The sequence below is a fragment of the Hyla sarda genome, chromosome 1 (genome assembly GCF_029499605.1).
Source record: "Hyla sarda isolate aHylSar1 chromosome 1, aHylSar1.hap1, whole genome shotgun sequence".
NCBI lineage: Eukaryota > Metazoa > Chordata > Amphibia > Anura > Hylidae > Hyla > Hyla sarda.
This window is the reverse complement of record NC_079189.1, coordinates 593,930,963-594,075,141: the sequence shown is the minus strand read 5'-3', so window position 1 is coordinate 594,075,141 and position 144,179 is coordinate 593,930,963. Positions and strand designations below refer to the sequence as shown.

At 46.2% G+C, this 144,179-nt stretch overlaps 2 protein-coding genes and 1 pseudogene across 7 annotated transcripts; 1 reads left to right on the top strand and 2 right to left on the bottom strand.

The window, feature by feature from the left end:
* Positions 1-24,563: 24,563 nt before the first annotated feature.
* IL7R (interleukin 7 receptor) lies at positions 24,564-88,812 on the top strand. 3 transcript variants are annotated; one of them, XM_056546624.1, is made up of 9 exons: positions 24,564-24,782; positions 62,817-62,946; positions 66,771-66,904; positions 73,471-73,628; positions 73,782-73,820; positions 74,257-74,431; positions 83,195-83,291; positions 84,033-84,105; positions 87,213-88,812. In XM_056546624.1, exons 1-9 carry the CDS (start codon positions 24,701-24,703, stop codon positions 87,648-87,650), a joined length of 1,326 nt encoding a protein of 441 aa, XP_056402599.1. In that variant the 5' UTR covers positions 24,564-24,700; the 3' UTR covers positions 87,651-88,812. The 3 variants fall into 3 exon arrangements, with proteins under 3 accessions (XP_056402599.1, XP_056402610.1, XP_056402618.1); XM_056546635.1 differs by lacking the exon at positions 24,564-24,782 and adding an exon at positions 27,998-28,279; XM_056546643.1 differs by lacking the exon at positions 24,564-24,782 and adding an exon at positions 28,010-28,221.
* Positions 39,088-39,194, bottom strand: LOC130344391 (U2 spliceosomal RNA; annotated as a pseudogene).
* Positions 88,813-101,890: 13,078 nt separating the features above from the next.
* Positions 101,891-140,275, bottom strand: CAPSL (calcyphosine like). Of its 4 annotated transcripts, none has more exons than XM_056546584.1 (6): positions 140,048-140,273; positions 122,766-122,902; positions 121,879-122,056; positions 110,706-110,915; positions 108,461-108,564; positions 101,891-104,109 (listed from the first exon to the last, which is right to left on the bottom strand). In XM_056546584.1, the coding sequence occupies exons 2-5, from the start codon at positions 122,900-122,902 to the stop codon at positions 108,463-108,465; spliced, it is 627 nt and encodes a 208-aa protein (XP_056402559.1). In that variant the 5' UTR covers positions 140,048-140,273; the 3' UTR covers positions 101,891-104,109; positions 108,461-108,462. The 4 variants fall into 4 exon arrangements, with proteins under 4 accessions (XP_056402559.1, XP_056402569.1, XP_056402581.1 ...); XM_056546606.1 differs by having other exon boundaries at positions 103,997-104,109; positions 108,442-108,564; positions 140,048-140,275; XM_056546614.1 differs by having other exon boundaries at positions 104,018-104,109; positions 108,454-108,564; positions 140,048-140,275.
* Between the last annotated feature and the right edge of the window lie 3,904 nt (positions 140,276-144,179).

Sequence of the window (144,179 nt, the reverse complement as noted above, 5' to 3'; positions counted from 1 at the left end):
CCCGGCTGGAGGCGGTACCGCAGCGCACCCGGTCAGTGGATCTGACCGGGGCGCTGCAGCAACGAGGATGAGGCGAGCGCTCCGGGGAGGAACGGGGACCCGGAGCGCTCGGCGTAACAGTACCCCCCCCCCTTGGGTCTCCCCCTCTTCTTGGGTCCAAAGAACCTGAGGATCAAAAACTCAATTCTTTCGTGATGAGGTCCGATGCACATTAGGAGGGGTTCCGTGCGGTAACGCACGGCACAGTCCAATCTTTCATTGTTAACACAATTGATGTAGAGGGGTCTGGCGAGACTGGTCACAGGGATGTTGAACCTGTTGATAAGAGAGGCCAAAAAAAAATTTCCTGCAGATCCGGAATCCAAGAAGGCCATAGTAGAGAAGGAGAAGGTAGAGGCAGATATCCGCACAGGCACAGTAAGGCGTGGAGAAGCAGAGTTGACATCAAGAACTGTGTCACCTTTGTGCGGAGTCAGCGTACGTCTTTCCAGGCGGGGAGGACGGATAGGACAATCCTTCAGGAAGTGTTCGGTACCGGCATAGTACAAGCAAAGATTCTCCATGCGGCGTCGTGTCCTCTCTTGAGGTGTCAAGCGAGACCGGTCAACTTGCATAGCCTCCACGGCGGGAGGCACAGGAACGGATTGCAGGGGACCAGAGGAGAGAGGAGCCGGGGAGAAAAAACGCCTCGTGCGAACAAAGTCCATATCCAGGCGGAGCTCCAGACGCCATCCGGAAAAACGCATGTCAATGCGAGTGGCAAGATGAATGAGTTCATGTAGGTTAGCAGGAGTTTCTCGTGCGGCCAGAACATCTTTAATGTTGCTGGATAGGCCTTTTTTAAAGGTCGCGCAGAGAGCCTCACTATTCCAGGACAACTCGGAAGCAAGAGCACGGAACTGAATGGCGTACTCGCCAACGGAAGAAACACCCTGGGCCAGGTTCAGCAGGGCAGTCTCAGCAGAAGAAGCTCGGGCAGGCTCCTCGAAGACACCACGGACCTCAGCGAAGAAGGACTGGACTGTGGCTGTGGCAGGATCATTGCGGTCCCAGAGCGGTGAGGCCCCAGACAAGGCCTTTCCAGAAAGGAGACCACGGCAGAGTCTAGAGTCCTCATCAAATTTGTCCGGCAGGGACAAGCAGGGGTTAGGAGCGACCGGTTGCTGCGGAGGAGTTGCAGGAGCCGGCGGAGGAGATGGTTGTTGCAGCTGCTGTGTCTGTGACTGAAGTTGCTGTATCTGCGGCAGCAGCTGCTGTATCTGTGACTGAAGTTGCAGTGTCACGGTGGTCAAGTATGCCAGCTGGTGATTTCGTTGGGTGATCTTTAGGGCTTGCTGGGCGATCACCGTGGAAATGTCGGCAAGACTTGACAGCGGCACCTCAGCGGAATCCATGGCCGGATCTACTGTCACGATGCCGGCTGGCAGGAAGTGGATCCTCTGTGCCAGAGAGGGATTGGCGTGGACCGTGCTAGTGGACCGGTTCTAAGTCACTACTGGTATTCACCAGAGCCCGCCGCAAAGCGGGATGGTCTTGCTGCGGCGGTAGTGACCAGGTCGTATCCACCAGCAACGGCTCAACCTCTCTGACTGCTGAAGATAAGCGCGGTACAAGGTAGTAGACAAGAGCAAGGTCGGTCGTAGCAGAAGGTCAGGGCAGGCAGCAAGGATCGTAGTCAGGGGCAACGGCAGGAGGTCTGGAACACAGGCTAGGAACACACAAGGAAACGCTTTCACTGGCACAATGGCAACAAGATCCGGCGAGGGAGTGCAGGGGAAGTGAGGTATAAGTAGGGAGTGCACAGGTGAACATACTGATTAAGCCTGCTGCGCCAATCAGTGGCGCAGTGGCCCTTTAAATTGCAGAGACCCGGCGCGCGCGCGCCCTAAGGAGCGGGGCCACGCGCGCTGGGACAAGACAGACGGGGAACGGGTCAGGTACGGGAGCCAGGATGCGCATCGCGAGCGGGCGCCTCCCGCATCGCGAATCGCATCCCGGCTGGGAGTGATATTGCAGCGCACCCGGTCAGCAGGTCTGACCGGGGCGCTGCGAATGAGAGGATGCTGCGAGCGCTCCGGGGAGGAGCGGGGACCCGGAGCGCTCGGCGTAACAGTACGTTTATAATCCCTTTATTTTGATGACCTCTAACTTTTTTATTTTTCCGTATAAGCGGCGGTATGAGGGCTCATTTTTTGCGCCATGATCTGTACTTTTTTTTGATACCACATTTGCATATAAAAAACTTTTAACAAATTTTTTGTAATTTTTTTTTTTATAAAATGTATTAAAAAAGTAGCAATTTTGGACTTTTTTTTAACGTTCACGCCGTTCACCGTACAGGATCATTAACATTTTATTTTAATATTTCGGACATTTACGCACGCGGCGATACCAAATATGTCTATAAAATTTATTTTTTACGCTTTTTGGGGGTAAAATAGGAAAAAACGGACGTTTTACTATTTTTTATTGGGGGAGGGGATTTTTCACTTTTTTTTTACTTTAACTTTTACATTTTTTCACATTTTTTTTTACACTTGAATAGTCCCCATAGGGGACTATTCATAGCAATACCATGATTGCTAATACTGATCTGTTCTATGTATAGGACATAGAACAGATCAGTGTTATCGGCTATCTTCTGTTCTGGTCTGCTCGATCTCAGACCAGAGCAGAAGACGCCGGGAGCCGGAAGGAGGAAGGTGAGGGGACCTCTGTGCGGCGTTCTGAATGATCGGATCCCCGCAGCAGCGCTGCGGGCGATCCGATCGTTCATTTAAATCACGCACTGCCGCAGATGTCGGGATCTGTATTGATCCCGGCACCTGAGGGGTTAATGGCGGACGCCCGCGAGATCGCGGGCGTCGGCCATTGCCGGCGGGTCCCTGGCTGCGATCAGCAGCCGGGATCAGCCGCGCATGACACGGGCATCGTTATGGACAGGACGTAAATGTACGTCCTGGTGCGTTAAGTACCACCGCACCAGGACGTACATTTACGTCCTGTGTCCTTAAGGGGTTAAACTGTTGCAGAAAAGTCTATGAAGACAACAACAAAAAACTTTAGAGTAGTATGAGTGTCACAGTTTAGATGCAACTCCGGCGATGTCGTCTTGCTCCTCGCCTAGTGCCTCTACCCCTCTCAGTATTACGAGCAGGCAAAGAGTTAAAGTGGACCACATTAGTAAGGGTAGAATGTGACACTGAAGGATTGAGGTTAACAGTTGGTGCTGGTTGATTCGGCCCCACCTCCTCGTCGGGAGTGGGCCGCAGCACATCCGTTGGTACCTGGGGGGCAGACCAAATCTCCTTGTCAGGAGCAGGCCCAAGTAATTTGGTCGGTACCTGCGGTCGAGGCCAAACCTCCTGGATAGGAGTAGGCCAGGGTACTTTGTTGGAGCCAAAAGAAAGTGGCTGCTGCTGTAGAGACTCCTCTTCCTTGGGTACGTTGGTGGAGGCATCAGGAGCAGGCCATTTTGGCCTCAGCTGGAAGGGGGGGGGGGGGGGAAATACTTGAAGGGCAACTGGGTTGGAACAGCTGGCCTGGTGACTGCAGCCACCCACTCTCCTCGCAGGCCCCGGACGGGGATGTACTGCACTATCTCACCCACCTCCAGGGAATGGAACTTCTTATGAAGATATGACCTCTGTACAGCTCGCCGGTTTACGAGGATGGTATAGCCGGTGTGGCAATCAATGAGGGTACCATAACCACTGACCTTGTCGAACTTGGCCACTGTTGCTCTGCGGCCTTCCAAGGGCTTCTCCCCTTCTCGAGGGATGATCCCATTTGCGAATGAAGAGTGCCTCCATCTCTTTGGTGTTCTCTTGATAGCGGATCCTTTCCTCCAGAGGCAGATGTACATGCTTAGGGGCATAAAGTTCTCTGTGTCGGGCCTTTAGCTTGTCCATTAAGTCGGCTATTTCGGCCTCCTGACTTGTTGTGCCTTAGGAACCGATGGAAGGGGCTTCCCAGGCAGGGGTTGAAGCACATCATGCATGTATTGGATACAGTCAGATTCATCCCCAAAGACCCACTGGGGTAATTTTGGTGAGTATGGTCGTGCATACTGCAGGGAGGACAGGGGTATCTCTGGCTCAGGGCTGGTGGAGGAAGAGAAAGCTGCCTCTGATGGGGTGCTAACAGAGGATTCCTCCGTCGGGATCTCAGCCCACGAACCCCAAGTGCGGTGATGAGGGGACAATCTCACCAGTGATGGAGTTCCAGGTGTCCCTGCAGTGTCCCCTGGAGGGGTATCTTGCCAGTCGTCATCATTGGGCAGCGGGGGAAGATTGCAGGCCCCCTCTTCATCCAATGACAACCGCTGCAAACGGTCGGCAAGATCGTGGAACAGCTGGGCTGCGACCGCCGCAACTTTCCTTTGTTACGGTGCCATCTTCGTGCGTTTGCCACGTGGAACTCTGCTCTCCGCCATGTCTGTACCTTCCGGCTCTCCTTTGTGCAGACTGAAGAGGTCGCTGTGCAGGGTTCCCTTTATACTGGGCTTTGCCAAATGCCTGTCGGCCGGAAGAACGTCATCGGTGCAGCCCAGACTTCCTGTCCCCCCGGAAACAACAACTGTGATTTTAAGTTCCCTTTCGGCTGCGATACGCTCACTTGATAGCCACGCCCAGGGGCGGGTCGTGGCGCAGCGCGGGCTTTCTTGATGCGCTTTACCGGCAGCGGGTTAACTCTTGCACTGCTTACTGGACCAGAGAATCGTAGCATACATTCATTCCTTACTTTACACATTCCTGCAGCAATAACATTTTCGTCTCCCCCCTTACTTTTGACGTGTGTTCTCTGCAGGCGGCACCATACGCAATCTTCCGTACAATTATATGGTTCTCCGTAACACATTGGGATAGTCTTTTATATAGTGGGAGTACACTTTACTTGGTGGCAACAGCTGGAGGCACACACCCGTATCCTGTTCGTAAGATGCCAAAAAGCTATGTGATAGCCTGGAGGATGTAGGGTATGGGGAGTGTAGCTGTGTGGTAATTAAAGGGTGCTTGTTAACCCTTGCTATTCGTGACGCCAGGGTGAGGGCTCCTCAATAAAGCTTTTCCTACCGCCACCCTTCCCAAGAGCGATAGGGAGGTAGATAAGAAGAATAGATTGTCCACAACCAGAGAATTTTGTGAAACAGCATTAACGTTTACTGAAGGTTTGAAGGTTTTCTGCAAGCTTCAATATTACAACAGTCTCTGGGTATAACAACAGCTTTTCCTTGATGATTGACAAAGGTTGGGACTTTAGCATTAAGAGTCTTTTAGTACTATGCGTTGCTCCACTGGATTTAGGGGTTTAGTTGCGGTCCAGTAGTCACGCTAGCATTAGCGGGGATTTAGATTTGAACTCACGGTTTTGGTTCCGCAGAGGCCGGCAGGTTTTTGAGGCCTAGCATGTCTTTGAAAGTTGCGTAGCACCGTCCTGTTAGTTCGGCATCCAGGAGAGCAGAAACCCAAGGGAGCGATAATTGGACGCAGCTCCCTTATATGGGCAGGGGCTGGACTAACGCTAATTGGTCCATACTGATGTCAATCACCATTACAGAGATTTGTGGGTAACACGTAACCCAAGGACCTCCCAAGGTCCTGCAACTTACCAGAGAGGCTACTAGCATGGTCACGTGACCGAAGGTCCTGCGACGCTGAACAAGGTAAGTACTATCCATTACTATAGAATAGATATAATTATTAAATATATACATTTATTATTATTAAAGATAAACTTTAGGAGAGGCGACTAGGGGCTGTCCCTACCTGAACGTAGTTACTCTGACTTTGGGGACCTCTACACTAGGTACTGTATGCAACACTGTACCGGGACACCACAACTGTATGGAGGTTATATCTCATCACTGTATGGAGGTTATATCTCATCACTGTATGGAGGTAATATGTCATCACTGTATGGAGGTAATATCTCATCACTGTATGGAGGTAATATCTCATCACTGTATGGAGGTAATATCTTATCACTGTATGGAGGTAATATGTCATCACTGTATGGAGGTAATATGTCATCACTGTATGGAGGTAATATCTCATCACTGTATGGAGGTAATATGTCATCACTGTATGGAGGTAATATGTCATCACTGTATGGAGGTAATATGTCATCACTGTATGGAGGTAATATCTCATCACTGTATGGAGGTAATATGTCATCACTGTATGGAGGTAATATGTCATCACTGTATGGAGGTAATATCTCATCACTGTATGGAGGTAATATTTCTTTGGAGTCCCCCTCTGCAGCGGGCGAGCAGTCTACTGGTTTGTAGGTTTTTAGTAGCACCCTGTATTCTTGTCTTGGCGCCTAATGTGACACCACCCCCCAAAGTTGAAGGGAAGGGATAGGAGGGAACAGGACACAGAAGAAGGGCCCTCATACTGTCGGATAAACAGAAGACACCAGCAACAATGTTGCAGACCAAAGCTGGTAAAAAAAACAATGCCCCTAGTCATATCCTCTATCCAAAGGGTAGGGGATAAGATGTTGTATCGCAATCCCCACAATCTCCGTGCAGCACCCAGCCTTCAGAACACTTGGTGAGGGCGGCTGTTGTCGTGATGTCCCACCACGCCCCCTCCATTCATGTCTACGGGAGGGGGGAGTGATATGACGTGACAATCACGGCTGCCCGCACCAAGCGTTTTGAACATAATGTTCGGAACGCCAGGTGCTGCATGAAGATTGCGGGGGGAGTCCCAGAGGCTGGTTCCCTCGCCCTCGATCAAACATCTTATCCCCCTACCCTTTGTCTAGGGGCGGAGTACCCCTTTCAGGGGCAGTACCACTCGCTTACATTGGGGGTGCTGCTGCAATTTTTACACCCCTGTACATACACTATGTATGCCAAGTCATATCAAGCAGTAACGGGCGTTATATAAGAAAAGGGGATTGGGTTGAAATATATTTTGTGAAGGTAGTGACTATATATCAACCACTTCGAAAATTGGATTCAGCCAGGATTGAAGGGGTTAAAATACTTATTATCAGCCCATCGCAGTTCACACCGGCTTCTTCTCATACATCAAAATAAGCCCTTAAGTAGGCCACATATATCAGACGTTCACTTGAGTTAGAATCTGCTGACCTGATTTCTGGAGCCTGTCACCCGTCCTGTGGCCAAATGTAAGGTGGTTTTCCATTTACGTATTTCGCAAACAAGAGACAATGGGGGGACGTATTCAAAAACGACTGTAAGTTCTGTTCCAACAAAATTAATTGCACTTTTTTTTTGTTTTTCCTCACATTTTCATTGTCTCTTGGTCTGCATTGAAAATATGTGAGACTTCATTTTCGTGTCACTTTGGTTTTGTTTTTTGCACCAAAATTGCTGATTTTTGCGTAAATTTATAAATTCTTGAGGAAGCATCTTGTAATGTAATGTTTCATTATTACTAGTGCTCATACAAGGAGTAACTGTATGAATAAAACATGTCTGGGGGTAAAGGGGTACTCCGGTGCCAGAAAGTTATACAGATTTGTCATTAACTTCTATTTAAAAATCCTAATCCTTCTAGTACTTATCAGCTGCTGTATGTTCAAGAGGAAGTTGTGGTGCTTTCTGCTGATACCTCTGTTTATGTTCGCTATGGGGATTTGCTCCTGCTCTGGACAGTTCCTGACATGGACAGAGGTGTCAACAGAGAGCACTGTGGTAAGACTGGAAAGAACTACACAACTTCCTCTGTAGTATACAGCAGCTGATAAATACTGGAAGGATTAAGATTTTTAAATAGAAGTAATGAACAAATCTGCATAATTTTCTGGCACCAGTTGTTTTAAAAAAAAAGAATTGTTTTCCACCGGAGTATCCCTTGAATGGAGGGGGCATGGAGTGACGCCACAAGAGGGTGCGGTGTGAGGTCACATGTCCAGCTGCGGAAAACCAGTGTTCTAAAAATACTGTTTAGAATGCCGGGTGCTGCATGGAGATCGTGGGGGTCCCAGCGGCAGAACCCCTGCGATCAGACATCTTATGGCCTATCCTTTGAACAGAGAATAAGATGTCTGTGGGCGGAGTACCCCTTTAAACTAATATGTATATTTGTTTTGTTTTTTTTCTAACACATTCCTGATCTCTACATTATATATATATGAAGTTTGCAGGTTAGGTTTGATGCGGTTTAATCTGAAGGAAAAAAAATAAAAATGAAAACTCTCAGCAAACATTCAGGGCCCGCTTCCTAGGACGCACCCTATAGCAGATCACTTTGATGAAGTCTGTGGTTTCCTTTAGTGTCAATTTTGCAAACTTTATTTTGTAGATGCAAGAAAATATTGTCTTGTGGTGGGAGAGACGTACAATAACAAAGGCATCGTTTGACGGGGAGAATATCCTACAGTTCATATATATAGAGCGGCACCAAGAAGCCTATTGCAATGGCCGCAGTGGTCCATGGATTTTGGGGGCTTCTATCACACATTTAATGGGTCCTCCTAGAATGGGAAAACATCAAACATGTGACTAATTGTACTCATTTATGCTCTATAATAAGAGGACCATTGTTCAGGTTCCGGGAACTGATCACTAGGTGGCATGCAAGACCTAACAGTTTAGGCTGGGTCCCTTTTTGGGCTTTTTGTCTGAAACCCTGAGAGCAGTACCACCTATACTGTCCTGATGGCTGTCTTCTTCCCAGGTACCTCTACTTTGTGTAGCTGCATTTAGCTTTGATATCTTTATATTTATGTGGTGATCCAGTACAGAATGTTGTTCTGTCAGGTAAACGTTGCCTCAGGCACTTGTGGCGTATCTGTTCTGGGCCCACTACACCACGGTACATTGTGTTTTTGTTGTTTCGTGATTTTTAGATATGTAAAGGATTTTCAGTGTTTTTGTGCCTTTAAGGGAGCTAAGGCAGAGTAAACCATGTGATCCTCATGCCCAATGGGATGCCCCCTAGTTTAGGCCTTAAACAGTGTAGGAAGGAGCTAGTTAGTGTGTTCAGGAGTGGAGCAGAGCTGAGGAACAGTGTGGAGAGGAGTTAGAAGAAGTCTGTGGCAACCTGAAGAAGTCCTGTGGAGAAGTCAAAAGTCTGTAACCACACATCTACAAGTGCCCCACCGCACAGGACCAGTCTGAAGTCTCAGATAGCAGGAGATAGAAAGCCTCAGGTAACTCTTGGTACAAAAGTCTACAGTCCAAACCTGGCGGTAAGCTAATTCTAGGGAAGCACTTCAGTGAGTTTCAAATACGATTTGGTGGTCTCAAGTCTAAGGCCAAAAAGTCAAAGTCTAATCTCATTAAGTCCAATCAAGTCTGGTCACATAAGACCGGATTATACTCCAAGTCCCAGCAGGGCAAAAGGCTCAAAAGGGTTGCTCTGCATTTTCCCTGCTCTGATCTATACTGATAAGGATTTCAAAAACTATCCTAAACTCAGTAACAGGCAGTTTTCCATAATCCTGCATCTGGGGGTCTTTATTGCCCAGAGTTTGGCCTCGGAGAATTGCTAAACGAACTGTCTATTTGTCGCCATTACACTAGCCAGCATACAGCACCCAGGTAGTACACCACATGTAGATTCAGAACCCCCTTTTTTTGGGGTTGGTCCTCTTCTATGCCTATTTCATTGACACGACATGACCTAGGAGATTGCCTTGTAATAATTGTGTCTACTCATTTAGGTTGGAATGCCTCTTTAAAACATGGGATCTGAGATTAGAGCAGCAGCAGATTCTCTGTCAGGGGCTAAAGATGTCTACAGCCCGTTCTACAGCAATGGGTCAGCTCATTGTCCTTACATTGCCAATGGACTGCATAACTCTAGATCCCTGAACTCTTAAAGGGGTCCTCTCATTTTATTTAGGTTTGTCTGTCATGCTGCACAGATTTCATTAAAGAAAGCCCCTAACACTGACAGCCCACCAGTATAACAAGGGTTATAGAATATGAACCTGAGCACACAAGAGAAAATTATTTATTAAGGGGATAATGCTGCATTTTTTACAGATGTGTAAATAAGTGACATGTTACCTATTTACGTAGTTATAACAAAATGTGGCATTATTTTTACATATTTTGTGTACAGACAACCCATAGACTTACATAGAGCACATTAATGTTTAAAATTAAATACACTTCCAAAAACATTGTGTGAACATAGTATTTTCCACTAAGCCACCAGGGACATTATAGGTAATTTCGAATAAACCTAAACCACAATGGTCATTATGACTAACTACTAAGTCAACCTAAACCACCAGGGGCATAATAACTAAGTCAACCTAGACAATCAGGTACATTGAGCCTAACCACAGGGCCAACCCAGACCACAAGGGACAATACAACTAACAACAAACCAACCTAGACAGCAGTAGGCATTATAGCTAAACACCAAGCCAACTTAAACCATAATGGGAATTATAACTAGCCACCAAGCCAACGTAGACCACCAGTAACATTATAACTGACCCTAAATCAACCTAGACCATGGGCATTATAATTGACCACAAAGGCAAACCAGACCCTCAGAAACATTATAAAAACCACTAAGCCAACCTAACCTTTCCTATGGCATTTATAGCTAACCACCAAAGGTCAACATAGACCACCAAGTACATTATAATCACTACCAAGCCAACCTAGTCCAATAGGGACGTTTTAACTAACCACCAAGCATAACTTACCTCTTTATAGCTAAACCCAAGCCAACCTAAACCCCCCACCACATTATGACAAATTACTAAACCAAACTAGACCCCCAAGGCCATTATCACTAACCCAAGCTAACCCAGACCATATGCATTATAACCAGCCAACATGACAACCTTGGTCATGAATGTCATATTAACTAACCCCTGGCTAACCTAGACCAGTCACATTGGGCAGGGATAGAGTTAAACCCTAATCCTGCCACACTTTCTGTCCCTGCCTACTTGCGTACCCATTCTTAACAACGGGTCCACAACCACGAGTACAGTCCCTTCCTAACTACGTGCAGGGACAGACAGAGTCAAAACAATAAAATACAAAACAGTCGGAGTCGGAGAACAGCTGGAAGCACACAAAACTAGTAAAACTAAACACACACACAGAAATCGTGGTCAGACTAGCCAGGTCAGCAACTGGAGATAGCGAAGTACCAAAACACAAGAGCAGAAGAGAGGTCAAAAGCCGAGCCAAGATCAATATCCAGATTACAGAGAACAAACAGTGGTGGCTATTCAAACAAACCTATTTCACTGGCAAGGACTAGGAGCACACTGCAGGTTCAAATAGCCAACTACACAGGTGTGATCTCAGCATGGTCAGCTGACAAGCCCAGATAGCTATAGTGTAGCCACAGCAACCAAACCAAAGCTTAAGAAAGCTTAACACTTCGGGTAAAACATGGTCGAGTCATTACAAGACCACTCTGGTATTATAACAAATCATCTTGCCATCCCAGACCACCATGAGCATTATAACTAATCACCAAGCCATCCCAGACCACCATGAGCATTGTAACTTACCACCAAGCCATCCCAGACCACCATGAGCATTATAACTAACCACCAAGCCATCCCAGGCCACCATGAGCATTGTCCCTTTTACCAAGCCATCCCAGGCCACCATGAGCATTATAACTAACCACCAAGCCATCCCAGACGACCACCTGTCACGTTGGACAGGGATAGAGTGCATCCCTGAACTTGCCCACTCCCTCTGTCCCTGCCTACTTGCGTACCCACCCTATGCAGCAGGTCCACAACTACGGTGCCAGTCCCTTCCTAAATAAGTGATGGGCAGAACTGGTCAAAACAATAAACTTCAAAAACTGACAAAGGTCGGGAAAAGTCACATTCACATTTTCACATTTACATCTCATCACATTTCTCAGAATCAGATTCAACATGTTATTTACTATTGGTCACTAGGGTGACCATTAGAACCCATTTTTCCCATTCACTTATTAAAAGTAAAACGTAACTTTTATTGCCAATCAGTTTAAAAATCTCTAACACACTGTTCTCTTTGTGCCAATGTATCTAATTATTAGCAGCCTTGCTATATAACCTATAACTGATATATTGGTATAGCTGCAGACTATTCCTATTTACTGTAGAGAACTGGGGCAGAACTTAAAAACACAGATGCATAGCCTGTCCGATGTTTCGCCACAGGCAGTGGCTTTGTCAAGGACTTAGGGGCAATGGCGTCCAAACGAGCTTGACAGGGGTTCTTATCACCTCCTCCTATCAGTGATGTCACAAGCCGTCAAAAACCAATCACTAAAGGTTCCCTCTACAAAGTATAAAGTTTATTGACAGGTCTAACAGCCAATAGTATCATTAATATCAGCCAATAGGTTTCTACCATAGTGCTTTGTACTATTTCATCATATTGATAGGCAGTATAAACTCCCTATTGCAACAGCGAACGTAGCTGCTATGCTCTGATTGGTGCGCATGTCTCCGACGTAGGTGCGCGATTCGGAGCTGCACGATCTGTTAGTTTATATCTTCACATAGCAGTCATCATGCGCATGTCTGCGCCAAACAACATGTGCGAACTGATAGCTGTTAGAGTGGTCAGAAGACTTGATGCGCTCATCGAGCTGTTAGATTTTGTAATATGGTAGGTTCACATACGGCTGTCTGCGCAGAAGACTGATAGTTTCTCTGCTATATTTTCTGATGAATAATTTGATTGTGTTGGATTGTCAATGCAACCCTCTTCTCCCACTCTTCACACACTGATAGCAACACCGCAGGAGAAATGCTAGCACAGGCTTCCAGTATCCGTATACACTGCTATATGCTACTATATACACCGCAGGAGAAATGCTAGCACAGGCTTCCAGTATCCGTATACATTGCTATATACTACTATATACACCGCAGGAGAAATGCTAGCACAGGCTTCTAGTATCCGTATACACTGCTATATACTACTATATACACCGCAGGAGAAATGCTAGCACAGGCTTCCAGTATCCGTATACACTGCTATATACTACTATATACACCGCAGGAGAAATGCTAGCACAGGCTTCCAGTATCCGTATACACTGCTATATACTACTATATACACCGCAGGAGAAATGCTAGCACAGGCTTCCAGTATCCGTAGTTTCAGGTGCTGCAGAATGGGCAAAACAAATATTGGGACAGGACCCTCAGTTTACGCAGAAGATTTTGTTCAGTGATGAGGCAAACTTATGTGAATGGTGAAGTTAACAAACAAAACCACCGCTATTGGTCTGACACCAACCCACATTGGATAGATCCCTCCAAGACTGTTGGAACACAAACATTGATGGTATGGTGTGGTATATGGGGGACAAAGATAGTGGGGCCATTCTTCATCAATGGAAACCTCAAGGCCACTGGATATGTGAAATTGCTACATGATGATGTGTTTCCCTCTTTATGCACTGAAGCTGCACGTTCCCTGAGTTTTTCCAGCAAGATGGTGACCACCACATTATGGGTGTCAGGTCCGAGCATTCCTAGATGAACAGTTTCCTGGAAAGTGGATTGGTCGTCGTGGGCCAGTTGAATGGCCCCCAAGGTCACCCAATCTGACCCCCTTAGACTTTTATCTTTGGGGTCATCTGAAGGCAATTGTCTATGCTGTGAAGATACGAGATGTGCAGCACCTGAAACTACGGATACTGGAAGCCTGTGCTAGCATTTCTCCTGCGGTGTATATAGTAGTATATAGCAGTGTATACGGATACTGGAAGCCTGTGCTAGCATTTCTCCTGCGGTGTATATAGTAGTATATAGCAGTGTATACAGATACTGGAAGCCTGTGCTAGCATTTCTCCTGCGGTGTATATAGTAGTATATAGCAGTGTATACGGATACTGGAAGCCTGTGCTAGCATTTCTCCTGCGGTGTATATAGTAGTATATAGCAGTGTATACAGATACTGGAAGCCTGTGCTAGCATTTCTCCTGCGGTGTATATAGTAGTATATAGCAGTGTATACGGATACTGGAAGCCTGTGCTAGCATTTCTCCTGCGGTGTATATAGTAGTATATAGCAGTGTATACGGATACTGGAAGCCTGTGCTAGCATTTCTCCTGCGGTGTATATAGTAGTATATAGCAGTGTATACGGATACTGGAAGCCTGTGCTAGCATTTCTCCTGCGGTGTATATAGTAGTATACAGCAGTGTATACGGATACTGGAAGCCTGTGCTAGCATTTCTCCTGCGGTGTTGCTATCAGTGTGTGAAGAGTGGGAGATCCAACACAATGGGCAGCACATTGAACACATTTTATAAGTGGTCAGAAACTTGTAAATAACTCATGAAAGAATAAAGTTACGTTAAAACCAAGCACACCATTGTTTTTCTTGTGAAATTCCCAATCAGTTTGATGTGTCACATGACCCTCTTCCTATTGAAAAAACAAAAGTTGGATTCAAAATGGCCGACTTCAAAATGGCCGCCATGGTCATCACCCATCTTGAAAAGTTTCCCCCCTCACATATACTAATGTGCCACACACAGGAAATTAATATCACCAACCATTCCCATTTTATTAAGGTGTAGCCATATAAATAGCCCACCCTGTATATTGGGACCTACTGAGTCCTATTTCTTATGTATATCTCACAGTATATGCATATTGCATGAGTATAGTATTCCATATTGGATTTTTGTTAATACTAATATAACTCAATAAAATCTCCAAATGACTGAGATTAGTACAGTACATGAGTGCTAGTTGTTCATTCATATTGGATGTTACTATTTTTTCATATTGAGATTATTATCATACACTGTATGTTAGAGGGTAGGGGGGGGAGAGGGGGAAAATGCTTGATTTCCCCATGTATATAGGGGAACCATGGATCAGTATTCATTTCATTTGGATTCATATTCTTTCTCGGTTTAACTTGTATTAATATTTTTTCTTGACGGATGTACACAATTTAGGGCTCAAGGCAATTCATAATATATTTTATTAGCTCTTGGCGAGATATTTATAAAAAGGCTGAGTAAGTAAATCCTTTGTTGAGTCCTTGTGGGCTCAATGATTTGAGGCGATGGATCCAACGTGATTCTTCACGTAAGAGTAATTTAGTAAGGTTACCCCGTCGGGGTCCAAGTTTTATCTGAGTAATGCCCCAAAAGTGAATGGCCAAGGGGTTTCCGGCATGCATCTCTCTCATATGAAGTGAAAGTGGAGTATCGGTCCTTGTATTTACTGTACTGATTTGTTTGGAGATTCTCCTCCGTAATTGTTGGATTGTTTTACCGATATACAATTTTGGGCAATTACATTGTGCCGCATAAACAACTCAACAAAACAACAAAAAACGTGGTCTCAAATGGCTGGAGGTGCTCAACCCCAAATACGGTTGTGCATTTATACTGGGGGAGCAGATCCTGCCCTTGTAGTCCGTTGCTAGGTGTAGGATTCTAGCATACAATGGAGGATGCCTGCAGCGGACTACAAGTGCCACAATAGAATCCTACACCAGATAGACGGTGTGGATGTGTAACAATTAGAATAATACAATACATTAATTTAGGTGCACTACTGTGGTAGATGTAAACAATGACATTGGCTAATCCCTCAACACTGATGTTAAAATTGAGACATTCGCCAGTGTATCCTTATATGAAGGACACACCAGAGCCCGCACACCAACGCCAAGGTTTCTCAAAATGGTGCGGGACGTAACGCTAATCCTACTTGTGCGTGATAAGCAAAACAGGGGCCAGTGGGCAATTATGGCAGCATTCGGTCGACTCACAGCCTCCTCCCAGGTACCCTCCAGCGTGACTGAGCACACATACAATGGGAGGAGGGAGGCAAGCTGCAAGCCCAACCTGAGTTGGCTAATATAGGTGCATGGCCTCACAGGTGCTACCCTAAAAAACGTGGTCTCAAATGGCTGGAGGTGCTCAACCCCAAATGCGATTGTACATTTATACTGGGTGTTACGCCGAGCGCTCCGGGTCCCTGCTCCTCCCCGGAGCGCTCGCGGCGTTCCTCTCTCTGCAGCGCCCCGGTCAGACCCGCTGACCGGGAGCGCTGCACTGACACTGCCGGCGGGGATGCGATTCGCATAGCGGGACGCGCCCGCTCGCGAATCGCAACCCAAGTCACTCACCTGTCCCGGTCCCTGGCTGTCACGTCCTGGCGCGCGGCTCCGCCCCTTAGGGCGCGCGTGCCAGTTCTCTAAGATTTAAAGGGCCAGTGCACCAATGATTGGTGCCTGGCCCAATCAATCCAATTAGCTTCCACCTGCTCCCTGTCCATATAACCTCACTTCCCCTTCCCTTCCTTGCCGGATCTTGTTGCCTTGTGCCAGAGAAAGCGTTTAGTGTTGTCCAAAGCCTGTGTTTCCAGACCTTCTGCTATTGCTATTGACTGCGAACCTTGCCGCCTGCCCCGACCTTCTGCTACATCTGACTTTGCCTCTGCCTAGTCCTTCTGTCCCACGCCTTCTCAGCAGTCAGCGAGGTTGAGCCGTTGCCGGTGGATACGACCTGGTTGCTACCGCCGCAGCAAGACCATCCCGCTTTGCGGCAGGCTCTGGTGAATACCAGTAACAACCTAGAACCGGTCCACCGACACGGTCCACGCCAATCCCTCGCTGACACAGAGATCCACATCCAGCTAGACGAATCCTAACACTGGGGGAGCAGATCCTGCCCTTGTAGACCATTGCTAGGGGTGATCCCCAGCATAAAAATGCATACAATGGAGGATGCCTGCAGCGGACTACAAGTGCCACAATAGAATCCTACACCAGATAGACGGTGTGGATGTGTAACAATTAGAATAATACAATACAGGAATATGGGTGCACTACTGTGGTAGATGTATACAATGACAATGGCTATCCCGGACCCTCAACACTGATGTTAAAATTTAGACATTCGCCAGTATATCCTTATATGAAGGACTTACCTGCACACCAACGCCAAGGTTTCTCAAAATGGCGCGGGACCTAACGCTAATCCTACCTGTGTGTGATAAGCAAAACAGGGGCCAGTGGGCAATTACGGCAGCATTTGGTCGACTCACAGCCTTGTATTTATTGTACTGATTTGTTTGGAAATTCTCCTCCGTAATTGTTGGATTGTTTTACCGATATACAATTTTGGGCAATTACATTGTGCCGCATAAACAACTCCTACAGATTGGCAGTTGATGAATTGACATATATCATATATTCTATGATCTACTGGATTGGTAAATTGATTTGTCCGAGAACAAAAGGTGCATCTCCCACATGGGTGGGATCCTGTGACCGGAGATCTCCGCCATGTGGGGGAGGCCTCCTCTTGATAAAAACTATGAACTAAATATTCTTGGAGATTTTTTTCCCCTTCGATAAGTAATAGAGGGGTAGGTGGTGATGACTTCTGCAAGATCTGGATCTGAAGTTAACAAGGGCCAGTAACGTTGGACAATTGATAAGATTTTGGAGTTTTGTTGGTCACCGATGCATCTTATAATTTGTTTTCCTGTCTGAGTAGGTTTGTCAGTAAGTAATTCTTGATGTGGTGTTGCTTTTGCACGTGCATAAGCACGATGCAATACTTTTTTAGGATAGCCTCTGGCTGTGAAGCGTCTATATAGTAAATCACATTCTTGTTGAAAATCTGGTTCACTACTACAATTCCTTTTTGCTCTTAGATATTGTCCAACAATCCTTCTCTCTGTTTCAATTTGTGCTAATTTTATTTAATGTTTGTAGAATGTATTGTTCTCTTTATAATTTTTTAAGGCCTTCCCACTACCTTCTTGTAGCAGTAGTCCAAATGCTTTCCTGTTATCCTTTATCGCATCCCTAACTGTTTTGGTTTACCACATTGGTCTTCTCCAATTTCTAAGACATTTGTTTCCATAGGGTATATGTAGTTCACAAGATCTATTTAGGATGCTCTTACAAATGTCCCATTTAGTTTGCGTGCTTTCACTACTAAGGGCACGCTCCCAATCCATGTTTCTGAGGGCCTCTCTTAGTTTGTGAAAATTAGCCTTTCTGAAGTAGGGGTACTAAAGGGGTACTCCACTGGAAAACATTTTCTTTTAAATCAACTGGTACCAGAAAGTTAAACAGATTTGTCAATGATGTATCATCAGAGATAAAGAAATGCGGAGCACTCACCCAAGCTTCTTCTGCAGTGGTAGTTTATTGCAAAACTTACAACATAGGGGTACACGGGTAGGGGAGCTGTGTAGGAGGATGCGGGGGTATCGTCTTGGTGACGGACCGTTGTGCGCTTCTGCGCTTCGTCAGACTGGGAATATCGGGATCACAGGAAGAGGTTTGCTTTAAAAGAGGTAGGTGTTGTGATGCTACAGGTAACGTGTGCGCTATTGGATGAAACACTGTTACATATATAACTTATAAAATTAGGTTAGTGCAAGTTAAAAGCAAAAATCTTAACCTAATTTTATAAGTTATATATGTAACGGTGTTTCATCCAATAGCGCACAGGTTACCTGTAGCATCACAACACCTACCTCTTTTAAAGCAAACCTCTTCCTGTGATCCCGATATTCCCAGTCTGACGAAGCGCAGAAGCGCACAACGGTCCGTCACCAAGACGATACCCCCGCATCCTCCTACACAGCTCCCCTACCCGTGTACCCCTATGTTGTAAGTTTTGCAATAAGTTACCACTGCAGATGAAGCTTGGGTGAGTGCTCCGCATTTCTTTATCTCTTATGATACATTGTGATTTGCTATACTCCCAGCGTGTTTCTTAATAGAGATCTGGATCCATCTGACCAGACCATGTTTCTTAATAGAGATCTGGATCCATCTGACCAGACCATGTTTCTCCACAGAAATCTGGATCCATCTGACCAGGCCCTGTTTCTCCACAGAGATCTGGATCCATCTGACCAGGTCATGTTTCTCCATAGAGATCTGGATCCATCTGACAGACCATGTTTCTCCACAGAGATCTGGATCCATCTGACCAGGTCATGTTTCTCCATAGAGATCTGGATCCATCTGACCAGGTCATGTTTCTCCATAGAGATCTGGATTCATCTGACCAGGTCATGTTTCTCCATATAGATCTGGATCCATCTGACCAGGTCATGTTTCTCCACAGAGATCTGGATCCATCTGACCAGGTCATGTTTCTCCATAGAGATCTGGATCCATCTGACCAGACCATGTTTCTCCATAGAGATCTGGATCCATCTGACCAGGCCATGTTTCTCCATAGAGATCTGGATCTATCTGACCAGGCCATGTTTCTCCATAGAGATCTGGATCCATCTGACCAGGTCATGTTTCTCCATAGAGATTTGGATCCATCTGACCAGGTCATGTTTCTCCACAGAGATCTGGATCCATCTGACCAAGCCATTTTTCTCCTCTGCCCAATGATATAATTTTTGGTCTTTTGCCTGCTAGGGCCTCACCTTTCTGTTTCCCTTAGGCAGAATGACCCTGGAAATGGTCATCTGCTAAAGCCTGTCTATGCTAAGGATGGGTGAGATGTGGGTTCTGGCACATTGGTTGGGCACCAGCGTTGTATTCTGCTGCAGTTTCCTGACTGTCTCCATCTAACCAGGCCATGTTTCTCCATAGAGATCTTGATCCATCTGATCAGGCCATGTTTCTGAATAGAGATCTGGATTCATCTGACCAGGTCCTGTTTCTGAATAGAGATCTGGATCCATCTGATCAGGCCATGTTTCTGAATAGAGATCTGGATCCATCTGACCAGGCTATGTTTCTCCATAGAGATCTTGATCCATCTGATCAGGCCATGTTTCTGAATAGAGATATTGATCCATCTGACCAGGTCATGTTTCTCCCCTGCCCAATGATATAATTTTTGGTCTTTTGCCTGCTAGGGCCTTGCCTTTCTGTTTCTCTTAGGCAGAATGACCCTGGAAATGGTTGTCTGCTGAAGCCGTCTATGCTAAGGATGGGTGAGATGTGGGTTCTGAAACATTGGTTGGGCACCAGCGTTGTATTCTGCTGCAGTTTCCTGACTGTGCTCTGCTGGATTTTTTTAAGCCCCATTCTCTGTGTTCTCTCTACACCAGTTCCGAGCTAGCCTATAGCCCCAATGACCAGACCGTGCTCCTAATTCCTCTAATAAGTGGATTTTCATGTGGATTTTATGTTGCACTCATGGGTCACCAGTCTAATCTCCATACAGGGGAGTTGGCTCTAATAAAGGGGACAATCACCCTATTGGTCAAATGTCCTGTATTCTGCAGTAAGGTTGCATTTTCTCCATTGGGGGCACTGCGAATGGCCCCAGGCCCTATATAGAATTTTTTCAAAAAGTTTTATTGGGTTTAGCACTGCCCAGTGTTTTGTCCTAACAATGAGCTCAAAGACTAGATGGGAAATATATTTAGAGAAAGACATAGAACACAAAATACATAAATAAATACATATATATTTTTAAATAAAGTTATGGCCATTGACAGCCCAGCACACCTACATATGTGATAATAACCCCTCCCTCCAGCTCAGGAAGCCGGAACACAGTACAAGAATCAAAAAAAGCACAGAAGACCCAGCTCACGAGCATGCAGTCCGAAATTATTAAAAAAAAAACATGTTTATTAAAGCATACAGATGTAAAATCAGTACAAAAGATCATGACTATGATTAACCCCTTAAGGACTCAGGGTTTTTCCGTTTTTGCACTTTCGTTTTTTCCTCCTTACCTTTTAAAAATCATAACCCTTTCAATTTTCCACCTAAAAATCCATATTATGGCTTATTTTTTGTGTCGCCAATTCTACTTTGCAGTGACATTAGTCATTTTACCCAAAAATGCACCGCGAAATGGAAAAAAAATCATTGTGCGACAAAATAAAAAAAAAAACGCCATTTTGTAACTTTTGGGGGCTTCCGTTTCTACGCAGTGCATATTTCGGTAAAAATTATACCTTATCATTATTCTGTAGGTCCATACGGATAAAATGATACCCTACTTATATAGGTTTGATTTTGTCGCACTTCTGGAAAAAATCATAACTACATGCAGGAAAATGTATACGTTTAAAAATGTCATCTTCTGACCCCTATAACTTTTAATTTTTCCATGTACAGGGCGGTATGAGGACTCATTTTTTGCGCCGTGATCTGAAGTTTTTATTGGTATGATTTTTGTTTTGATCGGACTTTTTGATAACTTTTTATTCATTTTTTAATGGTATAAAAAGTGACCAAAATACGCTTTTTTAGACTTTGGAATTTATTTGCGCGAACACCATTGACCGTACGGTTTAATTAATTATATATTTTTATAGTTCGGACATTTACGCATGCGGCGATACCACATATGTTTATTTTTTATTTTTTTTGCACTGTTTTATTTTTTTTATGGGAAAAGGGGGGTGATTCAAACTTTTATTAGGGAAGGGGTTAAATGACATTTATTAACACTTTTTTTTAACATATTTTTTGCAGTGTTATAGGTCCCATAGGGACCTATAACACTGCACACACTGATCATTGTTATCCCATAGGGACCTATAACACTGCACACACTGATCTTTTACAAAGATCACAGGCGTGTATTAAGACGCCTGTGATCAGTGTTATCGGCGCTTGACTGCTCCTGCCTGGATCTCAGGCACGGAGCAGTCATTCGCCGATCGGACACCGAGGAGGCAGGTAAGGGCCCTCCCGGTGTCCGGTTAGCTGTTCGGGACGCCGCGATTTCACCGCGGTGGTCCCGAACAGCCCGACTGAGCAGCCGGGTCACTTTCACTTTCACTTTAGAAGCGGCGGTCAGCCTTGACCGCCACTTCTAAAGGGTTAATACCGCACATCGCCGCGATGGGCGATGTGTGGTATTAGCCGCGGGTCCCGGCCGTTGATGAGCACCGGGACCGACGCGATAGGACGCTTCATATCGCGGTAGCCGGCGCAGGACGTAAATATACGTCCTGCGTCGTTAAGGGGTTAAAGGGGTACTCCCGTGGAAAACTTTATTTTTTTTTTTAAATCAACTGGTGGCAGAAAGTTAAACAGATTTGTAAATCAAATGATGTAGAGGTAAAGAAACACAATCGGCACTCACCAGTCTTCTCCAAAAATGACTTCTTTAATGCAAAATTCTCACATAGAACTTCGACAATAGGGGAGAGGGATAAGGTGCAGGGGGGTAAAAACCTCCAGCGACAGACTCTGTTTCACCCGCTTTACGGGCTTCAATATCTACCAGCTACATCAGTGCCAGACATTCCTTTTTCTTTCTATATAGATTTGTAAATCACTTCTATTAAAAAATCTTAATCCTTCCAGTACTTTTTAGGGGCTGTATACTAAAAAGAAAACCAAAAAATAAATGCATTTCCTCTGACGTCATGACCACAGTGCTCTCTGCTGACCTCTGCTGTCCATTTTAGGAACTGTCCAGAGCAGCATATGTTTTCTATGGGGATTTTCTCCTGCTCTTGACAGTTCCTAAAATGGACAGCAGAGGTCAGCAGAGAGCACTGTGGTCATGACATCAGAGGAAATGCATTTCTTTTTTTTATTTCTCTTTAGTATACAGCCCCTAAAAAGTACTGGAAGGATTAAGATTTTTTACTAGAAGGGATTTACAAATCTGTTTAACTTTCTGGCAAGGGGAGTACCCCTTTAAGCACACCCTATCCAAAATCCATCAGTCACTTCTTATGGATCTTTTGTACTGATATTCTTTAAAGGGGTACTCTGTCCCAAGATATTTTAAAGAATCCAAAGAATAGGGATAAGATGTCTGATCGCGGGGGTCCCGCCGCTGGGGACCCCCACGATCTTCCTGCTGCACCCGTCATTCGCTCAGAGCGTAAGAAGCTTGTGAAGTCACGGCCGCACCCCGCTCATGACATCACGGCCACGCCCCCTCAATGCCAGTCTATGGTAGGGGCGTGACTACCGTCACGCCCCTACCATAGACTGGCATTGAGAGGGCGTGGCCGTGATGTCAGGAGTGGGGTGCAGCCGTGACTTCATGAGCCTCCGCCCCGCATTGCCAGTCATCCGTCACGGAGCAAAATTCACTCCATGCACCGGATGTCTGCGATGCTGCAGCCAAGATGGTGGGGGTACCCAGTGGTGGGACTCCCCCCCCCCCCATCAGACATCTTATCCCCTATCCTTTGGATAGATTACAAGATGTCTAGGCACAGAGTACCCCTTTAACCCCTTAAGGACCCGGGCTTTTTCCGTTTTTTCATTTTCAATTTTTCCTCCTTAACTTTAAAAAATCATAACTCTTAAAAATTTTCACCTAAAATTATATATGATGGCTTCCTTTTTGCGTAACTAATTCTACTTTGTAATGACATTAGTCATTTTACCCAAAAATCTACGGTGAAACGGGAAAAAAAATCAATGTGCGACAAAATCGATGAAAAAACACTATTTTGTAAGTTTTGGGGGCTTCTGTTTTTACGCAGTACATGTTTTGTCAAAAATAATACCTTATCTTTATTCTATAGGTCCATACGGTTAAAATGATACCCTACTTGTATAGGTTTGAGTTTGTATCACATCCAAAAAAAATCATGAATACATGCAGGAAAATTTATACGTTTAAAATGGTCATCTTTTGACCCCTATAACTTTTTTATTTTTCTGTGTTCAGGGCGCTATGAGGGCTCATTTTTTGCGCCGTCATCTGAAGTTTTTAGCGGAACCATTTTTGTTCTGATTAGACTTTTTGATCACTTTTTATTCACTTTTTTGTGGTATAAAAAGTGATCAAAAATGCGCTACTTTGGACTTTGGAATTTTTTTGCACGTACGCCATTGAACGAGCGGTTTAAAAAGCGGTATATTTGTATAATTCGGACATTTCCGCACACGGCGATACCACATATGTTTATTTTTATTATTATTCACATAATGTTTTTTTTATTCTTGGAAATGCCGGGTGATTCAAACTTTTATTAGGGGAAGGGATAATTGAAAGGGTTAATGATTTTTTTTACACTTTTCTTATGCCATATTATAGCTCCTATAGGGGGGGCTATAACATTGCATGTACTCATCTTTAACACTGATTGATCCATCTCCATAGGAATGGATCTCAGGCTTGAAGCATTCATTCGGCGATCGGACAGCACAGGAGAAGAGACCTCCTCCTGTAGTACAGCGGTTCGGGATGCTGCGATTATACCGCGGCGATCCCGAACAGCTCCCTGAGCTAACCGGCACATTTTACTTTCGTTTTTAGCCGCGCGGCTCAGCTTTGAGCGCGCGGCTAAAGGGTTAATAGCGTGCGGCACAGCGATCAGTGCCGCGCGCTATTAGAGGCGGGTCCCGGCTTCACTATGACGCCGGGCCCGCCGCGATATGATGCGGGGTCACCGTGTGACCCCGCGTTATATCGCAGGACCGGGACCCAGGACGTACGCATACGTCATGGGTACTTAAGAGGTTAATAAACATTTTTTTTTTTCATGTTTTTGGACATCATACTCTTGAGCTGGATCTTCTTTGCCTTTCAGTACATGACCCGCACCTTTACAGAGCCTGCGTGTAACGGATCAGAACATAGACAGGCGTCAGGCACCCGGAAGACCCGTTCAGTGGTAATTTCTATCTTTCCGCAGCACAAACACCAATTGATAGTCATATCAGAAGACTTCAAAAGTTCTGGGTAATTTCCACTCTGACGCTCGTTCCTCATTGGTGTCTCTACGTTTCCTCCTGGCTGTGGTTACTTCACAAGTGCTTACTACATGCAGAATGTTGTGGTGAAGTCAGAGATGCTATTATAGCCGCTCACTATCATGCCAGTCGCATCTCTCGCACTTCTTTTTCTCCTGCTCCATGTATCTCGGCAGCAAAGTGGAGATTACCCCGAGGCAGAAGGTAGATATTCCCCATTTCTTGTATTTTACTGGTTAGCACAGAGATTTCTTTCGTTTTATTTAGGACAATATATATTATTGGGGGAGATTTAGCAAAACCCGTCCAGAGGAAAAGTGGCTGAGTTGCCCATAGCAACCAAGCAGATCGCTACTTTCATTTTTCAGAGGTCGTTTCAGAAATGAAAGTAGCTATCTGATTGGTTGCTATGGGCAACTGGTCAACTGTTCCTCTGGACGGGTTTTGATAAATCTCCCCCCATTGTTTGTGTCACTTCCATAGGGCAGGAAAAGGCCGGACGGCCCACCGCCTCCTCTTCTTTATTATGTAAAATGGAATATTTTTGAGAAAAGGGAAGGATAAACATTTTAGACATCGCGGCTACATAAGGACTTGCTATGTATAATGTATCAGTCTGGAGTCCAGGATGTTTAGCTCACAGAGCATTGTCTAGACTGGACACAATTGTCTCCACTTCTCAGCTGAGAGCAGGACTAGCTATGTACAATGTATCAGTCTGGAGTCCAGGCTGTTTAGCTCACAGAGCATTGTCTAGACTGGATACAATTGTCTCCACTTCTCAGCTGAGAGCAGGACTAGCTATGTACAATGTATCAGTCTGGAGTCCAGGCTGTTTAGCTCACAGAGCATTGTCTAGACTGGATACAATTGTCTCCACTTCTCAGCTGAGAGCAGGACTAGCTATGTACAATGTATCAGTCTGGAATCCAGGCTGTTTAGCTCACAGAGCATTGTCTAGACTGGATACAATTGTCTCCACTTCTCAGCTGAGAGCAGGACTAGCTATGTACAATGTATCAGTCTGGAATCCAGGCTGTTTAGCTCACAGAGCATTGTCTAGACTGGATACAATTGTCTCCACTTCTCAGCTGAGAGCAGGACTAGCTATGTATAATGTATCAGTCCGGAGTCCAGGCTGTTTAGCTCACACAGCATTGTCTAGACTGGATACAATTGTCTCCACTTCTCAGCTGAGAGCAGGACTAGTTATGTACAATGTATCAGTCTGGAGTCCAGGATGTTTAGCTCACACAGCATTGTCTAGACTGGATACAATTGTCTCCACTTCTCAGCTGAGAGCAGGACTAGCTATGTACAATGTATCAGTCTGGAGTCCAGGCTGTTTAGCTCACAGAGCATTGTCTAGACTGGATACAATTGTCTCCACTTCTCAGCTGAGAGCAGGACTAGCTATGTACAATGTATCAGTCCGGAGTCCAGGCTGTTTAGCTCACAGAGCATTGTCTAGACTGGATACAATTGTCTCCACTTCTCAGCTGACAGCAGGACTAGCTATGTACAATGTATCAGTCTGGGGTCCAGGATGTTTTGCTCACAGAGCATTGTCTAGACTGGATACAATTGTCTCCACTTCTCAGCTGAGAGCAGGACTAGCTATGTTCAATGTATCAGTCTGGAGTCCAGGCTGTTTAGCTCACAGAGCATTGTCTAGACTGGATACAATTGTCTCCACTTCTCAGCTGAGAGCAGGACTAGCTATGTACAATGTATCAGTCTGGAGTCCAGGATGTTTAGCTCACAGAGCATTGTCTATACTGGATACAATTGTCTCCACTTCTCAGCTGACAGCAGGACTAGTTTATGTACAATGTATCAGTCTGGAGTCCAGGATGTTTAGTTCACAGAGCATTGTCTAGACTGGATACAATTGTCTCCACTTCTCAGCTGAGAGCAGGACGAGCTATGTACAATGTATCAGTCTGGAGTCCAGAATGTTTAGCTCACAGAGCATTGTCTAGACTGGATACAATTGTCTCCACTTCTCAGCTGAGAGCAGGACTAGCTATGTACAATGTATCAGTCTGGAGTCCAGGATGTTTAGCTCACAGAGCATTGTCTAGACTGGATACAATTGTCTCCACTTCTCAGCTGAGAGCAGGACTAGCTATGTACAATGTATCAGTCTGGAGTCCAGGCTGTTTAGCTCACAGAGCATTGTCTAGACTGGATACAATTGTCTCCACTTCTCAGCTGAGAGCAGGATTAGCTATGTTCAATGTATCAGTCTGGAGTCCAGGCTGTTTAGCTCACAGAGCATTGTCTAGACTGGATACAATTGTCTCCACTTCTCAGCTGAGAGCAGGACTAGCTATGTACAATGTATCAGTCTGGAGTCCAGGCTGTTTAGCTCACAGAGCATTGTCTAGACTGGATACAATTGTCTCCACTTCTCAGCTGACAGCAGGACTAGTTTATGTACAATGTATCAGTCTGGAGTCCAGGATGTTTAGCTCACAGAGCATTGTCTAGACTGGATACAATTGTCTCTACTTCTCAGCCGAGAGCAGGACTAGCTATGTACAATGTATCAGTCTGGAGTCCAGGCTATTTAGCTCACAGAGCATTGTCTAGACTGGATACAATTGTCTCCACTTCTCAGATGACAGCAGGACTAGTTTATGTACAATGTATCAGTCTGGAGTCCAGGATGTTTAGCTCACAGAGCATTGTCTAGACTGTATACAATTGTCTCCACTTCTCAGCTGAGAGCAGGATGAGCTATGTACAATGTATCAGTCTGGAGTCCAGAATGTTTAGCTCACAGAGCATTGTCTAGACTGGATACAATTGTCTCCACTTCTCAGCTGAGAGCAGGACTAGCTATGTACAATGTATCAGTCTGGAGTCCAGGCTGTTTATCTCACAGAGCATTGTCTAGACTGGATACAATTGTCTCCACTTCTCAGCTGAGAGCAGGACTAGCTATGTACAATGTATCAGTCTGGAGTCCAGGCTGTTTAGCTCACAGAGCATTGTCTAGACTGGATACAATTGTCTCCACTTCTCAGCTGAGTGCAGGACTAGCTATGTACAATGTATCAGTCTGGAGTCCAGGCTGTTTAGCTCACAGAGCATTGTCTAGACTGGATACAATTGTCTCCACTTCTCAGCTGACAGCAGGACTAGCTATGTACAATGTATCAGTCTGGGGTCCAGGATGTTTTGCTCACAGAGCATTGTCTAGACTGGATACAATTGTCTCCACTTCTCAGCTGAGAGCAGGACTAGCTATGTACAATGTATCAGTCTGGAGTCCAGGCTGTTTAGCTCACAGAGCATTGTCTAGACTGGATACAATTGTCTCCACTTCTTAGCTGAGAGCAGGACTAGCTATTAATCCCTGGAGACTTTTTGGTCCAGAATTTACGCTAAGATGGCACAATATGAACAGCTTAGCAATCAACTTCGAGGCCTTAGAGAAAATCTAAAGTTTGCAAGTTACCAGGCGGATCATGCAGCTAAGGCCAAGAGAGCAGCCTTCAATGCTAAGGTGAGAACTCTGAGGAAAGAAGTGGAGGAGCTTGTGCAGCTAAGATCGGACATTGTGGCTGGTGCCGGCATCTTCAGTGAAAAACTTCTCAATGAATATCGCTCTACCAACATGCCGGTCTCCAGGGAAGTAAGTAAGCAAGAATATTGCCAGAGTGAGGAGGAAGAGATGGAGGAAGGTGAAGGAGGTGAGGAGGGGGATATGAGTGAGGGGGATATGGATACGGGTTCTGTGTCTGCCGCCATTGTTACCCCTGACCCCCAACTTACCCTGAGTGCAGACTATGTGAACCCAGCTCAGGTGGCCTTACCTCCCTCCAGTGATGATGATGGCGGTGACTGCAGTGAAGGCAGCGGCTTGGCAGATGGGGGACTCTTGCAGGCAATTGTTAAAAAAAAAAAAAGCAAAGAGAAAGAAGAGGAAGAAAACAGAGGGAGTGAAGTTTGTCTTTTCTTCTTTCCAGCAACCTGGGCCAGCTGAGAAGGCGGTTCAGGGTGCTGGGTCCCCCAATCTTCCAGACCCCCTTTCTGTAGTGGAGCGGGGCCAGCATGGGGGATGCAGTAGTGCACCCAAAATGGCCGCGGGTGCTATATAAAAAGAAAAGGGCACCCTCCTGTGAGGGGGGAGGGTGTCCAGGCACCAGAAAATGGCGGCAGTTTTACCAGTTCGGGGGGCGGTCCCCCGGTTGAAGTGAGCGGTACAGGTCCTGACGCTGCAGAGCACTCCCCTGTGAAGGGGGGAGTGTCCGGGCACCGGACCATGATGGTTCAGGGGGCGGTCCCCTAAGTAATGCGTGTGGCAGTCCCCTGTGAAGGGGGAGGTTCCCTGCGCGTCAGCTGCAGTAGGCGGAATGGGAGTGCATTGGGAGCGACAGCTCCCGCCAAGATTAATGGCATTGTGCGAGGGGGCGGGGCCACCCATGTCAGAGGCAGAGCCTGTGTATGCGCCCAAGGAGACTGGAAATAAGAACCATGCAGCACTTTTACATAGCCAGCCCAGCCTGTACCACACCAAGGGACAGTGCAGCCAAGAGTGAAAGTAAAAGCAAAAATTTTAATAAAAATGGTAATGTGCAGAATGTGAGTTATGGTAGTGTGCATGGGAGGAGTTGTGGTAGCAGTGTGGATAAGGTGAGTGCTTGTAGAGTGCAAGAGAGGGGTGCAAGTGGGGTGCAAGAGAGGGTTGACAGTAAAATGCAGGTGAGGAGTGGTAGTGGAATGACAGAGAGAGGTTTGGCGGTTGATGGCACTATTAAGAGCAAGGGTCCTGGTTTGGGGGGTCTGGGTCAGGTTTGGATCAGGGGATCCCCATCTCCTTCTGGCTCTGGAGGTCACTCCCAACAGTGCCTCCTGGAGGCTCTACATAGGAGAGACAGGTCAATCCAGGTAGAGGGGAGGGGTGAGGTTGAGCTGTCTTTTTGGATACAAAGACATGGCTTAGGTGGTCTGGTCCCTCCCGACATCCAGACAGGAAAGTGGCAGAAAATGCATGTCCGCCTCGGGGTAAGGTGGATGAGCTCCTCCTCCAGAGGGAATTCAGGGCAAGAGACCTCTTTGCCCTGATCCACCCCTATGATACTTCCGTGTTTGACATCAGCTTCCTTTGGCCACAGGGTTTGTAACTCTTCTGGTCGAATTATGAGGTGGGGAAAAGGGAGCCCGGCTGGCGGGATTTCACCATAAAGGCGATATCCCATCAGAATTTGGCCAAGAAAGTGACCGTTTTGACACTTAATGAGTCACTATCTTGTAATGACATCATGACCTGGCTCAACCGATATGGGGATGTGACGGACATGCCACAAAAAAAAAAACAACGACAAACATGGAATCTGGTCTGGGGCCTGGCGTTTTTTTTTTTGCCAAACTGAAGCGTTCGGGGAGCATTGTTGCCCGCATCCCATCAGCTGCTTTTCTTGGGAGAGACAGAATCCAAGTTTTCTACCAGGGGCAGCTCAAGGTCTGTCACAGGTGTGGCAGCCCCACTCACATTAGCGCAGCCTGTACCGTGCAGGTCTGTGCTCTGTGTGGTGGGGTAGGTCATCTTGCCGCATCCTGCAGACAGATCAGGTGTCATCTGTGTGGTGTCTTAGGACACCCTTTCAGCTGTTGTCCTAGCGCCTTTGCCCGTGTGACTCACCTTGGCTGGGGAGAGCAGTGATGTTGCCTCAACTGGGGAGGGCACGAGTGTGGGTGAAGGTGCAACAGGGTCATTGAGGAGGAAAGGTCCTGCCAAGCTGAGGTGGGAGGCTAATCGGAGAAGGAGCAGGCAACTGGAGAGTTCCCATGTGGCAGGGGTAGCTTCTGGCCCTGCTCCAGAGGTTAGTCCTGAAACTGCTGAGGCCCTGGAGGGGGGGATGTGCTGGATAAGGAAATGAGGAGAATCTGTAGAGAAGAAGGAAGCAATGCTGATCTTTCCGATTCCTCCCACTATGAAAGTGTGGATGAGGAGGGTTAAGAGAGGCCAAAAAAGAAGGGCAGTAAAGGTGGAAAAAAGAGGTCGGAGCCCTTTAGTCCCCGTGCTACGGACCAGGTCCCAAGCGGAAGCTTACCTGCCCCCCCCCCCCCTCTAATTGACCTGTCTAACCGTTACTCTGTCCTTGAAGACATCTCCTCCCCAGGGGGAACTGGGCCTTGTCCTGATGAGGCAGTTTCCTCAGGGAATGGGGCCAAACCAGAGCCAGGCGGAGATGGGGATTAAAAAATGGACCAGTCAGAATGCAAAAAAACGGCCCAAAGAGAAAGAAGTCTCCTTATCTGGGAATGAGGGGACAAAGAAAAGACAAAAATGAGGGTGTTAGGGCCGTCTAACTTAATCACCCTGTATGGAGGCACTCACTCCATTGACGCTGACATCTATGAACTGTGCCAGTGTTAAGTCTGAAACGGCTAGATTTGCGGCCTTTGATTTTCACGGCCGTGTTGAAGCCGACATTTTCTTTTTACAGGAGACCAGATCATCAGATCTAGCCTCCCAGGTAAAAGCCAGGAGAGCGTGGAGGCACGGTCCCTCCCAATGGTCTCTTGCGGCTGAGCCGTATAGTGGGGTGGCGGTCCTTTTTACCGCTCCGGTTGAATGCAGATGGGTTATTGAGTTAGGAAATGGGGAGGTGCCTGATCTTAGATGTCTGACTCTTCATCAAGGGACAGGAGCTCCGTCTCATTAACATCTACACCCCACAAATAAAGTGGGGCCGTAAAGATCTCTTTATGAGGATGAAGCCCTTTCTTTTAAGAAGCTGACAGGGGATTTTTGGAGGGGATTTCAACAATGTCATGAGGTCCCAAGATAGGAGAGGCTCTAATGATCGGTTGGTTTATTATAGCATAGCTCTCAATAGTATAGTTAGGGAAGCTCGCCTAGAGGATGCCCACATCCGGAGCCCCTCAGGCCACGCGGGTTTTACCTTTCATCGAGGTAGCTGCAGGTTTAGGTTAGATTGGTTTTATTTGAAGGAGGAAGCTGTCTCTTCCGCAGTGTCCGTGGTTGAGGTGGAGTTCTCCGTTCACTGTATGATTTTATTTTCCTTGAATGTTGGAAGCTGAAATTGTCCCTCCTGGAGGAAGCGGAGGTAAGACAGTCCTTTGAGGATTTTCTTCAGAGTAAGGTACCTGTTACGCCTAGCGCTCCGGGTCCCCGCTCCTCCCCGGAGCGCTCACGGCGTCTTTCTCCCTGCAGCGCCCCGGTCAGTCCCGCTGACCGGGAGCGCTGCACTGTCTTGGCCGTTGGGGATGCGATTCGCACAGCGGGACGCGCCCGCTCGCGAGTCGCATCCCAGGTCACTTACCCGTCCCGGTCCCCTGCTGTCATGTGCTGGCGCGCGCGGCTCCGCTCTCTAGGGCGCGCGCGCGCCAGCTCTCTGAGACTTAAAGGGCCAGTGCACCAATGATTGGTGCCTGGCCCAATTAGTCTAATTGGCTTCCACCTGCTCCCTGCCTTTATCTGACCTCCTCCCATGCACTCCCTTGCCGGATCTTGTTGCCTTGTGCCAGTGAAAGCGTTTAGTGTGTCCAAAGCCTGTGTACCTGAACTTCTGCTACCCATCCTGACTACGAACCTTGCCGCCTGCCCCCGACCTTCTGCTACGTCTGACCTTGCCTCTGCCTAGTCCTTCTGTCCCACGCCTTCTCAGCAGTCAGCGAGGTAGAGCCGTTGCTAGTGGATACGACCTGGTTGCTACTGCCGCAGCAAGACCATCCCGCTTTGCGGCGGGCTCTGGTGAAAACCAGTAGCCTCTTAGAACCGGTCCACTAGCACGGTCCACGCCAATCCCTCGCTGACACAGAGGATCCACTACCTGGAAGCCGAATCGTGACAGTAGATCCGGCCATGGATCCCGCTGAGGTGCCGCTGCCAAGTCTCGCTGATCTTCCCACGGTGGTCGCTCAGCAATCGCAGCAGATTGCCCAACAAGGACAGCAGCTGTCGCAGTTGACCGCCATGTTACAGCAACTTCTGCCTCTGCTACAGCAGCAACCATCTCCTCCGCCAGCTCCTGCACCTCCTCCGCAGCGAGTGGCCACTCCTAACCTCCGCTTGTCCTTGCCGGACAAATTTGATGGGGACTCTAAACTCTGCCGTGGATTTTTGTCTCAGTGTTCCCTGCATATGGAGATGTTGTCGGACTTGTTTCCTTCAGAACGGTCTAAGGTGGCGTTCGTAGTAAGCCTTCTTTCAGGAAAGGCCTTGTCTTGGGCCACACCGCTCTGGGACCGCAATGATCCTGCCACAGCCACAGTCCAGGCCTTCTTCGCTGAACTCCGGAGTGTCTTCGAGGAGCCAGCCCGAGCTTCTTCTGCCGAGACTGCCCTGTTGAACCTGGTCCAGGGTAATTCTTCCGTTGGCGAGTACGCCATACAATTCCGTACTTTTGCTTCTGAACTATCCTGGAATAATGAGGCTCTCTGCGCGACCTTTAAAAAAGGCCTATCCAGTCGCATCAAGGATGTGCTGGCCGCACGAGAGATTCCTGCCAATCTGCAAGAACTCATCCATCTAGCTACCCGCATTGACATGCGTTTTTCTGAGCGACACCAAGAGCTCCGCCAGGAAAAAGACTTAGATCTCTGGGCACCTCTCCCACAGTATCCGTTGCAATCTACGCCTGGGCCTCCCGCCGAGGAGGCCATGCAAGTGGATAAGTCTCGCCTGACCCAGGAAGAGAGGAATCGCCGTAGGGAAGAAAATCTCTGTCTTTACTGTGCCAGTACCGAGCATTTCTTGGTGGATTGTCCTATCCGTCCTCCACGCCTGGGAAACGCACGCACGCACCCAGCTCACGTGGGTGTGGCGTCTCTTGGTTCCAAGTCTGCTCCTCCACGTCTCACGGTACCCGTGCGGTTTTCTTCTTCAGCCAACTCCTCCCTCTCAGCCGTGGCTTGCTTGGACTCCGGTGCCTCTGGAAATTTTATTTTGGAGTCCTTTGTTAATAAATTCAGCATCCCGGTGACCCGTCTCGTCAAACCGCTCTACATTTCCGCGGTCAACGGAGCCAGATTGGACTGCACCGTGCGTTACCGCACAGAACCCCTCCTGATGTCTATCGGACCCCACCACGAAAGGATTGAGTTCTTCATTCTCCCCAACTGTACCTCTGAGGTCCTCCTCGGTCTGCCTTGGCTCCGGCTTCATTCCCCCACCATTGATTGGACCACCGGAGAGATCAGGAACTGGGACTCTGCCTGCCACAGGAAGTGCCTCTCCCCCCCTCCCAGTCCCGTCAGGCAAGCCTCTGTGCCTCCCCATGGCCCCCGTCCTGGTGTCACACTGCCCCGTGCCAGGCCTCGCCCTCTGCCCTCCCTCCCCATTCCCACTCCTGCTGTACTGCCTGCCGTTGAGGAAACCCTCCATTCTTTCCCGGTGTCCTCATCCCAGGGGAGGCAGTTACCGGACAAAGAGAAGGGGAGACCTAAGGGGGGGGGTACTGTTACGCCTAGCGCTCCGGGTCCCCGCTCCTCCCCGGAGCGCTCACGGCGTCTTTCTCCCTGCAGCGCCCCGGTCAGTCCCGCTGACCGGGAGCGCTGCACTGTCTTGGCCGTTGGGGATGCGATTCGCACAGCGGGACGCGCCCGCTCGCGAGTCGCATCCCAGGTCACTTACCCGTCCCGGTCCCCTGCTGTCATGTGCTGGCGCGCGCGGCTCCGCTCTCTAGGGCGCGCGCGCGCCAGCTCTCTGAGACTTAAAGGGCCAGTGCACCAATGATTGGTGCCTGGCCCAATTAGTCTAATTGGCTTCCACCTGCTCCCTGCCTTTATCTGACCTCCTCCCATGCACTCCCTTGCCGGATCTTGTTGCCTTGTGCCAGTGAAAGCGTTTAGTGTGTCCAAAGCCTGTGTACCTGAACTTCTGCTACCCATCCTGACTACGAACCTTGCCGCCTGCCCCCGACCTTCTGCTACGTCTGACCTTGCCTCTGCCTAGTCCTTCTGTCCCACGCCTTCTCAGCAGTCAGCGAGGTAGAGCCGTTGCTAGTGGATACGACCTGGTTGCTACTGCCGCAGCAAGACCATCCCGCTTTGCGGCGGGCTCTGGTGAAAACCAGTAGCCTCTTAGAACCGGTCCACTAGCACGGTCCACGCCAATCCCTCGCTGACACAGAGGATCCACTACCTGGAAGCCGAATCGTGACAGTACCTTTACTGGGCCTATGTAGTAGTAAGTCAGAGTGGTGGGAGATGTTCAAGAAGCAGGTTGCAGGGTTCTTCTGCCAGCTCTCACGCCTCAGGTCCCTGAACAGGTATCGCTTGTATCAGGGTCTGAGGAGGAAACTCGATCTTCTTGTCTCGACTGGAGGTAGTCAAGAGGATATCTCCAGAGTGAAGTCTTTGCTGATGAGGTGTCAGTGCAATAAGCACACATCTTTGGTTTTTGAGAGGGATTTTGGGAATTACCGTTCGCCCGACCCTTACAGAAACTGTAAGATGTCAGTGAGTAGTAAGATCATCTTGGGACTGATTAATAGTACGGGATTTCTGAATCGGTCCAGATCAGGGATCTTGAAGGTCATCAGATCCTTCTACTCGCACCTCTTGGGAAGGAAGGATCTAGATCGAGACAGGATGTCAGTTTTCCTGGCTGAAACCATTCCTGAGCCGGGGGTAGACCCCTCTCTTGATGTTTTTGCATAAGAAATCAGGGAAGAGGAAGTGAGACTGGCGACCGAGGGGCTTGCCCCTAAGAAGTTGTCAGGTCCAGATGGCTTAACATCCGAGTGGTTAAGGAGTCTTTAGCTCCCCTGTTGACTGAGGTATTCAATGAGTGTCTATCCTCGGGCACTCTGCCGAAGTCAATGAGGTCAGCCCTAATTCTTCTCTTAAAGGGTAGAGATCCGAGCCGTATTGAGAATTGGAGACCCATAGCTCTTCTCAATATGGACAGAAAACTTTTGGTCAAGATACTGTTTAACCGGCTGGTGAAGTTTGCACAACGGCTCCTTTCGGAGGCCCAACATTGCTCCGTTCCAGACCAGAGCACCTTAAGTGCTGTTATCGGTGTCTGGGAGGCAGGGGAGTGGAGTAGCGCAGCTCTCTGGAAGGGGTACATGCTGTCCTTGGATCAGGCCAAAGCATTTGATCGGGTGAACCACGAGTACCTCTAGTCCGTCCTCCTGGGATATGGTTTACCGAGTACTTTTGTTAATTGGTTTAAGATCTTGTATGCAGGGGAAGAGAGTTTCCCTCTGGTGAACCGTTGGTCTAGCCGCTCTTATGAGGTGGGGTCCGGAGTCCATCAGGATTGTCCTTTGAGCCCGCTTTTATACGTGTTCGCGATTGTTTCCTTCGTCTGGTTGTCTGGAGGGTAGATTGTGGGCCGTTGGCGGGAGTCGGGATGAGTCTGGTGGAGCTGGATGTCGCCCAGAGAGTAGTGGCGTACGCTGATGATGTCACCATTTTTGTGTCCTGGAGAGAGGAGGTCGATGTGGTGATGTCGAAGGTGGACGGCTACACGGAGGCATCCGGGTCTAAGATCAAACGGGATAAGTGTGAAAGTCTCTAGCTGGGAGGGGGAGATCCCACGTTTCATTTCCCAGACACCCTTCCAGGGCCCCAAGAGTCAGCAAAAATTCTAGGCATCACATTTGGCCAGGATGATTATGCCATTAAAAACCAGGATGGTAAGCTCCAGGATTCCCCTCAGAAGGTGGACCAGTGGAAGGGTTGGTCTATGACCCTCAGGGAAAGGGTACACCTGATCAAATCGTACCTGCTCCCCTTGTTTATCTACCTGTGCAGCGTATGTATCTTGCCAGAGGCTTACTACACTAGGGTCTACAGCCTGTTTTTCCAACTGTTATTGGGGAACAGGATGAAACTAGTCAAAAGGGAGGTTAGGTATGGCACGAGGAGACTAGGGGGTTTATCTATGGGGAACCCTGTGGTGTTCTTAACGAACACCTTCTTGAAAGCCAACATCTCAAACCTCTGAAACGAGAGGGCTCCTCCGTGGGTACTCCCCTGCAGAGAATGGTTTTGGCCTTTCTTCCAGGAATGGGAGACAGGAGGGCGAGTGAAGGACCTACATACACCCCATGGGCATCTTCCAGCTTACGCCACCCCGACTCTGAAGGCGATACGTCGGTGGGGTCTGGGAGTGTTGGAGATCCTTGATATACGGGTTCTGTTGACCCACTTCCAGAAGCCTCTGGCGCTCAAGGACTGCCCAGGTCAGGATCATAGGGTGGGGTTGTATCTTTTAAACATGAAAAGGATCCCCCAGAAGTTTTGGGACTTGGCCTGGCGCTGCTTTCAGGGGAAGCTATATGTGAGGGAAAATTTGAAGGGTAGGAGATCTTATGACCGGGGATATGACCGGGGATGTCCCCGAGAAGGGTACAGGGACACGCTGGAAAGTATGGACCACTTCCTGCTTCGTTGTCCCTTTAATATAGGGGTTTACAACCAGGTGGGCGCTTCCATTGGCTTGGGTCAACTTGCCGGCCTTATCTATCCGGAGTGGGCTTATAAGGGATTCAGGAACCTGGGTGGCCGTGATCGGGGCACTTTATTTGTAGTCAATTTAGTGGTTAGGTACCACAAGTGGAACGCACGGTGTTTAGTGTCTACACCGAGGAAAGTCCTCTCCGAGGTGGAGGTCTGTAGGAATATCACCAGTGACCTTGGGAAGATCAGGTCTTTGGAGTATGGCAGTCTTGGTACCAGTAGGGCTTCTCTCGTAAGGAGAGGGTTTTGTTTTGATGTGCCCTAGGTACTAGACCTTTTGGGTAGAGTACCCTTGTTTTGGTTAGGGACAGTGATGTAGGGACAGGGTTAGGATGATAGTTGGGTCAGTTTATTTTTAGGGATAATGGTAGGGTGAGAGGTAGGGTGGAGTTAGGTAAAGAATGTAAATTCTTTATGTATCAGGATTGCCATCCTTCTTCCTGGTGGTGGGCTAATGCATGTGCACCCTAGCTTTTTGTTTTCAGATGTTAAGATTATGAAGGGCTTACAGGCACCGAACTTGGGCCTAAAGTGGGTTGTATTGTTTGTTTATGTATTTTATAAAGCTGGTAATGGTAAAGTTGTTTGGGTGGTGGTTGTTTCTTTTGGTGGACCTGGTATGGGTCAGTTATGAACTGGACATTGAGGACTATGAACTGTATGGACTCTGACCCATGTACAGGAGGGCGGGTGGTGTGGGTGAAGGGACAGTTTAGAGTAGGATGTTCTATTATATTTGTAGGTGGGTTTTCTGTATATTTATAGGGTTTATATAGTCTATACAGTTTATTGAATATGTTTACTTATGTATAGAGTATGTATAGTATACTTTTGTTTATTTTATATTTTTGTTTGTGTATTATACAGTGTTTATATAGTGTTTATAGTAGTGATAGATATGGCAGTCTAACCAGTTGTTATTTTTGCGTAAATTTTTCTTTTGTATTTTTGTATCCCGTTGTGGACTTAGTTTTCTTTGATTTAGGTCTTGTAGGGAAAATGTAGTAAAGATATGTATATGTGTGTGTATATATATGCATGTGTGGGGTGTAGTATTATAAATGTTATTATAAAAAAAAAATATATATATATATATATATATATATATATATGAAGTATGCAAAATAAGTTTATCATCACACCACCATATAAGGTAGTGTGCCCTCTAATCAGCTCTGGCTTTGGTTACAAAGTCTCAGAAACTGATTCGGATTAATGGCAAGTCAGAATTCTCCCCAGAAGGGAAGAGAACCCATCTGCAGATTATTTTTTAAAATCTAAGAGCCGAGGAACGTGCTCTCGAATCACCCAAAGTGCAAGAAAAAGTGCAAACGTGTAACACTTAAAAAAGTGCACAGAGGATGCAGTCTATCGCAAGCCCTTCTCCGATAGGAGAGAAGCCCCCCAACAAACCTTACCCTTCGCCTCCAGACCAAAAGGTACCTGCGAGGTTCCAGGTTCGATGTCCCTTTTCGCCGAAGCTACTAAGGGACCACAAATTCTCCCGGCATCCCCCAAGGTGTTAGCCAAGGTATCTGCCCGCAGAGCCGATAACGGTAGGTACCCTGCCAGAGCAGGAGTACCTGGGGTGTTTGCCGGGAGGTGCGGAACCTAATGGCCACACACACCTCCCCTAGACCGCCAGGAGGGACACCCAGAAGGGCTACCACATCCTGACAAATCCTGTGGACACACAAGACACAAAAAGTGACACAGTGAGACAAAAAGAAATAAATAAGTGAATGTGTGCAGATATACTGCCCGGACATCTGGCTGGATCTATAAAAATTTCTCTGATCCTAGCCAGAAGGCCGGGAATCAAGAGGTGAGTGTCACAAAGATGCAGAGATCATGGTGCCCGTGCTTCAACTCAGTCTATCCTCCCAGTGAGTTTCGGCACCTCGGGGTCCCCAGTCCCCGAGGCACTAAAGTACCTCGGCTCTAGACCCTCTCAGCCTCATGGCGAGACCCGGAGGAAGCAGGTCACATCAGGGCAGACGTCGAGCTGATTCTTCAGAACCAGCCCCGGAACGCCCTGGTACACCTGCTCCCTACCATGCAGCACCCATCCCCACCAGCTCAATACCGGCGCTTCGGGTCACCGGCGTAAACTGATAAGAACAGATACTACACATGATCTTAGCCAAAAGGCCGAGAAGCGTCTGCAGATGGGTTCTCTTCCTTTCTTGGGAGAATTCTGACTTGGCATTAATCCCAATCAGCTTCTGAGAATTTTTAACCAAAGCCAAAGCTGATACGGTGGTGTGATGAGAGACTTATTTTGCATACTTGCGGAGTGCTAATGGCCTTTTTGAATCTCTGTTTTACACCGGAAGCGGTGCCTCTCCCTGAGGAAAATACTTGTCCCTTTTATGCATGTGTGTAGTATAGTATTATTATAAAAATAAAAAATAAAACATGGTGTGCAGTGGGAGTGCTTGTTGTGTTTTTGTAATGTGATTTTCCCAAGTTTTTGGGTGTTTTTGAGTTAAAGCTAAACAGTGCTATTTTTTATTTTTATTTTTTGGTACTGCAAATTAAGTGAGCATACATGTGAGTGTGTTGTTAGATATTTGGTTATGTAAGGTCTAGTTCTATTATTTGTAGGAAAGCTTGGCTGGCCGGTTAGGCAGGATTTATGTTCTTTTATTGAAATGTAAAGTTTAGGTTTATGTTATTTCATGTTGTTGTTTTCCATTAGGGCAAAGTTGTGCTGGTTTTGTATTTGTTATGATTTATATTTTTAAACTATAACTCAGGATCAATATATTTTTAAACTATAACTCAGGATCAGTACAGGATAAGTAATGTAATGTATGTACACAGTGACTCCTCCAGCAGAATAGTGAGTACAGCTCTGGAGTATAATACATGATATAACTCAGGATCAGTACAGGATAAGTAATGTAATATATGTACACAGTGACTCCTCCAGCAGAATAGTGAGTACAGCTCTGGAGAATAATACATGATATAACTCAGGATCAGTACAGGATAAGTAATGTATGTACACAGTGACCCCACCAACAGAACAGTGAGCGCAGCTCTAGAGTATAGTGGGTATTTTACTTACCATAATTCTACATTCCTCGAGTGCCAAAGGCAGCACAGATGGGATATTCAAGTTCGCCATCTCAAAATAATTAATGAATTAATTGCTGGGTTGGGCCAGAGGCTCCATAAAAGGTACCCAGCGCACATAGTACATTGTGTAATAAAATAGACCGATTAATGCAAATAAAAATTTCATTGGGTGTTGTGCTGCCTTCGGGCCTCGAGGAAAGTAGAATTATGGTAAGTAAAATACCCACTTTCCTCATCGTCACTACAGCAGCACAGAAGGGATCTAACATAGAATCAAAAAGGGGGGGGGTATCAATATTTAGAAAGATGATGACCAGGATGGGATGCTGCATTACAAATCTCCATCAAGGAGACTTGTTCTCTTTCCGCCCAAGAAGGAGAGGTAGATCGAGTAGAGTGCGCCTTCAATGGATTAGGTGGTTCTTTTCCTTCACCAGAGTAGGCTTCCACAATAGTAGTGCAAATCCATCTTGCAAGGGTATCTTTTGATGCCTTGCTAGCTCTATTGACATAAGCTGGCAAGACAAAGAAACAAAACTCTTGTACCCACACAAAAAGAAAGAGAGATACGCAATATAATGCACACCCACAATAACTGTAATCCAAAAAGTATATCTTTATTACATATAAGTAGTACAAAAAGCAGACAATACAGTTAAAACCAATTAAAAGAAAGGCCCAATTGGCCACTGCACAAACGAGGGGGGGGAAACCCCTACCAAAAAGAAGGGGAGAAACCCCACCCAGGGCACCTGCCTCCACAAATACTCAGGTTATCAACCTATCATACAACAAGAATGTTAAATCAATACAGTCCTGTCCCCACAACACAAATAATATGTATACAACCTGAATATCCTCAGTATATAGCACAGGGGACTGGTAGTAGAGGACAATAGATGGAGGAGTAATATGGCAGGTGCCCCCCTAAAGACCCCACGCGTTCCGTTGCCCGTCGGCAACTTCCTCAGGGGTGTTGTGCCTCCTTGATTTAGTCTCTGCTATATATACCAAACATAATTACCCTAATTATGGTGAAGGAGTTACCTGTTTGCCCATTGTATCCCGTCTCCGGTCATTGACCCGCTTGTACTTCCGGGTACAGAGAAGGTTACATCCGCTCCCTGATCTACATCCGCTCCGTCACTCTGTTACAGCTACGTCACTCGCGCATGCGCAGAGTATATTCCATATCAACAGCTAAAGATCTCTCATATGCGATCACTGTGCCTGCGCGTCTCCATTCACTCACACCCCACACAACTCATCGGTCACACAGCATAGCCATCACATCACATTCCCACGCATGCGCACCACTACTTACATCCCCATAATCTGCTCACATCACTCTACCACGCAGCGGAGTTCCCTTATAACACGCATGCGCATCTCAACTATCATCCCTATAGTTCACACAGATATTTTCATATCTACACAAAGCTTTCTTTCTAGGAATCACATCTTATTGCTGTTTTATAACCATATGGGGATGTCGATTAGCATAACTGAGACCCTGTTTTGGCTCCGTATGACAAGACATAGTTTTTATCCCCATAATTCACACATATTAGTCTCTGTATATGGCATCTTCTCTAGAGATTACATCTTATTGAATATGTACTAATATGCTTATACACAGTGCAAATAATACTTTTGCTCCATACAGAGGAGTACATGTAATGACATATTCAGGGAACCCTGTATCCAATCCCGTCCATATCATCCTACATATAATACAGATGGGTATCAGATCATAACAGTCATCTTAATGCCCTAATACCTTGTTTAACCCTTTAGTGCGCTGTCATCATAATATTCCTTAGTACATCAATATCATATAGCCCATACATCTCAAAACAATGTTTAAAACATAACCTATTATGAAGAATGTACTCGCCAAATCATTACACACACCAGATGAGACTATAGCTGGACACATATTACCCCTTTGGGTCTTGGACCTGTTCCCCTTTCTCAAAAATCTTATATACATGACATCATAAAGACTTATACATATTTTGGGCTCACATATACCTTATATATCCCCCTTAAGCCATGTCACATAAGGTATATGTGAGCCCAAAATATGTATAAGTCTTTATGATGTGATGTATATAAGATTTTTGAGAAAGGGGAACAGGTCCAAGACCCAAAGGGGTAATATGTGTCCAGCTATAGTCTCATCTGGTGTGTGTAATGATTTGGCGAGTACATTCTTCATAATAGGTTATGTTTTAAACATTGTTTTGAGATGTATGGGCTATATGATATTGATGTACTAAGGAATATTATGATGACAGCGCACTAAAGGGTTAAACAAGGTATTAGGGCATTAAGATGACTGTTATGATCTGATACCCATCTGTATTATATGTAGGATGATATGGACGGGATTGGATACAGGGTTCCCTGAATATGTCATTACATGTACTCCTCTGTATGGAGCAAAAGTATTATTTGCACTGTGTATAAGCATATTAGTACATATTCAATAAGATGTAATCTCTAGAGAAGATGCCATATACAGAGACTAATATGTGTGAATTATGGGGATAAAAACTATGTCTTGGTCATACGGAGCCAAAACAGGGTCTCAGTTATGCTAATCGACATCCCCATATGGTTATAAAACAGCAATAAGATGTGATTCCTAGAAAGAAAGCTTTGTGTAGAGATGAAAATATCTGTGTGAACTATAGGGATGATAGTTGAGATGCGCATGCGTGTTATAAGGGAACTCCGCTGCGTGGTAGAGTGATGTGAGCAGATTATGGGGATGTAAGTAGTGGTGCGCATGCGTGGGTATGTGATGTGATGGCTATGCTGTGTGACCGATGAGTTGTGTTGGGTGTGAGTGAATGGAGACGCGCAGGCGCAGTGATCGCATATGAGAGATCTTTAGCTGTTGATATGGAGTACACTCTGCGCATGCGCGAGTGACGTGTGTGTGGGACGCAGCTGTAACAGAGTGATGGAGTGGATGTAGATCAGGGAGCGGATGTAACCTTCTCTGTACCCGGAAGTACAAGCGGGTCAATGACCGGAGACAGGATACAATGGGCAAACAGGTAACTCCTTCACCATAATTAGGGTAATTATGTTTGGTATATATAGCAGAGACTAAATCAAGGAGGCACAACACCCCTGAGGAAGTTGCCGACGGGCAACGGAACGCGTGGGGTGTTTAGGGGGGCACCTGCCATATTACTCCTCCATCTATTGTCCTCTACTACCAGTCCCCTGTGCTATATACTGAGGATATTCAGGTTGTATACATATTATTTGTGTTGTGGGGACAGGACTGTATTGATTTAACATTCTTGTTGTATGATAGGTTGATAACCTGAGTATTTGTGGAGGCAGGTGCCCTGGGTGGGGTTTCTCCCCTTCTTTTTGGTAGGGGGTTCCCCCCCCTCCTCGTTTGTGCAGTGGCCAATTGGGCCTTTCTTTTAATTGGTTTTAACTGTATTGTCTGCTTTTTGTACTACTTATATGTAATAAAGATATACTTTTTGGATTACAGTTATTGTGGGTGTGCATTATATTGCGTATCTCTCTTTCTTTTTGTGTAGTTATTGTTATTTGGTATGCTCAATAGCACCCCTTTGTGTATGATGCTGAGCCCACCTGCTTTCTATATACAAAACTCTTGTACCCGGCTAAGATGACAGGTTAATGTGCGTTTTACATCTAGCAGATGAAACCTCTGTTGTTCCTCAGAAATAGGTTCTGGAAAAAAGACTGGTAGAAAAGTTTATTTGTTAATATTAGTAGAGGAAGGCATTTTAGGACAGAAAGATGGCATAGTCCTAAGTTTAACTCCTTCTGGCAGGATCTTAAGATAAGGTTTTCTGGAGGAAAGAGCCTGAAGTTCCCCAACTCTTTTAGCCGAAGTGACAGCAATCAAGAAAAAAAGCTTCTTAGATAACCATTTAAGATCAATATCTTCAACAGGTTTGAAGGGAGACTTGGTCAGAGCATTCAGGATCAATGCTAAGTCCCATGAGGCTACTGAAGGATGGACGACAGACCTTAATTTCTTTAAAGCTTTAAAACAATCTGGTGATGAGTGTCTCATTAGCAAATTTTCCGTCTGTCATGGCATTGATAGCTGTCATGTGTACCCTGAGCATGTTGGGTTTCAATCCCTTATTGTAACCTTCCTGGAGAAATTGTAGAATAGACTTGACAGAAATCTGGAGATTAAACAGAGTTAGTCAGCTCTGAAACTTCTTCCATAGTCTTGAGTACACAAAATTTGTAGAAGACCTTCTAGAGGCCATTAGAGTTTCCATGACTTCGCTAGAAAAACCTTGCTGAATTAATCTCTCCCTTTCAGGAACCAAGCTGTTAGGTGTAACCTCTTTGGATGAGGATGGGGAAATCCCTTCTGAAGCAATAAATCTGGAACAACCGGAAACTTGAAGTATTTCCTTTCCTCAAGCTGCAGGACGACAGGAAACCATGCTCTACGTGGCCAGAATGGTGTCACCAGGATCACAGTTGGATGTTCCTTCATGATTTTGCTGAGAACCTTGGGCAGAACTGGAAGTGGAGGAAAATGTAGAGAAATTTCTTGTTCCAAGGTATCTGGATGATCCCAAACCCTCAGGGATACAAACTTCTCTACCTTGCGATTCTACTGAGTAGCCATCGGGTCGGGGTCCGGATAACCCCACTTGTCTGTTAGACTCTTGAAATAAACTGGATTCAGAGACCATTCGGTTGGTATTAGTGTCTCTCAGCTCAGCAAATCTGCCTGATGATTCAGGATTCCCTTGATTTGTGTAGCTCTGAGATCCATCACTACTGGCTCTGCCTAGGCCATGATCTGTGCACAAAGGGTGCCCCCTTGTTTGTTAATATAAAATGCCACAGTGGCATTGTCGGTTCACAATAATACAGATTTTCTGAAGACATAAGGCCTGAGGTGACAGAGGGCTAGCTGAATGGCCTTCAACTCTCGGAAATTGGAAGATTTCAACCTCATTATTGTTGTCCAGGAACCTCGGATCCACTTGTCCTCTAAGTGGGCACCCCAACCGGTGGCAAAGGCATCTGTAGTGATGGTCCCCTGGTGATTGTATAGAAAATTCTTTCCTTTTAGTATGTTGGAATGGATAATCCACCACAGGAGGTTCCGGCGGACATTGGAAGACACCGTGAAGAAGGATGCTAGAGAAGCCCACTTCTTGTTCCAAGTTCTGAGAATCTCTCTGAAATTATCTTTTGCCCATGGTACAGCCTCTATGTGGCAGTCAGCATCCCCAGAACACTCATGGGTTTCTTGGTGGAAATCTTTGAAGAACAGAAAAGCTTTGGGACCTCGAATCTTATCTAATGAATCTTGTCCTCTGGCATGAAAATCTTCATTTCCTGAAGATCTACAATCAGACCTAAAAACTGAATGCGAGAAGTAGGAGTCAGTTTTGATTTCTGAAAATTTACCCGAAACCCCATGTTTTGTAGTAACAGTAGACAAATATGAAGATAAAGCTTCAAGGTTTCCGGGCTGTTGGCTATGATCAGCCAATCGTCTAAGTACAGTATAATTCTTATCTTCTAAAGACGGAGTGCTGCCACCAGAACAACCACGAATTTTGTGAAGATTCTCGGGGATGGAGACAACCCGAAGGGGTGTTCCCGGAACTGGCAATGGAGAAAGAATGACTTCTTGGAGACCTAAGCAATGGCTGGATCAACTCCCCCAGGTTGATCCCAATCTTCAGACACAGCTGGATCCAGCTTATCCATACTTTTAAATCTAGATCCGAGATCTAGCTGTTTATCTGGCCTTCTCCACTCCTTCTCCATAATACTTTAAGGACATGATGACCAGGAAGGACACTCGACTTCTTCTTAGGAAAGTAAAAAAAGCGCTTCTTTATCCTGGCTAGACCTCTCGTGTCTACCTGATTCAATGTAACGCTTGACCTTCTTTATCATCCCTTCCACATGTTCTTTTCTGAAGAGATAGAAATCTTCAGAAATCAACTCAGATTCGGACTCTTCGGATTCGACCTCTGAATCTGATGAAGAAGAGGGAGAACTCCTCTTTTTTATTACTCTTTCTCTTCCTTTTGCTAGAAGGACCTGCAACAGTGGTAGAAGAATCTGATGAAGACACCGACAACACGTTCTTAATATTTTTCTTCCTTGTTTTCCATTTATGGGCAAAGCGCTTGGGCTTAGCCGAAGCAGAGGAAGAATCAGAGGAAGATGACTCCCTCCTAGAAAGTTTCTCTTGCTTGGAGGTAATAGCTTTGCCTTCTGAAAAATGTTTACGGAAACAGCTGAAAAAAGATTTGGCTTCAGTAGCCAAATCTGGCGACTTTTCACGGGAAGAACAGTCACCACATAATTCAGATGGCCAATCCTCTTTTAGTGTCTGCAAACAGCTGATGCATCTTTTCACTTAAAATCAGGGGAGACACTTTACTCTTAGATGCGCAATTTTCACAGTCATCATAGGGACAATCAACCGGAAAGGGTTGCTCGCAAGATATGCAACATCTATGTTTAGTTTTGGGTCTCCTTTTCCTGGACCCAGCCTCAGAAGACATCTGAGAAAGAGCACAGAAAAACCTTCATAAGCAAGTTTATTAACAGGAAAGTATGCTTTTTACTTTACATACACGTTACAATACCTTATCAGACCAAGAACTCGGCTACCAAGCTCAGAGAGACCGGAGCCACCAGCAACCTGGTCTGATAAGCTTTCCCACCGACTCCCCGCAGCGCTGGACCACTCTGGTAATGTCACCAGCGCGTGCCCCACCAGCCAACGCTCAGACACGCACAAACAAGCAGAGAAGGGAAGCGCACAGAGCTCCAAGGATGGAATATAGCCAGACAGAAAACAGCTGTTCAAGCCGGAGGCAAACCAGCGCTGCTGTCAGACAACAGGGACGGAACGAGAGGGAAAACTCCAGTTAAGCACCGAAGAACAAGTAAGAAACTTTAACTCTGCATAACACACAAGCAGGATCTCTCTGCAGCCTGATAAGCTCAGCATCAGCAGGGATGAAAGAAGCCCTGAACATAACAGACCCTGTCGGCAGATAAGAGTAGCAGAGAAAACTGGTACCTCGCACCAGACATGTCAGGGCCCCGCACTGACAAAATGAGGGTACTAGCAATAATCAATGACCACTTACAACCCCTGTATATTACAGAATGGGCAAGTCAGAATTCTGCCAGGACCCAACACCGGCCAATACCGGGACCCCGAACCGGCACATACTTGCTAGTCCCAATAAATAACCTTACCAGGACTCCACACTGGTAGGAACTAGAAGGCCCGAGGCCCCGCACCGGCCAGACGTAGCAGCCAGGACCCCACAAGGCTGAATCCTTGTCACGATGCCGGCTGGCAGGTAGTGGACCCTCTGTGCCAGAGAGGGATTGGCGTGGACCGTGCTAGTGGACCGGTTCTAAGCCACTACTGGTTTTCACCAGAGCCCGCCGCAAAGCGGGATGGTCTTGCTGCGGCGGTAGTGACCAGGTCGTATCCACTAGCAACGGCTCACCTCTCTGGCTGCTGAAGATAGGCGCGGTACAAGGGAGTAGGCAGAAGCAAGGTCGGACGTAGCAGAAGGTCGGGGCAGGCAGCAAGGATCGTAGTCAGGGGCAACGGCAGAAGGTCTGGAAACACAGGCAAGGAACACACAAGGAACGCTTTCACTGGCACTAAGGCAACAAGATCCGGCAAGGGAGTGCAAGGGAAGTGAGGTAATATAGGGAAGTGCACAGGTGAAAACCCTAATTGGAACCACTGCGCCAATCAGCGGCGCAGTGGCCCTTTAAATCGCAGAGACCCGGCGCGCGCGCGCCCTAGGGAGCGGGGCCGCGCGCGCCGGGACAGAACAGACGGGGAGCGAGTCAGGTAGGGGAGCCGGGGTGCGCATCGCGAGCGGGCGCTACCCGCATCGCGAATCGCATCCCGGCTGGCAGCGGGATCGCAGCGCCCCGGGTCAGAGGACGTGACCGGAGCGCTGCAGCGGAGGGAGTGAAGCGAGCGCTCCGGGGAGGAGCGGGGACCCGGAGCGCTCGGCGTAACAGTACCCCCCCCCTTGGGTCTCCCCCTCTTCTTGGAGCCTGAGAACCTGAGGAGCAGACTTTTGTCAAGGATGTTGTCCTCAGGTTCCCAGGATCTCTCTTCAGGACCACAACCCTCCCAGTCTACTAAAAAAAAATTTTTCCCTCTGACCTTTTTGGCAGCCAAAATTTCCTTGACCGAGAAGACGTCCGAGGAGCCGGAAACAGGAGTGGGAGGAACAGATTTGGGAGAAAAACGGTTGAGGATGAGTGGTTTGAGAAGAGAGACGTGAAAGGCATTAGGGATACGAAGAGAAGGAGGAAGAAGAAGTTTATAAGAGACAGGATTAATTTGACACAAAATTTTGAAAGGACCAAGATAGCGTGGTCCCAACTTGTAGCTAGGGACACGGAAGCGGACATATTTAGCGGAGAGCCATACCTTGTCTCCAGGGGAAAAAACGGGGGGAGCTCTTCTTTTCTTATCCGCGAACCTCTTCATGCGTGAAGAAGCCTGTAAGAGAGAATTTTGGGTCTCTCTCCATATAATGGAAAGGTCACGAGAAATTTCATCCACAGCGGGCAGACCAGAGGGCAAGGGGGTAGGGAGGGGGGGAAGAGGGTGACGGCCGTACACCACGAAAAATGGGGATTTGGAGGAAGATTCAGAGACCCTGAAGTTATACGAGAATTCGGCCCATGGAAGGAGATCTGCCCAGTCATCCTGGCGGGAGGAAACAAAATGTCGCAAATAATCACCCAGGATCTGGTTAATTCTTTCTACTTGTCCATTGGACTGGGGATGATATGCAGAGGAAAAATTTAATTTAATCTTGAGTTGTTTACAGAGAGCCCTCCAGAATTTAGACACGAATTGGACCCCTCTATCCGAGACAATCTGCGTAGGCAACCCGTGAAGACGAAAAATGTGTACAAAAAATTGTTTAGCCAACTGAGGCGCAGAAGGAAGACCAGGAAGAGGGATGAAATGTGCCATTTTGGAGAATCGATCAACGACCACCCAAATAACGGTGTTGCCACGGGAAGGGGGTAAATCAGTAATAAAATCCATACCAATCAGAGACCAAGGCTGTTCGGGGACAGGCAGAGGATGAAGAAAACCAGCGGGCTTCTGGCGAGGAGTCTTATCCCGGGCACAGATAGTGCAGGCTCGCACAAAGTCCCCAACATCCGTCTCCAGAGTCGGCCACCAATAGAAGCGGGAGATGAGTTGCACAGATTTCTTGATGCCCGCATGACCTGCGAGATGGGAGGAGTGACCCCATTTGAGGATTCCGAGGCGTTGGCGTGGAGAAACAAAGGTCTTTCCTGGAGGAGTCTGCCTGATGGAGGCAGGAGAAGTGGAGATCAGGCAGTCAGGTGGAATGATGTGTTGCGGAGGGAGATCAACTTCTGAGGCATCCGAGGAACGAGAGAGAGCATCGGCCCTAATGTTCTTATCGGCAGGACGAAAGTGAATCTCAAAATTAAATCGGGCAAAGAACAGAGACCACCGGGCCTGGCGAGGATTCAGCCGTTGGGCAGACTGGAGGTAGGAGAGGTTCTTGTGGTCGGTGTAGATAATAACAGGAAATCTTGATCCCTCCAGCAGATGCCTCCATTCCTCAAGTGCTAATTTAATGGCTAGAAGCTCTCGATCCCCGATGGAGTAGTTCCTCTCCGCTGGAGAGAAGGTCCTAGAGAAAAAACCACAAGTGACAGCATGCCCGGAAGAATTTTTTTGTAGAAGAACAGCTCCAGCTCCCACTGAGGAGGCATCAACCTCCAATAGGAAGGGTTTGGAAGGGTCAGGTCTGGAGAGCACGGGAGCCGAAGAAAAGGCAGACTTGAGTCGTTTAAAGGAGTCTTCTGCTTGAGGAGGCCAGGACTTGGGATCAGCATTTTTTTTGGTTAAAGCCACGATAGGAGCCACAATGGTAGAAAAATGTGGAATAAATTGCCTGTAATAATTGGCGAACCCCAAAAAGCGTTGGATAGCACGGAGTCCGGAGGGGCGTGGCCAATCTAAGACGGCAGAGAGTTTGTCTGGATCCATCTGTAGTCCCTGGCCAGAGACCAAATATCCAAGAAAAGGAAGAGATTGGCATTCAAACAGACATTTCTCAATTTTGGCATAGAGTTGGTTGTCACGAAGTCTCTGAAGAACCATACGGACATGCTGGCGGTGTTCTTCTAGATTGGCAGAAAAAATTAGGATATCGTCCAGATATACAACAACACAGGAGTATAACAGATCACGAAAAATTTCATTGACAAAGTCTTGGAAGACGGCAGGGGCATTGCACAGTCCAAAGGGCATGACCAGATACTCAAAGTGTCCATCTCTGGTGTTAAATGCCGTTTTCCACTCGTCCCCCTCTCTGATGCGGATGAGGTTATAGGCGCCTCTTAAGTCCAATTTAGTGAAGATGTGGGCACCTTGGAGGCGATCAAAGAGTTCAGAGATGAGGGGTAAGGGGTAGCGGTTCTTAACCGTGATTTTATTAAGACCGCGGTAGTCAATGCAAGGACGTAGGGAGCCATCTTTTTTGGACACAAAGAAAAATCCGGCTCCGGCAGGAGAGGAGGATTTACGGATAAAGCCCTTTTTTAGATTCTCCTGGACGTATTCGGACATGGCAAGAGTCTCTGGGGCAGAGAGAGGATAAATTCTGCCCCGGGGTGGAGTAGTACCCGGGAGGAGGTCGATAGGGCAATCATAAGGCCTGTGAGGAGGTAGAGTCTCAGCTTGTTTTTTGCAGAAAACATCCGCGAAGTCCATATAGGCCTTAGGGAGACCGGTTACTGGAGGAACCACAGAGTTACGGCAAGGGTTACTGGGAACCGGTTTTAGACAGTTCTTGGAACAAGAGGACCCCCAACTCTTGATCTCCCCAGTGGACCAATCCAGGGTTGGGGAATGAAGTTGAAGCCAGGGAAGTCCAAGGAGAATCTCCGAGGTGCAATTGGGGAGGACCAAAAGTTCAATCCTCTCATGATGAGATCCGATGCTCATAAGAAGGGGCTCCGTGCGGAAACGTATGGTACAGTCCAATCTTTCATTATTTACACAATTGATGTAGAGGGGTCTGGCGAGACTGGTCACCGGGATGTTGAACCTGTTGACGAGAGAGGCCAAAATAAAATTTCCTGCAGATCCAGAGTCCAAGAAGGCCACTGTAGAGAAGGAGAAGGCAGAGGCAGACATCCGCACAGGCACAGTAAGACGTGGAGAAGCAGAGTAGACATCAAGGACTGTCTCACCTTTGTGCGGAGTCAGCGTACGTCTTTCCAGGCGGGGAGGACGGATAGGACAATCCCTCAGGAAGTGTTCGGTACTAGCACAGTACAGGCAGAGGTTCTCCATACGGCGTCGTGTCCTCTCTTGAGGTGTCAGGCGAGACCGGTCGACCTGCATAGCCTCCACGGCGGGAGGCACAGGAACAGATTGCAGGGGACCAGAGGAGAGAGGAGCCGAGGAGACGAAACGCCTCGTGCGAACAGAGTCCATATCTTGGCGGAGTTCCTGACGCCTTTCAGAAAAACGCATGTCAATGCGAGTGGCTAGGTGAATAAGTTCATGTAGATTAGCAGGAATTTCTCGTGCGGCCAGAACATCTTTAATGTTGCTGGATAGGCCTTTTTTGAAGGTCGCGCAGAGGGCCTCATTATTCCAGGACAATTCTGAAGCAAGTGTACGGAATTGTACGGCATACTCGCCAACGGAAGAATTACCCTGGACCAGGTTCAACAGGGCAGTCTCAGCAGAAGAGGCTCGGGCAGGTTCCTCAAAGACACTTCGGATTTCCGAGAAGAAGGAGTGTACAGAGGCAGTGACGGGGTCATTGCGGTCCCAGAGCGGTGTGGCCCATGACAGGGCTTTTCCGGACAGAAGACTGACTACGAAAGCCACCTTAGACCTTTCAGTGGGAAACAGGTCCGACATCATCTCCAGATGCAGGGAACATTGGGAAAGAAAGCCACGGCAAAACTTAGAGTCCCCATCAAATTTATCCGGCAAGGATAAGCGTATCCCAGGAGCGGCCACTCGCTGCGGAGGAGGTGCAGGAGCTGGCGGAGGAGATGACTGCTGAAGCTGTGGTAGCAACTGTTGTAGCATAACGGTCAGTTGAGACAGCTGTTGGCCTTGTTGCGCTATCTGTTGTGACTGCTGGGCGACCACCGTGGTGAGGTCAGCGACAACTGGCAGAGGAACTTCAGCGGGATCCATGGCCGGATCTACTGTCACGATGCCGGCTGGCAGGTAGTGGACCCTCTGTGCCAGAGAGGGATTGGCGTGGACCGTGCTAGTGGACCGGTTCTAAGCCACTACTGGTTTTCACCAGAGCCCGCCGCAAAGCGGGATGGTCTTGCTGCGGCGGTAGTGACCAGGTCGTATCCACTAGCAACGGCTCACCTCTCTGGCTGCTGAAGATAGGCGCGGTACAAGGGAGTAGGCAGAAGCAAGGTCGGACGTAGCAGAAGGTCGGGGCAGGCAGCAAGGATCGTAGTCAGGGGCAACGGCAGAAGGTCTGGAAACACAGGCAAGGAACACACAAGGAACGCTTTCACTGGCACTAAGGCAACAAGATCCGGCAAGGGAGTGCAAGGGAAGTGAGGTAATATAGGGAAGTGCACAGGTGAAAACCCTAATTGGAACCACTGCGCCAATCAGCGGCGCAGTGGCCCTTTAAATCGCAGAGACCCGGCGCGCGCGCGCCCTAGGGAGCGGGGCCGCGCGCGCCGGGACAGAACAGACGGGGAGCGAGTCAGGTAGGGGAGCCGGGGTGCGCATCGCGAGCGGGCGCTACCCGCATCGCGAATCGCATCCCGGCTGGCAGCGGGATCGCAGCGCCCCGGGTCAGAGGACGTGACCGGAGCGCTGCAGCGGAGGGAGTGAAGCGAGCGCTCCGGGGAGGAGCGGGGACCCGGAGCGCTCGGCGTAACAATCCTCAGGATAGGATGATCCACATCTGGTAAGGATGACTAAAAAAAACACAATGTACTATGTGCGCTGGGTACCTTTATGGAGTCTCTGGCCCAACCCAGTGATTAATTAATTAATTATTAGTTTGTTCTAGGTGCTTGTCCTGATTTGGGATGGCGAACTGGAATATCCCATCTGTGCTCCTGGTGGGACGATGGGGAAAATGCAGGATATAACTCAGGATCAGAACAGGATAAATAATGTAATGTATGTACACAGTGACCTCACCAGCAGAATAGTGAGTGCAGCTCTGGAGTATAATACAGGATATAACTCAGGATCAGTACAGGATAAGTAATATAATGTATGTACACAGTGACCTCACCAGCAGAATAGTGAGTACAGCTCTGGAGTATAATACAGGATATAACTCAGGATCAGTACAGGATCAGTAATGTAATGTATGTACACAGTGACCTCACCAGCAGAATAGTGAGTACAGCTCTGGAGTATAATACAGGATATAACTCAGGATCAGTACAGGATAAGTAATGTAATGTATGTACACAGTGACCTCACCAGCAGAATAGAGAGTACACCTCTGGAGTATAATACAGGATATAACTCAGGATCAGTACAGGATAAGTAATGTAATGTATGTACACAGTGACCTCACCAGCAGAATAGTGAGTACAGCTCTGGAGTATAATACAGGATATAACTCAGGATCAGTACAGGATAAGTAATGTAATGTATGTACACAGTGACCTCACCAGCAGAATAGTGAGTATAGCTGTGGAGTATAATACAGGATATAACTCAGGATCAGTACAGGATAAGTAATGTAATGTATGTACACAGTGACCTCACCAGCAGAATAGAGAGTACACCTCTGGAGTATAATACAGGATATAACTCAGGATCAGTACAGTATAAGTAATGTAATGTATGTACACAGTGACCTCACCAGCAGAATAGTGAGTACAGCTCTGGAGTATAATACAGGATATAACTCAGGATCAGTACAGGATCAGTAATGTAATGTATGTACACAGTGACCTCACCAGCAGAATAGTGAGTGCAGCTCTGGAGTATAATACAGGATATAACTCAGGATCAGTACAGGATAAGTAATATAATGTATGTACACAGTGACCTCACCAGCAGAATAGTGAGTACAGCTCTGGAGTATAATACAGGATATAACTCAGGATCAGTACAGGATAAGTAATGTAATGTATGTACACAGTGACCTCACCAGCAGAATAGTGAGTACAGCTCTGGAGTATAATACAGGATATAACTCATGATCAGTACAGGATAAGTAATGTAATGTATGTACACAGTGACCTCACCAGCAGAATAGAGAGTACACCTCTGGAGTATAATACAGGATATAACTCAGGATCAGTACAGGATAAGTAATGTAATGTATGTACACAGTGACCTCACCAGCAGAATAGTGAGTACAGCTCTGGAGTGGGAGCCAATCAGTTGTGGGTGTGGTTCTGCTTCAGTTCAGCTGTGTGGTGGTGTCTGCTGTGCCTCCTGAGCTCCAGGGAATTACCACCTGTTCCACCTGGGACCTGCTTTCTCCTCCCCAGGGAGGGAGTGGGTTTCCAGGGATGAGTGAGGGAGGCGAGGCCCAGGCTTCTGCCTCCCGGAGTAGGCCGCAGGGAGGCAGGAGAGGCCAGCAGGCGGCCTGTACATCAGAAGATCTGGGGGTTAGGCGATCCACCCGGAGTCGCAGCAATGTCACTCCAACACCCCCCACAGAGGCAAGAGGCCGAAAGGTTTCTGGAAACGAGGATCCCAATTTGGGAAAGCTGGGTGCTGCCAGCAGAAAGCCAAGGTCATCTGGAGGAAGGCAGAGTACTCACGGAGGTGAAGCCGACCTCAGTGAGGAAGGCTGGGGAGTGCTGAGGACCCGGGAGTCTATTTCCACCTATACTACCCGGGTCGTAAGTCACCTCCGTGAGTATGAAGACGCCAGGAAAGCTGTGAGGAGGCTTCAGGAGGAACTTCGCCATGTCCGTTCTAGGCTGGAGGTTACCCCAAAGAAGAAGAAGCCTGAAGTCCAGGCACAGATAAAAGGTCTGATGGCTGAAATAAATGCTTTGGAGGAAAGAAAGGAGGAATTGCTGGAGATGAGTGGTCCATTTAAAGAAAAGCTGAAAAATCAAGAGCGTTTCAGAGATATGGATGAAAAGAAACAGAGAAGGTTGATGGGGCTGCAACCTGAGAGCCAGGTGGATGATGAGGAGGAGATAGAGGGAGAACAACAGCCAGATCCACCTGGTGGCCTGTCGCAACAGCAGCAGGCCCCGTACAGTGGGCCCCCTGCACAGCAGCCAGCAGTATCACCTGCCGACTCAGGGGAAGACAGTGACAACAGCTACCAGGGAGGGGCGCTAATGGCCCAGATACGTATGCTGGAATCCCCAGTGTGTCCTCAGAATCTGGTGTTCGGAGATGAGTTCCCAAATGAGGCACCTGGGGGTAAGAAGAAAAAGAAGACCAAGCCAAAGCAGCAAGAAGTGGTGAGTTACATCTACACCCCCCTCCCTGTAAACCCTGAGTCGGCCGCAGGGTCAGCTCATTGTGCAAGCCCCGTTACCCAGCCCAGCCCGTGTTCTGTGGTGGACTCGGTGCAAAGGAGCGGGGAGAGTACAGGTACTAAAAGGGCGCAAAACTCCATGCCTGTTTGCAGTAGCAGGGATGGAGCAGAGAAGGCACTGGCTGCAAGGCCGGACAGTGAGGGCGGCCCAGCGGTTGGCAGAGAGGCAGACTCCGGTGCTGTAGTTCGCTCCCCTGTGGGAGGGGGGGGTGACTCAGTGCCGGAGGTAGTCGCGGTGACTACAGATGTAGCAGATGCTCCCAAAAGAAAAGAACAAATCTTATTTTGTATTGGCGCCGCTGATCCCATTGATCAGCGGCGCCCTGATAAGACTGGAGAAATTGCTGATGAGGCGGAGGGCACTAATAAGAACAGGGCTGGGGCCTCCTCTAGACTGGGTAAGCATGCTGCCCGGTCCCTTAAAGGGCCAGCGGAGGTTGTCCCAGCTCTAGTGCCCCGTGATGCCGAGGCACAACGGACTGAAAATGTATCTTCATCAACATCACCATCATCATCATCATTTGCCGGTTTACCTGTTGCTGGTCCAGCCAGTGTGAGTGATGGGGTAAATGGGGTTGGGGGATGTATGACTGGGGAGAGGATGGAGATTGATGTTACTGGGGAAGGTGTTTTTGGGGGAGGTGGTGACCATGTTATTGGAGTTGGTGCTAATGTTGTCATTGGGGGTGGTGGGGATGTTGTCATCGGCAGTGGTGTAGGTGCAGGGTCTGGTCCGGTTGCCCCCCCAGTGGTGACAGACCATAGGAGTTATGCCAATGTCACTGCTGGGGGAAGTAGAATACTTTCCTCGTCTCCTGACTCTAGGGACGGTTTATTGCAGCGACGTCTCCTGGAAGCTCTGAAAAAGGGGGAAAGGTCGATTAATGTAGAGGGTAGAGCAGTTGATCTGTCCTTCTGGATAGAGACACACGGTCTCTCTGCCTTCCGAGAGGAAAGAGGGGGCGATACTGTGTGGTCCCTCCCAACAGCCGGGGCAGGTAGTAACCGTAGGAATGTAGTCCGTCTTCGGTGGCAGGGCGAAGATATGTGTCCTTCAAGGACGAAAGTGGTTGAGCTCTTGCTAAAGATGGGCTTCAAGGCAGTTGATATCTTCGCCTTGATACATCCCTACGGTACTCCTGAATTCGATATCAGTTTTGTTCGGCCAGAGGGGCTTGAGCTTTTCTGGTCGAATTATGAATTGGTAAAGAATGAGCCCGGCTGGCGAGACTTTGCCATACAGGCATTGTCTCGCCAAAACGAAATCAAGAGAGTGACCGTTTTGACCCGTAACGAATCACTCTCTTGTGTTGACATCATCACCTGGTTAGGATGGTATGGCGAGGTAATGGGGGTCCCGCAGAAGAACAGGGACGAGTTTGGCATCTGGTCAGGAGCCTGGACGTTTTTGGTAAAACTTAAACGTTCAGGAAATACAGTTACCCATATTCCATCCTCTGCCTTTCTCGGTAGGGATCGTATCCAGATTTTCTACCGGGGTCAGCCAAAGCTCTGTCACAGATGTGGTGACCCCACACACTTCAGTGCAAACTGTACGGTGCAGAAATGTGCCTTGTGTGGGGGTGTAGGCCATCTTGCCGCATCTTGTGCAGAGATTAGGTGTCACCTGTGTGGTGACTTAGGTCACCCATTCAGTCGTTGTCCTCGTTCTTTCGCTAATGCAGTCTTGTCCCCAGCGGGTGAAGATCACGAGCCGGAATCTGCTGGGGAGGGGACTAGCAGGGGTGGAGGAACTGAGGGGTCAGTGAGGAACAGCAAGAAAAAGACACCAGCCCAACTAAGACGTCTTGATAAACGCCAAAGGGATAGGGTGATGGGGAAAGCCCGGGTTACTGGGACGACCTCTCATTCTGTCCCAGAGGCCAACCTTGCTGCTGAGACCCCGAGGGATGGCGAGCTGAATGAGGAGGTCAGGAGGATCCAGAATGAGGAAGGTGCCATCTCCTCAGATAGCGTGGAGGATGATGATGTGGGATGGCAGAAGGAGACACGAAAGCGGGGTACAAGTAAAAAAAAAAAGGGAGATTTGAGATCTTCTCCCACCCTGGTCCAGGTGCCACAGGAAGGCAAAACTGACTCCCCTCTGGTTGGCCTTTCCAATCGATTCCGACCCCTCAGGGACGTCTCCTCCTCTTCTTCGGAGGGGGAGGATGAGGGGGAGGTGGCAGAGGGGCTTCCAGGGGGCGCCGAGTCCTCTTCCCCTGGGGAGGTTATGTCCTCGGGGAAGGGACTGGCCTTGAATCCGGAGACGAGGAAAGTAAAATGACGTCTGGTGAGATGGACACTTCAATTTCTCTAAAGAGGGTGAAGAGTTCTTCTGATGTGGAGGGTGAGAAGGGGAGTGGGAAAAAGAAAGCTGTTTAACTCAATCACCCTTGATGGCGGCACCCTCTCCGTTGACGCTGGCGTCCATTAATGTCGCCAGCATTAAGTCAGATACGGCTCGATTTGCTGCCTATGATTTTTTTGCCCATATTAATGCTGATATTTTATTTTTGCAGGAGACCAGGCTAACAGACATGTCATCTATCTACAAGGCTAAAAGAGAGTGGAGGAATGGGCCCTCCTACTGGTCTCTTGGGGCCGAGCCGTATAGCGGAGTGGCGGTCCTTTTTACCGCAGCGGTAGAATGCCGACGGGTTATCGAGTTAGAAATGGGGAGGTGCCTGATCTTAGATGTCCTCATGAGGGGACAAGAACTTCGCCTTATTAACATCTACGGCCCACAGTCTAAGTGGGACCGGAAGTGCCTCTTTATGAGGATCAAGCCCTATCTTTTTACAAGTCGGCAGGTGGTCTTTGGAGGGGACTTTAATGCTGTCACGAGGCCCCAAGACAGGGGAGGTGCCAGAGACAAGCTGACTTATGATAGCGTCGCCCTTAATAGCATAGCGAGTGAGGCTCGCCTGGTGGATGTCCACATCCGGCACACCCCAGGCCACGCGGGATTCACCTATCATAGGGGTAGTTGTAGGTCTAGGATAGACAGGTTTTATTTAAAGGAGGAAGCCGTCTCTTCAGCAGTGTCTGTTGTTGAGGTGGAGTTCTCCGATCACTGTTTAATTTTGTTTTCTCTGAATGTCACAGAGACCCCCCGGATGGGCAGAGGCTATTGGAAGCTGAATTCGTCTCTCTTGGAAGAAGCGGAGATAAGACAGTCCTTTGAGGATTTTCTTCAGAGCCAGGTACCATTGCTGGGCCTTTGTAGCAGTAAGTCAGAGTGGTGGGAGATCTTCAAGGAAAGGGTTGCGAGATTCTTCCGCCAGCTCTCGGGCCTCAGAAGCCTAAACAGGTACCGCTTGTACCAGGGCCTGAGGAAGAAACTTGAGAACCTTGTCTCGACTGGAGGTAGTCGTGATGATATCTCCAGAGTGAAGTCCTTGCTGATGAAGTGCCAGTACGATAGGTACGCATCTTTGGTTTTTGAGAGGGATTACGGGAAGTACCGCTCGCCCGACCCTTACAGAAACTGCAAGATGTCAGTGAATAGTAAAGTAGTCTCAGGACTGATTGATAGTACGGGATCCTTGAAAAGGTCCAGATCAGGGATCCTGGAGGTCATCAGATCCTTCTACTCGCACCTCTTGGGAAGGAAGGATCTAGATCGAGATAAGGTATCAGCTTTCTTGGCTGAAACCGTCCCTGAACCAGGAGTAGACCCCTCTCTTGACGTTTTGACAGAGACGATCCGGGAAGAGGAAGTCAGGATGGCTATTGATGGGCTTGCTCTCAAGAAGTCACCCGGTCCGGATGGCTTAACATCTGAGTTCTATAAGACCTTTAAGGACACTTTGGTTCCCCTCTTGACCGCGGTTTTTAATGAGTGTCTATCCTCGGGCACTCTGCCAAAGTCAATGAGGAGGTCAGCGCTGATCATCCTGTCAAAGGGTAAAGACCCGTCCCACATTGAGAATTGGCGTCCCATAGCACTTCTCAATGCGGACAGAAAGATTCTGGCAAAAGTGCTGTTTAACCGGCTGGTGGAATTTGCACCCCGGCTCCTTTCGGGGGCTCAGCATTGCTCTGTTCCGGGCCGCAGTACATTCAGTGCTGTGCTCAGTGTCCGAGAGGCTGTGGAGCAGGGTAGGGCTGGCCACTGGAAGGGGTACTTGCTTTCCTTGGATCAGGCAAAAGCGTTTGATCGGGTTAACCATGAGTACCTCTGGTCTGTCCTTCTGAGATATGGCCTGCCAGGGGGGTTTGTTGATTGGCTTAAGACCTTGTATGTAGGGGCAGAGAGTTTCCCGCTTGTGAATGGTTGGATTGGCCGCTCTTTTGAGGTTGGGTCTGGTGTCCGTCAGGGTTGTCCTTTGAGCCCTTTGCTGTACGTGTTTGCAATCGATCCTTTCCTTAGAGGGATTGATTGTGGACCGTTGGCAGGGGTGAGAATGGACCTGGCGGTGCCGGATTCGGCTCTGAGGGCGGTAGCGTACGCTGATGATGTCACCGTGTTTGTCTCCTCACAAGAGGAGGGCAGATGGGTGATGTCAGAGGTGGACCGCTACTCGGAGGCATCCGGGTCCAAGATCAATCAGGATAAGTGTGAGAGTCTCTGGCTGGGAGGGGGAGATCCTGATTTTGATCTCCCGGACGCCCTTCCAGAGCCCCAGGAATCCGCAAAAGTCCTCGGCATCGAATTTGGCCAAGGGGATTACCCCAAACAAAACTGGGACAGCAGGCTTAAGATCGCCGCTCAGAAGGTAGATCAGTGGAAGGGTTGGTCTTTGACCCTCCGGGAAAGGGTTAACCTGATGAAAACTTTCCTGCTCCCTTTGATGATATATCTGGGCAGTGTATGCATGTTGCCAGAACCTCTTTGGACCCGGGTCTACAGTGTGTTCTTCCAAATGTTATGGGGGAATAGACTGAACCTAGTGAAGAGGGAGGTTACTTACCGTACGAGGAGACTAGGGGGGTTGTGTATGGTCAACCCTGTGGTGTTCCTAGTGAATACCTTTCTTAAGACCAATATAGCAAACCTCTGGTCAGAGAGGGCTCCTCCGTGGGTATCCTCCTGTAGGGGATGGTTTCGGCCTTTCTTCCAGGAATGGGAGACAGGAGGGCAAGTGAAGGATCTTCGCACACCACACGGGCATCTCCCGGCTTATGCTACCCCGGTTCTGAAGGTTATTCGTAGGTGGGGTCTGGGGATGTGGGAGATTAGGACTCTGTCGAGGAAATTCCTTGACAAGAGGGTCCTGTCTTCTCATTTCCAGAGGCCATTGGCACTCAAGGACTGCCCAAGTCGGGATCTGGAGGTGGGTTTAGAGCTTTTGAATTCTATCAGAATCCCCTTGAAGTTTTGGGACTTGACTTGGCGCTGCTTCCATGGGAAACTGTGTGTGAGGGACAATCTGAAGTGCAGGAGCTCTGATGACCGGGGATGTCCCCGCGAAGAGTGTGGAGGCATGCTGGAAAGCATGGAGCATTTTCTGCTTCATTGTCCCTTTAACACAGAGGTTTACACCAGGGTGGGCGCTTCCATTGGTTGGCCTCGGCTTGCCAGTCTCTCCTATGCGGAATGGGCCTATGGGGCATTCAGAAACCTTGGAGGCTGGGACCGGTGCACTTTATTCCTAGTCAGCTCAGTGGTCAGGTATTACACGTGGAACGCACGGTGTTTAGTGTCGACGCAGCGTAAAATCCTCCCTGTGGGTGAGGTGGTTAGGAACATTCTTGGTGACCTGGTGAAGGTGCGTTCTCTGGAGTACGAGAGGCTGGGTGTTGGCAGGGCCTCTCGTCTGTGGAGGGGCTCTGCCTTTAAAGTGCCTTAGCCTGTTGTCTCCCCCTGGTGGTGGGCTGATGCTGGCACATTAGTCTTTTGTTTTGTGCTGTAGATATATGGTGATATAGGGCTTGCAGGCACTGAACTTGAGCTTTAGGGGTTTGTGTGATTGAAAAGCCTTATTGATGTTTGTTGTTTGGTTTGTATTATTTTGTATATATTTGTTTTGTTTGTACATTTATGTATATGTGTATATATGTATATATATTGTATTTTTTTCTAGGGGTTGTGTTGTGTTGGGGTTTAGTGCTAGATTGGGTGGTGGGTAGATGGGGGGAGGGGGGATTCTGTGTGGGACTTTTTGTTTAAAAAAAAAAAAAAAAAAAATCCTGGACTGGTTCATGGACGTCTGTTATCATGTACTGGGGGCATGGGATGCGGGACCAGCTCAGGGACAAAATAAAAAAAAAATAAAAAAAAAAATAAAAAAAAAATAAATAAAAAAATAAAAAAAAAAAAAATTAAAAAAATAATAATAATAATATATAAAAAATATAAAAAAAAACATTGTATATTCGGTTTTTCTGTTTGCGGTGTTTGTTGGTGGTTTGACACATATTTATTATTTTGGGTGGGGAAATGCAACCGGACCAGTTTTTAGTTATTATTGTTATTATTATTACTGTAAGTATTATTATTATTGTAGAGTGTTTAGTAGTTGTTGTTATTATAGCGGTGTGTTTGGTGAGAATGAGGCTGGACCAGAAGATACTTGGTTGGACATTTTTGGACTAATATGGACTCATTTTTGTATATATTATACAGATGTATGTTGTTTGTATTATTGTTATGGTGATGTTTATTCTTTTTGTAATGTTTTATATTTTTTAATAAAAGATCTACAGGATATAACTCAGGATCAGTACAGGATAAGTAATGTAATGTATGTACACAGTGACCTCACCAGCAGAATAGTGAGTATAGCTGTGGAGTATAATACAGGATATAACTCAGGATCAGTACAGGATAAGTAATGTAATGTATGTACACAGTGACCTCACCAGCAGAATAGAGAGTACACCTCTGGAGTATAATACAGGATATAACTCAGGATCAGTACAGTATAAGTAATGTAATGTATGTACACAGTGACCTCACCAGCAGAATAGTGAGTACAGCTCTGGAGTATAATACAGGATATAACTCAGGATCAGTACAGGATAAGTAATGTAATGTATGTACACAGTGACCTCACCAGCAGAATAGTGAGTATAGCTGTGGAGTATAATAAGTAATGTAATGTATGTACACAGTGACGGAAGGTTTTGATGTAGATGAATTCCTTTAGTTCTAATCTTTTGTATCTTGTTACAGATGATGAAGACAATGATATAAAACCAGACTTTGATTGTTATTCCAAGATTCGTATTAGTAAAGTTCGCCTTTTGTGCAATGTGACAAAATTCCCTCCGGGGATGGTGAACAATATAACATTCACAGTTCAGTAAGTTCTTCAATTAATTATGTTACATATTGTCCAGGGAAAGATGCGTAACAACCATCATGGCTGATGCTGTAGATCTCCACAAGCCTTCCCTGAGTCCATGTGGAAGGTTAAATGGCAGCCATATTGGTTGTTACACTTGAACAGTGGATATCCTGTAACAATATTGTCACTGTATGGTGGGATATTGGTCTGTGAATAATGTTTCCTCTTTAGTAACAGTATGGCGGGAATATTCAGTCACTGGTGGTAATATGTGGTCATAGTGAGTCAGTATTGTCCTTTGTATAGTGGTAAAGTTCATTGTGGTATACTGGGATTTACTAAGTAATAGTATGATTGTAAAATGTAGGGCTTTGGCTGGGCCACTCTAGGACATTCACAGAGTTGTCCCTAAGCCGCTCCTGTGTTGTCTCGGCCGTGTGCTTAGGGTAATTGAGAAACTGTCCAGAGGAGTTGCCTATAGAAACCAATTAGATTGCTTGTTACCTTTTTAACAAGGCCTCTGCAAAATTAAAGGAGCGATCTGATTGGTTGCTATGGGCAACTCAGCAACTATTCCTGTGGACAGGTTTGGATAACTCTTCCCCATTGTCTTGTTGGAAGGTGAAACCTTGGCCCAGTCTAAGGTCTGGAGCACTCTGGGTCAGGTTTTTATTAAGAATATCTCTGTCCTTTGCTCCATTCCGCTTTCCCTCAACCATGACTAGTCTCTTTGTCCCAAAAGAAGTTTTTTCTTTTAAATAAATTTTCAAAAAATATATTCTGAAATATTATTTTCACATTTTTATTCTTGGGTATTGAGTGCAGAATGATGGGGAAATTTTTCTTTTTTTTTCTTTAATTTTAGCACGAGGTCACAATGTAACAAAATGTAAAAAAAAAGTGAAAAAAGTGTATGGGTCTGAAAACTTTCCGAATGCAAAAAGACATATCCCTAAATAATCTAGCAAAGCTCATGGACTTGAGCCCAGGACCAAATTTACCCTGGGGCCCAGAGGGCTCTAGTTATGCCCCTGGTTGGGGTCCTAGCACCACTAGAGTCACATCCCCTTCACTGGCAGTAATCCTGGAGTTTGTATCTCCACCCATCAAACATGGCCACATTGATGGTCTGGAATTTTAGTAGACTCTGAAGATACCTGGGGCACAGATTGAAGGGAAAGACGCTGATATGATGAAAAATGATGATAGCTCCAATACACCTTGGGTACAAAGCAAAAAAAATCAGGTCACATCTCTTGGTGCTAGGGCCATTGTTGATGACCTATTCTAGGAATAGGCATAAATGAGTATGTTCTGGAGATCTCCTGTAAGAGAAGTGTCTAGTCCACAGGGCCTCTTTGGTTCCCAAATGGCTTAGTCAACTACTCTCTGGCTTTAAAGGGGTACTCCGACCCTAGACATCTTATCCCCTATCCAAAAGATAGGGGATAAAGATGTCTGATCTCGGAGGTCCCGTTGCTGGGGACCCCCGCGATCTCGGCTGCGGCACCCAAGACATCCGATGCATGGAGTGGACTTCGCTCCGTGCCGGATGACTAGCGTTAGGGAGGGGAAGATCGTGACATCACGGCCACTCCCCCTCAATGCAAGTCTATAGAAGGGGGCGTGATGGCCATCACGCCCCCTCCCATAGACTTGCAATGAGGGGGCGTGGATGTGACGTCACGAGCATCCGGCGCTCCACCCAACACTCTAAACGAACACTGGGTGCAGCAGGGAGATCGCTTCTGGGGACCCTTGCGATCAGACCTCTTGTCTCCTATCCTTTGAATAAGATGTCTGGAGGTGGAGTACCCCTTTAACTTATTCTGAGAAAGTCACCAAAAGTCCTCACACCCAGTCCACAAAAAAGACCCTGCCCTTTTTCGGAACAGTAATGTTACTTGTGTTACCTATTATATTAGTGGGACCTACCTGATGGTCCCAGCTTTACCTAGCCTGCTGACTTTGGCATGTTTGTCTTGTCCTGGTGTTTTCAGGCTTGGCCATGCAACCCCTATATCACTGCATTCTTCTTTTCCGAGCATTTTTGCTTCTGGAGGTCGTCTTTCTACCACTGGATCAAATGGCTCCTCAATAGGCACTTCAATGAAACACAAACACAAAACGCAAAAACCAGTTGATAAAGCTTAGTTATGCCAGATGAGTACTGATGTGTAAGGTCGCGTATCCTATGCGACCTGAAAATAATATTGAAAGTAAGAGGAGAAACACTTTCCTCAAATCTGGTCTTTTGTATGCTCTGAAAAAATGGTGAGAGAGCGTATATAAAGAATTGGTACTGAAGTAGAAACAATATATATTATATTGTATTAAAACAAATATATGTTTATTGATGTAATTGTCTATGGCAACTGCCTGCAGGGCCCTTGCAGTAGTGTCAATAGCTTCATGCGCTATCCGCACCAGGAGATCTGCTTGCCGGTGTAGTGATCTGAAGTTTTGTGCGTTGTGCGCACCAGGAAGGTCGGCTTGTCTCTGTAGTATAGTTTGTGCGCTGTGCGCATCGGGAGGTTATAGGATGCTGCAAATACCTATAGATTGCTATGGGTATAAAGGTAGACGCGTTTCGAGACCGTCTGGGTCTCTTTCTCAATAGCAGTCTACTATTGAAAAAGAGACCCAGCCGGTCTCGAAACGCATCTAGCCATTATACCCATAGCAATCTATAGGTATTTGCAGCATCCTATAAGAGCGCACAAACTATACTACAGAGACAAGCCGACCTTCCTGGTGCGCACAGCGCACAAAACTTCAGATCACTACACCGGCAAGCAGATCTCCTGGTGCGCATAGCGCATGAAGCTAAATAACACCACGCCGGCAAGTAGACATCCTGATGCGCATAGCGCATAGAACTCCGCATCACCACGCCGACAAGCAGACCTCTCCCTCCGCTGGCTCACCGGCGCTGATGACTCGCCATCCCAAGGAGCGACTAGGTGTCCGTTTCGGGAGCCGCTGTGGGTAAGTAGTGAGAGCGCCGTGGGATCCCGCTAGGACAGGTAAGCCAACACTGTCCTGGAACTTCCAAACTTTGTTCAATATCATTACATAAGATTATTGAAGTCTCTGTAAGCTATACGGAACTTTATCCACTGGATTACAAATTGTGCAATATTGCATTCGAAATCGCTGCCTATCCTTTGGATTGCATAATATGGACCTTTTTTTACTTATAATTTTTATATTCTATTTTATTCTTTTTATATTTGTTTGTATCTATTGACACTACTGCAAGTGCCCTGCAGGCAGTTGCCATAGACAATTACATCAATAAACATATATTTGTTTTAATACAATATAATATATATTGTTTCTACTTCAGTACCAACTGTGTATACATACAATTCTTTATATACGCCCTCTCACCATTTTTTTTAGAGCATACAAAAGACCAGATTTAGGGAAAGTGTTTCTCCTCTTACTTCAATAAAACTATTGTGCTACGTGGGGCTATGATGCCATGACACACAACATGTTGGCACCACCGTATTAGTCACAGTCATTATTAAAGGGGTATTCCGGCTTTATACATCTTATACCCTATCCTTTGGAAAGGGGATAAGATGTATAAAGCCAGAATTCCCCTTTAACTTTCATGTTGTACTGTACTTCAGGTGGTACTATTGGTCTCCGCACTTGTTGATGTCCACAGGGTCCCCAACTATGGAGCCAAGATGTTGCTGCTGATGTTTCCTTCACTTCTCTTGCCCATCACTTTAGCTCCTACTTGCACAAGGACCATGTATACACTATGGTGGGATTTTGTAAGGCAGATTTCCCAGATGCTTCATTCATTCTTTGTTACATTTCAGAAATCTGAATAGAAAAAATGAAAAATGGAGTGAAAACAAACATTTTGAGTTTCATCTTATACTGGGAGAGTACAAAGTTTGCATAGACTGGAAGAAATCACATTATTGCAAAAACATCAATGTGAAGAATATTGGTAAGGAGCATTTTTCTATCCAGATCACCTTTTTGCTACCAAAGACCATTAGTATGTATATATATATATATTAGGGATCGACCGATATCGTTTTTTTAGGGCCGATACCGATAATCGGTGGAGGTTAGGGCCGATAGCCCAGGGGCGGGAGGCAGAGGGCAGTGCTCCCCTTTACATTCGCACCCCTGGACTTAGCACGACACCCCTTGGCACCCCCTGGTTCCTTGGCTTCTTATCCTTAGTGATAGAAGTGACTTACAGGCAGGGCCAGACTGGGACCAAAAATAGGCTCAGGCATTTTAAAATAAACAGCCCATTTTTATGGTGGGGGTCTGACCCCCACCAATCACCTTGGTTCAAGTGGCTCCCCAGATGTTGGAAAGCTGCAACTCCCATCATGTCTGAAGTGACTACAGCTGATGGGACAGTCAGGAGACTACACAATGATATCAGTGACTACAGCTCTGATGGGACAGTTAGGAAAATACACAATGATATCACTGACCTGAGTGACGTCTTCTCTGTTGTCTTTACTTTTCTTCTTCATCTGGTCCAGACACCAGGATTTCTTCCATCTTCTCTGCAGAGTCTGACACCTGGACATCATTGGTTCCTTAATTTGTCAGTAGATCCTCATCCTCTGTATGATGACAATAATCATTATAACCTTGCCACATACTGTACCCCCTGAATATAATACTGCCAACCACTGTACCCCCTGAATATAATACTCCAACCACTGTACCCCCTGAATATAATACTGCCAACCACTGTACCCCCGAATATAATACTGCCAACCACTGTACCCCTGAATATAATACTGCCAAATACTGTACCCCCTGCATATAATACTGCCAACCACTGTACCCCCTGAATACTGCCAACCACTGTACCCCTGAATATAATACTGCCAAATACTGTACCCCTGAATATAATACTGCCAACCACTGTACTCCATGAATATAATACTGCCAACCACTGTACCCTGAATATAATCCTGCCAACCACTGTACTCCATGAATATAATCCTGCCAACCACTGTACTCCATGAATATAATCCTGCCAACCACTGTACTCCATGAATATAATCCTGCCAACCACTGTACTCCATGAATATAATACTGCCAACCACTGTACTCCATGAATATAATACTGCCAACCACTGTACCCTGAATATAATACTGCCAACCACTGTACCCTGAATATAATACTGCCAACCACTGTACTCCATGAATATAATACTGCCAACCACTGTACTCCATTAATATAATACTGCCAACCACGATACACCACTGAATCACCCCTTACACCCCACGCACTCCATCTTCAGTCTCCTCATCACCCCATACACCCCACGCAACCCATCCTCAGTCTCCTTATCTCCCACATACACCCCACGCACCCCATCCTCAGTCTCATCCCCCCATACACCCCACACAACCCATCCTCAGTCTAATCATCACCCCCATACACCCCACGCACCCCATCCTCAGTCTCATCACCCCATACACCCCATGCACTCCATCCTCAGTCTCCTCATCACCCCATACACTCCATCCTCATCCCCTCATACACCCCATGCTCATCACCCCATACACCCCATGCTCATCACCCCATACACCCCATGCACTCCATCCTCAGTCTCCTCATCACCGCATACACCCCATGCACTCCATCCTCAGTCTCCTCATCACCCCATACACCCCATGCTCATCACCCCATACACCCCATGCTCATCACCCCATACACCCCATGCACTCCATCCTCATCACCCCATACAACCCACGCACTCCATCCTCAGTCTCCTCATCACCTCATATACCTTAAGCACCTCATCATTATTACACAGCTGACACCCCCCCCCCCCCCAGTCCTTCTCATCAACATTAAACCCCCTAATCACTACACCCCTGACCCCCCTTCTGGTCCTCCTTATCAAAACGATGCTCTCCCAATCCTTCTTATCATTACACCACCAACCTCTTCAACAACCCTCCTGTCCTCTCGCCCTGCACCCGATCGTCGCGCTCCTCACCTTATCTGCTCAGTGATGCGGCCGTGTGAGGCGGGAGGGTTTGCTGCTCCTGTTGCTTCTGCCGGGGTCAGAGGCCATTACACGTGACGTCAGGGGATTGGAACAGACGTGTGTGCCTGCGCGGGGCACGTCTGTTCCCATCATCCCCTGGTCTGTCCGTCTCGCCCGGCCGGTTTAAAGGTAAATTATTGCTGTCAGCGGCAGGTCCGGGACCTGTTGCTGCAGCATTTAGTATGAAGTACTACAGGGGCCCAGACTGTGAGGCCCAGGCTGTGACCTGGGCTACTAGGGGGGCCCCCTAACACGCTGGGCCCCTGTGCAGCCGAACCGGCTGAACAAGTGATATGTCCGCCCCTGCGATAGCCGATAACTTATACCGATATTCCGGTATAAGTTATCGGCTATTTATCCCCCCTCGACACCGCTGCAGGTCATTGATTTAAAGCGGGCGCTTTAAATCAATGCACTGCAGTGGCTTTTGCGGTGCCATAGGCCGCTGCCACCACCACCCGCTTCTCTCCCCTACCTGTCAGGGTGGTCCGGGCCATCCATCCTTCCTGTAGTGTCCGGCGGCATTCCGGGTGGAGGGTGCATCGGTCCGGGCTGTTCTTCTTCTCCGGGGGTCCTCTTCTCCACTCCGGGCAGGCTCCGGCCTAGTAGCGCAGCATAGACGCCGCTGTGCAGTGACGCCCGTGCGCAGCGACGCACCTGGCGTCACGGCGTAGCGCGTCTATGCAGCGTACTAGGCCAGAGCCTGCCCGGAGTGGAGAAGAGGACCCCCGGAGAAGGACAGCCCGGACCGGTGCACCCTCTACCCGGAATGGCGCCGGACACTACAGGAAGGAAGGATGGATGGCCCAGGAGGGTGGGGGAGGGGCCAGACCGGTATAGCGGTATGGGCAAAAATCCATACCGGTATACCGCCAGCACTACGGTGGGGGGTGCGGCGGGTCGGGGGGGCGGGGCATTATCGGCTTATCGACAAGGTAATTGCCGATACCGATAATGCCCAAAATCGTGATTAGCGGACGATAATATCGGCCATAGCGATAATCGGTCGATCCCTAATATATTTTTATATATATATATATATATATATATATATATATATATATATAGTGACCCAGTACAGAAATCACGTGCTCTTCTGTACCTCTGCCCATCCTGTCTGGCAGATCCTGCTCAATGTCCATCATGGATCCCCTCTCTTTAGAAATCTCTTCATTGCACTCACTAATGTCATGTTATATAAAAGTTAAAGGGGTACATTTTTTTTTTTTTTTTAAATCAACTGGTGCCAGAAAGTTAAACATATTTGTAAATTACTTCTATTAAAAAAAATCTTAATCCTTCCTGTACTCATTAGCTGCTGAATACTACAGTGGAAATTCTTTTCCATTAGAAACACAGAGTTGTCTGCTGACATCATGAGCATAGTGCTCTCTGCTGACATCTCTGTCCATTTTAGGAACTGCCAGCGTAAAAGGAAATCCCCATAGCAAACATATGCTGTTTTGAACAGTTCATAAAATGAACAGAGATGTCAGCAGAGAGCACTGCGCTCGTGATGCAGCAGAGAGCACTGTGTTTCAAAAAGAAAAGAATTTCCGCTGTAGTATTCAGCAGCTAATAAGTACAGGAAGGATTAAGATTTTTTAATAGAAGTAATTTACAAATCTGTTTAACTTTCTGGCACCAGTTGATTTAAAAAATAAAAAAATAAAGTTTTTCACTAGAGTACCCCTTTAACCCCTTAAGGACCGGGGGGTTTTCCGTTTTTGCATTTTCGTTTTTTGCTCCTTGCCTTTAAAAAATCATAACTCTTTCAATTTTGCACCTAAAAATCCATATGATGGCTTATTTTTTGCGACACCAATTCTACTTTGTAATGACGTCAGTCATTTTGCCCAAAAATCTACGGTGAAACAGAAAAAAAATCATTGTGCGACAAAATTGAAAAAAAACGCAGTTTTGTAACTTTTGGGGGCTTCCGTTTCTACGTAGTACATTTTTCGGTAAAAATGACACCTTATCTTTATTCTGTAGGTCCATACGATTAAAATGATACCCTACTTATATAGGTTTGATTTTGTAGGACTTCTGGAAAAAATCATAACTACATGCAGGAAAATTTATACGTTTAAAATTGTCATCTTCTGACCCCTATAACTTTTATATTTTTCCGCATATGGGGCGGTATGAGGGCTCATTTTTTGCGCCGTGATCTGAAGTTTTTAACGGTTCCATTTTTGCATTGATAGGACTTATTGATCGCTTTTTATTCATTTTTAAATGATTTAAAAGTGACCAAAAATGCACTATTTTGGACTTTGGAATTTTTTTGCGCGCACGCTATTGACCGAGCGGTTTAATTAATGATATATTTTTATAATTCGGACATTTCCGCACGCGGTGATACCATATATGTTTATTTTTATTTTTATTTACACTGTGTTTTTTTTTTTTATTGGAAAAGGGGGGTGATTCAAACTTTTAATAGGGGAGGAGTTAAATGATCTTTATTCACTTTTTTTTTCCACTTTTTTTTTTGCAGTGTTATAGGTCCCATAGGGACCTATAACACTGCACACACTGATCTTTGTTATCCCATAGGGACCTATAACACTGCACACACTGATCTTCATCATTGATCACTGGTTTCTCATAAGAAACCAGTGATCAACGATTCTGCCGCATGACTGCTCATGCCTGGATCTCAGGCACTGAGCAGTCATTCGGCGATCAGACAGCGAGGAGGCAGGTAGGGACCCTCCCGCTGTCCTGTCAGCTGTTCGGGATGCCGCGATTAGCCGCGGTTATCCCGAACAGCCCGACTGAGCTAGCCGGCCACTTTCGGTTTCACTTTTAACCGTGCGGCTCAGCTCTGAGCGTGCGGCTAAACGGTTAATAGCGCGCGGCGTCGCGATCGGCGCTGCGCGCTATTAGAGGCGGGTCCCGGCTTCACTATGACGTCGGGCCCGCCGTGATATGCACTGTTTTATATGCACTGTTGCCTTAAGAAATCTATTGTTGTCAAGTAACCTTTGTTATGGGGAGTATGCAGTGGTGAACAGGTGACTTATCTGCTCAATGGGATCTCTCTAAATTGTCCCCCTTATATAGTGAGGTCAGGGTTCAGCTCTCGCTTTTGTGCTCTTGTAGCTGAGGTACAGTGAAGAGAAGTCTGAGGAGTATGTCTGGTGATCCTGAAGGATCCTAGAATGTTTCTACTTCAAGTTAACCCCTGCACCATGGGTGAAAGTCAAAGCCAACAGTAGGACCTAAACATAGTGGGGATTACACTGAAGTCTAGTCCAGTCCAAGTAGTCAGTCAAGTCTGTCAATTACTAAATTCAAGCGTGGCTGCATCAGTCTATACAACTGCAACTACAAGTCCCAATAAGCTTCCCTAAATTCACCCTGCATCTCCTTAGTGCCTATCTGAGCTGTGTGGACTTTAAAGGAGTAGTCCAGTGGTGACCCAGTGGTGAACAACTTATCCCCTATCCTAAGGATAGGGGATAAGTTGCAGATCGCGGGGGGTCCGACCGCTGGGGCCCCCCACGATCTCCTGTACGGAGCCCCGACAGCCCGCGGGAAGGGGCGTGTCGACCTCCGCTCGAAGCGGCGGCCGACACGCCCCCTCAATACAACTCTATGGCAGAGCCAAAGCGCTGCCTTCGGCAATCTCCGGCTCTGCCATAGAGATGTATTGAGGGGGCATGTTGGCTGCCGCTTCGTGCGGGGGTCGACACCCGCTATCTGGCCAGAGAGCCCCGTACAGAGAGATCGCAGGGGGCCCCAGCGGTCGGACCCCCCGCGATCTCAAACTTATCCCCTATCCTTAGGATAGGTGATAAGTTTTTCACCACTGGACTACCCCTTTAACACCTTGCCTACCTGCGGCCTCAAGACCTCACAGCCTAGGATGCGCTAGGACATTTGTGACAGTGCTGAGCCATGGGCATAATAGTCAATCCTGTCAACATCTTCCCCACCGAAATACTGCAGCACCCTTATTGGGATCCACTAATCCCCTACATACACTTAGAGGTAATTGATAAAATCCCATCTGCCTACAGTCCCTAGTCTAGCCCTGTCTAGTAGTATACTGCATACTGTCTTATTATTAAAGGGATACTCCGCTGATCAGCGTTTGAAACACACTGTTCCGAACGCTGGAGCCGGGAGCTCGTGATGTCATAGCCTCGCCCCCTCATGCCGTCACGCCCCGCCCCCTCAATGCAAGTCTATGGGAGGGGGCGTGACAGCAGTCACGCCCCCTCCCATAGACTTGCATTGAGGGGGTGGGGCGTGATGTCATGATCGGGCGGGGTTATGACATCACGAGCTCCCGGTTCCAGCATTGTTTGTACGCCTGTATAGGTATAACTTATAGGCTTTACCTGCATTGGCATATTGTATCCAACCACAGTGAACTCTATATAGATTTTATAGTGATAGTTGCTGCTGTTGGTCACAGTCTTTGTGTTAGTCTCTTTACATGGACCTTTTCTTCTAATTTTCACAGCGATTCCCGACAGTCCGTATGATGTAACAATTACCTACAATAGATATTTAATGGAATATGAGCTCAACATCTTTTTGACATATGATATCGAGTCAGAATATCTAGGAAAACGAATGTGCCATGAAATTGTTCTACGGAAGGAAGGAATGCCATGGCCGGTAAGTGGAGTCCTTATGGGTTTAGCAGGATGACCTTTAGGATAATAACAAGTAACTATAGCATACTACAAAGATTCATGAATTTGGAAGTACTGTATGGCAATACTAATACCTGGGGAGCCGTCAGTAAATTGATGTATTTATACCCTGCAGGACTGTAATGAAATCTCTAACATCGGAAGCTACAAGGTGGTAAGTATAGAAATCCAGCTGTTACACATCAGATAACACATCCCCGGGTCCTGCTAACTAAGCCAAGATGTTCCTGGCTTTACGTCCATCAGAATGGATTCACACAGGCATTTTCTTTGCAGTTTTTGGCACATCGTTTTGGAGCATTCGGCAGACTAGATGGGCCAAATGGTTCTTACCTGCCGACACAGTATATGCTTCTTTCTTTGGCACATAATTCGGCGGAGCCTTTTTTCCCATTTGGATTCTGCAAAGAAATCTGTAACAATTTAAGGCAGTTCTGACTGGTGCAAAAAAGTATCAAAGGGGTACCCCCGAAAGAAATAAAAAAAATTCAAATCAACTGGTCCCATTTTTTTTTTTTACAGATTTGTAAACTATTTTTATTTAAAAATATAAAAGTATTTCCTAAAACCTTTCTATCCTTATCATTTAGTATTTTAAAACTACAGAACGTGACCTGCACATTCCAAAGAGAAATCTAGAATATTCTACAAAATATGAGGCAAGAGTCAGATCTATCCCTACGGGAGGATTCTATGATGGCTTCTGGAGCCCATGGAGCCCAATAACAACATTCTGGACAGAACAGGAACCAGTAACTGATACCGGTAAAAACAAAATGATAATATCTTTCCAGTGAGGATCACACATTTCTGATTACCAGATGTTGGGGCTGGGTCTAGGATACATGAAGGGTGGTAATCATTTATTTCCTGGTGGTCTAGGATACATGGAGGGTGGTAATCATTTATTTCCTGGTGGTCTAGGATACATGGAGGGTGGTAATCATTTATTTACTGGTGGTCTAGGATAGATGAAGGGTGGTAATCATTTATTTACAGTGGTCTAAAATACATGGAGGGTGGTAATCATTTATTTCCTGGTGGTCTAGGATACATGGAGGGTGGTAATCATTTATTTCCTGGTGGTCTAGGATACATGGAGGGTGGTAATCATTTATTTCCTGGTGGTCTAGGATAGATGAAGGGTGGTAATCATTTATTTACAGTGGTCTAAAATACATGGAGGGTGGTAATCATTTATTTCCTGGTGGTCTAGGATACATGGAGGGTGGTAATAATTTATTTCCTGGTGGTCTAAGATACATGGAGGGTGGTAATTATTTATTTCCTGGTGGTCTAAGATACATGGAGGGTGGTAATCATTTATTTCCTGGTGGTCTAAGATACACGGAGGGTGGTAATCATTTATTTCCTGGTGGTCTAGGATACATGGAGGGTGGTAATCATTTATTCCTTGGAGGTCTAGGAAAGATGGAGGGTGGTAATTATTTATTCCCTGGTGGTCTAGGATAGATGAAGGTTGGAAATAATGTATTCCCTGGTGGTCTAGGATAGATGAAGGGTGATAACCATTTATTCCTTTGTGGTCTAGGATAGATGGAGGGTGGTAATTATCTATTCCTTGGTGGTCTAAAATAGTTGAAGGGTGGTAATCATTTATTCGCTGGTGGTCTTGGATAGATGAATGGAGGTAATCATTTGTTCCCTGGTGGTCTAGGATAGATGAAGGGTGGTAATAATTTATTCCCTGGTGGTCTAAGATAGATGAAGGGTGGTAATCATTTATTCCCTGGTGGTCTAGGATAGATGAAGGGTGGTAATCATTTATTCCCCTGGTGTCTAGGAAAGATAGAGGGTGTTAATCATTATTCCCTGGTGGTCTAGGATGGATGAAGGGGGGTAATAATTTGTTCCTTGGTGGTCTAGGATAGATGAAGGGTGGTAATAATTTTTCCCTGGTGGTCTAGGATGGATGATGGGTGGTAATCTTTTATTCCTTAGTGGTCTAGGGTACATGGGGGAGGGTAATAATTTATTTCTTGTGGATCTAGGGTAGATGGGGGTAGTAATTATTTATTCCCTGGTGGTCTAAGGTAGAGAGTATGGTAATTCTTTATTCCCTGGTGGTTTAGGATAGAAAGGGGTGGCAATAATTTAATCCCTGGTGGTCTAGAGTAGAGGGGATGGCAATCATTTATTCCCTGGTAATCTAGGGTAGACAGAGGTGGTAATAATTTTTTCCCTGGTGGTCTAGGGTAGACAAGGATGGTAACAATTTATTTCCTAGTTGTCTAAGGTAGACTGGGGTGATTCCCTTGTGATATAGGATAAACAGGGGTGGTAATCATTTATTCCCTGGTAGTCTAGAGTAGATGGGGGTAATAATAATTTATTCCCTTATGGTCTAGGGTAGAAAGGGGTGATAATCATTTATTCCTTGATGGTCTAGGGAAGAAGAGGGTGGTAATTGTCAGGATCCGGGTTGGCGGAGGGTGAGGACACTGGAAGTGGATCCTCTGTACCAGAGAGGTGATGGCGTGGGCCGTACCATGGGAACAGAGTCTAAGGGGTTACTGGTATTCACTAGAGCCCGCCGCAAAGCGGGATGGACTTGCTGCGGCAGGTAACCCCCAGGTCGTTCCACCCGGTAGCGACTCAACCTCTCTGGCGGCTGAGATGGCGCGGTACAAAAGGACAAGGCTAGGCAAGGTAGCAGAAAGGTCAGGGCAGGCGGCAAGGTTCGTAGTCAGGGGCAACAGCAGAGTTTCTGGAAACACAGGCAAGGACACACTGGAACGCTTTCACTAGGCACTAGGCAACAAGATCCGGCAGGGACAGGAAGGGGAAGTGATGTTTTATAGGGAAAACAGTGATTGGACTAGATTGGGCCAGGCACCAATTATTGGTGCACTGGCCCTTTAAATTTCAGAGAGCCGGCGCGCACGCGCCCTAGAGAGCGAGGCCGGGCGTGCCGGGATGGGACAGAGGAAGGACGGAGCAGGTGAGAAGAGACATGGGATGCAATCCGTGAACGGGCACGTCCGGTCCCGCGGATCGCATCCCCTCCGGTGACATGGTAGCAGCGCTCTCGGTCAGCAGCGCTAACCGGAGCGCTGCAAGCAGAGTAATGCCGCGAGCACTCCGGGGAAGCAGCAGGACCCGGAGCGCTCGGCGTTACAGTACCCCCCCTTGGGTCTCCCCTTCTTTTTGGAACCCAGAAATTTACGAATGAGTTCCTTGTCAAGGATATTGACCTCAGGTTCCCAAGACCTCTCTTCGGGGCCACAATTCTCCCAATCAACGAGAAAAAATCTTTTACCTCGGACAACCCTGGAGGCGAGGATCTCTTTCACAGAGAAGATATCAGAGGATCCAGAGACAGGAGCAGGAAGAGTGACTTTGGGAGAATAGCGGTTAAGAACAACAGGTTTGAGTAGAGAGACATGGAAAGACTTCAGAATACGGAGAGAGGAGGGCAGATGAAGTTGGTAAGAGACAGGGTTGATTTGTTTTTTGACTTTGAAAGACCCTAAAAATCGGGGGCCTAACTTGTAACTGGGTACACGGAATCGAATGTACTTAGCAGAAAGCCGTTGGATTGAGGGTGGTAAGCAGAAGAAAAATTTAGTTTGATTTTTAATTGACTGCAGAGTGCCCTCCAAAATTTAGAAACAAATTGGACGCCTCTGTCTGAGACGATGTGCGTGGGAAGCCCGTGGAAGCAAAAAATATGAAGAAAAAATTGTTTCGCCAATTGTGGCGCAGAAGGAAGACCCGGCAGAGGAACAAAATGAGCCATTTTAGAAAAACGATCAATGACCACCCAGATGACTGTATTATTGCAGGATGGTGGCAGATCGGTGATGAAGTCCATAGCAATATGGGACCATGGCTGTTCAGGTACAGGTAAAGGAAGGAAGAGACCTGCCGGCTTCTGGTGAGGAGTCTTGTCACGGGCACAGGTAGTACAAGCCCGAACACAATCAGTCACATCCTTCTGGAAATCAACTGCTCCGACTTCTTGACACCAGCATGTCCTGCCAAAAGAGAAGAGTGACCCCATTTAAGAATCTTGAGGCGAAGGCGTGGAGGTACAAAAGTCTTCCCCGGAGGAACTTGCACAAGAGTGGTAGGAGCGGAGGAGATGAGACACTCAGGAGGTATTATGTGCTGTGGAGGGGCTTCAGATTCGGAAACATCGGTGGAACGTTCTTGTCGGCTAGACGAAAATTAATTTCAAAATTGAAGTGGGCAAAAAACAATGTCCATCTAGCTTGGCGAGGATTTAATCGCTGGGCAGTCTGGAGATACGATAAATTTTTATGGTCTGTGTAAATGATGATGGGATGCAGGGACCCCTCTAAAAGATGTCTCCACTCCTCGAGTGCCAATTTAATAGCTAAAAGCTCACGATCTCCAATCGAATAATTTTTTTCTGCAGAAGAGAAGGTCTCGGAGAAAAAGCCACACGTGCGATTTTTCCCAGTAGTGGTCTTTTGAGTTAAAACGGCACCGGCACCGACAGAAAAAGCATCTACTTCGAGGCTAAAAGGCTTCGAGGGGTCAGGCCTGGACAGAACAGGTGCAGAAGCGAAGGCAGCATTGAGCAGATTAAAGGCCTCCTCCGCCATAGATGGTCAGGACCTCGGGTTCGCATCTTTTTTGGTCAATGCTACAATAGGTGCAACGATGGTGGAGAAGTGAGGAATAAATTGACGATAGTAGTTAGCAAACCCAAGGAAGCGTTGGATAGCTCGCAATCCAGAGGGGCGTGGCCAATCCAGAACCGCAGAGAGTTTGTCAGGATCCATTTGAATGCCTTGGCTGGAAACAATGTAACCAAAGAAAGGTAGACTACTGCGTTCAAAGAGACACTTTTCAATCTTAGCATAAAGGTGATTTTTGCGTAGGTGCTGTAACACCTGACGGACATGGAGGCGATGTTCCTCAGGGTTAGAAGAAAAAATAAGAATGTCATCCAGGTAGACTACTACACAGGTATATAGCATGTCACGAAAAATTTCATTGACAAAGTCCTGGAAAACTGCTGGGGCTTTGCAAAGGCCGAAAGGCATGACAAGATACTCAAAATGTCCGTCACGGGTGTTGAATGCAGTTTTCCACTCATCTCCTTCACGTATACGAGTTTGGTAAAAATTTTCGCTCCCCGCAGACGGTCAAACAGTTCAGAGATAAGGGGGAGTGGATAACGGTTCTTACGGGTAATTTTATTTAAACCGCAGTAATCGATGCATGGACGTAGGGTTCCATTTTTCTTAGCAACGAAGAAGAACCCTGCTCCAGCAGGAGACGAAGATTTTCTGATAAATCCTTTATTTAGATTTTCTTGAACATACTCGGACATGGCTTCGGTCTCTGGGGGCAGAGAGAGGATAAATCCTGCCACGCGGTGGAGAAGTACCAGGAAGCAAGTCAATAGGGCAGTCAAAGGGTCTGTGTGGTGGTAAGACCTCTTTTTACAAAAGTCCTGGTAGGCCTTAGGCAGGCCTGTCAGAGAAGAAGCGACAGTTACTTGACTGATGGTTAAGGTCTTAAAGCATTGCTGGTGACAGGTAGGACCCCAACTTCTAATGTCCCCAGAAGACCAGTCGAGAGTAGGAGAGTGGAGCTGGAGCCAAGGCAAGCCTAGTAGAACTTCAGAAGTACAGTTGGGAAGCACAAAAAATTCAATCTCCTCATGATGGAGGACACCTACGTTCATGCGCAAGGGCACTGTGCGACAGCACACGGTACAGTCCAGATTCTGTTCGCTCACAGAAGAAATGAAGAGAAGCTTGTCGAGACGGGTCACAGGGATGTTGAATCTGTTGACTAATGAGGCCTCAATGAAGTTACCTGTTGAACCAGAGTCCAGAAAGGCCATGGCAGAAAAGGCAGATTTAGCAGGCAAACAAATCCATACAGAAATAGTTAAGCGTGGAGAGGTAGAATCCATACCCAGTAACGCCTCTCCCACGTTTACTAGGTGCGTGCGTCTTCCCAGACGCGGAGGACGAATAGGACAGTCCTTCAGGAAATGCTCGGAGCTCGCACAGTAAAGGCAAAGGTTCTCATTCCTGCGGCGAGTCCTCTCAAGTTGGGTCAGGCGAGACCGATCCACTTGCATAGCCTCCTTGGCGGAAGGCACAGTCACAGGTTGCAGCGGATACTGAAAGAGAGGCGTTGGGCGGGGAAACCGCCTGGTGTGAACGAGATCCTTTTCTTGGCGTAGCTCCTGTCGCCTTTCTGAAAAACGCATATCAATGCGGGTGGCCAAATGGATTAGTTCAGACAGGGTTGAGGGTATCTCTCGTGCGGCCAGAACATCTTTGATGTGGCTGGATAAACCTTTCTTGAAGGTCGCGCAGAGAGCCTCATTATTCCAGGCTAATTCTGAGGCAAGAGTCCGGAACTGAATGGCGTAATCGCCCACTGTAGATTTTCCTTGAACAAGATTCAACAAAGCTGTCTCGGCTGAAGAAACCCGGGCTGGTTCCTCAAAGACAGAGCGTATTTCTGAGAAGAAGGTCCGGACTGAAGCGGTGGTAGGATCGTTGCGGTCCCAAAGCAGAGTGGCCCAAGACAACGCCTTTCCAGAGAATAAGCTGACCACGAATGCCACCTTTGACCGTTCCGTGGGAAATTGGTCAGCCAACAGCTCCAAGTGCAAAGAACACTGGGTCAGGAAGCCACGGCACAACTTAGAGTCCCCATCAAACTTATCCGGAAGAGAACTCTGGTGCTGGAAGCGGCAGCTTGCAGTTGAGGAACTGCGGAGAAGATGGCTGTAGAGGCAGAAGTTGCTGAACCATTGCAGTCAGTTGTGACAACTGATGTCCTTGTTGGACTACCTGTTGAGACTGTTGGGCCACAACGGAGGTAAGGTCTCCAAGGCTAGGTATCGGCACCTCAGCGGAATCCATGGCCGGATCTACTGTCAGGATCCGGGTTGGCGGAGGGTGAGGACACTGGAAGTGGATCCTCTGTACCAGAGAGGTGATGGGGTGGGCCGTACCAGGGGAACGGAGTCTAAGGGGTTACTGGTATTCACCAGAGCCCGCCGCAAAGCGGGATGGACTTGCTGCGGCAGGTAACCCCCAGGTCGTTCCACCCGGTAACGACTCAACCTCTCTGGCTGCTGAGATGGCGCGGTACAAAAGGACAAGGCAAGGTCAGACGTAGCAGAAAGGTCAGGGCAGGTAGCAAGGTTCGTAGTCAGGGGCAACAGCAGAGGAATTCTGGAAACACAGGCAAGGACACACTGGAACGCTTTCACTAGGCATTAGGCAACAAGATCCGGCAGGGACAGGAAGAGGAAGTGATGTTTTATAGGGAAAACAGTGATTGGACTAGATTGGGCCAGGCACCAATTAGTGGTGCACTGGCCCTTTAAATTTCAGAGAGCCGGCGCGCGCGCGCCCTAGAGAGTGGGGCCGCGCGTGCCGGTATGGGACAGAGGAAGGACGGAGCAGGTGAGAAGAGACATGGGATGCGATCCGTGAGCGGGCACGTCCCGTACCGCGGATCGCATCCCCTCCGGTGACAGGGTAGCAGCGCTCTCGGTCAGCAGTGCTGACCGGAGCACTGCAAGCAGAGTAACGCCGCGAGCGCTCCGGGGAAGCAGCGGGACCCGGAGCGCTCGGCGTTACAGTAATAATGCATTCCTTAGCGGTCTAAGGCAAACTGAGGTAGTAATCATGTATTCTCTGGTGGTCTAGGCTACATGGTCATAATAATAATTTATTCCCAGATGGTCTAGGGTAGAAGGGGGCGGATAGCAACTCTCAGGCACTGGGCACTGTGGTCAGTCAGTAGTTGTCAGTGAGCAGTGGCTGTGGGTACTTGTGGGGACACCCCTGAAATCATGCCCTGAGGAGCGAAACGGGGGGACGTCAGGAGAGCGCGAGCCTAGACCCCGACTTGGACCCTGGAGGAGTCACAGGGATGTCAGCTTCAGTGCTCCATTGTTCCTCTAGGCCAGAGGAGGAATGGTGCACTGAATCAGTGGGGCAGTATGGTTGGGCCACTGGGGGTATTTTGTCTGTGGGGGGAGATCACCTAACTACTACAATATATAAGAGCATAAGGAGATGGGGCCTACTATATATACTATATGGGGACACAGAGGAGCCCTTTACTATATATGGAGGCAGTATAGGCGCCTACAACTATATATAATGCAGTACCAATTTTACTACCCCATTTTTATCTTCAGAAAATATAGTCAGACTACATATAGTGTACATAGAATATACATTGGTCAGTCATTTATTATTCTATATAGAAGATATTGGAATATTAACATTAAGGCTGTGCTTACAGGTAAATAAACCCTTTAAATGGGCGTTGTCAAATCCAAAAACTTTTTATATGTGGTACTGATGAAAATGAAAGACCTTTTGTAATCTGGTTGTTTAAAAATGTTTGAATATTTAATGAAGAAATCGGACTCTGAAAATCCCACCACTAGGGGTCCCCATACCAACTGGGACACTAACCAGTCCTGCAGAAGCCTCAGGCTGCATGAGCAGACACACCAATCACCTCCCACCTCCACAAGGAGGGACACACCCCCTCCAACAATACGCCAATCACCTCCCACCACCACAAGGAAGAGACACCCCCCCCCCTCCTACCATACATCAATCACCTCCCACCTCCACAAGGAGGCACACGCCCCCTCCTACCACACACCAATCACCTCTCACCACACCCCAATCACCTCTCACCACACCCCAATCACCTCCCACCACAAGGGTGGGACACTCCCCCTTCCCCTGAGAGGATTTCTAACACTGTGAGCTAATGAAAAGAGGGATTTTTATAATAAATATAGGTGATGGAGGAATAAAAAGTAGATGTACATGGTCAGGATTAGGTAACATATCAATACTTTTCTTTATGGGATCTGACAGATACGCTTAAAGCAAATCTGTCATCAGTATCACCCGCACTAACCTGTCATACAGGCTTGTAGTGCGGGTGATATTGATTAAAATGATACTTACAATGTCCTGAATGGCCCAGCCGTTGCGCCGTTAGCGCTGTTTTTCTTTTTATGTAAATGAGGTCCTTGGGGCATGGGGAGAGCTAGGACCGGAGCTTCGGGCACCCCGCGTCATCTTCTGCTTGACGGGCGCTTCGCCCCGACTCATCAATATTCACGCCCTCCCTCCCTGCACTTGCGGCACGGCGCATGTACCACTACCAGAGTACACCCGGAGGCGGCGTCAGTCTCAGCCTCATGAGGCAGCTAGAGCAAGGAGGGAGGCCGTGCATATTGATGACCCAGGCGGTCGGCAGCAGATCACGTGTGGTGCCCAGGGCTCTGGTCCTAGCTCCGCCCATGCCCCAAGGATCTAATTTACATTAAAAAAATGTGATAACGGTGCAGCGGCTGGGCCATGACATTGTAAGTATCATTTTGATCAGTATCACCCAGTATCACCTAGATTATGACAGGTTAGTGCGGGTGATACCGATGACAGATTTGCTTTAAAATGTAAAACACTGACCAATGTACAATACATCTGTTATTTACTTGCCTCTTGTTTATTTTTTCCATAGAATATGTGAATAATACTATATCTATCGCTTTAAGTATAGGCTTCTCCGTTTTCTTGTTCTTCATCGTTATATTAATTGCTGTATTTTGGGAAAAAAAGTAAGTAAATAAAACGTCTATGCACATTATATACTGTATGTTATATCTATTGGTTGAGGTCAGGAATATATCACTTCATTTTACTTAATCTAAATTGGTCCCAATTTTTTTCTCTGGGGTCAGAGCTAAAATTTACTAGAACAGGGCTTCAAATCCACTGCTTCTGCTTCCCTCCTTACAGCTATAGAGATACAAGATTTTATTCCTCAGGGGTGGAGCATGACAAACTATTCTGTCATTGGTGTTCTCTGAATTCCTTTGTCAGCCCCACCCCCGAGGGCCTAATACAACAATAATACATTGTTTTAGTGAGGCTGCTCCTTTCATTAATTTTTGGTATGTACATGGTGATTGAACCAATAAAAGGGTACCTGTCACTTTAAAAACTTTTGAAAAGTCAGATAGAGGTCAAAAGACCCCAACGATCGGTAGAACAATCAGAGAAAGAAGTACATGGCTGAACGTGCAACTGAAACCGTCCCATGGACTTATATTGGGAGTCTATCTCAGTCATGTGGCACAAAGCTAGCTTCTCATTTTAGCGATTAGTTGGGGTCTGAAATCCCAGACCTACACTGATCAAAACTTCTGACTTTTTATCAACTTCCACCACATGCCAAAAGTTTTTTGTTTTTAAGTGACAGTGCCCATTTAACTATTCTGTCTGTGTCCTATGTTGTATTGTGAAGTATCTGCCATTTTTCCAAGAAGAAATAACAATCTTTAATGTTACATTTACAGAATTAAGCCTCTTGTGTGGCCAGAAATTCCAGATAAAAAAACACTGGAGAAGTTCCTCAACAAGCCAAACCAGGTATGGCACTGCTCGACATCATGCTTACCCACTGAGAAAGTCTGCTTCCCCTGCCCCTCCTTCTTCCTCCACTCACTCAAAGAGAAAGCCTGTGAGTCCGCTGCAGCTCCTATTTGTCTCCTTCTGGTCCCTCACCTGCCTGTTTCCAAGACAAGCATTTGGTTCTCGGCCAGTTGCCTGAGCGACCACATCCTGCTTTGAGCTCTTGACTCCATAACAGATAGAAGTGACGAGCGTCGGGGGAACCAGAAAAACAGAACCTGTGAATCCTGCTTCCCTCCACCCACTCGTAAAGAAAGCCTGTGAGTCCTGCTTCCCTCGCCTCCTTAATAGACAAAGCCTGTGAGTCCTGCTTTCCCTGTCCCATCATAGACAAAGCCTGTGAGTCCTGCTTCCCCTGTCCCATCATAGACAAAGTCTGTGAGTCCTGCTTCCCCCGCCCCGTCATAGACAAAGCTTGTGAGTCCTGCTTCCCCTGCCCCGTCATAGACAAAGCCTGTGAGTCCTGCTTCCCCTGCCCCGTCATAGACAAAGCCTGTGAGTCCTGCTTCCCCCGCCCCGTCATAGACAAAGCCTGTGAGTCCTGCTTCCCCTGCCCCATCATAGACAAAGCCTGTGAGTCCTACTTCCCCCGCCCCGTCATAGACAAAGCCTTTGAGTCCTGCTTCCTTCACCCACTCATAGAGAAAACCTGTGAGTCCTGCAACCCCCACCCAGTCATAAAGAAAGCCCAGTACATGTTTTTAAAGGGCTAGAAACAACAGATTGTATTCAGCTGTATAGCAAATGCAAGTCAGTAAAAGTGCATGGTTGAAGAAGCATTCCAGCAGGAATCCAAAATGTATATTGTGCTGGAGCTGTGGTTAAACAAGAAAAAAAAGCTATACTTATCTACCCCCAGTCCCCCCTGGTTCCACTGCAGCTCCCATAGATCTGCTTCTTTTCCCCAACCTCACTCTTCTGCATGTTTCTGAGACAAAAGCTTGGATCTTGGGCAACAGGTCTTGTGTCTAAAATAGGTACACATGACGGTGGGGGGGGGGGGGGGTGTTTGGGTGTTGTGGTGGAGACAAGAAACAGACAAATAGATGGTGTAAAAGGGGAACTGGAGATAGATAAATATAGCTTTATTTTAAATTTTTTAATTTCACCACAGCCCCAACACTATATAATTGTTTGGCCCACACTATTTCCCTTTAATTTCTCCTCGAAGTCTAAGCATTAAAGGTTAAAATATGAAACAACTTTGCAAAAATTTGTCATGATGTTGTGTATACAGCTTCTTCACAGACCTAACAGCAGGTCCGGCTCTGCCTAAAGGCAAAATAGGCAGCCGCCTAGAGCGCCCTCTTGAGAGGCAGGGGGGGGGGGGGGCGGGGGTGGTGGGATGCTGCTCTGTGGCTGCAACTTAGTCAGCCACAATACGAACCACACACTCACAGCCAGCACCACTCCCCCCAATGCCCCCCAGCGTTTGCCACTGTGTGTCACCCCAGTCATAAGAAGATTACATAAGAAGGGGGGTTGTTATAGTGTTTGAACCCAGTAGTAAGGTGATTACATGAGGAGGAGGTTTGTTCCAGTGCATCACCCCAGTAGTAAGGAGATTACATAAGGAGGGTGTTTGTTACAGTGTGTCACCCCAGCAGTAAGGTGGGGAGTGTTAGGGCAGAGACAATGGGCAGGATTGAGGGGGGTGGCAAAATTAGCTTTCGCCTAGGGTGGCAAAAATCCTTGCACCAGCCCTAGTGAACAGCTAGAAAGAAAAAGTAACAGCAGGATCAGACTACATATGGTTTGTTTGTAGTCTGTTACCTTGGAAACACATAGTCCAAATAGAAAAAAAATTCAGCTCAGCCAATTCCAAAACACACACGGAACAGGTGATTACAATAGGCAAAAGATTAGTCCAGGGCTGCTTTGTGCAGAAAAAGGAATGTAGCTTTATTCCATGCTTCATATAAAGGACAAATCACAGTATAAAATACGGTGACATGTTTCACGTGCTGTAAGCTCTCTCAGTAAGAGTGTACAGCATTTGAAATGTGTCACTTTGTTTTGCATAAAATTACACATTTCAAGTGTTGGACTACTGACATAGAGCGCACACAGCGCGTGAAACGTGTCACTTCATTTTCAACTGCAGAAAAAGTAATGTAGGTTTGTTTTATGCAGAAAGGAAAAGTCATATCACAGTACGCAATTAAGTGACGTATTTAAAGTGCTGTACGCACTCTACATCACTATAACTAAGAGTGTGTACAGTATTAGAAACATGTCACTCCATTTGGTACTGTAATATGTCTTTTACTTTCTGCATGGAATAACCCTGCACGAAGCTGCTCTGGACTAATATTTTGCCTATTCTTGGAAACACGTAGGTCTGAATGGTGGCTGTATACACAAAATGGTAGAAAACTTTGAAGGAAACTTTGAAGGGGTACTCCGATGCTCCAGCGTTCTGAACATTTTGTTCAGAACACTCGGAGCTGGAGGCCGTGATCGTGATGTCATGACCATGCCCCCTTGTGATGTCATGCCACACACGCTCTATTCATGTCAATGGGAGTGGGCATGTCTGCTGACACGCCCCCTCCCGTAGACATGAATGGAGGGAGAGTGGTGTGACATCATGAGGGGCGTGGCCGTGACATCACAACCACTGCCACGGGTGGTCGCAGGGGACCCCAGCAGCGGGACCTCTGTGATCAGACATCTTATCCCCTATCCTTTGGATAGGGGTTAAGATGTTTAGTAGCCGAGTATCCCTTTAAGAATAACTTGTAAATATGAACATAGGGGGAGATTTATCAAAACCTGAGTAGAGGAAGAGCAGTGCAGTTGCCCATAGCAACCAATCAGATCGCTTCTTTCATTTTTCCCAGGTCTCTTTATAAATAAAAGAAGCAAGCTGATTGGTTGCTATGGGCAACTACACCACTCCTTCTCTACACAGGTTTTGATAAATCTCCCCCATAGTCCTTACGTTGACTTCCTGTGCGTCTGACTGGGGAGTCATGCAAGTGCTTCCTCAGTACTGCACAACAGAAGATGTTGGTGCCATAAAATAACATATTTACTTATTTCTGTTATGATTTGTCCTACAGAATCTGCCCTTAAGCTTCAATCCCGATTACAGTGAGATCCTTCCAATAAATATAATAGATTATATGAAAGCACGAGAGATCCCAGAAGATAACCACGAGATCAGCATGACGGACAGCCTCATTGAGAAACCCTCTATCCATCCTTTCCATTTCAATCTGTCTCCTCCAGAGGGCAGCAGAGGATTCCCCGCTAACACAAATAACAGTGGACAGTGTAAGGGTATTGGTGACGATGGCGGTGACAGGTCGGAGAACCCCATCATTTCTGGTGATGTTACACTGCTATCCGGTGATGGCAGCAATGGGACCACGTCTGTGGCTGTAAAACATCCAGAAAACGGACTAAGAAGACTATGCTGGGAGGATATTTATATTGCTATGTCCGCCTTCAAGACACCCAGCAGTGCTGTAAAGCAGGTCCCTAAAAATACTTTCTGATCTCTATTACAGCATGGTCTATGGGCGGACCTTTATATAGCGAGAATGTTCAGAGTTAATTTCCATCACTTATACATTGACTTTAGGATCACAGGTTTAAAGGGGTTATCCGGATAGGTGATAAGATGTCTAAGACCCCCCGCGATCTCCGTGCACCACCGTCTCCAGTCTCGGAAAGTGTTTTTGGGACTGGAGACGTGACGTCACATCACGCCACCTCCCCTCAATTCATGTCTATGGGAGGGGGCATGACTGCTGTGGCGTGACGTCACGTATCCAGTCCCGGAAACGCAGAGCTTTCCGAGACTGGAGATGCAGCCCTGCATAGAATGCAGGTGGTGCACGGAGATCGTGGCGGGCCCCCCGCTATCAGACATCTTATCCCCTATCCTAGGGGATATGATATCTTTGGCCGGAATAACCTTTTAATGTACGGTCTAAGCGAAAATGATGGATATTACTCTCATGCACATAGACAATCTGACCACCACTCCACTACTTTATGCTCACCGAATGTTTCGTATCAGCTGCTAACGGTCATTTGTAAGAATAACCTACCTAGATTTCATTTATTGAGCTGTAAAATACCCCTCCTGTACTCAGGGAGTGCCGTTTGTTCTCACTCAAATGTTCATTAAAGGGGTACTCCACTGGAAAACATTTTATTTTTTAAACCAACTGGTGCCAGAAAGTTATACAGATTTGTAAATTACTTCTATTTAAAAATCTTAACCCTTCCAGTACTTATCAGCTGCTGTATGCTCCTCAGGAAGTTCTTTTCTTTTTGAATTTTCTTTCTGACTGACCACAGTGCTCTCTGCTGACACCCCTGTCCATTTTAGGAACTGTCCAGAGCAGGATAGGTTTGCTATGGGGCATTACTCCTACTCTGGACAGTTTAACTTTCTGGCACCACTTGATTTAATAAAACAAAGTTCTCCAGTGGAGTACACCTTTAAGTCACGTTCAGTACTTGACTATTACTCGCTACCTAGTGGTAAGATTGTTCAGTGCTGTGAAATTACCATTTCTATGGAGCATAACAGAACAGAGTTACCACAAATGGTGAAAGGAAATATAATGGTGGAATCCAACTGGTCACTTATCACTTGTAGTGCTAATAAATATTTTCCATTCAGGAAAATGTATTAAATTGCTGCAACACCCCCCCCCCCCCCCTCAAAAAAAAAAGAAAACCTTAGTGTCATGTCCCTTAGTGTCATGGTTCTCCAGCAATTGCAAAACTACAACTCATATCATGATGGGAGCTGTGATTTTGCAAAAGTTGGAGACATACAAGTAAGGGAACGCTGGCCTATATTGAATAAATCAGATTCCAACTTTTATGTATTTTTGGGGGGTGAATGGAAAGCCATGACCTGATTGGTCGGTCTGTTTTTCCTTTGCAACCTTTTTGTGTTTTGTTATAGAAAAAAAAAGTCATACTTAATGTACAGTATGTTTATAGTGTTGGAAGCTCTGTTTTCCTGTACAAAGCTCCAAAACTTCAGCAGAGTCTTGAAGTTCACACAGACTTTAGCCACCACTAGGGGGAGCTAAGGAGCATCCTGCGTACAGTGCTATCATACAGTTCAATGAGTAAACAGTGTGCAGAAAGTGTCTGCAGATAGACATAATTGTATTAGTAATGGAAGACTGCCTGGCAGTAGATGACTATATCATTGATGTCAGGCCGCTGCTATCAAGGCATGCTGGGAGTTGTAGTTTTGTGATAGCTGGAAAGCCACAGTTTGGGGACCAATGATCTATATAAAATAATGTTGGCTTTCCTGGAGCTTTCTCTATACTGTAGCATGCCCATGTGATACTTACCGAGGATCTCAAATTTTGGAAATAGAAATATACTAGCTTTCATAGGCTGCTATGCAAATGCATCTTTATAATAACTGAAATGCAGTATATTATTGTTTTATATGGGCTATTTGTTTCACACAACACAGTGTACAATAAGGCATCAAAGTTAATCCTCCTTCCCTCTAGCCATCCAATGGCGCCCTATTAAAATTTTTACTCTGCTGGCCATTTTAAAGGGGTACTCCAATGCCCCAGCATTCTGAACATTTAGTTCTGAACGCTGGATGCGGGCTGCAGGGGTCATGAGGACCCCCGCAGCCCGCACCCAGCATTCGGAACTAAATGTTCCAAGTGCTGGGGCAGTGGAGTACCCCTTTAATACTCCTAGTACACTAGGCTGTTACAACTCTGCAAATTGCAATACAGACGTATTGCAGTGTACTTTACATCAAGTGATGGCAAGTTCAAGTCCCCTAGAGGGGCTTTAAAAGGTTAAAAAAAAACAAAAAACTATTCTAGTTGCTTATCAGCTGTGTGCCCGAGAGGTACCACCCACAATACACAATGAACTGAGACAGAAGCAGACAGCGCCATAAATTTTGTAGTGGCCGTGCTGGGTTACTGCAGTTCCCATTCACGTCAATGGGAGCTGAGCCGCAGTAACCCAGCATAGCCACTACACACCTATATGGCGCTGTCTGCTCCTGTCTCAGTTCATTGTATATTGTGGTTGGTACATCTTTGGCAAGCAGCCGATCGGCAGGGTACCAGGCATTAGACTGCCACTGATCAGATATTGATGGCCTATTCTGATAAGTCACTGGCAGATCAGTGTAGCAAAACTACAACCCCTACCCTGTCCGCCACATGCTGGGAGTCCATTGTTGGGACCACTGCTCTATGGAGTACGCTGCTCTGGGGACACATGCAGGATCCTCTGCTATGTACGACCTGCTCTTCTCACTATAGGCGGTATTATTTACTCATATACTAGTATACCTCTACCTGCTGAATGTATTTCTGCTGAGCTGGATTATATTATATTGGTCTGCAGAATATTTTGCAGCATATCATGAATGTATCACGCCTATTCTTTATGTATCTGTAGAAATAAAATTGTACGATTATTACTTTAAATATACTTTTTATGGATCTTATGTTGTGTGGGAGATTGTGAAATGTATAAAAAAAAAAAAAAAAAAAAAAAAAAAAAAGGAAAATACATTACCCGATAGTCCTTCAATAGCCGCCAGTGTGTGTCAGGGTCGGTTGCTCCCCTAAATGTGTATATCTGTTCCTGTGGAGTCTCATCACTGCTCCCTACTTTAACCATTTTGTCCAATTCTTATTGCAACAATCTATGATCTATATCCCGAAGAATGTTTTTGACAGGTGTGCAGTACTGTGCAAAAGAGACCAACCTTCAATATTTAAGGACCTTACTGCCATATTGTATAGATGTAGAAAAAAGAGAAAGACTGACAGGCGGCGCCTCGTGTGTTACCCAAGGAGATATTAGAGGAGAAATATAGGGGCGGGGGGGGGGGGGGGGGTTGGGGGGATATCCCACGGGGCTTATAGGTGGCCGCTCATCTCGAGGTAGAAAATAAAAGGCATACAACCCCATTGATAATGGGGTACCATCCTATATGAGTCGCTGCCAAGCCACCCACTGGGTTGCAGCCCGGGGGCCCTGCCTAGACCGTTCTTGGCAAAGCTTCTCCACTTTAGAGAGAGAGACGCTATCCTTAGAGCTGTCCGCCTTAAAGGTGAAGTGCGTTTTAATAACAGTCAAGTGGCCTTTTATGAGGATTTCTCGGAGGAGTTACGCAAACAGAGGATCCAGTTCAACGAAGTTGGCCTACGACAAGGACAAAGGGATATCGTTATGCTATGCTGTTTCCGGCCCGCCTTAGGGTGGTGGATGGGACTACTGCCAGATTCTTCACCTCTCCATCTGAGGCCCTGCAGTGGGTGGATGCGGCTCCTGTGGCTCCGGATGCGGCTCCTCCAGACTGAGCTCCTGATTGCCTGCAGATGCTGGACTTCTCTTGCTTCAGTGTTTAGCTATTTAGCGTTAGGGGTTGGACCAAGGATAGTCTCCCACCTAGGTCCTGTCTTTGATGCACTTTTGCTCTGGACTTCTGCTCTGGATCTTCACTATTTCCCCTCTGCGGGGGTCCCCTGGGAGTGGGTCCGTTTTAGTTTGTAGGGGTTGGGTTGGGGGATGGGTGTGGATTGGTTAGGTCGCTAGTTCTTTCTACCTCTGTGAGTTTAGTGTTTCAGGATCTAGGTCTGCACCAGTGTAGTGTTAGACAGGGTTTTGTTGTGGATGCCTTTGTTATGCTTTGTTGGTTCATTTGTTTGTGTGTTTGTTTCCTTGTTGGTTTGTTTGTCTGGTCTTCTGTGTTGTTTGTGGTGTGATAGTCGTTTCGTTGCTGGTGTGGTCCCAGTGCTTGGCCCCTCCCTGGGCTTTGTCCTCAAGTGGTCTCTCCTGCTCTTCTGTACCATTGCTCGTCAGGATGGGGATGTTGAAGGTGGTAAGTTGGAATGTCAGGGGGCTCAACTCTAAGTTTAAGAGAGCCCTATGCCTGGACTTTGTGAAGCGTCAGTCTCCCCACGTTATCTGTTTGCAAGAGACTCCTGTTACGGGTCAAAAAGTCCTTGCCCTTAAATGGGCCTGGATAGGGAGGGGTTATCATGCAGCGTATTGCACCTATGCTAGAGGGGTCTCGGTGTTAATTACCAAAGCCCTGCCACTGGCTGTTTCTCAGGCTGTCTGTGATCATTTTGGGAAGTTTGTTATTCTACATGGTTCTCTGGGGTCTTTTTCCTTTGTTCTTGTCTCGTGTATGTCCCCCTCCCTTTCAGGTTGCGTTGCTCGAGGTTATCACTAACAAACTGCTTTCTTTTCCTTCTGATCCTATCCTCTTCATAGGTGACTTCAATGTGGTTCCTGATCCAGTCCTCGACCGCACCACTGCTGCTGTCTATACTTCGTTTAACACTTGGCATTTTGCATTGGGCTTGACTGACCCTACGGAGACATCCTTCTCCTTTTACTCTTCTGCCATAGGTGGTTTTCTCGTATTGATCTGGCGCTAGCTTCCAAGGATCTCCTCCCGGCGGTAAGAGACATCTCCTACACCACCAGGGGCATCTCAGACCACTCTGCAGTTTCAGTAGTTTTGCACCTTGGCCCTAGTCCCCCTTCCCATGTTTGGCGCATGCATCCAGGATGGCTACAGGCTGAGGTGGTTGGGGAGGCGTTGGGGGCTGCCCACACAGACTATTGGGAACACAATGCTTCTTATTCTGACCTGTTAGTGCAGTGGGATGCTTATAAAGCTACGATTAGGGGGGCCTTCATAGCGGGAGTTGCGGGTCAGCGGAAGATAAGGTTGGCTTTGGAGAGTAAATTGTTGCAGGAGGTGGGTGTCTTGGAGGCTGAGTACGTTAGGAATCCGTCCCCTGAAAATGAAAGGGTATGGGCTAAAGCTCAGAGGTCTCTATTGGGTGTTCAGAAGGATAGGGTTCAGTTGCAGTTGGCGGCCAGGGAGGCGGCCCAGTTTGAATTCGGGGATAAAAATGGTAAACTGCTGGCTTATCTGGCAAAGGATTCACGCCCTCCAGCCTCTATTCCCTGTCTTAAGGGTAGTGATGGGGTTGTAGTGGGGGACTCTCAGATGATTAATTCTCTTTTCCGGGAATTTTATACTAGCCAGTATGATGCACCCTCTCAGCTCAATATAGTGGTGGTAGGAGATGGGTTTCCTGCAGGTGTGGTTGTTAGTTTAGATATTTATAAAGCTTTAGACTCAGTCTTGTGGCCCTATCTCTGGGAGGTGTTGAGCGAGTTTGGATTTGGCCCCAGGTTCTGTGCTTGGATTCGTCTGCTGTATGATAGTCCCAGGGCCCGTATCCGTACCAACCTAGATGTTTCAGCTCCCTTCCCTCTGAGGCATGGGACTAGGCAGGGGTTCCCGCTCTCTCCCTTTTTATTTGAGCTTGCGATAGAGCCTTTGGCTACAGCCATTCGTAGGGACCCGGGTATCTGCGGTATTCCTAGGGGTCTATAATCGAGAAGGTCTCCCTATATGCTGATGACACTCTAGTCTATATGGCGGATGCTGAGGATTCGCTAGTGTCCCTTGTGGACCTGCTTGATAGATTTGGGGTGATTTCGGGCCTGCAGGTTAATTGGGCCTCTAATGGCGCTTTCCTCTGGGGTCCCTATCCCACCCGCTCTCTTCCGGCTGGAGTGCAGGTGGTTCCTCGCTTTCGCTATCTGGGTGTGGAGGTAACTCCGTCCCTATTAGATTATATTCCTCTGAATCTAGAGTCTCTACTGCACTCAACCGTGGAGAGACTGAAGGTGTGGTCCACGCTCCCTCTTTCCTTAGCTGATAGGATCAATATTTTTAAAATGATCTACCTTCCTAAATTTTTATATATATTTCACTTAGCCCCAGCCATTCCCCCTAAGAAGTATTTTGGTGTGTTAAGTGGTGCTCTGGGATCCTTCTATTGGCAGGGGAAGCCTCCCAGACTCGGTCGGGCCCTTCTTCAGGCTCCCAAGCAGCGTGGTGGCTTGGGCTGCCCCTGACATATACAACTATTTTCTTGCCTCTCAGTTGGTCTATGCAGTGTGGTGGATCGACCTGGACCTGTCAAATTCGGCCACTGCCCTGGCTGGTGCGCTTATGGGGTATTAGGAAGCTCTGACCAATACACTCTACAGGTATCATTCTCGTTCTTCCTATCCTCTTCCTCTGTTAACGGTCGCTAGGGTATGGTCCGTGGTGTCGAGTAGGTTTCCGCAGCCCTTGGTATCTCCCAGGGCACCCTTGTGGGGGAACGTACACTTACCTCACTACATGGGTTACAGGAGGACAGTTTTTGGATCGCATGGAGTAAAATTTGTGCTTCACCTGTTCCAGGAGGATCAGGTTTTCCTCTCCTTTTCGGACATGAGAGAACGTTATGGCATCCCTAGAAGTGCCTTGTTTAGGTATTTTCAGCTCAGGCATGCTGTTCAGGCACAGTTTGGCTCCCTGTCATTTACCCGCTTTCTCGGAGGTGAAGCTACTACGGATCTATCCAAACCTCTTACTCAGTCCTCTGCCCTTCTTCAGTCACTAGTGCCTAGCCCCTTCTCCCTAGCCTATCATAAATGGGTGGCTTATATACCGGGTCTGACTGAGGGTCAATGGAGGGAGGTTGAAGGCTCTTACTATGCAATGGTTGTTAGCTGTAGAGATATGCTGATCCAATCCAGATATGTCCTGCGGCTGTATTATACCCCTGCTCGGCTTAAGCGTATTGGTCTCTCTCCGTCTGACCTGTGCTTTTGGTACTCCTCGGAGGTTGGTACCTTCTTGCATGCTGTGTGGGAGTGTCCCGTCATTGCGGTCTTCTGAAGGAAGGTGATGGGGTTTCTGGCTGACCTGTTGGGGGTTGTTAATGATCTGATCTCTAGCTCACATAGACGCTTGCTGATTCGTTTTCTGTTGTATTGTGCCTGCAAAGTAGTAGTCATGTTGTGGAAGGATACCTCCTCCCCCCCCTGCTGTCCCAGTGGATATCTTTGGTAAACAAATATGTCCCGTTGCATCAGGCTCTATATCTTAGTCGCTGGTGCCCTAAGAAATTTGATAAGGTGTGGACCCCTTGGCTATTGTTAGATGTCTCGGCAGACCCGCTGGCTAGATTGCCTCAGTAGGTTGTTACGGTGTGCTCTTCTATTTTGTGGTTGGGGCTGGGGTGTGGTGTCAGGAATTGTGCTTGCTGTATGTCTGGTTTTCTGTCTGTGTGGGTCGTCTTTTGTGGGTCCCAGGGCTGCTCCTCTGCTATACGGGTACCTATTTCAGTGTACTCTCCCTCCTTATTACGATGGTGGTGACGGTCTCTGGGACCTCTCGGGAGTGCTATTGTCTGTAACTGTTCTTTTTTCGCCTTGTTGGCGGTGTTTGTTATTACTATTGTAAAACTTAAATAAATAATTTTTTTTAAAAAGCCACTGGGTTGCAGGAACAGACCACGGTCGTCCTGAGGATTAGTGGAGAAGGCAGAAGAAAAAGGAAGCTTAGAATATGGCGCTGCAGACTCTTTATATGGAAGAGGTGAAGTCCAAATAATGGTTAACCTCTTAAGGACCAAGGACATACCGGTACGTCCTGAGTCCTTTCCCTTTCTATAATGCGGGCCATGACGTGGCCCCGCGTCATAGCGGGCCGGGACCCGTGGCTAATAGCGCGCGGCAATGATCGCCTTTGAACACCGCATCTAAAGTGAAAGTAAATCACTGCCGGCTAGCTCAGGGGGCTGTTCGGGATTGCTGCGGCAAAATCGCGGCATCCCGAACAGCTCTGGGACACGAGGAGGGTCCCTACCTGCCTCCTGGTGTCCGATCGACGAATGACTGCTCAGTGCCTGAGATCCAGGCATGAGCAGTCAAGCGGCAGAATCATTGATCACTGGTTTCCTATGAGAAACCAGTGATCAATGTAAAAGATCAGTGTGTGCAGTATTATAGTCCCCTATGGGACCTATAACATTGCAAAAAAAAATGAAAAAAAAAGTGAATAAAGATCATTTAACCCCTCCCCTAGTAAAAGTTTGAATCACCCCCCTTTTCCCATTTAAAAAAAAAACTGTGTAAATAAAAATAAGAATATGTGGTATCGCCGCGTGTGGAAATGTCCAAATTATAAATATATATCATTAATTAAACCGCACGGTCAATGGCGTACACGCAAAAAAATTCCAAAGTCCAAAATTGTGTATTTTTGGTCACATTGTATATCATGAAAAAATGAATAAAAAGCGATCAACAAGTCCGATCAATACAAAAATGGTACCGCTAAAAACTTCAGATCACGGTGCAAAAAAGGAGCCCCCATACTGCCCCATATGCGGAAAAAAAATAAGTTATAGGGGTCAGAAGATGACAATTTTAAATGTATAAATTTTCCTGCATGTAGTTATGATTTTTTTCAGAAGTACGACAAAAGCAAACCTACATAAGAAGGGTATCATTTTAATCGTATGGACCTACAGCATAAAGATAAGGTGTCATTTTTACCGAAAAAAGTACTGCGTAGAAACAGTAGCCCCCAAAATTTACTAAATGGCGTTTTTGTTTTTTTTTCAATTTTGTCTCACAATGATTTTTTTTTCCATTTCGCCGTAGATTTTTGGGTAAAATGACTGATGTCATTACAAAGTAGAATTAGTGGTGCAAAAAATAAGCCCTCATATGGATTTTTAGGTGCAAAATTGAAAGAGTTATGATTTTTTAACCCCTTAAGGACTCAGGGTTTTTCCGTTTTTGCACTTTCGTTTTTTCCTCTTTACCTTTTAAAAATCATAACCCTTTCAATTTTCCACCTAAAAATCCATATTATGGCTTATTTTTTGCGTCGCCAATTCTACTTTGCAGTGACATTAGTCATTTTACCCAAAAATGCACGGCGAAACGGAAAAAAAAATCATTGTGCGACAAAATCGAAAAAAAAACGCCATTTTGTAACTTTTGGGGGCTTTCGTTTCTACGCAGTGCATATTTCGGTAAAAATTACACCTTATCATTATTCTGTAGGTCCATACGGTTAAAATGATCCCCTACTTATATAGGTTTGATTTTGTCGCACTTCTGGAAAAAATCATAACTACATGCAGGAAAATTTATACGTTTAAAAATGTCATCTTCTGACCCCTATAACTTTTTTATTTTTCCACGTATGGGGTGGTATGAGGACTCATTTTTTGCGCCGTGATCTGAAGTTTTTATCGGTATGATTTTTGTTTTGATCGGACTTTTTGATCACTTTTTATTCATTTTTTAATGATATAAAAAGTGACCAAAATACGCTTTTTTGGACTTTGGAATTTTTTTGCGCGTACGCCATTGACCGTACGGCTTAATTAATGATATATTTTTATAGTTCGGACATTTACGCACGCGGCGATACCACATATGTTTATTTTTTATTTTTTTTACACTGTTTTATTTTTTTTATGGGAAAAGGGGGGTGATTCAAACTTTTATTAGGGAAGGGGTTAAATGACCTTTATTAACACTTTTTTTTTACATTTTTTTTGCAGTGTTATAGGTCCCCTAGGGACCTATAACACTGCACACACTGATCTCTAATGCTGATCACTGGCGTGCATTAACACGCCTGTGATCAGCATTATCGGCGCTTGACTGCTCCTGCCTGGATCTCAGGCACGGAGCAGTCATTCGTCGATCGGACACCGGGGAGGCAGGTAAGAGCCCTCCCGGTGTCCGATCAGCTGTTCGGGACGCCGCGATTTCACCGCGGCGGTCCCGAACAGCCCGACTGAGCAGCCGGGTCACTTTCACTTTCACTTTAGAAGCGGCGGTCAGCTTTGACCGCCGCTTCTAAAGGGTTAATACCGCACATCGCCGCGATCGGCGATGTGTGGTATTAGCCGCGGGTCCCGGCCGTTGATTAGCGCCGGGACCGACGCGATATGATGCGGGATCGCGGCGGGATCCCGCTTCATATCGCGGGAGCCGACGCAGGACGTAAATATATGTCCTGCGTCGTTAAGGGGTTAAAGGTGAGGAGGAAAAAATGAAAGTGCAAAAATGGAAAAACCCCTGGTCCTTAAAAGGGGTTAAAAGATCCTCAGCAGGACCATTTATTAGTAAAATAAAAATAAAAGGAATGATTACGCATTTCGGGAGGAGCCTTCCCCTCATGAGATCAGGGTCCCTGATCTGAGGAAGGGAGGGCTCCTCCCAGGCGCTGCCCATCACCTGCCCAATAACATTCCTACAGTGATCATGGTGGGGGCAGCATCATGTCTGGAGGAAACCAGGCACTGCCCATCACCTGCCCAATACCTTCCCTACAGTGATCATGGTGGGGGGCAGCATCATGTCTGGAGGAAACCAGGCACTGCCCATCACCTGCCCAATACCATCCCTACAGTGATCATGGTGGGGGCAGCATCATGTCTGGAGGAAACCAGGCACTGCCCATCACCTGCCCAATACCATCCCTACAGTGATCATGGTGGGGGCAGCATCATGTCTGGAGGAAACCAGGCACTGCCCATCACCTGCCCAATACCATCCCTACAGTGATCATGGTGGGGGCAGCATCATGTCTGGAGGAAACCAGGCTCTGCCCATCACCTGACCAATACCATCCCTACAGTGAAGCATGGTGGGGACAGCATCATGTCTGGAGGAAACCAAGCACTGCCAATCACCTGCCCAATACCATCCCTACAGTGATGATGGTGGGGGCCGCATCATGTCTGGAGGAAACCAGGCACTGTCCATCACCTGCCCAATACCATCCCTACAGTGATGATGGTGGGGGCAGCATCATGTCTGGGGGGAACCAGGCACTGTCCATCACCTGCCCAATACCATCCCTACAGTGATCATGGTGGGGGCAGCATCATGTCTGGAGGAAACCAGGCACTGCCCATCACCTGCCCAATACCTTCCCTACAGTGATCATGGTGGGGGGCAGCATCATGTCTGGAGGAAACCAGGCACTGCCCATCACCTGCCCAATACCATCCCTACAGTGATCATGGTGGGGGCAGCATCATGTCTGGAGGAAACCAGGCACTGCCCATCACCTGCCCAATACCATCCCTACAGTGATCATGGTGGGGGCAGCATCATGTCTGGAGGAAACCAGGCACTGCCCATCACCTGCCCAATACCATCCCTACAGTGATCATGGTGGGGGCAGCATCATGTCTGGAGGAAACCAGGCACTGCCCATCACCTGACCAATACCATCCCTACAGTGAAGCATGGTGGGGACAGCATCATGTCTGGAGGAAACCAAGCACTGCCCATCACCTGCCCAATACCATCCCTACAGTGATGATGGTGGGGGCCGCATCATGTCTGGAGGAAACCAGGCACTGTCCATCACCTGCCCAATACCATCCCTACAGTGATGATGGTGGGGGCAGCATCATGTCTGGGGGGAACCAGGCACTGTCCATCACCTGCCCAATACCATCCCTACAGTGATCATGGTGGGGGTAGCATCATGTCTGGGGGGAACCAGGCACTGCCCATCACCTGCCCAATACCATCCCTACAGTGATCATGGTGGGGGCAGCATCATGTCTGGAGGAAACCAGGCACTGTCCATCACCTGCCTAATACCATCCCTACAGTGATCATGGTGGGGACAGCATCATGTCTGGAGGAAACCAGGCACTGCCCATCACCTGCCCAATACCATCCCTACAGTGATCATGGTGGGGGCAGCATCATGTCTGGAGGAAACCAGGCACTGTCCATCACCTGCCTAATACCATCCCTACAGTGATCATGGTGGGGGCCGCATCATGTCTGGAGGAAACCAGGCACTGTCCATCACCTGCCCAATACCATCCCTACAGTGAAGTATGGTGGGGGCAGCATCATGTCTGGGGGGAACCAGGCACTGTCAATTACCTGCCCAATACCATCCCTACAGTGATCATGGTGGGGGTAGCATCATGTCTGGGGGGAACCAGGCACTGCCCATCACCTGCCCAATATCATCCCTACAGTGATCATGGTGGGGGCAGCATCATGTCTGGAGGAAACCAGGTACTGCCCAATACCATCCCTACTGTGATCATGGTGGGGGCTGCATCATGTCTGGAGGAAACCAGGCACTGCCCATCTCCTGCCCAATACCATCCCTACAATGATCATGGTGGGTGCTGCATCATGTCTGGAGGAAACCAGGTACTGCCCATCACCTGCCCAATACCATCCCTACAGTGAAGTATGGTGGGTGCAGCATCATGTCTGGGGGGAACCAGGCATTGCCCATCATCTGCCCAATACCATCCCTACAGTGAAGTATGGTGGGGGCAGCATCATGTCTGGGGGGAACCAGGCATTGCCCATCATCTGCCCAATACCATCCCTACAGTGAAGTATGGTGGGGGCAGCATCATGTCTGGAGGAAACCAGGCACTGCCCATCTCCTGCCCAATACCATCCCTACAGTGATCATGGTGGGTGCCGCATCATGTCTGGAGGAAGCCAGGCACTACCCATCACCTGCCCAATACTATCCCTACAGTGAAGTATGGTGGGGGCAGCATCATGTCTGGGGGGAACCAGGCACTGCCCATCACCTGCCCAATATCATCCCTACAGTGATCATGGTGGGGGCAGCATCATGTCTGGAGGAAACCAGGTACTGCCCAATACCATCCCTACTGTGAGCATGGTGGGGGCTGCATCATGTCTGGAGGAAACCAGGCACTGCCCATCTCCTGCCCAATACCATCCCTACAATGATCATGGTGGGTGCCGCATCATGTCTGGAGGAAACCAGGTACTGCCCATCACCTGCCCAATACCATCCCTACAGTGAAGTATGGTGGGTGCAGCATCATGTCTGGGGGGAACCAGGCATTGCCCATCACCTGCCCAATACCATCCCTACAGTGATCATGGTGGGGGCAGCATCATGTCTAGGGGGAACCAGGCATTGCCCATCATCTGCCCAATACCATCCCTACAGTGATCATGGTGAGTGCCGCATCATGTCTGGAGGAAGCCAGGCACTACCCATCACCTGCCCAATACTATCCCTACAGTGAAGTATGGTGGGGGCAGCATCATGTCTGGGGGGAACCAGGCATTGCCCATCACCTGCCCAATGCCATCCCTACAGTAATCATGGTGGGGGAAGCATCATGTCTGGGGGGAACCAGGCACTGCCCAATACCATCCCTACAGTGATCATGGTGGGGGCCGCATCATGTCTGGGGGGAACCAGGCACTGCCCATCACGTGCCCAATACCATCCCTACAGTGAAATATGGTGGGGGCAGCATCATGTCTGGAGGAAACCAGGTACTTTTATTGGCCCGGGGCAAGGAGACTGGTTAGAGTGGAAGGAAAGCTGAATGGAGCGAAATACACAGATAGGCTATGCTCACATGGCAGAATTTTAGTGGCCATCCGCCGTACCCTTCACACTGTGGGATTTCAGTAGCAGAAATTTCACATTCCGCAAAATGTAAAGACCTTTGAATTTCATCAGTTTTAAGAACACAGAAATTGGGAATTGGAAATTCTGCCATGTGAACATAGCCTTATCTCTATATATATAAAACTCAATGTGTGTTTATGTATGTAGGGGTGTATGTATGTGTGCGTGTGTGTGTGTGTGTGGGTATGTATGTGTGTATGTTCCAGCATTACTTCCAAATGGTTAAAGATATTAACATGAAACTTGGCACACATGTTACTTATATGTCAACTAAAAACATAGGATAGGTAATTTAACTCTTACTCACCCCCATTTGCGAGAGTCAGGGTTTTTTATTTAAAGTCCCATACAAGTCTATGGGAAATATATGTTACTGCATAACTTCCAAACGGCTGGAGATATTTCAATAATACTTGGTCACATGTTAAAATTAAAAATATTTAATAGTTAAATTAATCCTAACCTACCCCCTTATGTGAAGGTTGGCGTTTTTGTTTCAAGTCCCATACAAGTATATGGGACTTCTGGTACCTTACTCCACAAGCTCCGCTCTGCATCTCCTGGTGAATGCGTCAGTCCGGCTGGCTGGCCAAACCATCCCCGCATTTCATGCCCCATCTTGCAAATACATGCCCACCCTTTAAGCCACACTCCTTTTATTTTCAGCTTACAATATCTTTACCACAACACAGCCCCACCTGAGGATGGGATATGAGGATTAGAAATGAGGATTAGATATGAAGACCGGATAGGACGGGATAGGGGAACGGGATATAGGGACAGGATATGAGGTCGGGATATGGGGTCGGGATATGAGGTCAAGATATGAGGGCAGGATATGAGTTTGGAATTCGAGGAGGGGATTTGGGGTCGGGATATGAGGAGCGGATATGGGGTCAGGATTTAAGGATGGGATATGAGGACAAAAGCTTCCTTCTTTGTTGCTTTTTCTCCCCCACAAGGATAAGGTAGGAAAAACCGGGCAACGCTGGGTACTCAGCTAGTTCTTAATGAAAACCTGATCCAGACCTCAGACTGGGACAAAGGTTCTCCATCAACATTGAGTACAGATTGATGGATGGGGGCAATGATAAATTATTTTTTATTTTATAGCACAAGGCCGCAACATAACAAAATGTGAAAAAATTGAAAGGGTCTAAAGACTCTCCGAATCAATTGTTTATTGTTAAAAACAAATACCCATATACAAATTTTTTGGCCTTATATAAATAGGCCACCATATCATACATAAGTCTACCTCAGTGTTTCCCAACCAGGGTGCCTCCAGCACCCTACAACTCCCAGCACACCCGGACAGCCTTTGGCTGGAGGCACCCTGGTTGAGAAACACTGGGGTAGACTCATGTATGATGGCCTATCTAATCGCTGGGACCCCCCGCGATCTCCCGAACGGCAGCCAGGCTCTCCTCCTGAATGGGGTATGTCGACCACAGCACGAAGCTGCAGCTGACATGGGGCGTGTCACTTGGCAATCTCCGGCTCTGCCATAGAGCTGCATTGAGAGGGCTTGTCAGCTGCAGCTTCTTGCTATGGTTGACACCGCTCTTTTCATGCAGAGAGCGGGAGCGCAGTACAGGAGATCGAGCGGTCGGACCCCGGCGACCCGGCGAATAGGGGATATGTTTATATGAATGGAAGTTCTGCTTTAAGTCATTTGAATCTGTCGGGACCCATCGATGTCAACTGTGAGTTGAAGTGTAAAACTAGCCTTGTGTTATATGATTAGTAGAATAGCTAAAATGAAGAAAAAAAAAAAAAAAAACATTAAAAACAATTGTAAAAAGAAGCAAAACTATGCTGCACATAAAATGGCAAAAGTTGGGTTTATACCCTATACTTGGAGTGTTTCTATGTCCACAAAAATGTCCCTAATAACAGTAAATTAACCCCCAGAGACTTTTTGCTTACAAAGGACTATAGCTTAGATGGTAGTACATAGTTGAGGCACTCGTCCTAATAAGGGGGACCCCTGTAACTTTAGTGCCTAACCCTGACCAGGTAAGCCCTAAAAAGATAAAAAGTGCCTGCTCCCAAAATCATCTCCTACGTGTTTCACCATGTGTGATTCATCAGAGGACCCAGTTCTTGTTAACACCTAGAAGGTGAAATGGAGACTGTGAGAAGAAGAGGCTTCCTTCTGGGAGCATGCCACATATCCCAATCTATGCTGCACTCTTTTATTGGAGGTATAGGAGTCCTCAGGCTATAAATTCAGTGTGAATCCAGTCAACCATGCAGTACAGATGATAAGAACGTATCTGATCCCAACAACCTGAAATACCAGACACCAATATAGCGGGACGAGGGACTATGTTTGGAATTAAGCATTATTATAAGCCCAATTCTTCATCCATTTTAGGGTCTTGATGTAAACCATTGATGTAAAGTATAAAAAAATAAATAAAAAATCAGTAAAGTTTATATCCCCAAATCCTACAGGATTGGGGGTGGATCCTAGAGTACCGGAAAAAAATCAAAAACACAATTGTAAAAAATATATATATTTCTGTATATCACATCTTCCAGGCGCTCTTCATCATCAGTATAAAATAAACGTCGCTATCAATCGATGCGCTCACTCCCGAATAATAGTTAAGGAATTCTTCTTTTGTCACCTGGAATGTGAGAGAAAACAGCATTAGCCTTGAGAAATAGGATGACAAGGCTGCTTCACCAGGGAGTGCCAGGGATAAGAGAGAGTCCAATTCTGAGCTGCAAAATCTACCTTTGTATACTGGTCTTCTTACATGGCAGAGGGGAGATAGATTAGATAGATAGATAGACAGACATTTTGATTTTGATCAAATTTTATAAAAAAAAATTTCTGGGATATGATGTGACCAAAAATTAAAAATATTTGATGTTTGTAATGTTATAATTTATTAGATTAAACAATTCCGCATGCAGTAATATTATATTTTTCTTTTAAATCTTTTTTTCTTTTTAGCCTCCCTTTTTTAAGCGATCATTTGATTGTTTACATAGATCAATGTAATGCATAAGATTTACATTGATCTTTTAGATCAGCACACTATTGGTACAGCCTGCAGAGCCAAGGTCGGTCATCATGGTGCAGATAGCAGCCCGGTATTGCGTGGCTTGGCTCCCAAGTACAGCATATTTCCTCAACCAACCCATGCTGTAAGTGTTTGCCATGGGTTGGGAAGGGTTTACACCTCTGTGCTGCCCCCTTCTGACAGCAGGTGGCACTGTCTAAGGCAGTGTTAGGCAAATATGTTATAAAATGTTTATTATCACATATGGAGGTCATTATTAACGGAAGTCAACAAACCCTTGTATTAAAATATTTTTGGTAAAATGAAATCTAAAACAACGGCTTGCTAAGGCCTTGTTCACATTTCGTCGGACTCTGCTATTCTGCGTTCCGTCGGCAATCCAGCGAGAAGGACGGGAGTTTAGCGGAGAAACCGCTAAATTCCTGTAAAATTACTGGATCACCGACCGACCCCGTGCAAGTGAATGGGGCCCATTGGGACCCGGTAGTAGCCGTTTGCATCCGACCTGTTTTAAAGTCCGAAAGTCTCAAAAAATAAAAAAGAGCCAATAGGACCCTTAATGGATCGGATGCGAGTGGCAATGTGAACCCAGCCTAACAAATGTTCTTATCCGGTAAAACATCTGTTTATCACTTGTAATTCAGTTATTTTTTTAACCATTTCCATTCAGTTTTTTGCCCATTATGAACAGTAGCAATAACGAATGTAAATACAACTTCCATCCCCAAAACTATAATGTTAAATTACTAATGTATGTTAGAATATCCCTTATTTATGATGGAGAAAAAAACCATAATGATGCACAGTATTTTTCTCCATTACAAATAACAAAAATTAAAGGGCTACCCCGGTGGAAAACTTTTTTTTTTTTTTTTTTTTTATCAACTGGTGCCAGAAAGTCTCTGGCGTTGTTCATTTCCCTTCTAGAATTTGAGAAATGAAAATAAAAATGAAGGTAATAATAAAATAAAACTCCGCTGTTCTCCATTTTCATCAGTTCCGCTTAAAGGGGTACTCCGGTGGAAAACTTTTTTTTTTCTAAATCAACTGGTGCCAGAAAGTTAAACAGATTTGCAAATTACTTCTATTAAAAAATCTCAATCCTTCCAGTACTTATTAGCTGCTGAATACTACAGAGGAAATTCTTTTCTTTTTGGAACACAGAGCTGTCTGCTGACATCATGACCACAGTGCTCTCTGCTGACATCTCTGTCCATTTTAGGAATTGTCCAGAGCAGGAGAAAATCCCCATAGAAAACATATGCTGCTCTGGACAGTTCCTAAAATGAACAGAGATGTCAGCAGAGAGCACTGTGGTCATGATGTCAGCAGAGAGCTCTGTGTTCCAAAAAGAAAAGAATTTCCTCTGTAGTATTCAGCAGCTAATAAGTACTGGAAAGATTAAGATTTTTTAATAAAAGTAATTTACAAATCTGTTTAACTTTCTGGCACCAGTTGATTTAAAAAAAAAGTTTTCCACCGGAGTACCCCTTTAAGCGGAACTGATTAAAACGGAGTACAGCGGAGTTTTATTTTATTATTACCTTCATTTTTATTTTCATTTCTCAAATTCTAGAAGGGAAATGAACAACGCTAAAGGCTACTAGTGGCCCCATTGCAGAAGCTCTCCGGCCTTTAAGGTCCCCTCAGGTTTCAGGGCCTGGGAATAACTGCAACCTCAGCCCCCTTTGTAACTATTCCTGTGGTGGCATATAGTGCTATAAACATACAGCGTGGGCATAGGAGTCTTTTATACGTGATCAGCAGCAGGTGTAATATGCCCGCTACCTGTCTGTCATCCCTCTCGACATGTCAGTTTTAATAAATACTTGTATTTACCATGATATAACAATTTTGGAGCATATCTTTTTATATATCTGTCTTGTGCTGTTCCTCTATTTTTTCCTCCTGGAAATGTAAAAAAAATTGACAACTGGGTGTTGCCCTTTCCACTTGACATTTCTATGTGACCTGACCAATTCTGACATTGCCCACTCAGAATCGACAGCCCTATACCGTGCAGGGTCACATCCTATTGACAAGAGGAATTTATTCATACAACACCACAAAGAGCTCTAAGGAAGAAAAAATAATCCAGAATAGTTATTTGGTGCACAACACAAGTATTTACTATAACAGACAAGTCAGACGAGCCAACAAGGCTTCTTTAAAAAACTTGACTTTCATTTTGATTGGTCGGGATCTCCATGCTGACACAGGCTTTTGCAATGAGTTGGACTGAGCGGGTAGCCAGGGAGAGAAGCACACAGCTGCCTGCTTCTGCCAGCTATGTCTAGCATTCAGGACCATATGGGAGCCAATAACAGTATGTACGAGGCAGAGGCTGATGAGGCTGCTGATGGATGAAAAGTAAGTGGGCAGCCTCAGGTGGGGGCATTAATTGGTTGGACTAAGCGGGTAGCCAGAGAGAGGAGCACACAGCCGCCTGCTTCTGCCAGCTATGTCTAGCATTCAGGACCATATGGGTGCCAATAACAGTATGTACGAGGCAGAGGCTGATGAGGCTGCTGATGGATGAAAAGTAAGTGGGCAGCCTCAGGTGGGGGCATTAATTGGTTGGACTAAGCGGGTAGCCAGAGAGAGGAGCACACAGCCGCCTGCTTCTGCCAGCTATGTCTAGCATTCAGGACCATATGGGTGCCAATAACAGTATGTACGAGGCAGAGGCTGATGATGGATGAAAAGTAAGTGGGCAGCCTCAGGTGGGGGCATTAATTGGTTGGACTAAGCGGGTAGCCAGAGAGAGGAGCACACAGCCGCCTGCTTCTGCCAGCTATGTCTAGCATTCAGGACCATATGGGTGCCAATAACAGTATGTACGATGCAGAGGCTGATGAGGCTGCTGATGGATGAAAAGTAAGTGGACAGCCTCAGGTGTGGCATTAATTGGTTGGACTAAGCGGGTAACCAGGGAGAGGAGCACACAGCCGCCTGCTTCTGCCAGCTATGTCTAGCATTCAGGACCGTATGGGTGCCAATAACAGTATGTACGAGGCAGAGGCTGCTGAGGCTGCTGATGGATGAAAAGTAAGTGGGCAGCCTCAGGTGGGGGCATTAATTGGTTGGACTAAGCGGGTAGCCAGGGAGAGGAGCACACAGCCGCCTGCTTCTGCCAGCTATGTCTAGCATTCAGGACCGTATGGGTGCCAATAACAGTATTTACGAGGCAGAGGCTAATGAGGCTGCTGATGGATGAAAGTAAGTGGGCACCCTCAGGTGTGGCATTAATTGGTTGGACTAAGCGGGTAGCCAGGGAGAGGAGCACACAGCCGCCTGCTTCTGCCAGCTATGTCTAGCATTCAGGACCATATGGGTGCCAATAACAGTATGTACGAGGCAGAGGCTGATGAGGCTGCTGATGGATGAAAAGTAAGTGGGCAGCCTCAGGTGTGGCATTAATTGGTTGGACTAAGCAGGTAGCCAGGGAGAGGAGCACACAGCCGCCTGCTTTTGCCAGCTATGTCTAGCATTCAGGACCATATGGGTGACAATAACAGTATGTACGGGGCAGAGGCTGATGATGGATGGAAAGTAGGTGGGCAGCCTCAAGGGTGGCATTAATTGGGGCTTTGGGACCTTTGCTAGCAATCAGCAGCGCTCCAGTGCCAAAAGTAGGAGGCTTTCTTTTTGTTGCTAAATGCACAGCCCTTGGTTTAGTGTAAGGATTATCCTAAAAGAGGTCCAGGGATTACTGGATTATGGAGGGATTATTCTGAAAAAGGCCAACATAAGGTAACATAATAAAACATAATAACATTTTGACTTCCGCCTGTGTCTGGAATTCAATTAAACAAAAGTAAGTTAAAATTAAAAGAGCATGGACATTGGTTAGTAAATTGCGTTATTGATCATGAAGCATGCATGTGCTATCGCCAGCAGGGGGTTACAGGTTAGTGATAATGCACACACATGTAAAATCACCCCGTACGCTTATAATTTCCAGGCGTTCTTCATCATGGTGATGAAGTAAACATCCGTATCGATCGAAGCGCTGACACCAGCGTAGTAGTTTGTGAATTCGTCCGGAGTGACCTGTTACGGTTAGAAGATAAGAATTATACAACTATTTCTCCCTGCAAACCTTTGTAGAGGAAGAAATACTGAGGAGCCTGGAAGAAAACGATCAGAGACTTATAGTGACATTTTATGTTATGACAGGTTAATACGGTTTTTAATGCAGGTTGATAATTTTCCGATGTAATCCTTAGATTGACCGTATTACTGTTTGTGGGGACTACCTTGTATGATGGTATTTCCCAAACAGGGTGCCTCCAGCTGTTGCAAAGCTACAACTCCCAAAGGCTGTTCGGGCATGCTGGGAGTTGTAGTTTTGCAACAGCTAGAAGCACCCTGGTTGCGAAACACTACCATATGATGTCCATCTACCCCAATAGGTGTATGGAAAGGGGCTGTCAAGATCTTGGATGTAGAGTCTACCGCTCAAGAGAAAACATTGCAGAAAAGAACATTTCCCTATTTGCACTTAAAGGGGCACTCCGGGTTTTTATTTATTCATTTATCTTTTTTTTTTTTGCCCATATCATGCACACTCACCATCACTACTTCAACAAAACCATTAGTTATTTTCCAGCACAGCTGCATTTACACAGTTTACTGTAACTGGGTCATGTGACACACACAAAATCAAAGTGCTTAATGTGTCACAGAAGAGGTAATTTCTGGATCAGCTGACTTCCCGTGAACTACAGAATGACATCATGACCTATCAGATCCCTTGTGCTAACTTTCAGACCCTTCCCCCAGTTCTATCTGTATACTGCTGCTGCTATCTCTATAGAATCTGGATATACTGTAGCTTTACACCTCCCATGAAGCTATGTTAGCATATTGTACTTCTGTTTTTGTCATGATTTGAAAATTAAAAAAATGCATCAAAACTACACTTAATGTGAACTGACCCCAACCCACTTATGAGTCTCTGCTATTTAGGCTGATCATTGCTGGAGTCTGGCCAGTTTATTAGGTTAGTTTCATTAGGTGAACTAAAGTGAGGATTCATGTGAAATGTAGGCAGCACGAGAAAATCAATGATAAAATTAGAATTAGTATGGCTGAAATCCCCATGCCTGCCACATCAGCTAAAACAGGTAAGCACAAGGCATATACAAGAACCTCTACATTATTTTCTAATAATAGCCTGTGCTGCTCTATATAAGCAAAAATGAAAAAATCCTGGATTCTTTTTTCATCAGATTTTAAGAATGATCTACTGTGATCCATTGGATGCTTGTGTCAGATTGCTATAGGATTTGCCATTCAGTGGAGCATTTGCTGTAGCATTTCTCTATTTAGGAATCTTAAAAGGGGTACAAAAAATTTTAATCAACTGGTGCCAGAAAGTTAAACAGATTTGTAAATTACTTCTATTAAAAAATATTAATCCTTACAGTACTTATCAGCTGCTGTATGCTCCAGAGGAAGTTCTTTTCTTTTTCAATTTCCTTTCTGTCTGACCACAGTGCTCTCTGCTGACACCTCTGTCCATGTCAGGAACTGTCCAGAGCAGGATAGGCTTGCTATGGGGATTTGCTGGCACTACCTGACATGGACAGAGGTGTCAGCAGAGAGCACTGTGGTCAGACAGAAAGGAAATTGAAAGAGAAAAGAACTTCCTGTGGAGCATACAGCAGCTTATTTTTGAATTTTTAACTTTCTGGCACCTTTTGATAAAAAAAAAAAAGAAAAGTTTGCCAGCAGAGTACACCTTTAAAGAAGATGTCTAGTCGTATCAAATTGATACCCTATTCGTAGGATTTGGGATAAATGTCTGATCGCGGGGGAACGGCCACTGGAACCCCCGCGATATCCCATACAAGGCCCCGGCTCAGCGCTGCTAGAGTGTATTTCGTACCAAGAAGGTCAGCAGCTACAAACACGGCCTCTCCATTCATCTCTATGGGAGATGCGGAGACACAGCGCTCCTGTGTCTCCGCCTCTTCCATAGAGATGAGTCAAGGGGGCGTGTTTGTAGCCGCTGACCTGCTGTGTGCGAAACGTCACACAAAGCAGCTCAACTGGGGATAAATTTGTTACCACTGGACATCTTCTCCATTTAAAATTGAAAAATGAATCTATAATATGGAAGGAGAAACAAATACCAGGGCCTTCTGAGTGGCAAAACTACACACACATTCATCACACATGTCTCTTACCTGACCGTCTTTATCATATGGAGAGTCAAAGTTGTCTAGGAAACTCCTAAAAACTTGATCTTCCGTCCACTCCCCATTCTGATACTTCGGATGGTATTTGGCATTGTAGACTCCTCGTAAATCCTCAATGGTCACAACCCCATCTCCAGTTTTATCCAGTTTTCGAAACGCCTGCATGATCATCTCCTTCCTTGCATTTGACATAGGTGGCTAGAAGAATAAGGATGAAAATAATGCCATAGCAGGTAAGTAGTCTCCAGTCTAAAGAACAAAACTTATGCCTGGGTTCATATTGGGTAAATTAAAGGGGTACTCCGGTGGAATTATTATTTTTTTTTTAAATCAACTGGTGCCAGTAAGTTAAACAGATTTGTAAATTATTGCTATAAAAAAAATCTTAATCCTTTCAGTACTTATTAGCTGCTGTATGCTCCAGAGGAAGTTTTTTTTTTTTTTTAACCACTTAGGGGCTCTGCCCTTTTTTGCAAATCTGACCACTGTCACTTTAAACATTAATAACTCTGGGATGCTTTTACTTTTCATTCTGATTCCGAGATAGTTTTTTCATGACATATTCTACTTTAACATAGTGGTAAATTTTCATCGTTACTTGCATCCTTTCTTGGTGAAAAATCCCAAAATTTCATGAAAATTTTGAAAATTGTGCATTTTTCTAACTTTGAAACTATAGCAGCAATTTTCAAATCAAAAATTTTAAAATCTAAAATTTTAAAATCAGAATTTTTCAGGGACCAGTTCAGTTTGAAGTGGATTTGTGGGGCCTTTCTGTGAGAAATACCCCATAAATGACCCCATTCTAGAGACTGCACCCCTCAAAGTATTCAAAATGGCATTTAGAAAGGTTTTAAACCCTTTAGGTGTTTTACATGAATAGCAGCAAAGTGGAGGAGAAAAATCCAAATCTGCATTTTTTTTTACACTAGCATGTTCTTGTAGAGCCATTTTTTTTTTCATTTTTAAAAGTGGCATAAGGTGAAAAAGCCCCTCAAAATTTGCAGCCCAATTTCTCTCAAGTATGGAAATACTTCATATGTTGACGTAAAGTGCTCTGCGGGCTCACAATATGGCTCAATAGGGAAAGAGCAACTGTGGGATTTTGGAGAACGAATTTTGCGGTCATGGTTATTGGGGGCCATGTTGCATTTAGGAAGCCCCCATGGTGCCAGAACAGCCAAAAAAAACAAAAACAAAAAAACACATGGCACACTATTTGGGAAACTACACCCCTCAAGGAATGTAACAAGGGGTATAGTGAACACAGGTGTTTAACGACATTGCGTTGAAGTTGGACGTGAAAATGGAAAATGAGATTTCTAACACTAAAATTATGGTATGACCCCAAATTTTTCTTTTTTACAAGGGGTAATAGGAGAAAATGCCCCCCAAGATTTAAAACCCCATTTCTTCTGAGTATGGAAATACCCCATATATGGATGTTATGTGCTCTGCGGGCGAACTACAATGCTCAGAAGAGAAGGAGCAAAATGTGGTATTTAGAAAGAGAATTTTGCTGAAATGGTTTTTGGGGACTTGTTGCATTTAGCAAGTCCCCAGGGTGCCAGAACAGCAAAAAAAAAACATGGCACACTATTTGGGAAACTACACCCATCAAGGTATATAACAAGGGGTATAGCGAGCCTTAACACCTCACAGGTGTTTGACGGGTTTGCAATGAACTTTTTCATTTTCACATTTCATTTCCAAATTTGAAGCCCAACTTCTCCCAATTAAGAAAATGCCCCATATATGGACGTAAAAGTGCTCTGCTGGCGCACTACAGGTCTCAGAAGAGAAAAAGCGCCATTGGACTTTTGGAGAGAGAATTTTGCTGAAATTGAAGTCAGGGGCCATGTGCATTTACAAACCTTCCATGGTGCAAGAACAGCAGAAACCCCCTACATGTGACCAAATTTTGTAACCTACACCCCTTCAGGAACGTAACAATGGTTACAGTGAGTACTTACACCTCACAGGTTTTTTTATAGATAGTTTTACCCCAAATGTTTCATTTTCACATGGGGTAGTAGGGGAAAAGGTCCCCAAAATCTGTAGTGCAATTTTGCCTGAGAAAGAAAATACCCCATATGTGGATGTAAAAATCTCTGCGGGCGCACTGTAATGCTCAGAAAAGAAGGAGCGCCACTGGGCTTTCGGAGTGAAAAATCGGGGGCCATGTGCGTTTACAAAGCCCCCATTGTGCAAGAACAGCAGAAACCCCACACACGTGAACAATTTTAGAAACTACACCCCTCAAGGAACATGACAACGGTTATAGTGAGTACTTACACCTCACATGTTTTTTGAACAGTGGGCCATAAAAGTAAAAAATATATATTTTTAAACAAAGCTTCACAAAATTTGTAGACCAATTTCTCCAGGATAAGGTAATACCCCATATATGGCGGTAAAGCACTATGCGGATATAAAACAGGGCTTAGGAGTGAGACAGTACCAACGAGATTTGAGGCCTAAAGTGGTGATTCGCACTGCAATGGTTGAGGCTTTTGACATAAAATCTAAAATAAAAACCCCGGCAAGTGACCACAATTTTGAAACTACACCCCTCAAGGAAGGTAACAAGGGGTACAGTGAGTACTTACATATCACAGGCTTTTTGAACAGTGGGCCATAAAATGAAACTTTTTTGCACTTAAATGCTGGGGTTACCCAAATTTTTGCGCACACGTCGGACCGGAAGTTGTCATCAGGGTCATGGCGCGTCAGAGGACCCTGATGACAACTTCCGGTCCGACATGTCTTGAGGATTCACTCGCCGTAAGTTACTTGAGTTGTGTTTTAAGCTTGTATAAATATGTCTATGTGACCATTAGATGTTGTGAACTTGAAAAAGACGCCTGTCCTGGCGTCGAAACGCGTTGTTCCAAATAAATCGCCTAGTGATCTTCTTGTTCCTCATCCATTCTGCGCCGATTCAAGTCCTTGTGGAGTTTGGAGGTTTTTGCTACATTTGCTACACCATTGCGGTGGTTGGACTGGCTGCATTGTGGAATACCTTTTACAGTGTTGTGCCTGACTTTGCACAACCTATTGGGTAAGCGCATCCGATAATATCGGCTCAGTTATATTACCCTTTTAATGCACCATGGAGCGCTTCTTGTCTTTTTACATGCGCACAAAATATGGCACTCTGTCTTAATAGGTGCCCAAGTAGGAATCCCAATCCTCTGAAACTTATAAAATAAACTTGGCACTCAAGATTTCATGAAAAGGGTTTTTATTATCACAGTCCATGCATAATATACAATTGACGTTTCGGTCCCACCAGGACAGGACTGGTGCGGAGGAGAGTATAGTGAAAGAGGTTCTATGTAGCGTGACCGCTTCCGTGACTTCGGCTGAGTGCGAAGTTTATCTTATAAGTTTACCCAATTTTTAACATTTTCACAAGGGGTAATATGAGATATTGGGTTACAAATTTTTGAGGGCTTTTCCCCCTGACTATAAAAATACATCCACATATGGGGTAACGTGCTGGACGGGCGCACAACAAGGCTCAGAAGTCATAGAGGTCACTTTGTATTTGTGGCATATCAGTAGCTGACGGTTACATACATTCCGAGGAAAATACAAAAATGAAACACCCTCATGTGACACCATTACACAAAGTACCCCCCCCCCCCCCATGGGTATAGGGGTAAAGAGGACATTTTGAACGCACGGGTGTTTCCTAAATTTATTTTCCAGGAATGGATGAAGGGTAGCTTTTGATAGTTGCAATTTTCAACCTATACTCTGCTTTATCTTTCTGGGAACAACTAACATGTGACTCCGAATTGTCGCCTGGAAATACGACAGAGCTCAGCGAGAACTCTTCGCATTTGAGGCGGATGTTTGTTACGGACCTAACAGTTACATACATTCAGAGGAAAATACAAGAAAGGAACACCCACATGTGAGAATACTACAAACAGTACACCCCCTAGGGAAGGTGTATAGGGTGAAGTGGACATTTGGAACGGACGGGTGTTTCCTAAATTTATTTTCCAGAAATGGATGAAGTGTAGTTTGGGGAAAATGAAAATTGCAATTTTATTATTGATATGCCAATTATATTCCCAAAATGATGACCCAGAGTATAGCCAAAAGTAAAAATGATGCCCATCCCAAACCCTATACTCTGAATCATCATTCTGGGAATGTGATGTGTGTGGCCGTTCCTAACCTGTTACCTCAAATGTGCAACCCGCTCAGGTGGGGAAGAGAGTGCTGCGCATTTGAGGCATTTGCTGTTGACTCTGTGTCCCATGACCCATTTTTTTGGGAAAAAATATATATTACCAGGGGTATTGGGAAAGAGGTTTTGGGGTTTTTGGTTTTAAATTTTGTAAGACAATGTATTCTGGACTGGTTCATTAGAGTAGAATTCTGGGGAATTAAAATTAGGGAAAAGGATTAAAAATGTAGTGCTCCATGGAAGTGTGATACTCCCTGAAGCAATCTCTAATGCAGAGGCCCGGATGATCGGGGCAAGTGTCACATTGAGATGTGGTGTCCTTCCGAATCCCCTTCCTGTGACACACTCTGCATTTTTTCTGGGATCGTCCCTTCTTTCCAGTGTGGGGTAGTAAATCACCTGGAAAGTGTTTGCCTAGGACAATCCGGGGGCCCACAGTTCCAGAGGTGTTCTGGCCCACTCTTTGGTGGTCACCAAAGATCAGGGCCTTTAGATCTTCCTCTTGAAACTGCAGGAATGTCCCTGTGTTGCCAGCGTACTGGGACAGTACAAAATAGTTGTACATGGCAACCTGTACCAAGTAGACCGCAACTTTTTTGTACCATACCCGTGTTTTCCGCATGGCCATGTATGGCTTGAGGACTTGATCAGAGAGATCAACTCCCCCCATATACTGATTTTAGTCCAGAATACAATCGGGCTTGAGGACCGGTGTTGTGGTACCTCGCACAGGGACAGGTGAGCTGCCCTTACCATGAATTGTGGTGAGCATAAGGACACCCCTCTTATCTTTATACCGGACCAGCAACAGGTTTTCAAGGGAGAAGGCATGGGACTCACCCCGGGCATAGGAGCATGTAGAGGATAGGGCGGATTTTATACAGGCGGTCATACGCGGGATCACTTCGGGTAGGGACATGCCGCATTATCAGCATAATGCAAACATTTCCGAATGGCCTCGAACTGGGGACGTGTGATGGCCATATTGTAGAGCGGGGTCTGGTAGAGGACGTCCCCATTCCAGTACTGCCTGACACAGTTTTTTTGACCAGGCCCATATGCAGCACAAGGCCCTAAAAGGTCCTCATTTCGGCTGCATTGACGGTGTACCATCCATTGGGTCTAGCTAAAAATGAATCCGGGTTTGCAGCGACGAACTGTTGAGCGTACAGGTTCGTCTGGTCAACCATCAGATTGACAAAGTGGTCACTGAAAAAAAAACTAATATAGTCCATTTCAGTGAACCCGATGATGTCAATCTTGATTCCTGAGTCGCCAACAAACTCAGGAGTCACAGGCTTGTGGTCCACTGGCTGAGTCCAGACAAGTTCACTGGTACGGGCACCAGTAAACATGGCAGGGGGGTTTGACTAGTATGAGCACCAAGGGGACTCATACCAGCATGGGGCACAGGGTCAGGAGCAGAGGAGGTTTGCGGCCTCCAATGTCAGCGACTCCGCAGCCTTGGTGGCTCATCATCAGAAGATGATGAGGAGGACGAGGAAATAAGGAAGGGTCTTCATCGTCCTCTGTGGCGCTTTCAGAGTCAGAGGCAAGTATGGCATATAACTCCTCCGCTGAAAAGACCCTGCGGGCCATTTCCCTACTCTAAATGGGGGTGAAGTGTATGTATGTATGTGTGGGGGAAAAACTTTATTGGTGTATGTGCTGCGTGTGGTTTGCTTTTACTTCCTGCCCTACCCTAACCCGCCCTAACCCTCCCTAACAGAAAAAATATAAAAAATATGAAATAAAACTTAACTAAAAAAGAAAAAGAAACTTAAAAAAAAAAAGCAAAAATCCCTGCGCCAAAAAAAAAGCGTTTAACTTATCAGTGGTGTGCACACTGGTTAGCGCTTGGTGGTGGCAGAGGGTGCAGAAGTCAGTGGGGGGTCCTGCGTCTCAGCCCAGAACAGTGGCTGGTGGCACGTACACAGACCCCCACACAAAAAAAAAAAGAAAAACAAAAAAAAAAAAGGCTAAAACCTGAAAAAGAGCACCTGCCTGAACCCAAGAAAAAAACGCTGATCAGTGATAAATCCCTGACAGCGGTGGGGCAGGCCGCACACACAGGTACGGTCTGTCCACACAGCACAGGCCTGCTGTGTAGGTGCAAAAAATTTAATAAAAAAAGACGCTTATAATCCCCAAAAAAGCGCCCGCACCACAAAAAAAACACTGATCAGTACTACGGTACTGATAAGCGGTGGGTGGGCTTTAGCTGATGGTGGCGGGCCGCTCTTTTATACGGAAGAGGGCCCGGCTACACGATTAGAAAAAAAAAAGGGCTGCGCCCCAAATAAAATGCTGGGGGCAGACCGCAGCGACCCTGTAGGGCCAGGGTCACGCAGGTGCTACGGACCCGTGGACACCTACAGTATGGTACACTGCAAACAAACAAAAAATTTATTTCTTTTTTTTACCACCTAGAAACTTTCTCAGGACCCCCTCGGCGATATGCCGGGATGACTGCTGAATGACTGTTGGGCGGGGACCGGCGAAACGCAGGGCGTACCTGTACACCCTGAGTCCTTAAGGACTCAGGAACGCGGCATACGGGTACGCCCTGCGTCCTTAAGGGGTTAATTTCTTATCGTCTGACGAAAGTGCTCTCTGCTGACACCTCTGTCCATGTCAGGAACTGTCCAGAGCAGGAGCAAATGCCCCATAGCAAACCTCTCCTGCTCTGGACAGTTCCTGACATGGACAGAGGTGTCAGCAGAGAGCACTATGGTCAGTCGATAAGAAATTCAAAAAGAAAAGAACTTCCTGTGGAACATACTGCAGTTGATAAGTACTGGAAGGATTTAGATTTTTTAATAGAAGTAATTTACAAATCTATTTAACTTTCTGGCACCAGTTGACTTACAAAAAAGAAAACAAGAGTTTGGGGGGGGGGGGGGGGGGGGCTCACACTGTGCTAATATGTACCGAGGTTTCTGTGTAACACATAACCCTATGTGCCAAAAAGGGAATAAAGAATATAGTGGTATACAGACCTCTAGGTATATATTAAATAAATTGTATTAGATAAATATTAGAATTGAGGTGTGAGGTAGGTGTGTATGTGCAAATAGACTAGCAGTAGATGATATGAGTAAAAATTTGTTTATTAAAGGGGTTATCCAGGAAATTTTTTTTATTTATATATATATATATATATATATACAGGCTCCAGAAAGTTAAACAGATTTGTAAATTACTTCTATTAAAAAATCTTAATCCTTTCAGTACTTATGAGCTTCTGAAGTTTAGGTTGTTCTTTTCTGTCTAAGTGCTCTCTGATGACACGTGTCTCGGGAACCGCCCAGTTTAGAAGAGGTTTGCTATGGGAATTTGCTTCTAAACTGGGCGGTTCCCGAGACACGTGTCATCAGAGATTACAGAAAAGAAAAGAACAACCTTAACTTCAGAAGCTCATAAGTACTGAAAGGATTAAGATTTTTTAATAGAAGTAATTTACAAATCTGTTTAACTTTCTGGAGCCAGTTGATATATATAAAAAAGTTTTTTCCTGGAATACCCCTTTAATGTAAAATATAGTAGTTGTAGCAGGGCCCTTGCTATGGATCTACTAAATATATTAACCACAAAAACAGTTAAAAATAATATTACTTTGTGCAAAAAATAATAAAAATATTAAAATATAAAATAAAATAATGGGGCAGTCACCAATGGTATAGGAAATTGCGGACAATTATAATGCTTTGTAATCCATAGAAATGCTTTGTAATCCTCAGAGATACTTTTAGAGTATACTTCAAGTATAGTTGCAAAATAGTAACTAATAGAGTATCAGCAAAATACTTTATTTGATACTCTGTTACTATTTTGCTAAAACTTCAGTGGACTGCAACTATACTTGAAGTTAGTGCTGGGCGATATGACCAAAAATGAGTATCACGGTATTTTTCTAAAGTATCACGGTATTTTTCTAAAGTATCACGGTATCACGGTATTTCACGGTATTTTTTTTTTACATTGAGACTTGCATTGAGGTGGCGCAGCGGAACTAAATGGGCTTTTGGAACTAAATGATCTGAACACTCGGGCAGTGGAGTACCCTTTTAAATAGATGTAACAAACAACCCTACAGCCTCCAGCTGTTGCAAAACTACAACTCCCAGCATGTTGGACTATATAGTAGTGTATAGTATAGGTCAGTGTTTCCCAACTAGGGGTGCCTCCAGCTGTTGCAAAACTACTACTCCCAGCATGCCCGGACAGCCGTTTGCTGTCCGGGCATGCTGGGAGTTGTAGTTTTGCAACAGCTGGAGGGCCTCAACAGCTGGAGGGCCTACTGTAGGCATAGTATATTATACAGACCCCTGTCCATCCCAGAACCCTGACTCACCTTCCCAGTTGCTGCAGGGACCGTCCAGGGAATGTGGTCCGGGCCATCCATCCTTCCTGTAGTGTCCGGCGGCATTCCGGGTGGAGGGTGAGCCGGTCCGGGCTGTCCTTCTCCGGGGGGTCCTCTTCTCCACTCCGGGCAGGCTCCGGCCTAGTAACGCATCATAGACGCCGCTGCGCAGTGACGCCCGTGCGCAGCGACGCACCTGACATCACGGCATAGCACCGTCTATGCAGCGTACTAGGCCGGAGCCTGCCCGGAGTGGAGAAGAGGACCCCCGGAGAAGAAGGACAGCCTGGACCAGTTCACCCTCCACCCGGAATGCCGCCGGACACTACAGGAAGGATGGATGGCCCGGACCACCCCCATTACGGGTAAGTTAAAAAAAAATTATTGACTCGGAGGGTGGGGGAGGGGCCCGACCGGTATAGCGGTATGGGCAAAAATCCATACCGTGGGAGAAAAAAAAAAAACTGTATCCGGTTCATACCGGTATACTGCCCAGCACTACTTGAAGTATACTCTAAAAGTATCTCTGTGGATTACAAAGCATTATAACTGTCCACAATTTCCTATACCATTGGTGACTGCCCCATTATTTTATTTTATATTTTAATATTTTTATTATTTTTTGCACAAGGTAATATTATTTTTAACTGTTTTCGTTGTTAATATATTTAGTAGATCCCTAGCAAGGGCCCTGCTACAACTACTATATTTTACATTAATAAACAAATCTACTGCTAGTCTATTTGCACATACACACCTACCTCACATCTCAATTCTAATATTTATCTAATACAATTTATTTAATATATACCTAGAGGTCTGACTTACAAAAAAGTTATTTTTAGGGGGGTACTCCGCCACTAGACACCTTATCCCTGTATTGCACGTAATGACGGGCAATACAGGGCCCGGAGCATCGTTATGTCACGGCCCCGCCCCTCGTGACGTCACGGCCCACCCCCCGTCGATACAAGTCTATGGGAGGGGGCGTGGCGGTCGTCACGCCCCCTGCCATAGACTTGCATTAAGGGGACGGGCCGTGATGTCATGAGGGGCGGAGCCATGACGTCACGCTGCTCCGGCCCCTGTATCGCCCGTCATTACGCACAGAGCAAACTCGCTCTGTGCAGTAATGACAGTGGGGTGCCGCAGCGGCGATCACCGGGGTCCCCAGCAGCGGGACCGCGGCGATCTAACATCTTATCCCCTATCCTTTAGATAGGGGATAAGATGCCAGGGGCGGGGTACCCCTTTAAAGGTATTTCCCTAGGTTTGCTCTGGAATTATGGCATTTATAGTCTCCATAGATGGCAATGCATCTCTAAGCGGATCTCGCAAAAAGAATGAACATGTTCATTCTTTCGGCAGAGTCTAAGATCCAGAATTTTCATTGCAAAACGTCTGCCGAGCAAATTCCGTAGAGTGTATGGTGCAGCAGAATCCTAATGAAAACAATGGGAGGTTGGTGCACTGGATTTTACACAACAGAATTCTGGAGTGGAATTCCACTTAGAAAATACATAGGCCCTGATTTACTAAGAGTGTTGTGTAGGTTACTTTGTGGGTTTTAATTCCCCACAATTTTTTTTCCACAGTATTTACTAAGGTTTCCCTACACTTTGCTTTTTTTACACCTGCTCTGATCTGTAGGGTTTTCCTCAGCTGAAATCCACCACATTTTCTGTGGAAACCTTAGTACGTATGTCGGGTTTTTATGAAAATGTCAGGAACACACCCCTTATAGTGGCCACGCCCCCTTTTCCCGGCGACCATGCCCCTTTTTGGGTTCTCTCAGTAAAATTGAGTTAGTCAGGTTTTTTTCAATTTTGGCGCAGAAAGAATTTGTGGTGCAGTGCGACAGAATCTGACACACAACCCCACAAAACATGTCTGGTTTGCAATAGTAAATGAGGGCCATAGTGTCAATAGGCCCTTAAAGGGGTACTCCGCCCCTAGACATCTTTTCCCCTATCCAAAGGATAGGGGATAAGATGTCAGATTGCCGGGGTCCCGCTGTTGGGGACCCCGGGGATCGCTGCTGCAGCACCCCGCTATCATTACTGCGCAGAGCGAGATCGCTCTGCACGTAATGACGGGCAATACAGGGGCCGGAGCATCATTACGGCTCCGCCCCTTGTGATGTCACGGCCCGCCCCCGTCAATACAAGTCTATGGGAGGGGGCGTGGCGGTCATCACGCCCCCTGCCATAGACTTGCATTAAGGGGACGGGCCGTGATGTCATGAGGGGCAGAGCATTGACGTCACGCTGCTCCGGCCCCTGTATCGCCCGTCATTACGCACAGCGCGAACTCGCTCTGCGCAGTAATGATGGCGGGGTGCCGCAGTGGCGATCCCAGCAGCAGGACCGCGACGAACTAACATCTTATCCAGGGGCGGAGTACCCCTTTAAAGGGTTGCCCTATTTTGAAAATCCCAATTGAGGGTTATGGATATCATAACAATGGGGGTGGGGTATTGAAAGACTTTTGATGCTCTGAGAATTTACAGTACATTACCCATTATGTATACTGTAATATACTTTATATGGCAAAAAAAAAATACATTGATCCATGTTTTTACCATAGTCACTCACCCGCAACGTAACCAAGAATTCATCAAAGTCTATCGTTCCACTTCCGTCTTTATCAAAAATGGAGAAGAGCTGCTGGGCCTCGCTTTTCTCTATCATCACGCCGTAGTCATTCAGCCCTTTTAAAAATTCCTTAAAATCCAGCGACCTGCTGTTGTCATCATCCATGATCTTAAATACTCTGCAGAAAGACGAGAACAACAAACACTATTAATGTGGCAAACAGATAATATCGACATATTTTCTACTGGGAGTGGAGTGATCTGGGAGCTAGCAGGAGCGATCTGATAGGTAATGACGTCATCTTGTAGTTCACAGGAAGTCAGCTGACCCAGGACTGAGCACTGTCATCTTCTATTGATCAGCACTGAAATGGAACACCTGACGCTGTAGGACTAGTGATGGCGAGTGTGCATGATACGTGCAAAATAAGTGCTTCTTTAAATATTTTGTGGTGATTTTTTATGTGACCATATAAATAAACATCCCTGTAATTTATGGGGGAACCCAATCTCCAGTGCATTTACTAAAGAGGTATTCCAGTCAAAAACCATTTTTTCCTGACCCTGGAAAGTTACACAGATTTGTAAATTACTTCTATTAAAAATCTTAATCCTACCAGTTCTTATCAGCTGCTGAAGTTGAGTTCTTCTTTCCTGGACAGTTCCTGAGACAGACAGAGGTGTCAGCAGAGAGCACTGTTGTCAGACAGAAAAGAATAACTCAACTTCAGCAGCTGATAAGTACTGGAAGGATTAAGATTTTTAATGGTAATTTACAGATCTGTTTAACTTTCTGGGGCCAGTTGATATAAAAAAAATAATAATAATAGTTTTTCACTGGCGTACCCCTTTGATCCAGTGTGACTCTAGTGTGTGGGTTGCGCTCACCTTCCCAGGCCTTTGATTCCCGCAGAGCCTCGGGAGAGACACTGCAGACGAAGCCTCTCCAATGGATCTGTACACGTGCCTAATTTTTTCTTTGCGTCCATTGCCATCTCGCGGTCTTTTCTTGCTGTGCCAGCCATCTAGAGGGCATAAGGGAAACATGGTTAATGATTTACAATATATAGCTACATAAAGCTAAATAAATAAATACATTTATGAGGTTAATATAATGTATGTGACCAATATATAACACTGGTTTATTCAGTAATTTTAGGGTCTCTAGATATTGGGAAACTACAACTCACAGCAGAAAAGTCAACGCACGCTAAGAGTTGTGATCTCCTAACTAGGGTCATAGATCAATGTTTATTCAGTAATTTTGGGGTCTCTAGATATTGGGAAACTACAACTCACAGCAGAAAAGTCAACGCACGCTAAGAGTTGTGATCTCCTAACTAGGGTCATAGGTCATAGATCAATGTTGTGTATCCAAACTTTGAGGCCTATAGGGCTTTGCAGGTCGAATCCTCCGGATTAGCAGTGCAGCAGACACAATACAGTGCAGCAGACACAATACAGTGCAGCAGACACAATACAGTGCAGCAGACACAATACAGTGCAGCAGACACAATACAGTGCAGCAGACACAATACAGTGCAGCAGACACAATACAGTGCAGCAGACACAATACAGTGCAGCAGACACAATACAGTGCAGCAGACACAATACAGTGCAGCAGACACAATACAGTGCAGCAGACACAATACAGTGCAGCAGACACAATACAGTGCAGCAGACACAGTTGCCACGCCCCCTCCCATAGACTTGTAACTGCCATGCCCCCTCCCTTTGACTTGCATTGAGGGGGTGTGGTGTGACGGCACAAGGTGCGTGGCTGTGACGTCACGACCCCCCGCTCCAACGCTAGGGCAGCAGAGTACCCCTTTAAGGCTCTGTTTACATCACATTTGGAGCCCATGTGAGAGGGATATATCTGGAGGAAGGTATAACTACCATGAAAAGCTGTGATGTATCCCATTGTGTAGGCACATGGTAAGATATTCCACCCATGTGCTCCCATTGTAAATAATGTACTGTATACTGTACTGTGTGGTTTATATATATTTCCTGTATGCCTTAGTAGAAAATAATGTCATCTACACCCCATTCCTAGGAGCCCTATGGATAAGTTTGCTTTATATGGTGGGAATAGTGTATATACCAAACATTATGTGAACATCACACCAAACAATTGATTCCGTCTCAGAACCTCTGTGCCCGATGCCGGTGGTCACACATGCTCAGTCGCCCATATTCCTATGTACAGGGATAGTAGATCAATCGCTGGTATTGTGGGGCCAATAAGAATCTGTGCAATAGACACATCTAATTTTACCAGCTTTGGACACACTGCCAGAGACTCTTCCTGAAACCAATCTGTCTGGCCATGTCTATAACAACCAATCACAGCTCAGCTCGTGTCTTAAAGGGGTACTCCACTGGAAAACATTTTCTTTTAAATCAACTGGTGCCAGAAAGTTAAACAGATTTGTAAATTACTTCTATTAAAAAATCCCAATACTTCCAGTACTTATCAGCTGCTGTATAATACACAGGAAGTTCTTTTCTTTTTGAATTTCCTTTCTGCCTGACCACAGTGCTCTCTGCTGACTCCATTTTAGGAACTGTCCAGAGTAGGAGCAAATCCCCATAGCAAACCTCTCTTGCTCTGGACAGTTCCTGGCATGGACAGAGGTGTCAGCAGAGAAAACTTGTGGTAAGGGAGAAAGGAAATTCAAAAATAAAAGAACTTCCTGTGTATTATACAGCAGCTGATAAGTACTGGAAGGATTGGGATTTTTTAATAGAAGTCATTTACTAATCTGTTTAACTTTCTGGCACCAGTTGATTTAAAATATTTTTTTTTTTCCAGTGGAGAACCCCTTTAACCCCTTCTAGTAAAATGAAAGTTGAGCTGTGATTGGTTTATATGGGCAAAACCAGACAATTTTGGTTTAATGGCAGATTAATGATAAATCTGGGGCACTGAGTGGGCATTCTTAGTTACAACAAAAAGAACAACAAGGGGCATAATAAGTTTATAAGTATATAATAAGTATGTAACAGCAAGAGGTGCCGTAGCAATTATGTAATGGCAAGGGGAATAAGAACAAGTATGTAACAGCAAGGGGTACCTTAACAAATATGTAACACTGGGGGGCAACATAATGAATATGTAACAGTAGGGGGCACCATAACAGTACAGTATAGCGTAACACAATAAACATGTAACAGCATGGGGCATCATAGCCAATATTTAACAGCAGGGTATATCACAGCGACCATATAAAACCAGGGGGCCCCATAACAGGTACGTAACAGCAGGTGGCACAAAAACTAATTTATAACACCAATGGGTGCCATAACAAGTACGTAACAGCAGGTGGCACAATAACATCAATGGGTGCCATAACAAGTACGTAACAGCAGGTGGCACAATAACACCAATGGGTGCCATAACAAGTATGTAACAGCAGGTGACAAAAAAAAGAAGTTATAACAACAAGGGGTGCCATAACAAGCATTTAACAGCAGAGGGCATCCAAACAAGTATGTAATAGAAGAGGGAGCCATAACAAATGATGTATCAGCAAACAATTCAATTACAATTATACAACACCAGTAGACATCATCATAAAGTATGTAACAGCAGGGAGCGCTACAACAAATTATGCAACATACAAGTATATGACAGCAGTGGGCATCACAACATGTAAATAACAGCAGTGGGCATCACAACATGTAAATAACAGCAGTGGGCATCACAACATGTAAATAACAGAAGTGGGCACCATAACAAGTAAATAACAGCAGTGGGCATCACAACATGTAAATAACAGTAATGGGCATCACAACATGTAAATAACAGCAGTGGGCACCATAACATGTAAATAACAGCAGTGGGCATCACAACATGTAAATAACAGCAGTGGGCACCATAGCATGTAAATAACAGCAGTGGGCACCATAGCATGTAAATAACAGCAGTGGGCACCATAGCATGTAAATAACAGCAGTGGGCACCATAGCATGTAAATAACAGCAGTGAGCACCATAGCATGTAAATAACAGCAGTGGGCATCACAACATGTAAATAACAGAAGTGGGCACCATAACATGTAAATAACAGCAGTGGGCACCATAGCATGTAAATAACAGCAGTGGGCACCATAGCATGTAAATAACAGCAGTGGGCACCATAGCATGTAAATAACAGCAGTGAGCACCATAGCATGTAAATAACAGCAGTGGGCATCACAACATGTAAATAACAGAAGTGGGCACCATAACATGTAAATAACAGCAGTGGGCATCACAACATGTAAATAACAGCAGTGGGCATCACAACATGTAAATAACAGCAGTGGGCACCATAACATGTAAATAACAGCAGTGGGCATCACAACATGTAAATAACAGCAGTGGGCATCACAACATGTAAATAACAGCAGTGGGCACCATAACATGTAAATAACAGCAGTGGGCACCATAACATGTAAATAACAGCAGTGGGCACCATAACATGTAAATAACAGCAGTGGGCACCATAACATGTAAATAACAGCAGTGGGCACCATAACATGTAAATAACAGCAGTGGGCACCATAACATGTAAATAACAGCAGTGGGCATCACAACATGTAAATAACAGCAGAGGGCACCATAGCATGTAAATAACAGCAGTGGGCACCATAACATGTAAATAACAGCAGTGGGCATCACAACATGTAAATAACAGCAGTGGGCACCATAACATGTAAATAACAGCAGTGGGCACCATAACATGTAAATAACAGCAGTGGGCATTACAACATGTAAATAACAGCAGTGGGCATCACAACATGTAAATAACAGCAGTGGGCACCATAGCATGTAAATAACGGCAGTGGGCATCACAACATGTAAATAACAGCAGTGGGCATCACAACATGTAAATAACAGCAGTGGGCATCACAACATGTAAATAACAGAAGTGGGCACCATAACATGTAAATAACAGAAGTGGGCATCACAACATGTAAATAACAGCAGTGGGCATCACAACATGTAAATAACAGCAGAGGGCATCATAACATGTAAATAACAGCAGTGGGCATCACAACATGTAAATAACAGCAGTGGGCACCATAACATGTAAATAACAGCAGTGGGCACCATAACATGTAAATAACAGCAGTGGGCACCATAACATGTAAATAACAGCAGTGGGCATCACAACATGTAAATAACAGCAGTGGGCACCATAACATGTAAATAACAGCAGTGGGCACCATAGCATGTAAATAACAGCAGTGGGCACCATAACATGTAAATAACAGCAGTGGGCACCATAACATGTAAATAACAGCAGTGGGCATCACAACATGTAAATAACAGCAGTGAGCACCATAGCATGTAAATAACGGCAGTGGGCATCACAACATGTAAATAACAGCAGTGGGCACCATAGCATGTAAATAACGGCAGTGGGCATCACAACATGTAAATAACAGCAGTGGGCATCACAACATGTAAATAACAGCAGTGGGCATCACAACATGTAAATAACAGCAGAGGGCATCATAACATGTAAATAACAGCAGTGGGCATCACAACATGTAAATAACAGCAGTGGGCATCACAACATGTAAATAACAGCAGTGGGCACCATAACATGTAAATAACAGCAGTGGGCATCACAACATGTAAATAACAGCAGAGGGCATCATAACATGTAAATAACAGCAGTGGGCATCATAACATGTAAATAACAGCAGTGGGCACCATAACATGTAAATAACAGCAGTGGGCACCATAACATGTAAATAACAGCAGTGGGCACCATAACATGTAAATAACAGCAGTGGGCATCACAACATGTAAATAACAGCAGTGGGCATCACAACATGTAAATAACAGCAGTGGGCACCATAACATGTAAATAACAGCAGTGGGCATCACAACATGTAAATAACAGCAGTGGGCACCATAACATGTAAATAACAGCAGTGGGCACCATAACATGTAAATAACAGCAGTGGGCATCACAACATGTAAATAACAGCAGTGGGCATCACAACATGTAAATAACAGCAGTGGGCACCATAACATGTAAATAACAGCAGTGGGCACCATAACATGTAAATAACAGCAGTCGGCACCATAACATGTAAATAACAGCAGTGGGCACCATAACATGTAAATAACAGCAGTGGGCACCATAACATGTAAATAACAGCAGTGGGCACCATAACATGTAAATAACAGCAGTGGGCATCACAACATGTAAATAACAGCAGTGGGCACCATAGCATGTAAATAACAGCAGTGGGCACCATAACATGTAAATAACAGCAGTGGGCATCACAACATGTAAATAACAGCAGTGGGCACCATAACATGTAAATAACAGCAGTGGGCACCATAACATGTAAATAACAGCAGTGGGCATCACAACATGTAAATAACAGCAGTGGGCATCACAACATGTAAATAACAGCAGTGGGCACCATAGCATGTAAATAACAGCAGTGGGCATCACAACATGTAAATAACAGCAGTGGGCACCATAACATGTAAATAACAGCAGTGGGCATCACAACATGTAAATAACAGCAGTGGGCACCATAACATGTAAATAACAGCAGTGGGCACCATAACATGTAAATAACAGCAGTGGGCATCACAACATGTAAATAACAGCAGTGGGCATCACAACATGTAAATAACAGCAGTGGGCACCATAGCATGTAAATAACGGCAGTGGGCATCACAACATGTAAATAACAGCAGTGGGCATCACAACATGTAAATAACAGCAGTGGGCATCACAACATGTAAATAACAGAAGTGGGCACCATAACATGTAAATAACAGAAGTGGGCATCACAACATGTAAATAACAGCAGTGGGCATCACAACATGTAAATAACAGCAGAGGGCATCATAACATGTAAATAACAGCAGTGGGCATCACAACATGTAAATAACAGCAGTGGGCACCATAACATGTAAATAACAGCAGTGGGCACCATAACATGTAAATAACAGCAGTGGGCATCACAACATGTAAATAACAGCAGTGGGCACCATAACATGTAAATAACAGCAGTGGGCACCATAGCATGTAAATAACAGCAGTGGGCACCATAACATGTAAATAACAGCAGTGGGCACCATAACATGTAAATAACAGCAGTGGGCATCACAACATGTAAATAACAGCAGTGAGCACCATAGCATGTAAATAACGGCAGTGGGCATCACAACATGTAAATAACAGCAGTGGGCACCATAGCATGTAAATAACGGCAGTGGGCATCACAACATGTAAATAACAGCAGTGGGCATCACAACATGTAAATAACAGCAGTGGGCATCACAACATGTAAATAACAGCAGAGGGCATCATAACATGTAAATAACAGCAGTGGGCATCACAACATGTAAATAACAGCAGTGGGCATCACAACATGTAAATAACAGCAGTGGGCATCACAACATGTAAATAACAGCAGTGGGCACCATAACATGTAAATAACAGCAGTGGGCATCACAACATGTAAATAACAGCAGAGGGCATCATAACATGTAAATAACAGCAGTGGGCATCATAACATGTAAATAACAGCAGTGGGCACCATAACATGTAAATAACAGCAGTGGGCACCATAACATGTAAATAACAGCAGTGGGCACCATAACATGTAAATAACAGCAGTGGGCACCATAACATGTAAATAACAGCAGTGGGCATCACAACATGTAAATAACAGCAGTGGGCATCACAACATGTAAATAACAGCAGTGGGCACCATAAAGTATTATATCAAAACTATTTTCCTACGAGGCTTCATTTCTAATACTGTGATTGCAGCTCACCCCCTCCTCTCTCCATTCAGAACACATGGATGCTCACCAGAGCTGTGCGTTCACATGTATGGGGTGAACAGAACAGATAAGCTGTAGGCCAAGTGTGCGTTCAGTAGACAGCTAGTAAAGGTATATGACCCCCTTTAGAGGTGGTTTCACACAAGGTTTTTTTTTCAGAAAAAAAACCTGTGGAAAAAATGCCATGGGAGACCCATAGTGTGCCTCCAGCTGTTGCCACCCCGCATCCTGCCTCCTGGCCTACTCGTGGCGGTAATCCGCCGCTCCGAGCAGCCACACAGGGGCCTGCGAATCATCGCGCGCATGCGCAGTGTACTCAGACATCGCGACTGCTCTGTAATGTCTGAGTACAATGCCAGTGCACTTGGCGACTCGCAGGCCCTTGTGTGGCTGCTCGGAGCGGCGGATTGGTGCTGCGAGCAGGCCAGGGGGAGGGGCAGGGGGTGGCAACAGCTGGAGGCACACTATGGGTCGGGTCACCGGTGGAACCGCAGCGTCAAAAACGCTGCGGATCCGTTACATGTGACCCTACCCTTAGGGTACATTCACACATGCATATTGTTGCTGCAGATCTGAAGATTTGCTGCTGCAGATTTTGCTGCCCATTGACTTAAATAGGGCATAAAAATCTGCTGGCACAAATCTGCAGAAGAAAATACTCATGTGTGAACGCACCCTTAAACGGTGTTTTTTATGGGTCAGTGGCAGTTTTTCCAAACTCTCAGTTTTTTCTTCCCACAGACCTCAGTATAGTAGGTTGAAAAAAAAAAAAAATAATTTACAAAATTGTGTGTATCGGCAGATTTTTTCCTCAGATTCTTTAATAGAAATCTTAGAGTCACATGATCAAAAAATCTAATGACTTTCCGGCCAGGTTCACATAGTGTATTTTCAGGTGTATTTCATAGGGAAAAAAAATGTGCCTGTAAAATTGCGGAAATTTTGCGTCCTTGTCTTTTACATTAATGTGCTCTATGTAATGTATGGGAAAGTTTTTGTCTGTGCCCAAAATACATTAAAAAGAAAAAGTTTTTTTTTTACAGCCGCATAATTAAGTGACACCTCACCTTTTTACTTAGATATAAAAAATTTGTCCGGTGTGAACTTAGCCTAAGACTTGTTCATCACACAATAAAGGACAGGGGATAAGCTGTCTCATCGCGGGGGTCCGGCTACTGGGATCCCCGGGCCGGCATCGGTGGCGTTCTGAATACCAAAGCTTGAAGCTTCCATTTTAGTTATGTCACACCACGCCCCCTCCATTCATGTCTATCTCCTTAACGACGAAGGACGTATATTTACGTCCTCCGCCGGCTCCCGCAATATGCCTAGGTGATGCCCTGTATTAACCCTTCAGACACGGCATCTGAAGTGAAAGTGAAAGTATCCCGGCTGTTTGGGACTGCCGCAGTGAAATCACGGCGTCCCGAACAGCTGACCGGACACCGGGAGGGCCCTTACCTACCTCCTTGGTGTTCGATCGACAAATGACTGCTCCGTGCCTGAGATCCAGGCAGGAGCAGTCAAGCGCCCATAACACTGATCACAGGCGTGTTAATACACGCCAGCGATCAGCATAGGAGATCAGTGTGTGCAGTGTTATAGGTCCCTATGGGACCTATAACACTGCAAAAAAAAAAGTGAAAAAAAAAGTGAATAAAGCTCATTTAACCCCTTCCCTTAATAAAAGTTTGAATCACCCCCCTTTTCCCATTAAAAAAATAAAACAGTGTAAATAAAAGTAAACATATGTGGTATCGCCGCTTGCGTAAATTGCGAATTATAAAAATATATCATTAATTAAACCGCACGGTCAATGGCGTGCGCGCAAAAAAATTCCAAAGTCCAAAAAAGCTTATTTTTGGTCACTTTTTATACTATTAAAAAATGAATAAAAAGTGATCAAAAAGTCAGATCAAAACAAAAATCATACCGATAAAAACTTCAGATCACGGCGCAAAAAATGAGTCCTCATACCGCCCCGTACGTGGAAAAATAATAAAGTTATAGGGGTCAGAAGATGACATTTTTAAGCGTATAAATTTTCCTGCATTTAGTTATGATTTTTTTCCGAAATAAATCAAACCTATATAAGTAGGGGATCATTTTAATCGTATGGACCTACAGAATAAATATCAGGTGTCATTCTTACCGAAATATGCACTGCGTAGAAACGGAAGCCCCCAATTTTACAAAATGGCGTTTTTTCTTCAATTTTGTCGCACAATGATTTTTTTTTCCGTTTCGCCGTGGATTTTTGGGTAAAATGACTAATGTCACTGCAAAAAATAAGCCATAATATGGATTTTTAGGGGGAAAATTTAAAGGGTTATGATTTTTAAAAGGTAAGGAGGAAAAAACGAAAGTGCAAAAACTGAAAAACCCTGCGTCCTTAAAGGGGTACTCCGCCCCTAGACATCTTATCCCCTATCCAAAGGATAGGGGATAAGATGTTAGATCGCCGCGGTCCCGTTGCTGGGGACCCCGGGGATCACTGCTGCTGCACCCCGCCATCATTACTGCACAGAACAAGTTCGCTCTGTGCGTAATGACGGGCGATAAGGGGGACGGAGCAGCGTGACGTCATGGCTCCGCCCCTCATGACATCATGGCCCGTCCCCTTAATGTAAGACTATGGCAGGGGGCGTGACGACCGCCACGCCCCCTTCCCATAGACTTGTATTGACGGGGGCGGGCCGTGATGTCACGAGGGGCGGAGCCATGACGTAACGATGCTCCGGCCCCTGTATTGCCCGTCATTACGTGCAGAGCGATCTCGCTCTGCGCAGTAATGATAGCGGGGTGCTGCAGCAGTGATCCCCGGGGTCCCCAGCAGCAGGACCCCGGCGATCTGACATCTTATCCCCTATCCTTTGGATAGGGGATAAGATGTCTAGGGGCGGAGTACCCCTTTAAGGGACTATAGGAGGGGGGTGTGATGGCTAGTACATAGCTGTAACGCCTCCTCCCATAGACATGAATAGAGGGGGCGAAGCTCGCTCTGTGCACTAGATGACTGGGGTGCCGTGCTGGAGATTGTGGGGGGTCCCAGTTGCCCCCTTTGGATAGGGAATAAGATGTTTAGGGTTGGAAAACCCCTTTAATACAGCTATGGGAGCAAGCAGAGTAGGCAGCTGCCTAAGGCGTCATTGGGGGATGGCAGTATTTATTAATTTCAAAAAATCCATTTAATCAGACACATAGAAAGTAATGATGGTGGGGCGCGTTCTATACCCCCCGCCTTGGACCCTCAGAGTTCTTGTCCACCCCAGGAGCCTGAGCCCTTGAGGCCAGAAGTCATCCTTCAGCTCAGTTTTGTTCTGAGATGTCATCTTTCCTCCATTCCCCGTATTTGCGGCCGATCTCTGTTATTGATTAATAAGACTGGTTAAACATTAGGAAAAAGAATTTCCGAAATGCGGAATTCCCTCTTCTCTGGGTAGCTGTACATTTCCATCAAAGTGAAAATACTGCAGCCTACAAAACTGTTATACTGAAGAGAGAATACTAAATTTTACCAAAAAATGTACTTTCTTTCAGTGATTTTGGATTTTTTTCCTACATTTTTTTCCTACATTTTTTTCCTCACCTTTGAAGAACAATAACCAATGGGCTATGAAAGTGGATGGCACAATCTATAGCCCATTGGTCAGTACCTTTCTTATTCTTATATACCGTATATACTCGAGTATAAGCCGAGTTTTTCAGCACGAATTTTCGTGCTGAAAACGCCCCCCTCGGCTTATACTCGAGTGAACTCTCAATCCCTTTCAGTGGTCTTCAACCTGCAGACCTCCAGATATTGCAAAACTACAACTCCCAGCATGAACGGACAGCCATCGGCTGCCCGGGCATGCTGGGAGTTGTAGTTTTGAAACATCTGGAGGTCCGCAGGTTGAAGACCACTGCGGCCTTCGTCATCATCCAGACCCCCCTTTAGTTTTCTACTCACCTGCCCTCGGTGGGAAGGAAGGGTGAGCTGGTCCGTGTGCATGAACGTCCCTGTGAGTCGTCCGCAGTGGTCTTCAACCTGCGGACCTCCAGATGTTTCAAAACTACAACTCCCAGCATGCCCGGACAGCCGATAGCTGTCCGGGCATGCTGGGAGTTGTAGTTTTGCAACATCTGGAGGTCAGCAGGTTGAAGACCACTGAAAGGGATTGACAGGCGGTGATGATGAAGGGGGGGAGGGTGATGATGAAGGGGGGATGATGACGAGGGGGATGATGACGGGGTGATGATGACGGGGGGGATGATGACGGGGGGGATGATGACGGGGGGGATGATGACGGGGGAGATGATGACGGGGGGATGATGACGGGGGGAAGATGACGGGGGGATGATGACGGGGGGATGATGACGGGGGGATGATGACGGGGGGATGATGATGGGGGGGATGATGACGGGGGGGATGATGACGGGGGGGATGATGACGGGGGGATGATGACGGGGGGGATGATGACGGGGGGGATGATGACGGGGGGATGATGACGGGGGGATGATGACGGGGGGGATAATGACGGGGGGGATGATGACGGGGGGATGATGACGGGGGGATGATGACGGGGGGATGATGACGGGGGGAAGATGACGGGGGGATGATGACGGGGGGATGATGACTGGGGGGGATGATGACGGGGGGAAGATGACGGGGGGATGATGACGGGGGGATGATGACGGGGGGATGATGACGGGGGGATGATGACGGGGGGATGATGACGGGGGGATGATGACGGGGGGATGATGACGGGGGGATGATGACGGGGGGAAGATGACGGGGGGATGATGACGGGGGATGATGACGGGGGGATGATGACGGGGTGATGATGACGGGGTGATGATGACGGGGGATAATGACGGGGGTGAAAATGACAGGGTGATGATGACGGGGGTGTTAATTACGGGGGTGTTAATGACGGGGGTCTGGATGATGACAGGGGGGGATGATGTATTTCCCACCCTAGGCTTATAGTCGAGTCAATAACTTTTCCTGGGTTTTTGGGGTGAAATAAGGGGCCTCGGCTTATACTCGAGTATTCAGTATACGGTACATAGCTCTGTTTGTCCCCTCAACTCACCACTACCTGAGGAAGAAGGGCGAAGCGCGTCGGAGCATGAGGTGGGGGAACACCTGGGCCACTGCTACTAAATGTGGCTGGTAGGTATTGGTTTGCACATGACTGCAGGATTTTGTGTAGTCAGCTCACTTTGTTAGGGAACTAGGCAATACTAGTTATTACTTGCACTTTATTAGTTATCATGTAGTAAAAGGGGTACTCCGCCCCTAGACATCTTATCCCCTATCTGGGGAACAGAGATAGACAAAAATCGGCCATTTAGTTTTTTTACTCACAAGATGCCATTTCTGTGGCGTTGTTTTTTTTCCCCAAAAATAGTGTGCATTAGTATAGACGTTTTATTTTTGGCATTTCATAGTATAAGGCCTTGTTCACACGTCCAAAATTTACATGCGGAATTCCGTATTGGAATTCTGCTGGAGAGTCCCATTGAATTCAACAGGTCTTCTGCTGCGCTGTTCACAAAGCAAAATTTTCAAGCCAGATGTTTCCGGCACAGAAATTCCATTTTCCGTGTCCGCAGAAAGATTGAACATGTTCATTCTTTCTGCAGACACCACACGGAATGCATGACCGTCTATGAGACAGCACATTCCCGTGTGGTCCTAGCGCCGGCATAACATGCAGTATCCGTAATGTCTGCATGGAGATTTTTTTTTTCGTGCAGACATTCCGGAAGTGTGAACATAGCTTTTTTTTTTTTTTTTGGTGCTTTTTTTCCCCCCTCACCTATAGAAGTCTAACTCCATAACGACGCAGGACGTATATTTACGTCCTCCGCCGGCTCCCGCGATATGCCGCGGGGTCACGCGGTGTCCCCACGTCATATTGGGTCAGTCCCGGCGGCTATCAACGGCCGGGACCCACGGCTAATACAGGACATCAGCGATCGCGGTGATGCCCTGTATTAACCCTTCAGACGCGGCGATCAAAGCTGACCGCCGCGTCTGAAGTGAAAGTGAAAGTATCCCGGCTGCTCAGTCGGGCTGTTCGGGACCGCCGCGGAGAAATCGCGGCGTCCCGAACAGTTTACAGGACACCGGGAGGGCCCTTACCTGCCTCCTCGGTGTCCGATCGACGAATGACTGCTCAGTGCCTGAGATCCAGGCAGGAGCAGTCAAGCGCCGATAACACTGATCACAGGCGTGTTAATACACACCAGTGATCAGCATGAGAGATCAGTGTGTGCAGTGTTATAGGTCCCTATGGGAGCTATAATACTGCAAAAAAAAAAAGTAAAAAAAAAAGTGTTAATAAAGGTCATTTAACTAGGGATCGACCAATTACCAGTTTGGCCGATATTATCGGCCGATAATCATGATTTTGGGCATTATCGGTATCGGCAATTACCTTGCCGATAATGCCCCCCGCACCGCCACTGACCCCCCCCCCCCCCGACCCACCGCACCGCGATGCACCCCCCACGCTACTTCTGGCTCCTGCTGCGTCCTGCGTTACGCTGTGCGCAATGACGAGTGACGTGACGTGCGCGACGTGACGTCACCGTCAGTGCGCACAGTGACAGCTCAGGACGACGCCACCGGAGCCAGATGTAGAGTGGACCCCGGGAACAGGTAATTATAAAACCGGGGAAGGGGGAGGCAATGGGGCCGGGGCAGTGCGGTGCGGGGTGCGGCGCGGCGGTGGGGGGCGCGGTGCAGCGGTGGAGGAGCGGGGCGGCGGTGGGCGGAGTGGTGCGGCGGTGGGGGAGCGCTGGCGGTAAGAGGACTCAGGACCCCCGGACAGGCAGGGGGAAAGAACCGGGTGGCGGCGGCGGCCTATGGCACCGCAAAAGCCACTGCAGTGCATTGATTTAAAGCGCCCGCTTTAAATCAATGATCTGCAGCGGTGTCGCGGGGGGATAAATAGCCGATAACTTATACCGGAATATCGGTATTAGTTATCGGCTATCGGCCCTAACCTCCCCAGATTATCGGTATCGGCCCTAAAAAAACGATATCGGTTGATCCCTACATTTAACCCCTTCCCTAATAAAAGTTTGAATCACCCCCCTTTTCCCATAAAAAAAATAAAACAGTGTAAATAAAAAAAAATAAACATATGTGGTATCGCCGCGTGCGTAAATGTCTGCACTATAAAAATATATCATTAATTAAACCGCACGGTCAATGGCGTACGCGCAAAAAAATTCCAAAGTCCAAAAAAGCGTATTTTTGGTCACTTTTTATACCATTAAAAAATGAATAAAAAGTGATCAAAAAGTCAGATCAAAACAAAAATCATACCGATAAAAACTTCAGATCACAACAAATGAGTCCTCATACCGCCCTGTACGTGGAAAAATAAAAAAGTTATAGGGGTCAGAAGATGACAATTTTTAAACGTATACATTTTCCTGCATGAAGTTATGATTTTTTCCAGAAGTGCGACAAAATCAAACCTATATAAGTAGGGGATCATTTTAACCGTATGGACCTACAGAATAATGATAAGGTGGAATTTTTACCGAAATATGCACTGCGTAGAAACGGAAGCCCCCAAAAGTTACAAAATGGCATTTTTTCTTCGATTTTGTCGCACAATTCTTTTTTTTTCCGTTTCGCCATGAATTTTTGGGTAAAATGATTAATGTCACTGCAAAGTAGAATTGGTGACGCAAAAAATAATCCATAATATGGATTTTTAGGTGGAAAATTGAAAGGGTTATGATTTTTAAAAGGTAAGGAGGAAAAAACGAAAGTGCAAAAACTGAAAAGGGTAGCTCCCACCATCCTATTTTTTTTTTTTTGCTAGCCTGTTCCCCTCCGCTACGGCACTAGCCCGTTCCCTTCTCCCCCCCCCACCCCCCCCCCCGCCCCGCATACCCCGTACCCTCATTACACTTGCAGTTACTGCAGAGTCCGGCAGCGGGCGTGCAGGGACAGCGGCGGCAACAAGGCAGCGGCGATGTGCGGGAGGAGTGGCCTCCCAGCCAGTGGCCGGGGAGCCAATGAGCTCGCTCCCACCGGTCTGATTGACAGGCAGGGAGCGAGTGCAGCCTAACTGAAAAAGGACTGATTGCCACTCCAAAATCAGTCCTATTTCAGTAGCCGTTTTTAAATGTAAATGAAACCTTTTTAATGAAAAAAATAATAATAAAAGTATATTAGAGACATGTTGTAATACATAAGTACTACAACATATCAAAAAATAAAGCTGGTGACAGTGCCCATTTAAGGGGCTAAACTCCATAAGTCCTCGTTCACACTGCAAAACATTTGCGGAATGTCAGCCCAGAAAACATGGCGGAAAGAGGAATTGGAATTTCAGCGGCGGTAACATCTGCCGTGGAAATTGCGCCATGTGCACCCCACAGAATCCCACTGGAAACCAGGCAGAATTTTTACAGCAGATCCCAATCGGAATTTCCACCTCATGAACAGACCCGAAGACTAGGTTTCCCCCAAAAACTTAAAATGGCGCAAAATTGCTGCAGTGTTTTTCGTGAAAAAAAAATCACAGCGTCCAGATGTTAGGTAAAAGTCAATAGGGCTTTATAAAACACTAAACCCACTTGGCGTTTTCCCCTCACCGGTTCTACAAAATCATAGCAAAACGACACAATTTTATTTTTATTTTTTTGTGAAAAAACGCTCCGCCCAGATGTCAGACGAAAGTCAATAGAGATTTTTGATACACCATACCCACTTGTGGCTTTTTTTCTTTTTTGTGATGAGTTTTCGCACTAATCTTCTGTGTTTTTTCAAAAAATGTTGGCGTTTTTCTGCGGTTTCGGGCTCAGCGTCTGTTTTTTTAAATCGCAGCATGTTGAAACTATGCTTTCTTTCTTTTTTTGGGGGGGGGGGGGGGGGTTAAAATCGTGCCGCTTCTCTCCCAAAAAAGTCTATGGGAGCAAAAAAAATAAAAAATCATAAAAAAAAACACTATGTGAATTTAGCTTGGACATCTCCCCCCCATTTCTTCAATAGAAATCCCTGAGTCACATGATGAAAGAATTACCTGACTTGTCATGATAGAAATGCTGGGGGGGGGGGAGAAAAAAACGCCAAAACCCGCTATTTTTCAAACAAAATTTTGGGAGTGCAAAATGCTGTGTTTTATTTTTTTATTTAATTTTTTTGTTTTTTTTTCCAGGTCAAGGTTCACCTGCTTCGAGAGAAAAAAAAAATGTCATACTCTGAGCATGCTGCAAAACTACAACTCCCAGCAAGCCCGGACAGCCTTTGGCTGTCCGGGCATGCTTAGAGTAGTAGTTTTGCAACATCTGGAGGCACCCTGATTGGGAAACACTTCCCTGAGCAATCACTAACGTAAGTCAAAGACTGTCCGGGCATGCTGGGAGTTATAGTTTTGCAGCAGCTAGAGGTCCACAGTTTAGAGACCCGCCTCGGACATTCCATTGGGAGATTTTAGAGTTAATTCCATTATAAAATGCAGGAAAATAACGTAGCATGCTGCACATTTTTTTTTTTATTCTGGGACGGCCGCCATAGTGGTCAAAGTAAGCGATCTGCTGATAGTTTTTCTTTTGTTTTCAGTTTTTTCGTAGTACTGCGCCAATTCTAGAAAACCTACCCATAATAGGTCATACAGTATATAAGTATATATATATATATATATATATATATATATATATATAAGCGATCTGCCGATAGTTTTTCTTTAGTTTTTAGTTTTTTCGTAGTACTGCGCCAATTCTAGAAAACCTACCCATAATAGGTCATACAGTATATAAGTATATATATGTATATATATATATATATATATAAGCGATCTGCCGATAGTTTTTCTTTAGTTTTTTCGTAGTACTGCGCCAATTCTACAAAACCTACCCATAATAGTTCATACAGTATATAAGTATATATATATATATATATATATATATATAAGTGATCTGCCGATAGTTTTTCTTTAGTTTTTAGTTTTTTCGTATTACTGCGCCAATTCTAGAAAACCTACCCATAATAGGTCATACAGTATAAATATATATATATATATATATATATAGATCTGCCAATAGTTTTTTGTTTGTTTTGTTTTTTTCGTAGTACTGCGCCAATTCTACAAAACCTATCCCATAATAGGTCATACAGTATATATATATATATATATATATATATATATATATATACACACACATATGTATACATATATGTGTGTGTATGTATATATAGGTTACACAGGTGTCAATAGCGACTTAGCGACTTCATTCGAAGAAGTTTTCAAACTTTCGAAAGTCGCCTTAGCAAAAATAAAAGAAGGAATAATATAATAATAATATAATAATAATAATAATAGCTTCCTATCTGATGTCACCTTAGAGTCTCAGGATGAGGATCCTCCCAGCAGCACCGGAGCTTCACCTGCTACTATGGACGCAGCTCTCATTCAGCAGGTGGAGGAGGAAGACGGCCCTGGATCTGCAGCTCTGGCCTCCTGATTGGCTGAACGGAAAGAATTTCCCTCACTGATTGGTGGAAGCCGTTGTCTGTCACGCTGTCCCCGCCCCTCCCATGTTTGCTGCTTGAGGTTAGTTACACATAGTCCGGGGTTGTCATGGAGACGGCTTCGGGCTCTGAATACAGCAAAGTGCACGGTGTATGGCCCCGCCCCCTGGAGTAGCGTAAACACAGCCAGCCATTAACCCTTCCTGTGCCACAATGCCCTGAAAAAAAAAACAAAAAAAAAAACAAGAGTTAGGAATGTTCCAGAAGTATTTTACTTATTAACAAGTGGAGATTGTCATAAAGTTATGAATAATGTTAGACTAGGACTGATTGTACCCAGTGATATTATTACTCCTGCCCCAGGGTACGTGTCCTATTGGTATGCGTACTAATGCGCCCGGAATTCGGAGTTAGCGCAATAATTTGCGACTTTTAGTAAAAATCGCATTAGATAAATAAGGGTGCAGTGCATGTCTAAAACAGAAAACGGTGTACTGATACACCAAACGCTCGGAAACTTCTATTGCAAAAGTCGCATATAAGTCGCTATTTTTCCTTATCTGCGACATTCAAGCGACAAGGATAGACGTCTATATTGAATGATAAATGTCCCTCATAATACTTCTTAAGGGTCTATTCACACGTACAGTATTTTACGCAGATTTGATGTACAGGATTCCATGCTGTGTTCAGTCATTTAGTTTACATTGAAATCTGCAGCAGAAAATCCTGCGCATCAAATCTGCGCAGAATACTGTACATGTGAATAGACCATAAAAGAGATCTCTGGTATTTTGGCCACCCTGACGGTATTTTTATATTAAAAAAAGCGGCAATACAATGTCCGGTATTTATCCAACCAATCCTCCAACTCCTGGAGCGTTGAACTTCAGCTGTTGCAAAACAGCAACTCTCAGCATACCCGGACAGCCAATGGCTGGGAGTTGTAGTTTTGCAACAGCTGGAGGCGCCCCTGGTTGAGAAACACTGACCTATACTATATACTACTATATAGTCCAACATGCTAGGAGTTGTAATTTTGCAACAGCTGGAGGCACCAATGGGTGGGAGAATGACCTATACTCTTTACTACTATATAGTCCAACATGCTGGGAGTTGTAGTTTTCATTTGGGACAGCTGCTGAGCCACAGGCAGTATCAGTGCATGCTGGGAGTTGTAGTTAGTAACTAACTATCTCCCGAATTTAATTAAAAAAAAGCAATAAAAAAGTTACATCAAAACAGAAATGGTACTGGTAAAACTACAGATCTGGGCGGAAAAGAAAATGAGCCCTCATACAGGCGCATATAAGGAGAAATAAAGAAGTTAAAGGGGTCAGAATAGGACAAAAGTTCCCCCGCATATGTGTATCCTGTGATGTCACACATATATAATGAATTATGTAAATTAGCATGGCCGGTATTATTTTTCATGCAAGAAAGGTGGCAACCCTAGCAAAAAATAATTTATAGGGGAAAAAGTAGCTGAAAGTGAGGGGGGGGGGGGGGGTCTGACTGCTGGGGCCCCCCCATGATCATAGGACGAGACCCGGCACTCTCAGTGAGGAGCATGTGCTGCCGACCCGGAGCTCTAAAGGCTTTGTTGGTTTGGCTGGAAGGCGAGCCGGTTTCTGGGATGCCAGGATGGCGCGTGTCTCCTGTTAGGGTGGGCGTCCATAAGGAAGCCTTCTTTTGTGGTATTAGCCCCTTGGGTGTACATGTGGATGAGGTCACTAGGAAGAAGATTTGGGGTTATCAGTATGTTGCTATATGGTCGCTAGTTTCTGCGGATCAGCATACTATTGATAAGGAGCGTAGGCCTAATTCAGATAAATTTGTGGATAGGAAGCCGTGGGTAGCAAAGACTATGGGGTATTGGTTGCAGACTTTTGCTGTGTTGAGTTGCATCATGGAGCAACAGCATCCCGAAGTTGTTCGAAGCTTTTCTCTACATGGATTCTGTCTATGGTGCATATAAGGCGCATGGAGGCGCGGCTTGGTGGCGCAATGACGAAGAATTTCGTTGGCGTTTGGCTTTGCTACCTGAAGTTAGTTGGGGCGTGAAGGCAATGGATGTCTGGTTGCGCTTGATGATGGCACAGAGGACTCCTTCCTTTCAGTCTGGGGCCATCGAGTGTCGCAGGTTCAGTGGCCGTGCGTAGACCCAGAGTGTGCTGGTTGTTTAATGAGGGACATCGTAAGTTCCTCAGCTTGTGCAAATACAACGCGGAACGCCTGCTGTGGAGGGCAAACTGCAGTGCAGTGTCCTCGAGGACAGAAGCCGGTCGTGCGCTCGTCGGCTTCTGCTGACGGGAAGGATGCCAGTGAACGTGGCCGTGATGGGCCCATGGTTAGAGTAGTACCCTAATAGGGAGGATGCTGGGGTGTTGTGGGATGATTTTTGGTTTGGTTTTTTCATCCCATTTGTGTTGAGGGATTCGGATCCTATTTATCCGGATAATTTGTTTGGTTTGCTTGGGGTGGGGGTGGGGGGTGCAATGCAGGGTAGATGTTATAACCCAAGGGGCAGATGTTATTAACCACTTCTTGTCATGACGCCAGGGTGTGGTTTAGCCTTAACCACCCGAAGGTAATACCGCTGGTCCTGGGCTAGGCACGAGGGCAATGAAGACACCGACGCCAAGTTACGGACAACCGTAGCTTTAGTGTATGTTCACACTGAGGAATTGGAGAGGAATTTCCACGCTTTTTCCTCTTCAAATCATTCAGCAGTGAAACCCCCCATAGAGCTGTGAAGAATTTCTGCCCCTCGGTTCACACTGAGGAATTTCCTCAAACAGAATTCTGACGAGGAAGTCTGTTCCGCTTGAAGAAAGAACATGTTCTTTCTTTCAGGCGGAATCAGCGTCGCTCTCCCATAGAGATCAATGTTATTTTTTTCTTTCAGTCAGAAGCATTTCTATGCGGAATCAGCGTGGAATTGGCGCGGAATTCGCGCAGAATTTCCGCATGAAAAAGAAATAAATTTCTGAATAGAAATACTTGATACTCCTCCTCCACATGAAACCTGCATTTCCACGCGGAATTCCGCACGGAATTCTGCACAAATTCCGCGCCAATTCTGCACGAAATCGCTGTTAATTCTGAGCGGAAATAAAACAGTGTTTTGGGGCAGAAATCTTCAGCGTGATTTCCGCCCCAATTCCTCAGTGTGATCATACCCTTAATGAGAGTAGACAGATGACACAATCTATGCAGTACAGCCAATATCCCAAGGAGGTGACCAGTGACACAGGGGGACCTCGCAGGCTTGCTGGGACTTGCAGTATGTAGAGACACTTGAGTGCAGGCCACGGTGACTATATAGAAGACTTGACTTGACTGACTTGACAATTTACATGAAGATGACTTTAGACATGAGGCCTCCAATGCTCTGGACACACTTTGTAAGATGTCTTGACTAGTGTTGCTCGCGAATATTCGCAATTCAAATTTTATTCGCGAATATCGCATATTCGCGAATATAGCACTATATATTCGAAATTACGAATATTTGCTTTTTTTTTTTTTCACTTTACACATCACAGTGATCATCCCTCTCTGCTTTCAGTTTGTGTGGTCTAAAGAAGGCTCTAATACTACTGTGTGAGACCGCCGGGCGAATATTCACATATCCGAATATTCGCGAATATTGATCCCTCCCTTCTTTTAGCTTGTGGGCCAATGAGAATGATGTAAACACAGTTGTCGGAGAAAATAGAAACATACCCAGCAACCAATAGGAAAGTATCCCACCCCTTCGCTATGGGTGGGTTCACACCACGTATTTACCCATACGGGAGCGCATACGGCTGGGGGGAGCTAAAACCGTGCGCTCCCGTATCCCGGCCGTATGCGCCGTATGGTAATTCATTTTAATGAGCCGACCGGAGTGAAACGTTCGCTCCGTTCGGCTCATTTTTGCCCCGTATGCGCTTTTCCAACCGGACCTAAAAACGTGGTCGACTATACAGTGGTCTCCAAACTGTAGCCCTCCAGAT

What these genes read in the sequence shown, in the direction of transcription:
- IL7R (XM_056546624.1), top strand. Translation starts at nt 24,701, where the DNA reads ATGCCAGTCGCATCTCTCGCACTTCTTTTTCTCCTGCTCCATGTATCT. An exon ending in AGATTACCCCGAGGCAGAAG is followed by an intron (nt 24,783 to 62,816) that starts GTAGATATTCCC and finishes ATCTTGTTACAG; the next exon opens with ATGATGAAGACAATGATATA. An exon ending in TCCTCAACAAGCCAAACCAG is followed by an intron (nt 84,106 to 87,212) that starts GTATGGCACTGC and finishes TTTGTCCTACAG; the next exon opens with AATCTGCCCTTAAGCTTCAA.
- CAPSL (XM_056546594.1), bottom strand. Translation starts at nt 122,902, where the DNA reads ATGGCTGGCACAGCAAGAAAAGACCGCGAGATGGCAATGGACGCAAAG. An exon ending in AATTCTTGGTTACGTTGCGG is followed by an intron (nt 110,916 to 121,878) that starts GTGAGTGACTAT and finishes TTATTCTTCTAG; the next exon opens with CCACCTATGTCAAATGCAAG. An exon ending in CATATGATAAAGACGGTCAG is followed by an intron (nt 104,110 to 110,705) that starts GTAAGAGACATG and finishes CTCACATTCCAG; the next exon opens with GTGACAAAAGAAGAATTCCT.